The sequence below is a fragment of the Salvia miltiorrhiza genome, chromosome 5 (assembly GCF_028751815.1).
Source record: "Salvia miltiorrhiza cultivar Shanhuang (shh) chromosome 5, IMPLAD_Smil_shh, whole genome shotgun sequence".
NCBI classification, from domain to species: Eukaryota; Viridiplantae; Streptophyta; class Magnoliopsida; order Lamiales; family Lamiaceae; genus Salvia; species Salvia miltiorrhiza.
In genome coordinates, this window is record NC_080391.1 from 8,264,839 (window position 1) to 8,385,820 (window position 120,982).

Below are 120,982 nucleotides of genomic sequence, written 5' to 3' on the forward strand. Positions count from 1 at the left end.
TATTTGTTATAAATATAATATTATAAAAAAATACATTAATAAAAAATTTCAATAAATTTCCGAGCTCGAATAACTCTATAGACTATCTCGAAACTCAAACATATAGGATTAAAGTTGAAAATTTCTAGCTTGAATTTTTTTTAATCCGATTAATTCGACAATCCGATAGAATTGATTTTTGCCCGAATGACACCCCTACTTATAAGTTGAGAACTTGAGATGATGCAGGTTATAAGTTCTGTTTGGAAAAAGAAAAGTTGAGGGGAGTGACAGGGGACCCAACTATGTGTGGTTCTAGAGAAAATTACATTATTTGTGAGAACGTGAGAATCATTAAATCTAATGCATCCACTGTAAAAATTAATGCATTCGCTGTTAAAATTAATGCACTCAAAAAATAATAAAAATTGCTCCCTTCAGGATTCGAACCCAGGATCTGCATTCATCCAACAAGATGGTGCATCCACCGTAGATCTTGATTAGGGCTGGAAAGTTCGGGATCGGGTATCGGGTATCGGGTACCCGAATACCCGACCCGAAAAAATCAGGTATCGAGTACCCTATACCCAAAAAATTCAGGATCGGGGTCGGGTATTTAGGGTGTGAAAAAATCGGGTATCGGGTATACCCGAAATACCCGATTTTTTAATTAATAGATTTTAAATTATTTAATTAAATTTATATGAAACTAAAACTAAAGTGACAGCTTCACCTAAAGTCACCGGTCCCGTTTGAGATTGAACTCCCAAATCCCAATCACAGCCCTAAGTACTCTCGCCCGGCCGCCCCCACTCCAGAAATCCCTCCCGTCTCTGACGAGTCGGCGACCCAGCGGCGCCCCTCGCCCGCCCGCCGTCGCCCAGACCAGAGCCAGTCGCCAGTGAGGAGCTCGCTCCCAGTCCCAGCCCCCCCAGCCCCGCAGTAGCCATGCCGCTAGTGGAGCTTCTCGCCAGTGGAGCTCCGACAACGTCACAACATGTATGCTTCTTCTTCTTCTTCTTCTTCTAATCTTTTTTTTAATACAAATTTCCTATGTCAATGTAGAATTTGCTGCTTTGAATTTGGTCATTGTCTCATTGAATTGGAATTGATTTGTATGATTTTCTTCATCTATATGAATTTCGGCTGAATTTGCTGATTAGCCTCATTTGAATTTGCTGCCCTGCTGCTGCTTTGAATTTGCTCCTTGTTTTTTGTTGGTTTAGGGAAAGGGCTTAAAATAGAGGGAAAATGATATTTTTTTTAAAAAATCGGGTATTAGGGTACCCGAATACCCTATTAAGCCAAATCGGGTAATTCGGGTACCCTAATACTCGATTTACCCGAATTCCAGTTTGACTTTGGAAATTAACATTTTGATCGGGTAATTTAAGGTACCCGACCGATTTCTTAATCGGGTTTGGGGTCGGGTATCGATTTCCGGCCTTATTCGGGGTTGGGTACCCTATTTTTTCGGGTAGGGTACCCGATCCCGACCTGATTTCCAGCCCTAATCTTGATGATCGAATGGCTGAAAATGGTTCTTCGTTCTTCTTTTATTTAGTGGTTTTTTCTTGAACAACTACATTATTTGTAAGAACGTGAGAACTATCAAATCTAATGCATCCACTGTAAAAATTAATGCATTCGCTGTTAAAATTAATGCAGTCAAAAAAATAAAAATAAAAATTGCTCCCTCCAGGATTCGAACTCATGATCTGCATTCATCCAACAAGATGATGCATCCACCGTAGATCTTGATGATCGAATGGCTGAAAATGGTTCTCCGTTCTTCTTTTATTTAGTGGTTCTTTCTTGAACATCTCTCATATAAGGTTAGTATCTAGTGTAAATTTAGTCTAATTGTGAAACTTAAGAACCATTCTACTCCATTGATTATTCATGATCCAAGGGTGGATATTTGATGCTGCATTTAAGTATTTTTCGCATAAAAATTGAAGATAAATTCGAATTGTAATATTTAGGGGTATTTTGGTGAACTGATTTTTGGATTACTTTATTTGATACACCAAATCCCTTAATTACCATATGTGCATTTAATTAGTGAAATCTTTTCAACTACCAACCATATCTATCACTATCACCGGTCATCTTCTCCATTTGCACTCTAGACTCTTCCATTTCCAGCGTCTCATGTTCCTCTGCAAATCTGTGAATAGGTTTGTTTTTATTTATTACTCCCTCCGTCCCAGCTTTTTGTATCCACTTTTAGTTGTAACAACTAAAAGTGGATACAAAAAGCTGGGACGGAGGGAGTATTTTTTTGGTTGATTTGTTCATCGCTTTTATGTTTTATCATCTTCGTTGAAAATATTCTTGCATTTGAACCTGCTTGTTCGTGGCGATGTAATGGGTTTCTGAAGTTGTGTGTGTGTGTGTGTGTTTTTTTTTTTTCATTTTGATAGTCCCGTTCTTCTTGTTCTTGCTTGTTTTATGTTTTTTTTTACCAATGGGTCTTAGGATCTGCATCTTATTGTTCGAATATTGTGAGATGTACAGTTGATATTTTTTGGGGTTCAATATTGGATCTCTCGTTCTTGCGAATATCCAAAATATTTTGAGATGTTCATAGATTAACCATTATATGTTCATGTGAGTATATGTATTATGTTCAAATGAGTGTGGCGGTGTTCATTTTTGTTCATCTATATTTCTGTGTGTTTCAAAAACAGAACTCTTTGTACAACTTATGTTAAACGATTTTGAATCTGAAATTCAGGGATTAATGATGAGAAAGCTGAAATAGAAATTTATTAAAAAGAAAAAAGGACAAGAAAACCCCTAAAAGCACAGACGCTAACAAATGGTCAGGTCACAAAGAAACCGTCTAAGAGCAAAACAAAAATCACAAAAAAACCCGCAAAGGACCACAAGTGAACAAAAGAAAAACAAAACTAAGAGGAGAAATTTAAAAAAGTGTCCTCGTCCCCAACATCTTCGTCATTGATAAACATGCATTTTTACCTCTTGGTGTGTCATATTTGATGTTTAGTTATGAGGATTTTGTGTGTTTGTTGATTTATTTGAGCTTATATTCGTTTATGGTCAAGAACTTGTTACTTGCTTGTGTTCGAACGAATTTTCAGAAATAATGAAGCAGAATTTGGAAGAATTGGCTGAAATATAAGTTGTAGTTCGTCTCGAGATGAGTTCGTGAGCGCAAACGGATCATAAATCGGAGTTCGGACGAGAGAGAACGAGCCAAAACAAAATCGCTGCGCAAAGCTGTCAAGAGTTCTGTTTCGTCACGCGGGCCAGCCATGCAGCCGCGCGACGTGGCCGCGCGAGTCGCCGTATTTCCGCCCAAAATTCGTTTTTTTAGCGATTTTGGGTATTTTTGAGAGCTACAAGACCTAGGGCATATAAATACTCCCCAAGAACTTATTCTCTGCAGAACTTTTTTTCATCTTTTATCATATTTTACTTTTCCTGAGAGCTGAGAGAGACAGAGAACGGAGCCAGAGCAAGAACTGAAGACTCTCGAATTCTACTACGGTTTCATTGTTGAATGTTTATTTGTGTATTTGAGATATTGATTCTAGTTCATATGTCTATGTGTGGCTAGAATCCTTTTTTCCCAGGGTTTAGGGAGTAGACATGATTTGAATTTCTGACTATTTGGTTCAATTAATTGAGATTGTTTTTCCTTTTTATGTTCTTGTTATAATTGTTTGCTTTATTGATTGGCCACCAATTTAGCATAATCATAGGTTTTAATTTGATATCGGGAGATGATAATTATTACCTGAACTAAGAACATAAAACACATTTATTTTAATTCTAAAGGGAATTGATAATTGTGAGGGCATTAATCCTAGGAACTTTTAGGAGTTACATGTTAGAAGTGTGATCCGGGGACGGTAACCTTGCATGTAATCAACGGTTTGTATGCCACGGGAGTGGGTATAGACTAGTTTTGAGATTGCCTTAGGAATCATCTGATTAATTGAATTGAACATGTTAGTTAGGAGAATCTGTTGAAACCTTTGTCTTGGGAAATCTTGTCTTATCTGTTTCTCTGTTTCACAGCTTGATTTATTTTCTTTCCTGTTGTTTATTTATTTAGTTTTAAAACCAAAACTCTCAATTTCGTTTGTCCAGATAGAGTAAAATAATTTAGGATAGGAATTGATAAATTCAGTCTCTGTGGAATACGACCTTGCTTGCTACTGTACACAATTGCACTCGTACACTTGCGGCGTGTTAAAAGAAATTAGCGAACAGTCATCCAACATATCGGCCCATTTTTCTTTTTTCATTTTTGTAGAGACCACAGCTGACATAACTCGGGCTGCTTCAGAAGAAGAGTGAACCACAAAGTTTTGCAGGGTCGCCCCTCTAGCCTGAGCATGCTACACTTTATTAAAGAACTCCATATCGGCGACGGAGCATCAAGAACGGTGTTCTGCAAAACGACACCAGCAGCACGGCCTGCTGGTTTTTGAAAATTTGAAGACGTACCATTCTTGATTATACGCCGGAGTCGGTGCTTGATAGATGAATCAGAAACCTTTCCCTTCTTGGTAGCCCCCTTAGGTCGCCCTCGGCCGCGAGGTATGGGAGAATCCTCCATCGTCACCTTGTCTGGCGTCACAATCATAGCCAAATCTAAATTGCTACAGTGCATTGGGGTGACAACAGTGACAGTATCCGTCGGTCCATCAAAAGGATGAAAGTCCGAGGAATGAGGTGCCGAAGCCAAATCATTGAAGATGACAATCTTTTCGGCACCTCATTGAAGATGACAATCTTTTTGTTATCCTCCGACCGAGCCGAGGTCGGAGTGCTGTCCATATCATCATCCTCCACATCTTGAACGTACCCTTCAAATTCTCGTTCTCTTTAAATAGAGACCACTATTGCTATATTTCAACACATCTTCAAATTCTTCCATTTTCCTTCTCTACATATAACATCTAATATTTCTTTCTCTATTTTTCAATGGATCGAGGCAATAATTCTTTCTTCAACTCTCAAAATTTCAACCCCTCCCAAGACTATTATCCAAATTTTGCTGATATTCCAAGCTCCAATGAATTTCCAGAGTTTGATTATGCTATGAATTCAGAATTCTCGCAAAATCCTACTAATTCCCCTATTTCTGAATATCACCAAACCTCTTAAATTTTTTCTGCAAATCCTTCCAACAATGCGCAAAGTTGGACTGATATAGAAGATATATCACTAATGTCTGCTTGGTGCTTTGTCAGTAACATTCCAATTGTTGGCAGAAACCGAAATAGTAAGTCATTTTGGAAAAGTGTTGCAGATATGTATGAGCAAAGTCGCGCAGATAATCCAAGAATTGGAGGTCCAAGGTCCTTGGAATCATTGAGACAACGTTTCAAATGCCTCAACAAAAATGTAACTTTGTGGGTTGCTGCATACAAGAAAGCATATGAGCGATGAACGAGCGGTCAGTCCAAAGAGGATATCGAGAAAGCAGCTCAAACAATTTATGATAAAACTAAGTTTACTCACCATGAGGTGTTTGAAAAAGTTATGAGCAGCTATCTGAACTGGGAATTGAAATTGCAAAGTACTGGTTACGTACGACGTTCTCACCTAGACGATGAAGACAGTGTTGACGAAAGTCGCAGCAGCTCAAAAAAATTAAGGATAGATGAAGACGTGAATCCTCCAACCAACTCCACTCCAGAAACTCCAGGTAGTGATGCTTCAAAATTTCAGCGTCCTATTGGTAGGGATAAAGCTAAAGGTAAGGCAAAAAGAAAAGGAAAACAAACAGAATCACAATCTTCGATAGTTTCAGATGCTTTCACTGTTGAACTACGTGAAATGAGGATCACACGTGAAAAAGAAATGAAAACATCTACGTTGAATACGTTGATGAAAAAAACTCAGTTATCTACAGAAGAGGAAACTCTCAAACGTCGGCTAATGGCAGAACTTTATGGAATGTAATCGAACTTATGATGCTTGTTTTTAATTATTGTGTTATTTAAATTATTGTTGTATGGTTGATTTATGTAATTTCAGTGTAATTTTATTTTCTGTAATTTCAATGTAATTTCAGTTTGTGCAATTTCAATGTAATTTCATTTTGTGTAATTTCAATGACATTTCCAAAAGCCTTTACTTTCGGTGGCACCACCCATGTGATTTCTGAATTATTGTCACGATAGTTCCAAAAGCATTAACTTTCGGTGGCACCACCCATGTGATTTCTGAATTATTGTCACGATAGTTCCAAAAGCATTAACTTTCGGTGGCGCCACCCATGTGATTTCTGAATCATGCTCTTGCTTATATATTTATCCATGTATTCTTTCAAATCTCAGAACAATTATCTCTTCTATACTCTAGATAGAAAAAACTCCTCTTCAAAAAATAGCCTCCGATCCAGTTCTAATATTGGTGCTTCAAATTCTAGCGATGATGAAGCATGGGAACAAAGCGTTGCCGAACATAATCACCAACTTGATCACATCATTGAGGATGTGGTCATCCATGCCGCAAGTCTATCAGTACAACCTACCAATCATGCCGTTAGAGCAAGAAAGCGGTATATTGAAAGAAGACGTGAGATAGGTCATGAAGGTGTGTTCGAGCAGTACTTTTCAGAAGATCCAATCTATCCCCCAGAATATTTTCGAATAAGGTTTCGCATGCGAAAGCCTTTGTTCGAACGTATAATGAAAAGCTCGTCGCCACCTATAGATATTTTCAACAACTCCCTAATACAACTGGCCATCTTGGTATGTCTCCAATTCAAAAATGTACTGCAGCTATGAGGGTGTTGGCATATGGCACTTCAGCCGATTTGCATGACGAATACTTACGAATGAGCGCCCAAGTCATTCGTAAATCAGTCATCAAATTTGTTGAAGGTGTCATTTCCAATTTCAGAGCTGAGTACCTCCGAAAGCCCACTGAAGAAGATATGGCAGCTCTTTTTTATATCGGAGAACGGCGATGGTTCCCAGGCATGATGGGTAGTATTGATTGTATGCATTGGGAATGGAAAAATTGCCCTACTACATGGGCAGGGCAATATGCAGGACGACGCGGTACGCCAACAATTATTCTGGAAGCAGTTGCATCACAAGACCTATGGATCTGGCATGCATTTTTTGGAACCCCAGGTTCAAGAAATTATATCAATGTACTTGATTGATCGCCTATTTTTTATTATATCTTGAAAGGTCGAGCACCTAAGGTCAATTATATCGTTAATGGCCGCAAAAGAAATATGGGATATTATCTCACTGATGGTATATATCTTCAATGGGCGGCATTTATCAAATCTATTCCTGCTCCATAACTTCGAAAGCACCAGTTGTTTGCCCAACATCAAGAGGCTGCCCGAAAAGATGTTGAGCGAGCATTTGGAGTTTCACAAACGCGTTTAGCTTTTATCAAGCGGCCATATCTTATTTGGGATCGTGATATTACGGAAAAAATAATGATTGCTTGCATCATCATGCATAATATGATAGTGGAAGATGAAAGAAACACTTACCTTAACTATCATGATCCTACAAAATTCATCGAAGATCGACTAAGACAGAATACTCGTCAAAGTGAAGATGGAGAGGAAATTAATGATTTCGTATACTCTACAAATAAGATTGCAAGCCTAGCGAGCTATATGAAAACTAGGTCCCAACTTCGTAATAGAGAAGCTCAAAACTCTCTATTACATGACTTGATCGAGCACATATGACAAAAGTTTGGCAATGATAATTAAATGCTAGTATGCATTGTTTTTTTTTTCTATTTCGAGTTTGGGTTGTTGTAATTTCTATTTTTAGTTTGTCGTAATTTAAATTTTTATTAGTTTGTTATTTTTTTTTTCATTTTAATTTTTTTGTAATATTTTAATTTATATTTAATATTACCAAAATTATTATGATTAAAAATAATAACAAAATAATTATATATAATGTTGTGGTTGGATGGTTGGGTGGTCATTGATAAACCAATAAAAATAGAAGTGGTTGGGTTGGGATGAATATTGAAGATGGTTGAATGGTTGGGTGGTTGGATGGTTGCTGATAAACTTAGTCTTAGGGATGTCGAGCATAGTACTATAAAGCTTTACTTCAGAATAGACTGAGCCGAAACAGCAACAGGTAAATAGAGCCCAATCTATACGTCAAAAGCTCAACCTCTGTCGATGTTGTTGTATGTTGGGATTTCACATTTCAGAATTTGAGTACCGATCAGACGATCATTCACTAAACTACAACTATAAGGTTTGTGGTTCATCATCGGAGTTTACATGTTTTGATGGAAAGAAAAGCATGACGTCTCTCTCAAACTCTAACCCTACTTTCGCCGTTTGATCTCGTCGACTGCCGCCATGTCCGACCAGTTGCTTACGATGTCGGCAGACCGGAGTGGTCTCAACCTTCCTCTAGTCTTGAGTAACTTTCATCGACCTTCCGTCCGTTGTGATAACAGTGCTTCTTCCGCTTCTTCTAAGGGTTTAAACCCTATGACGGCTGATATTTCTAGCGGTGCCGTGTGTGCTCTGATGAATAACCGTACGCCGGCCCTTGGTCCTTCCGGAGAGAAAACTATTGCGGGTCCTTCCGGCGAGAAAGCTGCTGCCGGCCATGGTCCTGCTACTAGTTAGGGCTGGAATTTCTTACGCGAATGTTACTGCTCCCGTTCGCGCCAAAAGACCGGATCTCTCTCCCCCCCCCGCCTAGGCTAATTGAGGTTCATTGGTGGCCGCCGACTGTCAGCTGGATGAAGGTAAACACGGATGGTTCGGCTCATGGTTCGCCAGGTAATATTGCGGCTGGAGGGCTTTTTAGGGACAGCTGGGGTTGGGTGCGCGCACTACAAGAAAAATGAGTATACATGACACTGCATACATGACGGTTTTTCATAAAAAGCGTCATGTATGAGCGCATTTTCAGTATATATGACGTTTAAAAAAAGAAGCGTCATCTATGCAGTGTCATGTATATAATACATGACGCTGTGCTGACACTTTTAGAAAAAATGTCATGTATGAGCGTCGTTTATTCATAGCATACATGACATTAACTACAAAGCGTCATCTATGTGCGTTATTTTAAATGCTATACATGACATTTATTCAAATTGTCATGTATGTGGTTAAACAAACTATCATTAATCGTAATATTCTTGACATTTGACGTAAAACGTCAACTATATTTAAAGCAAGTGTCATATATATGTATATATATTTAATATTTTATTTCTTTTTAATTTAAACTAACATTCTAAACCAGAATATCAAATCCCTAAGTTCCTAACTCTTTATCTCTCTCTCTCGATCGACTACCTCCTCCGCCCCCAGTCCGCTGCGCCGCCTCCCTCGGTCCGACTCACCTCCGGCAGCCTCCCTCTGGTCCGACCGTCCCCCGATCTGACTCCGTCTGCCCCACCCCGTAATCCGCCTCTACCTCCCATCAAATCCTCCGCCCCATCAAATGGAGACTTAAATCGAGCCCTAATCTCCCAACCCTCTGCAATCGACCGTGGTCCGAGCATCCACCAATGCTGCCAGAAGCTGACGCCGTCGACCGTTGCACGTTCCGTCCGATGACTAAGCCTCTGCTCCCATTCCCGGCGGCGAAGCCGGACAAAGCCTCTACTTCCGCTCCACACGCTGTCGCACCGACGTTTCTCCCTCTCTTGTCTCAGGGTTTAGGTCTCTCTCACACATTCTCTATCTCTCTCTCTCTCTCTCTCATACACAATTTCTATATATCTTCTTCTCTATCTAATTGCTCTTCCTCTTTCTCTCTAACAATGTGTCTTTCCCTCCCCAGGCCGATTGCAGCTGTGAGTTTTCTTCCTTGCATTATTTGTCTCCAAATGTGAGATTGGGCTCTTTTTTTTGGATTTCTAACAATTTGCAACTTTGCTTTGTTTGTGAGGCTATTGTTGTTGATGAATTTTGGGGCTATTGCAGTTTTGATGAATTTGAAATTGGTGGTGATGGTTGCAGCTGTGAGTTTTCTTCCTTGCATTATTTGTCTCCAAATGTGAGATTGGGCTCTTTTTTTTGGATTTCTAAAAATTTGCAACTTTGCTTTGTTTGTGAGGCTATTGTTGTTGATGAATTTTGGGGCTATTGCAGTTTTGATAAATCAACGGGGTATACAGATCTCACACCCTCTCTATATTTTTGGTGCAATTATGTACTTAGATTTCATGTATAAAAGAATAAAACACATAGAGAGAGTTGGCATGCTCTGAAAACGATTTGTTTATCTGCTGCAGCTGAGAGGAGCAAAAATTCTGAAAATGAATTCAAAACCCTCCCAAATGGTCTCAAGTTAGTATATGATAACAACTCTCAAATTCTTTGCTTTTACATTTTAAGTATAAACTGCTAAGTCTTATAATCATTTATGTTTATGTATTAGTATTAGCATTATTAAGCTATTTTGTAAGGCATGTAGTTGCTGAATTTGATGATAGCTAGGCTTGATTTTGGTATGTACTATGATTTGAAGACTAGAGACGGACTTGAAGCTGTAAAGGGATCTCGGGTTATAGTATGATTGTGGCACAGGTGAAAAATTTCAGTCTAGTTCCTCAATAGTCTCTATTTGCTTACTCTGCTTTCATTTTAAAGAAGTAGTTCAGTAGTAGAGGCATTCTGTATTTTATTTAGTCGTTGATGGATATTTCTTCGATTCATGTTAATGGTAGCTATTTCTCAGAATCTGTGCAACTTACTTAGTACTAGAAAACTTACTTAGTTTCAATTATGGTATATGTTTGATTAGGTCTCTCTTTATGTTTATGCAGTCAACACTTGGCTATGCTCCTAATTGGTAAGTCTAGGAAGAAGTTGCTGAGTATATGTATTTGATTGTGTAAATCTGTCAATTGATATCTCGCCTGTCATCATGGACCAATTTTGTTTGGGCTTTCTGGAGCTTCATATTCAATCCATATGCACTTTAGGAATACTGATTCTAGTCTCATTAGTTCCTTTTTTGATGACATTGATGAAGCTATTGATTTTTATTCTGAAGATAGTTTTTTTTTTTCATGATTAACCTGCGGCTTTGCACTTAATGCAAGATGATAATCTACGGGGGCTTATGCCTTCGATGGAAGCTACTTCAGATGGCCTAACCACATCTGCTTCTTGAGGACTATGAGGGGCTGCAGAAGAATTGCAGCACGAACATGAGTGCGATTTTATTACAGGTATCCTCCTGCTATATCTTATAGTTTTTCATTAGTTTATTCGATCAGTTGTTTTCATTTTGTTGCAAGTTTTGGTCTGATGCTAAAATCTCCGGTTGTTATGTTTTCTGGTTATATGTATCTTTTAAATGTCTTTTGAGTGCGGAGGAGAAGTGCCGACTGCTTCCGGAATTTCATTCGTGTTTAGAAATTGATTTCAATTGTGTATCTAGCTTTCTCTTAGAAATAATTGGTGAATATTTTTCTAAGATGATATCTTTATTTTTGTTGTGGATTTCATATGATGAGTCCAGAAACTTATCTTGTTTGTGATTGCAGAAGTTAAACTCACCTTTTCTTTTGTTACCAATATGCATCAATTCTACTATTAAAAATATTGGCTCATTCATGTACCTAGTAACAGTTAGGCAACATGTCGAGTGATATAAGTAACTTGTTTTGATTCATAGGATAAGTCGATAAGCATATGATCTACAGCTTAGTTGTGTCTTGTTCATAGGTAGAATAATGTAGGCAGATCATAATATATAGTTGTTTATCTTCATCTTCATCCTCAATGAGAGGTAAACTAATTCCTTGATAATTTTGTTTTTCTTATGCACTACTTGCTTCAATTTTAGATTGTTTAGATCATTTAAGCTGATTTGGCTCCGTTTCTGAAAAGGAATTGCCAAGAGAGATACAACAACCCTAGAGGAAGAGAGCTGGCAATAGTCCGAGTGCTAGCACTGTGTTGAAATGCAATCACCCATGCCAAGTCTGCAATTCATTTCTTGTTTTTTATGTTGATTCCAATTCAATCTTATTAATCTGTTATGTGCCATTGTGAATGTGATTGATGGTAATACTACAGTGGCAGTAAGAGCAGTCGATGTGAGCTTCTGCTATCGGACACTCGCAAAGGTGATACCCCGAGGCTGCTCTACATTTACAAAAGATGGGGCATCTTGCATTTACACTATCAAAGGTAAATTCCATTTACACTATCAACCATTATGTATATGTAGTTGGTGTTATAGTGAGTCTCTTTGTTTTCTGTTGAAGAAGGGGCTGGGTCGGGGCCGGGGTCGTTTGTTGTGAGGAAAACCTATTCAGGTGTGGCGAATGCAAAGCCAACATCATCTTCTAAGTACTCCATAGAACAAAATAAAATCTCTAATGATGTAGTGAACATTCGTATACTAACACAACACAAACATATTAATGAGAGATGCTATGATTCTGTTTAAATAATGCTGCTCCTTGATTTTGCATTTATAATGCAATTTGTGATACTGCTGCTATACCCAGAGAGAGAGGAGAGAGTTGTGGCAGTTAACTAGGATAATGTCATATAGCCTATTGCATAGCTGCTACCCTTATCCTTGGCAAATATACTGAAAATTCAAGGAGAATAGTTGTTTTGTGGTAGTAGTATTTGTGAGCTCTTTTTGTTCTTTTACTCCATACACCGTTGAGATTTTGTTTTGTTGTTAGTTTTTGTATTCTGTGTCTAAAGTGGTTGCTGAGAAAGCTGCATGACAATTTGTGGAGGAAAATGGCGTGGACATAGTCGTGCTGAATCCAGGAGTGGTGGCTGGTCCTATTATGGTGCAGCTTTTTAGATGTTGTAGGATTGTCATATGAAAAATACTATTATGCTGTAGCTTTTTGGATATTCATTATAGTGTTGGGACATGTTGTAAAACAATGGATCTTGTTTTGTGGATGTTGGATTATTAGTTGTTATCAATGTTTAAATGAGCATTTTCAGTATGTGTTAGTTTGTTATTTAATAGTACAATGTATCCATATTTATAAATATAAAAATAGGAAAAAGTAAATATAATAGGAAATATTATATTTAAATTTTGAAAAAGCATAGATGACGGTTTTCAACTGTCATATATATACCTAAATATGTAAAAAAAGGGCTAAAAAATGACGGTTTTCAAGCAATTAATGACGGTTAAAAATTGTCGTATATGTCAATATACATGACGCTTATAAAGTGTCAAGTATGACAAACATACTGTCATGTTTTTGATTTTACATGACGGTCAGAAAGCGTCAAGAAAAAAATATGAGTGTCATGTATTGTACAATACTTGACGGTTTCAAACCGTCAAGTATAGATACAGAACCATCAAGAAAAGTGATCATACATGACGGTTATTAACCGTCATCTATACTAGAGACTATTCTTGACACCACTATACTTGACAGTTCTGGAAGGGCATAGATGACGGTTTTTAGCCGTCATGTATGAGCGTTTTTCTTGTAGTGGCGGCTGTTTTCATTTTAAGGGTGGTCGTGGGTTTGCTTTTGAAGCTGAGTTGTTGGCGATTATTCATGCAATCTTAATTGCTCATAATCGTGGTTGGATTTTGCTTTGGATCGAAGCTGATTCTGAGTATGTGGTCCGGCTTCTTAATTCGAGAGGTGTGGATGTTCCTTGGCGGTTTGTTGCTCTCTGGAAGCACGTGCTTGCTAAGCTGTCGGATTTTCGTTTGTAGGTGTCGCACATTTTCTGTGAGGGAAATAGAGCAGCGGATATTATGGCTAATCAGGATCGTGTTGAGGGCTGGTGGCCATATGCGATTGAGGAGGTTAAGTCGGCGGTGATTATGGATATGGCGACGCACAGCGCGGTTCGCATTAAACATTGACGCCTGCTTCGCCATGGTCAGAGATGGGAGTGTTTGTCTGTGTGTTTCAGAGTAGAGCCTTCGGAAGTCAGAGGACAGAGCAGAGCTTGGCTTCAGCTCTGGACTTTCCAGAGCTGATTGGTCAGAGCAGAGCAGTTTGCCAGAGCAGAGCCGTTTCGCCAAAGCAGAGCATTCGGCATTCAGAGGTCAGAGCAGAGCGTGGCTTCAGCTCTGGTCTTCCAGAGCTGGATGGTTAGAACAGAGCAGTTTGTCTATGCTAGAGCAGAGCCATTTTGCCAGAGCAGAGCTTCTGGTTCTGTGCAGAGTCAGCGTAGAGCGCAGAGCTCTTGCTGCGTTTTTAGCTTCTGGTCGGCAATGGGGGTGTTGACGGCGACGGCGTCTCACCGGCCGTGTATTTACCCTTGCTGCTGGGTTTTTATCTTCTTTGTGGAGTTTGGTTGGGTGGGTTGGTTTCGGCGACGGAGTTTTGCCGGCCGGCTTTACTATTCTTCCTGATGTTTTTGCGGGGTTGGGTTGGTTGTTTCTTTTGGGGGTGCTAACAGCGACAGCGTCTCACCGGTCTTCTGCCTTCTGTGTTTTTGTTTGGTTTGTTTGGGTCTGAGCCGGGATTGTTTGGGGGTGATGGTTCGGCCGAAGCTCCGGAAACTTTCTCTTCCGCTCTTTCCTTTTTTTTGTTTTCGTCTGGTAGACGAGTACTCTTTTTCCTTTTTACGGTTTTTCCCTTTAGATTTTCTGTAAAAAGGTTTTAATGAGGCTCGGCCCTTAGTCTGCTTTTCTTGTGCTTTTAAGGGTTTTTTAGGTTTTTTCTTTTTCTTTTTTAATAAAATCACAGTTTATATCATCATCACCATTATTTCTATATAGAAGAACTATGAAATTTCAAAGTAAAAGATGAGACGGTCAAAGTGTTTATTGACAAATAAGAAAAGTGGGTAGTATAAAGGAGAGAAATGGTATGCTCAATGTCTTATGTGAGCACCACTTACGTTTAACACATGTTAATGTTAATTTTTTTGTTTTATATATGTACTTAGATTTTAATATCTAATAAATTATTATTCAGATCATTAATTTTTAAATTACATAAAAATAAAGTTATTTTGTTACTTTTTATTAATTATTCGAAGTTAAAAGGAAAATTGAACAAATCAAACTTTGACTTTTATGTCATTTATAAAACAAATAATTTCAACTACCATGCTCGTCGTCAACATGCAACAAAACCACCAATAAAAGGAGAAGAGGGAGAGAAAGGCGAGAAGATCGAGAGAAAGGGAGAGAAAAGGGGGAGTGAACAGCTGAAGATTAGAGTTTAGAGTGGGGAAGGAGCGTGGGTTGAGGCTCTGGATTGGTGTGTGGGCCGAATCCAAATGTATGATACACCCAGTGACCCAAATGTCCAGGAGACCATCTCTAATTCCAATATCAATTCATGAAGTACTAGAATCAAAATAAATACTAAAGATAATACTAATATGAATTAAACATGAATGATGCTCGTATAATATGGTCACATAAAATACGTAGCATAGCATTTACTAATTTTTAGGCATAGCATTGGGTGCATCACTTTTCCTTGTTATATATTAGGATTTCCCAGCCATATTCGCTACATCTAAGATATATAAAATCCGAATCCAATCATCCAACACAAAAAAGCGAAATGATTAAAGTATAAATCCCCAACGAAGAGATATATATACACCAGTAGACAGTAGCAATTATGATGAAATAAGCCCTAGTACGCAGGGCGAAAGAATGGAGCAATATGCCAAAAGAAAAACTCAAGTGGACATATGTTCAACATTTATATATGACCACAAAGCAAGGAAGCAGAGCTCTGGCGCTGAGCAAATACAGCTCTTCAATGGTGGAGTGCGCACCCACTTTCCCGGCAACCGAATCAAAACCTGATTGACCAACCATCTCCTCCATATTCTCAAGCGGCCTATGCACCCTTCCGGCTATCACTCTGCAAACTATGAGGGCCTTTCTCAGTGACGAATCCCCGTCCACCATTTCGATGGCTCTGCTGCTCGTTGAAGCGGTGAACACTCCCTCTTGTTTTGTGACGAACCCGTCTCTTAGAATCCGGCACACCCTGCATTTCTCCGATGCGCAGAGGCCGGACGACCCCTTCATGCCCAGTGAGCATTCCACCGTGGCTCCGTGGAATCTCAGCAGCTCGTTCCCATCGGCCAGGCAACGCGGATGCTTCTTCGCCAGTTTGCTTGCCCTGATTTTCACCACCTCTCGGTACTCCTCAAATTGGGCCAAAGTCTTGTGCATGTTGTGCACTTTCAGAATCCTCTCGATTCCGCTGCGCGCGCTGTCGCCCCTCGCTCGACAGATCATCTCCACGATTCTTCTAGAAGAATCCCCCTGGCCTAGTTCAGTAACTAAAAACAGAGACATACACAACAACTCAAACCTCTCAACCACATGAAATAGGTAATGCGAGAAAATTGGGAACCTGCGTGTTTGGAGAGATGATGCGCCTCAACAGCTTCCCATCTGACAAAGTGGTCGCCACATTTAGGGCAGAAGAGGGCTCCATTTGAAACCCCTCCCAAGGAAGATCTGGGCCTCGTCGAAGAAACAGAAACTCTCCTAGACAAGCTACTCGACGACCTCATCACCGGGCTGCCCAAGGCCACGGGCCTCTGCCCCGCCAAATCGGAGGCACCACTGATTTTCAGTTCGCACGTCTCACTATCAAGAATAACTTCATGAGTCATAGGGTTGAGGAGTTCGCTGCTTCCAATGGATCTCGGGCTGCAGATTGGCGGCTTCTCCGTGTGCCTCTTGCTTCCGTTGATCACGTCTTTCAGATTCGCGATAGACCTCGAGCAACCAGACCGTCCACCGCCGCTTGTCTTCTTCGTCGAGATGTTGCTCAGACTCTTGCTTCCCCCATCGGGATCATGGACTTCTGCTTGCTGTGATCTGCATTTCATCGACCTCCTCAAAGCGAACCAAACAGCCGGCATTGATTCTTCCCTGATCGCCTTCTTAGACTCCTACACCATTTCCCCCTTTCACTAATATGCAGAAAAGTGTTGATTTGGAAAAGAAACCACCAACATTGATAGCCTCATCTTGTCTGTTTTCTTGATTTAGTGCGGAGAATCACCATACGGGCCTAAATTGGACCATCCCTTCCCTTGGCTTTATCTCTAGGTTTCTTTATTGTCATATGGCCACGCAGATTTCCAGACCCTCCCACGCGCTGAAATCAATGCGCAGTGAAAACACTACTAGGAAAGAAGGAAAATATTGATGCGATGACGAAGGAAATTGGGAAATATAGAGCTATTATGGCAAATATGTTGATCCTGTAGATATGAAAGATTAGGCTATATATGGTGAAGATTCACTGCGATTTACTATAACGTTGCACTACCTTTTTGTACATATCTAGATCCAGCTCAAAGCTTGCAACCACAATGGATATAAGTGCATTCAATCCTCGAAAACGAGGGACCGAACTCGCCATCGCTCACACCTAATTCATTAAATTGTGGAATGGGATGTTTTACTCTAACGCCAAGACATGCAAGTTAACAGAAAAAGGACAATTCAATCAGCAGGTCAAAAGCCAGCGCTGTCGGACAACCCTATTTCATGTTTGTATGTTTTAATATTAAACAAGTTTATTTGCATTTAAAAATTAAAATCATGAACTTTCGACCAAATTCTAATTACGACATCACTTTCAGATTTTGACAAAATAAGGAGCATCTAATTTTTTGATATTTTAAAATTAAGTTCACCCCAGAATTCGCCCGTTTGGTCACGTTTTTTATTTTATACTACAAAATAAATCAATAAATTTGTCGTTTAAACATTTACTATTTCGATAAATCAAAGATTGAGCTTTAAGGTCTCGACGAGAAGAATAAGCCAGTTGAGAGCTAGACCTATAACGCCAAATCGTGTCTACTACAAAATAATGCGCAAATTATTCCAAACACATAGAATTCCGTATTATATATAGTTCCATGTTACCACCAACAACCTCACTAATCATCAATTCTACTGAACAATGCAGCACACAATGATCAAGAGCTGCCCAAGACAAAAGCAAATGTCTGACACCAATTAAAGCAATTTATTCAGTTCAATATAAATGCTTTGATTCCTCACTTCATTGACAAATGTTAGCCAAATACTTCAAATAAATTCAATAAAGCATCAAGAAAATACTCTCATTTATGATACATTTAAATGCTCCTACCAACCCATGGTCATGCTTTACATTAACTAGGCACATGCATCCTGCCCAGATTTTCGTGCGTCCAGATGGACCAAAATATCACAAATGCAGACCAACAATTTGCCAAACGTTAAGATACTGCTCAAATTGTAATTGCATATCATAAGGCATAATCAACTAAAATCATCGTTCAAACAAATTAATACGGATTATTGCATATCCTAACTCTTTAGAATGTAGAAGATAACAAACACATGTATAGGATCAGGGCATGTCAAGAATTGAATTCAGAGGGCTGAACTTAAATAAACAGCACAAATACACATGTATATATGTATAATTATACTATGGTACACAGTATACATACACTGGCCCAGCCCCAGGACTCCCAACAAGCAAAACTGGACAAGACGTACATTTAAAAAGAAAAAGAGAGAAATATGATACCTATAAGTATAACAAAGAAGATTGAAAAGTAAAGATCAGTTACATGATTGAAAAGTAAGATCAGTTACTTGAAAAGGAGAGAAATATGAGACCTAGGCGAAAGGTACGAGAAGACATATTGATAAAGAAACCAAGCAATTACAGCAATGTTCATATGTGCACTTACATCAATCCACCTACACATCACATCCCTTATACTTTCCCAAATAATAGAAAACTGCAAGCATGATAATCAGATCTCCAAATTCATCCTTAATATGACAAAGCTGCAATTATACAAGCAAACTTTCATTGTTTTATCACATGTGTTACTCAATTTTTAGTTGACAAGTGGGGCTCAAAGATTTAATTTTTTGCATATGCATAGAGCAAGCTTAGCTAAGTCACCGCACAATAGAGCCGAAAGGCGTAATTCCCTGACCTCTGCTCAAATCTATAAAGACTCCGTTCCAGAAACCACATGACTTGATATAAGGATACAATTACAACAACCAGATAGAATGTCTAACATTTAAGCTATTATGACGACAAATTGCGACTCTCAAATACATGGACATTACACGATTCTGGAGCAAGTTCTACCAATGATTTAATACGATTCTAGATAAAACATGCCAGTACTTACAAAGCAATGAAAGCATTACTTCACGACTTAGGTGGAGAACTTTTATGACACAGAATCAGTTTAAAGCCGGTAATATGATGAACCGAGAACAGATACATGATCCTTTCCCAGGTTACAACCTCGAAGACATTCCAGATCCATGACTTGAGAATGATCCACGAAAAGATTTACCTTGAAGACATATTTAAAACAGAACTTAAGATCTCTTCTGCAAATTAGAAATGAAAAAGAAAGAGCAGGTAATGAAAAGGAGAGTACAGGAACTTACTCGTGGACCATATTGTTTGATAAACCATTCAGATGTCTTAGGATTTGATGTTTCAAACATTGTTTTTTCAAGCCCCAACCGGCTCACAACTTTTGCTATAATATCAGCCCTCATAGAATCTGCTTGTCTAGAGACACCGTCAGCATCAATCATTATCATGTCCGCTCCAGCTTCAAGGCATCTCTCTGCCCTCCTAATCAATAGATCTACATCCTCAACAAGCTCTGCAGAATAAGGAAACACAATTAGAATCTCTAACTAGCTTGACTGATATTCCACCATAACCTGTCACTGTTTATGTTATGATCTCAGCTTAGATTAAGGCATTATTATGTAAGGGATTTCTCATAACTATTGAGCATTTTTTAAGGTCACATGCGATCCAACTTGATCCAATTGTTGATAACCCTACTGTGTCTGGTCTCATAAAAAATTGATGAACACACTATTGCAGATTAGCTGAGTAACTGACTGGACGACTTCTAAAAGTAAAGAAGTGGCGGTGTATGCACATATAGTGAAACAGACCCAATCAGCTATTGTCATCCGGAATGTTCTATGGAAGGATGCTAAAATTCTAAAGGCTATAAAATTTGGAAATTCAATTTAGCTCTTGTAGTCTTATTTTTTCAACCCTTGCTTTAGCTAATTGTTATAGTGAGGCAAACATGATTTCTACCTTATTCCAGCCAAGGATTCATAACAATAGAATACTTTCAAACTGAATAATATGATGCCATCACTTTCCACAAAAAGAACTTAGCAGAGGAACGCCCTCTAACCTACCCCTTTGAGCTCTGACAGCCTTAATCCTAGGAAATACTCAACTATGTCAAGTGAAATGGAGTATAATATAGGTATTGCAAGTGAAGCTTAAATATTACAAGTACAACACTAGCTAATCCATGGCGCTTTTATAGCTCTAACAAGTTAGACTGCTCACCTGAAGTTCGAGGTGCAGGGACCATGTAAGATCCATATGCTCTGTCACCACTCATTGGTATATCCGACTTGTTAAACTTCACAGCAAACAGAGGCTTAGCTCTGAGACCCCCAGTTTTAACAAGCCTTACATATCTCAGAAGAACCTCTTCAGGAATTCCAAGTGAGCCAGCATCTATCTCAATGCTATCAAATCCCAATTCTTTGCATTCCTAAGATACATTGCATATTTATCACTAGGAAAAGTAGTCAAATTTATAGTAGGTAAATTCTGCAACAGGAATTTTTTTTACATTATTACCTCAATGTAGTCTTTGAAAGCAGAAGGACCTCCACGCTGTAGGTATTCAGCCCAGTCACCGGTGCTGACGTACACATTGTGCTCATGCGCCAGGTTAGTCACTTGTTTGATGTAACTTTTAGGCATCAAGCTATGAGAGCCTCCAGCAAACTTCAGACCATCAACAAACTGCCCCATAGAGTCAAAAACATCCTGTGCCAAATAGGATTCATGCCGGTTTACTCAACTATGAACTATGATGCAATTGATACTGGAAACAATTAAAGTCGCTTCTATGAAAATATAAGTTTAGCAACAATTTGCACAATCTGACAGTATAAGCCCTTTATAATAATATTAATACGTTTGAAAATAAAAATAAAAATAAAAATAAATAAATCTGCCTTCGCATCAGAGCTTCATTTCAATAACAGATACAGTTATTCGTCCAGCCGACTCTGTTTGAGAGGCAACACCGAATAATTTTAGTCCAATAAGCATAATTTCTCTACACTGCAACGTTCGTGAGCTGCACATGATTTCTCTTAAAACATACGATGGTAAGCCATAGATCTTCACTGGAATCGGAACACCTCATCATCATTCCATGCAGACAAAATAAAGAAAAAATGAAAGCAAATAAACCATCATGCGAAACCATCACCTTTGATCAGACAAAAATACACCGTTGTTCCCGAGCATTAAAAAATTAAAAGGAGAGAGGAACTTGAAATTGAAGCACAAGTCATACCACTACTAGTACTACCAGTTAGAATACTTAGCGAAAAAATCAGGAGAAAGAAATTAAAAGGGAATAAAGAAGTGATTGTTGAGCGAGAAGCACGATCAATATTCAAGAGAAATTACCTGGAGGAGATTTTGGGAGAAAAGAGAATAATTAGGTCCCCTCATTTCGGTGACACCGTACCTCCTTGGCTTCTCTGGACGATCTTCTTCTTCAAAGAATGTCTTCCATCCATAACTTGCCATTTTCTCCTCCTCCTTTTTCCCTTATTTCACGCCGATTTCAATATATAGGATTGATATGCATTTGAAAGTGGAATATTGCAGAAATACAAAGAGGTAGGAAAGAACGCCCATACGTGGGGCTGTTTTGGTTGAAGAAGTCTGGAGTACCTTCTGGAAATATTTCATCCCTGCTTTTTTTAATTGCTGTCCCCTTTAATGGATAATTTGAAATAACAACCTTTTCTAGTTATGGTATTTCAATCATCTATTCCTTAGGAAAGTCTTATAATATAATAGGGGGGAAATTTATATTTAGCCTATAAAATAAATAATATATTCAATAGAGCCACAAGTATAAAACTATAGTAAAAGTAGTCATTTTGTAGTGAAAAGACAAGCATATCCTCAATGGGGCCCATAAATAATATAACTATAATATATTAAATAAAATCAACAAAAATCCCCCTCTCTCTCTCTTCTCTCTCTCCTGTCACTCTCGATTTTTTTGTTTAAAAGCTATTGTCTCTCAATTTAGTATCTCTAAATTCACCAAATTAGCTTTTCTATCCAAAAAAAAGAAGAAGTTTGTGTTTGAGAGATAAGTGGCCGATCTGTATGACACTTATCCCAAAGATTTGAAGATAACAACAATTATAGTTCCGTCCAAAGAAAAATCCTAAAGGAACTATGAAAAGAAAAGAGCAAAAAATAATTATTAAGCCAAGAATAATCTATTTTCTGTTATGTTATCATACTTCAATTTATTTATAAAATCACCTGAATAATAATAATAATAATAATAATAATAATAATAATAATAATAATAATATGCATGTTGCAAGATGGTTTAATAACAAAATCACAAACTCACACCACCATTAACTATGATTTAGTAATTGTTACTCCTTTCAAAAGAAAATGTCAATTACTTAAATTGCAAGATTTTGACTATATCAAGAAATGCAGATAGATATATGTAAACTAACTCCATTTTTTTTTGCTTTACAATTTAATTATAAGAGAATAGATTCTGACTTGAGGCAAATTAGTTGATTACTTGAGGCTTTAAATGTTCTTGAAAGCATTGATACTCCCATGTATATTGGTCAAATAAATGTCCCATTTGCAATATTTTAATTGTGAGCCAAATTAAAATTTACACTAAATTAAAATTTGATTTATTAATTAGTAAAAAAAAAAGACCCCCCTAGTAATTTCTATAAATTTAATTTATTTTCACAAATGTGCAGATTATAAATCTATACATCTTGGTGATACACCGGTTGGTGGGCGAGAATTCGAATATCCATCCAACAAACACGATATTTGTGGATACAGGCTTTTATGTAAGTATACGACATATGTTATTCTATATCTTCTTCATGTATGAACTAATTAATTCATTTTTTTGTGTTTTGTAGGAAGACCTGAAGAGGGAGTTTGCTATACTACATCCCAATGACCCTCAAGGTTACCAAGTTTCTGAAAAGTGTCAGTATTTAAGGTGGAAAGTACCTAAGGTGCTTCTTTCTCGGGTCAATGGGACAAACAATCCATATTCTCGTCCATGGTTGGATGCGGATTACGTAAGTATAATTATTTATGTATACTTCAATTTTTTATTTACTTTTCTAAATTTTATTTTATTATATTTACACAAAAATATTGGTATCTATTGTAGATTGTGACAATTTGCAATGTTGATAATCAATTTAAATGTATCCATATGTTTGGTATATATATATATATATCCATATGTTTGATTAAGAAATGGATTTTATTATGAAAGGAGTTTTCAAAAACAATTATAAAACTTTGATTAAATCAATTTAAATGAATTATTATTAATATTAATAATTAAATATTAAAAATAAAATCAATGAATTAAATGTTTACTCAATTAAACCGTTTTAACCAAATTTTGTTTAAGAAATCGATATTGAAAACTTAGAAATCAATAATTCTTAAATGACTTAACAATTATAATTTGAAAATCGTCTCACCACCATTTTACGAATTTCAATAATAATTATATGCATATAAATAGCATATAAATATATAATAATCATTTCTTTACTGCCATGCAAAGTTTACCATTCAAACAACTTTGCAAAATAAAATAAAATAAAAGATATATTTCATTTCCATGCTTACCTAGCCTCGTAAGCAAACGACGAATTCCGATCGTCTCCAACTCGTATGATTCCACGAGTTTCGCTTAATCGCCAAATATCTATAATTATAAATCATCGAATATCCCGTCACGTTTCTCTTCATAACACTTCGATTCTTATAGCCTGTACTTATATATATATATATATCTCAACTCTTCCTTATATATATATATATATGTGTGTGTGTGTGTGTTTAAGAGAAGAGTTGGGAAAAGAAAATTTTAGAAAGAATAGAAGGCTACCCGGCGTTTAACTTGGCGAACGACGAGAGTTCGCAAGAGCCTTTAAACGAAGGAAAAGAGGGTTGTTTCCTTGAATTCTCGACTGTGAGGGCCGAAGAGAAAGAGTGAACGATGTCCAGCGGCAAAAGGCCTGCTCTCTAGCCGTCGCAGGAAACTAGGCGATCGTGAGAGAGAGCAAGAACGAGATGAAACGTTCTTGAGATCGTTCACTAACGTCATTTCGCCGGAGAATATTGCGGCTATTGGTTTGGGAGATGTAGAGAGTGTTTGAGCATTTCGATTGTTGGTGGTGGTAGCCTGTAGATAGGTGAAGGGTTACGCGTTCTCGGTTTGCAGCCTCGTGGCCGGTCGGCGACGAAATAAACCGGCAAAGAGGGCCCACTCGTGCTTCTGTTCTAATTTCAGCGAGAAAACAGAGGGCTTTTCTCAGCGTTTCCCTTTCTGTTCCACGGATTTATCGGCTGATTGTGCGAGGATGGCGGCGACGACGGTGGCCGGCGGAGCTCTATTGGCGAGTTTGGAGTGGCGACGTGATTAAGCAGAACAGCTGCTATCCTGCTTTAACGGTTGCTGTTAAGATATGATCGGAGAGGGAGCTTGGAGCTGGAAAAGGAGGGAGGGGTGGTGGTGTTCCACGGTGATGGCGCGAATAGGCGAGGCGGCGGCGCGACGGGGGCGGCGCGGCCAAGCTGCGCGCGGCTACTGCTCTCGTGTTCTGCTGACAGCAGCTGCTACGACTCCCAGCTCCTGCTGCTGCTCGGCTGCTGCTGTCTTGAAGGAGCTGTTGTTGTGCCGGCAAGAGGCGGCTGATGGTGATCGGCGAGTTCGACAGCAGCGGTGGAAGTTGGCGGCGGCGGCTGGAGCTTGGCGATGGAGAGAGTTTGAGCGAGAGAGAGAGAGAGTAAGCGAGAGAGAGCGAGAGTGAGAGATAGAGGAACAAAATAAATTTGAAAGCAAGAAAAAATCGAGAGAGAGAGAGAGAGAGAGGAGAGGAGAGAGAGGGATTTGTGGGCTCCATTGAGGATATACTTGTCTTTTCACTACAAAATGGCTACTTTTACTATAGTTTTATAGTTGTGGCTTTTTTTAAAATTGTTTTTATATTTTAGGCTACTAATATATATTAACACATATAATATACTCCCCCGTCCCGTCGAGCTTGAGACATTTCTTTTGGGCACGAAAAATAAGAAATTGTAGATTAGTGTTTTAAATGTGTAGTATAAAAATTATAAAATAGGAGAGAGAAGATAATAAAGTGATAAAGTAAAAGAGAGAAGGTAATAAGAGGTGCAATTAGTTTTGTAAATTAATGCTTTAAATTGCTTAATTTTTGCTAAAAAAATGAAATGACTCAAGCTCGATGGGACAGCCCGAAAAGAAATACGATTCAAGCTCGGTGGGACGGAGAGAGTATTATTTTTTAATATAAAAAACTACTATTTTTATTCATGAATTAATAAGTGCATTCCAAAAAAACAATGACAAAATTCAAATTAAAATCAAATAATTTCCCTTTAATTTTTGAGACGATAATTTCCCTTTAATTAGGACCAGCGTGTATTGTCTAAAGTAAATAAATTAAGATAAAGGCCCTTTACTCGAGCTGACAGGGACAATTAAATAAACATCCCTCAAATTAAAGTAAATAAAGCCTTTCCTCAAACTGAGGGACCCTGCTAAAAAGAGAATTAAAAAATAATAATAAAACTTTGAGAAGGACACGTGGATATTTATGTGTTTTCTACTTCCAACCGTTAGCAATACTATAGCTTTCTTCTATGAGTAATGCTAAACATCTACATTGTGGCCACCCATAATTTACCTAAATAGAAAATAATTTAATTTATTTAACTTATTTTTTTAAAATAAAAATAAGATTTAGTTATTTTATCATATTCTCTACATTATAGTTATTTTTTTGCAATTTTTTAATAACTTTTTTATTTTTATTAAAAAATAAATAAAAAATAAATAATGCAAAAAAAAATTAAAAAAATAAGTACAATGTAGAGAATATAATAAAATAACTAAATCCTATTTTTATTTAAAAAATAAATTAAATAAATCAAGATTATGCTTATTAGTTATTATATTAGTGTGTGGGTGGCCACAATGTGGCTGCATAGATTTATTGTTCTTTTATGGCTGCAATGTGGCTCCATAGATTTATTGTTCTTGCTAAATAGCCACATTGTGGCCACCCACAATTTACCTAAATAAAAAATAATTTAATTTATTTAACTTATTTTTTTAAAATAAAAATAAGATTTAGTTATTTTATCATATTCTCTACATTGTAGTTATTTTTTTGCAATTTTTTGGTAACTTTTTATTTTTATTAAAAAATAAATTAAAAATAAAAAATACAAAAAAAAATTTAAAAAATAAGTACAATGTAGAGAATATAATAAAATAACTAAATTCTATTTTTATTTTAAAAAATAAATTAAATAAATCAAAATTTTTCTTATTATATTAGTGTGTGGGTGGCCACAATGTGGCTGCATAGATTAATTGTTATTTTATTTTCTCTAATTGATAACTTGTTCAGACAGCATATAATACTCCTATAATACGTTATTCCATTTGAAACAAATACATATAATATACAATGCATGAGTAGTGATTTCATTCGCTTACTTACATCACAAGAATCTATTGTGCTGTTTATTGTGATTTCATAATTGAGTAGTGATAATTTGATTCCACTACTACAGTACTACTCTACTAATATGGGTTAGATTTAATTAGATGCCAATATATAACGTGTACATTAATAAAATAGTTCGACAAATAATATTAAATTTAATATAAAATGACAAAATATATTAAAGATTGATATATCTTGTATTGTATTATGTTCAATAATAGGAAATCATCTTGGAATTAAATAATATATATATATATGTATATTTGAATAGAGTAAACTATAGTATATTTATTTGAAGAAGAGAGGAGTAATATTTTAGATGTTTTGTACTCAAATAATTTTGATTTTTGAGGTAAGCGGATTGGACCTATGGAGTTATGATCCTGCGAAAGTTGAGGTGTGGGTTTGTAGCAAATGTAATTGGGCCGGCCTCATTGGTAACGTGAAGATGAATTGAGAATTGCAGCAGCATCTTGGATAAATAAAGATGGAGTAGCATGCAAGTGAATATAATTAAAGAAGCGAGGTGTTTGCATCTCTAGTCTGGAGATGCACTGCTTTTCTTGCTCGCTATGAAACGAATCCATCCCACCATAAAAAGCAGACAAAAGAAACCTTTTCTACTCCAAGAATTAAACCAGCTAATCCTCCTCCGCTTTATTCTGATTCCTCTACCTATGGCTATATATGATCATACTCGCTTTCATGTTTCTCAAACAGTTGCCACATCCATTCTCAAGAAACCATGGCTAGGAACATGGATTTTCTGGTATGTCTCTTCATCATGGCTTTGGACATCATAGCCGGAGTTCTCGGCATACAGGCCGAGGTTGCTCAGAACAAGGTTCGTCCTTTCATCTCACTCCCACTTTAATTACGGCCGGCAATCTTCAGTTGGGTAATTAATTTCATTTGAGTTGATATATATATATATAGGTCCAAAACTTGAGGGTGTGGATATTCGAGTGCAGAGATCCAAGCTACGAGGCTTTCAAGCTTGGATTAGCTGCGGTGGTGATGCTGTGCCTGGCACACATTGTAGCCAATTTGCTTGCAGGATGCATCTTCATCAGCTCCAAAGAAGAACTCGACCGGGCTTCGTCTAACAAGCAACTCGCTGCGGCCTCCCTCATCATGTCATGGTATTTGATTCTCTCTGTGTAAGTTAGCTCAATCTGATACTAATGTGTTGCCGAAACAGGATTATGTTGGGAATCGCATTCATCCTGCTCATATCGGGAACATTGAACAACTCAAAATCCAGAAACAACTGTGGTATAAGCCATCAACGGCAGCTGTCTATTGGAGGGATCCTGTGTTTCATTCATGGACTCTTTGCGGTTGCCTATTATATATCTGCAGCTGCTGTTTTTAGAGAAGAACGGAACCCGCATCAACCACCCAAACCAGATCAGCAACCAATTCCTGCCTGATCTTCCACACTCGCCCCTCCCAATAGTTTACTTGAATTTTCGACTTCTCATCGTCTTCTTGTTTCTCTCGTACAATATATGATTCTTTCTTTTTCTTCTGGAAAAATGCCATTTTGTATTAGATATATGCAGCAGCACCACCACCAATAGTTCCTTCACATAACACAACATAACTATCAAACTATTGAAATTGCGAATCAACAGGAAAATCAATGTACAAGTAGCAACCATATATAATGACTTTCTACCGGTGGTTTCTTCCATCACAAAAATCAAATTAACTATACACAGGCAATCAATTCGTCCAAACATAATATGATTTCTATACTGGAAGGATAAAGACCAGATGAAGTTTCCAAATGACTCACAAGAATACAAATGCAATAAAATATTAAATGATGTTCAAGTTCAACAAAATAGGCAAGGAGTAAGATGCTGAACATTTTGTCATATTTGCGTAAGAGGCTGACTAAGTTCATGTTCAATAAAATATCAGTACCTTGATAAAAGTTGGACAGATCATGACACTCTATACACACAGTCAATCATCAGATTTTAAATTCAGATAACATCCACAATCGCAGACTAATACTTGAATTCTGATGCGATCAAGCTACAGAACATTATGCGGATAACAAGCACAAAATAATGAAAAATATTCTCCAAAGAAGAAACATGTTGAAGATTATACCGATTCTTATATTTATAGATCCTTAGCATACTAATTACTGTAATTATCAATAATCCTTCATGTGATGAAATTAACAATGCAAGAAGAAAGGTCTTACCTTATGAAATCACAAGTTAAGAGGGGGAAAAAGCAATACAACTGAAATGATTACATACATATGGAAGAAAACATGATAAATAAGGAAAAATATATTTTAATGAAACTATCAATTCCAAGAACCTGCCTAGGCCCAAGCGACTCTCAGCTGCCCAAATCTTCTTCCAAAATTGGTCCCAATCAATAATCATGTTATGGTAAACTAAGTAGGCCACATGCAGTGCTTGTTAAAGATTATTACATCCCACTTTCAAAATCCATAACCAGAAGTCAGTACTTGAGGAACACACAAGTACAGAAAGGAAGAGGAATAGAAAGTTCCCCGAAACAAGCAAATTAACATAAAAAGTAACAACTAAAATGGTACATCAGTACGCAGTCACACATTAAACAAAAAATAATAATACTCCCTCCATTCCACGAATCTTGACACGTTTGATTTCGACACAATAATTAAGGAGTTGTAGATTAGTGTTTTAAGTGTGTAGTTAATAAAGTATAAAAGTGATAAAGTAGGAAAGAGAAAGTAATCAAAGTGATAAAGTAGGAGAGATGAGGTAATAATTATTACCTTATTTGTAAATATGTCAAGATTCGTGGGACGGAGGAAGTAACAAAAGAAATAGATAGATACTGAAGGAATCGAAGTCGAAACCATGCAGTTCCATATAGCAAAACATAAACTAGCAACAATTAAGAAAGCTAACTCCGGCCCAATACTTAGGCCCTGTTTGACTGCTTGGTTAACAGTAGTTTACATAGCAAACTGGCAATATTTTGGTTTTTGATAATTAATGTAACGAGAGTTGGAGGCCCGCACTTAGCGCGTGGCCCGAGCCTAATTCACTGTTCAACTAAGGAAATGGGTGAGGGGGTGGGCTCCGGTTAATGTAGCTGGAGTTGCAAGTTTATTTTTCTTTCAAAAAATTGCCCCCAATTCATCTCTCTCTCCCTCTCTTCCTCGTTTCTTCTTTCTCTCTCTGCACTCACGCTGAAAACATACACAAATGACTTAATCTCTCTTTCTCTCGATCTTTACCGCCGTCGCCTAAGACCGACGAAGGTCCGGTGCGACCGTTGGCATTGCTCTACCTAAGCGCGATGCCCCATCCTCTTCTTTCCCCCTTTCCCTCTCTATCTCTCTGTCTGAGCGCGAGCTGCCGGCGTTGCTCTGCCTAAGTCGTTGCCTCCTACATTCGCCGCCTCCATCCCCCACCTTCGCCCTCACCGCTCCCTTCGCTCGCTGACCTCGCCCAAGCCTCCTGCAAGTTTTTCAATTTCTGCAAATTGAGTGTAAATTGCACCGCCCTTGCACTCGACGCCACGTCAAAGTCCTATTTTATAATCTAAAAGGTATTATTATTTTAGCTCACCTCTATATAAATATAATATTTATATTATAAAAATATATTATTAATTTTAGGGGTTATGGCAAAAAAATACACGAATTTTGAAAAAAGTTGCAATTTTCACCTCAAGTTTCAATTAAGCCCCAAAATACATGAATTTATATTTTTATTCTAATTTTCACATAAGTTTGACTTTCAACGAAATTAGAGCTTAATTGACAATCGAAATTAAGTCAAATATATTAAATTTTGCCTTCTTAGACCTCCGATCATCTAAATACTCGTCATCATTAGAAGTTAGATCAACATCTGGTGAATTTTCGACTGTCAATTAAGCTCTAATTTCGTTGAAAGTCAAACTTGGGTGAAAAATGCAACAAAAATATAAATTCATGTATTTTGAGGCTTAATTGAAAGTTCAGGTGAAAATTGTAATTTTTTTCAAAGTTCATGTATTTTTTGACCATAACCCCTTGCCCCTTAATTTTATTATAATTCAATTATATATATATATATATATATATATATATATATATATTGTACTTATATTATATTAATATAAAAAGGATAAAATCGGTTTGTTCGGTTAAACCGATCAAAATTGACGATTTTTGCAGTCCAAATTTTTTTCAATTTAGGGTGTTGAGTTGGTGTTGTACGGTTTCTGAATAAAAACTTCGATGCGATTTTTGGTCTATCAAAATTAGTGCTATTTTACATAATCTATATATATATATATATATATATATATATATATATATATATATATATATATATATATAGAGAGAGAGAGAGAGAGAACAACGCTCAATGGAGTACACTAAATATTCAAATAACAGAGAACAAATCTCAGCCGTTGATCTTATCCAATCTAATGGTCAGCATTTATTCACGCCATGTTCAACGAATTTTTTTGCTGAACATATAGGGGGTCGAACCCCAGAATCCCAAACAATTAAGTATAATTCGATGAACGTTCAACGAAATGACTGATATGTTCAATATAATTTGATGAACGTGGGCGTGTTCATGTTCTTCATTGAACGCGAGCACAACAACTTTTAAAAATAGTAAGTTATATTTTCCCGCCAAAAATCACCTTACTATTTATGAAAATAATTTTTTGTTTCTAATTTTTTTTATTCATTTCGTCTACTCTAGATTATACAGATATTTTTTTATTATAATTTTTTCTATTGATTCAATTTATCACATTTTCATAGTTTTTATCGTAGAGTTCTTATTTAAAATGAAATTGTAGCTTAACACTATCTTATATGACCAGTATTGCATATTTATTTAATGAAATATGTAGCAACATATTTTTGTCAGAAATGTTCATTTAATGTATATACAATATTTAGTTACATGTATATTTAATGAAACATGTAATCACCTATTTTTATCTAAAATGATCATAAAATGTTTTCAGAGCGTATATACAATATTCAATTACATGTTTATTTAATAAAATATGCAATCACATATTTTTGTCTAAAATGATCATAAAAATCTGCAGTTAATGTATATACGATATTTAGTACCGAAATAAAATTATTAAAATATCAATATTGATCAAAATTTATGATTTTATATGGACTTTTAACAAAATTATTTATTTAATTATTAATTTATTCTTTCTTTCTTTCATGAACATTCAGTTAGCAAGTATAAAATAAATAAACATTTAAGATTAATCAAGTCACTATAGTTGTGTATAAATTATAATCTTACCAAATTAATTACAATATAATCATGGCACTATAATTTAAAGTATTAATTACTTTTTTTATCTTTTAAATATGACTTATAATAGCACAATCTTTTTTTGACAAAATCACTTATAATTTCGGTTGGAAGATTTAATTGTTTGTTTGGCCGAACTTGATTGAATTAATTTATTCATTTAATGCATAAAAAATATTTAAATGTCATGATCCTTGATCATTTGTTTTAGAATATTTGTTGCTAGGCTGTATTTGTTACTCCCTCCGTCCACGAATTAAAGCCCTACTTCACTTAAATTTTTGTCCACCAATTAAAGCCCTATTGTGCTTTATGTACCTTTTTACTCTTCTTCTTTTCCTATATTTACTACCCTTTGCCACTAATGGTCCCACCTTACAACAACTTTATAATTTTTATATTCTATATTTATTACACTTTATCACTAGTGGACCCACCACACAACACTTTTAACACTTTAGTCAACTACTTTATCACTTTAGTCAACTACCCTTATATTTCATCCACAACACCTTTTCAGCTTTCTTAGTCTCCGTGCCCACCCTCAAATGGGGCTTTAATTCGTGGACGGAGGGAGTATTATTTTATCAAAATATAAATTTTAAAATTAAACTATATATTCATTAAATATAAAAGGTATATATATATATATATATATATATAATATATTAACACTCTGTCTTACACACACACACACACATATATAGATATATATATGTATACAATATGTATATTTTAGTACGGTATATATTTCAGTAGAAATTTGTATAAATTATTTTAATATAATGTGTATATATTATATCATCTTTAATATAGATTTGGACGAAATCAGGACATATTTCAAAATGGGCTAAAGTTTATGTATTTATATAATATATTACAACTTTATATAGAGCTATATAAGATGAAACAGTTTAATCTTCATTTTAACGATACTATCTTTATTAGAGCTATTTTATAGTCCCTCCGTCCATCAAACATCGTTTTCTCTTTTCATTTTGATCCATCCCAAAACATTGCACTCACTATTACTCTTACAATATTCACTTTTTGTGGGACTCATTCTCCACTCATCAAATATACAACTAAGATGTTTGAAAGTATAATAATATAAGAAATTTATTGAATATTATTTTTTAAATATAATATTTTAAAATATACTCCCTCCGTCCACCAATCAACTATCCATTTGCCTCTAAAATTTTGTCCACCAATTAACTACCTACTCTGCTTTTTGGACATATATACCCTCCCTTACTTTTTAAATTACTACACTTTACCAATTGGACCCACCACACTCTACCATTACTTGTCTACTTAATCCAATTTTGATTTTAATTAAATGGAGTAGGATATTTTAAATTTCCAGTTTATTTATGTCCTGAAAATTTTATTTCAAATTTATTTATTTTCGTAATTTTCAGTATATTTATTTTCGAATTTTCAGTTTATTTATTTTCTAAAAAATTTATTTTCCAGTTTTCAGTTGATTTATTTATTTATTTTCTGAAAATTTTAATTCCAGTTTATTTATTTTTCAATTTTCAGTTTATTTATTCATTTATTTATTTTCAGTTTATTTATTTTCTAAATTTTCAGTTTATTTATTTTCGAATTTTCAGTTTATTTATTTATTTCCAGTTTATTTATTTTTCAGTTTTCAGTTAATTTATTTATTTATTTTCTAAAAATTTTAATTCCAGTTTATTTATTCATTTATTTATTTCCAGTTTATTTATTTTCTGAATTTTTAGTTTATTTATTTTAAAATATTCAGTTTATTTATTTATTTTTCAGTTTTAAGTTTATTTATTTATTTATCTTCTAAAAAATTTAATTCCAGTTTATTTATTCATTTATTTATTTTCAGTTTATTTATTTTTTATTTATTTTCAAATTTTCAGTTTATTTATTTATTAAATTACAGTTTATTTATTTTTGAATTTTTAGTTTATTTATTTATTTATTTAATTCCATTTTATTTATTTTCTGAATTTTCAGTTTATTTATTTATTTATTTTCAAATTTTCAGTTTATTTATTTATTTCCAATTTATTTATTTTCTGAATTTTCAGTTTATTTATTTATTTTCAAACTTTAAGTTTATTTATTTTCTAAAAAAAATAATTTTTCAGATTTTAATTAATTTATTTATTTATTTTCGAATTTTCAGTTTATTTATTTATTTAATTCTAGTTTATTTAATATTTATTTATTTTCAAATTTTCAGTTTATTTATTTCCAATTTATTTATTTTGGAATTTTAAGTTTATTTATTTATTTTCTGAATTTTCAGTTTATTTATTTATTTTCAAATTTTCAGTTTGTTTATTTATTTAATTCTATTTTATTTATTTTCTGAATTTTCAGTTTATTTATTAATTTCCGGTTTATTTATTTTCAGAATTTTCAGTTTATTTATCTATTTTCGAACTTTAAGTTTATTTATTTTCTAAAAATAATTATTTTTCAGATTTTAATTTATTTATTTATTTTCGATTTTTCAGTTTATTTATTTATTTTTGAAGTTTAAGCTTATTTATTTTCTAATTTTTTTTTTCAGATTTTAATTAATGAATTTATTTATTTTCGAATTTTCAGTTTATTTATTTTCTAAAAAAAATAATTTTTCAGATTTTAATTTATTTATTTATTTTCGAATTTTCAATTTATTTATTTATTTCCAATTTATTTATTTTCTAATGAAAGATTAGTGAAAATAATCAAAATATATTAACACTACCCTTTTAGTTATTTACACCACTTTTACACCACATTTTTCAGCTTTTTTAGTTTCCGTGTCGACCATCAAATGGGTAGTTGATTGGTGGACGGAGGGAGTATATTTTTTTTACTGTTTTAATTAAATAGGTATCGCTGTGCATCGCACGAAGTAATACGTACGAGCATTCGTTAACAACCAATCACCTTCGGTCTTTCGTCAAATCAAACTTCGTATTGATAAATGTCACGTCAAAGAAGATAGTATTTCATAATATTATAAATTTAGTATTTTAAAAAAATAAAACAAGATTTGAGCCTTGTTTAATTGAATTTTGACTTATTGGACTCGGCCCAATAGAGCATATAACTATCCACATCCAACTACAATTATCCATAAATTAAATGAAAAAATTGATAGTCGCATCTCCCTTCACTATTCGTTCGCAAAGAAAAATCTTGCCTCCACCACCACCAGTGCTTATATGTATTTGTTTTGTCTTATATATTTTTTTGGTACTAAATTTGATATTTATATATCATATAAGATAATGATACGTGATTTACTGATTTACATTATCTTTTTAAGTGTCGCGAGTTATAGTAACTAATCACCAAATAAATCTTTTTACGTATCAAATAGAATCCTTAAAAGCAATCAATAAATATGAAAACCCAATAGCCCTAGCAAAAGTAAATGATGATTCTCCTCCTCCCACAGTCCCTCCCTCCCGGCGACTCAACTCTCTGATTCTCCTCCTCCCACAGTTCCACTCTCCGGCGACTCAACTCTCTGCTGACACGCCAACGGGTACGGAAAAGTCTCCATTATCTCATGTCTCAATTTATTATATACGCCTATTATATTATTAAGTCTTGATAAATTTATTTAGTTAACTATCAGAGTTGATGGATTCGCGTTCTTTTTTATTGTTTCCCCTGTAACCAATGTTGGTTTTATGTGATCTAATGATTTTGTACACAAAAAAGTCCCACCGCGAGAAAGCAAAGATGTTGTTTAGTTTATGTTACTAAATGATTAATGCACTTATTGATGATGTTTGTTTGTTTGTCAAACGATATTGAATAAAGTCTGTTCGTATACAATCGCGTTGATGAGTTGATTATGATCATATATATATATATATGATCATATATATATATATATATGGAGTACATCTTTTCGTGAGAACTAAGAACCATGCATAAATACATGAACAAGACATATTCAGATCCTGAACAATTATAATGCATAAAATACATGAATAAGATATGGTCGGATCTTGTACATGGGTATATTTAATTGTTCACGATATAACAATCTCTTGTTCATGGTTTACAGTTTTAACGAAAAGATGCGGTCCTCATCTATCTTTTACCTATATATATTTATATGTTGTTTGATCTGCGATTCTACTGAAAATGACAGGAGAAACGTTGTCGGGAAGATAAAGAATCTCGAGTCTGATAAGGGGCATTGTGGTTGTGGAAAAAGATGAGTCTGATAGAGACAGGTGGAAAGAACAAAAATGGAGAAGTTATTCTAGCAGAAATAATCATGGAGGTGCTGAGCTGGTTGCCCATCAAGCCCCTGGCACGGGCTCAACTGGTGTGCAAACAATGGCGGGCACTGATAAAAGACCACAAATTCATGGAAGAGCACATGAACCGTAGCCAAGTAGTTCACAACTGGTTCAATATTACCTCCACTCATTCGGAACTAGCACCAAACTACATCTCCATGTCTTACCTCCATGGCTGCAACGGCTTGGTACTCATGAAGAATAACACCTCGCACAATTACATGTTATGGAATCCAGCCACCGCCCTCGTTCTTGATCTGCCCGCTCCGCATGAAGGCAACTATGGATTCGCCTTGTCTTTCATGCCACTCTCTAGAAACTACAAAATAGTGTCACTTTTCAAGGATTCCGGTAAACGCGGATGCGAGCTTCTCACCCCCGGTGGCTCTATGGCGTGGAGACCACTTCCATTTCCCGATTTGGTGAATACGGGTGAAGAGCTGGTGGTTCCAGCAGGGGCTGCTGTCCACTGCGTCGTGCTCGCCAAAGCCGGGGAGGCGGAGATAGTAAGTCTTGATGTGGAAACCGAGGTTCTCACACTGAATCGTCTGCCCAGAGGTGTATTTTCTCCTAGGGAAAGTGCTCGGGCGATTGATTGGGATGGGAAACTGGCATTTGCTGCTGTAGTTGGACAGGATCTGCAGCTGATGGTGTTACAGGATTACAAGAAGAAGAGATGGTGCAGAGACAAGGAAGTGATTCCGTTGCCTTTCCTCAAAGATAAAGCTTTCAAAGGAAATACTGTTGTTGCTTTGTTTAAGAAAGAAGGCAGTATATGGTTTTGGTTGAAAAATGAGAAGGTATTTGAGTACACGATCGAAACAGGGAAGACAAGTGATGTGCAGCAGTCCAAAGGGTTTTCGCCTTTGCATAAACTGTACAGCTTCAAGCCAAGCTTGGTTACTTTTGAAGGTATGCGAGCAGATGATGAATTCAAAATTTATCGGCCTCATAATCTCTGGCTGGATTAATCTTTACTCATAGAAATTAATTTTACTAGTTTGATGATGCTTTTTAATTTTAATCAAAAGAAAACTCGGTTTTTCCATTAGTCTAGCTAGTACTAGTTTTATCGTTCCTTGTTTTCGTTGAGACATCATTTTCTTTGGTGTAAGCTATTTTCAGCAACATTTCATGTTTGATTTTCCTTCTTTTTTTGAGATAAACATTTTCATGTTTCATTATTGAAACATGATCGATGCACTACTTATTGATGCATGATCGATGCACTACTAATAGTTTAGATATATAGGCAGAACTTATCCATTCCATTAGTCACTAATAATTTAGGTTAAGAGAATTAATATACGTCTATCCAAATTTGTTACAAATATCGGTCATGGGCATTGACGAAGAAATATTTAATCAATATTGGAAACACAGTTACACGATTAAGGATGCTCTCTCTTTAATGGAAAATGGTGGAATATATATATTTTTCATATTTTTTCATCACATTCTCTTTGTTGGAAAATTTTCGAAATTTTTTCCCAGATAGCCCATTTTTCCACATTTTTATTCCAATTCATGATAATATTATCACAAGTTATAAGTGGGATAATATTTTTCCATACTGTATATTTTTATGATCTTTTAATTTAATTTTTTTCCATATTTTCCTTTCCCTTTTTTTTTCCTATGATAAATTTATAATCAAATAGAACACACCCTAGGTGAAATTCCAGCACGAGTAAAGATCGCTGGTTATTGGTATAGTATAGGTAATTATGATTAAGCGTCACAATAGAAATGGAAACATATAAATCACTTGAGTTAATTAATTAAGCGTACAAACTAGTCGTTTGTAAAAGCAAGAAAACCTTTTTCTTTGATTTGTGTTTGACTTTGGTTTTTCCTGAGATTTATGTGTGGTGCTTTGAAAGCAGATATAGGACAAGTGGTTGAATTGAGAATTCATTATAGTAGCATCCCATTCCCATTGACTAAAAACAAATGCTTACAACATTGTACAGAGACACAGTAGGTTCTAACCGAGCTTGGCGAGAACGTCATTGAGTGTAGATACAGCTATGGCATAGTACTTCTCGGCTTCGGGGGTGCTCTTGATCTTTGCAGCATGGTCCAGCTGGTAAACAAAACAAAACACATAAAATAAGCTTCAATTTAATTAGTAGAGGTGTGAATGGTAGGAAGGAACTCACGTTGCTGATATCCTGGAAGAGCTTCCCAGTGAGCTCTTTGAGAGATTTCTTCTCTTCCTTGGGCTTGGAGGAAATTATGGTGTTGAGGTCATAACGGAGATACTCTGCTTTTGAACGAAGGTCGTTCTGCACGTATGGCCACGCCTTCTTGTCGATGAACGACTTCACACCAACGATTTCTTTCGCAGACTCCTTAGCTCTTACTGCTGCCTCTGCTGGTGCCAATGGCTGAATGTAAAACCTGTTCTTCAAGGGCAAATCAAAATCTCTTGCTTGGTCCGAGTTCAAAGTTCCAGCTGCCACAACACTTTATTCTTTCACTTTCTATACAAAACTACATGCTTATATTAACTACCCTTCACTCGCAATATTTTCAATTCATATTGTACGAATAGCATACAACAAAAAGAAGTAAAAATTGTTAAATCATCATTTCATTTTCTCTGTAGATATAAAGTAATAACTGATGGAGGTACTTACGCAGACCACCGGAAGGCGGTGGGGGTGGTCCGACCTTGATGGGCTTGGCTTCGGCGAGCACGGCTTGGACGAAGGAGCCGGAGACAATCCCAGCGGCAACAAGCCCCAACATGGCTCGGCGGCTAGTCTCGGTCTCGGCTGAGCTCTGTTGATGCGCGCGGATGTTGAATCCGATTCTCGCCGCGGGGGTCCTGCTGGTGTTGCCACTGATCAAGCGGTTGGATTGAAGGCTGCCTTCGAGGACCGCCTGGGAAGAGCCGCGTAAGCCAGCCATTGAAGCCATCGCTTGAGCCATTCCTCAAAACTGTTTTTCTAGTGTGTTGAAATCGAAATCCTCAGGCGAAAGTAAGGAAAAGTAGGATCAGAGTATAAGTTTTTGAGTGAGTGAGCATGTGATGTAGGAAGCGCCTTATCTCACTCTGGATATGCTATCAGCCAATCAATGTGCCATATCTTGACATGTATGATCGCGTTCTATTCTAGCCACTACACTTGTGACACGTACACCTCAATGATTTTTTGTCTACAAATTCCTTTGTCATTTCTTCAAATCCAAAATCCCATGTAGGATTATGTCTATACTTTTGCTTAAGGACCCCCAAGTTTACAGTATATTACAGTATCACATGCTCTCCGTCTTAAATATATATAAGCTTTTCTCTATAAAAGGCTATGCATTTTTAGTTCATTTACTAATATATCTTTATTTAATTATGTGATTAACACTAACATTAATAAATTATCAAAAAATAAATATGAATATATTAGGAAATTAATTATATAATTTTCTTTTACAATAATTTTTCTTAATGCGTTTGCACAACTCAATCAGCCTATATAATTGGGACGAATGATGTATAAAATCATAGTACAATTATTTTATTAATCTATACCTATTATAGAAGAGTCTTGTTTTACAAAAATTGATTTGCCTATTAAATATGTATATAAAATATATCAAATTAAAGTTCTTATCGTGATCTTAAATTTGATATGCATATTACATATTTTATAATTAGTCGAATTTTAAAATTTTATAAAGAAATAAAACAAAAAAATAAGAAGATAAAGAAAAAGGAAATAAAAAGAAAAAATAGTTTACAAATAAACCTTCAATTTTATTATAACTACAAAATTGCCCCTCAATTTTGCAATTGATTTCAAATTGAGAATTGCCTTTTCAATATGGTACTATAGATATAAATCTAAAAATATAGTAGCGTATAATATATATATATTTTTTAATATTTATTTAAGTAGTATTATCCATTAGGACTCTTCATCCACATAAATTACTATTCTTTATTATGTAAATTTAATAATTTATAATTAAAAAACAAAGGATTGCTAAATAGTTTTATTAATCTTTATGCTAAATTTAGATATAAAAAAAATCAATTTTATGAGTTTTATAACATTACACCTTTAAAAAATTATCCAATAATTAGTTCAAAAAAATATTAAACTGATAAAATGTTTCTCATCAAATGAAATATAATTTTACATTTATAAAAAATTATTTATTAAAATAATTCTTTTTTACATGCAAATGCACATCCTTTGTACTGAGAAATTTATAAAGTGTGCCTATAATGAGTTATACTAATTTACCATATTTGATGAATTTATTCAATCAATATGAAAGGATCTGATAGTGTATAATGCGTCAACAACTAAAAGTTAAATATCATCTATCAACTTAATTAGATTAATCATCTAACTAAAATGCCGTTACACCACTAACTTGTTTAATGCATTTGATAGATTAACTCAGAAAACATAATGATTTGAGATCATCAACAAATTTGTGAATTTTTAACCCCCTAAATCACCGGTAATAACAAATTTGTGAATTTCGTTGTTGACCACAAAATTGAACTTGACCTTAGGAACAAGTAGCATTAGTATTTGGAGATCAATACAATGTTGCGCGGTTCTTAATTTGGGCAAACACTCCAGTTTTAGACATTTAAGCATAGTAACTCATTGTTGAAAAGGCTATATCTTACATGCATCTCTAAACTTGTAACTGAACAAAGTAGAGTAGCAAGAAGCAAGCTAGCTGTTGAAGGAGGTAAGTTAGCATGGTTTATTGAACCCCATGTTCTGCCCACTTGTGTAACTCCTCCAGATATCTATAGTTCCAAAACTAGTCATCAGAACAATACTTAGAGCCATGACGGTGGCCACGGAGAAGACGATGAGGGAGGGGCGGCCGTGTTTGAGTATTGCCTGCTGTATCACTGTGAGTCCAACCAGTGAGGCAACGAAGCAAATGGCTGCATAGCTTAGGGCTGCATAGATGTGCTTCATGCCCAACAGCAAGTACTGGAGCGCCGACATGCTAGATGAGACTAGTACCATGAAAGAACACGTCGCTGCTGTCACCTACCCAACCACATTGGATGGATGGCGTCAGTGTCACATAATAACGACTTCACTTACCAACCAACCACTACTTACTTGAGGCTCATTTCCTAGTTGAAGAAGAATTGGACTTATAAGCATCCCACCTCCAATTCCGAAAACTCCCCCAAGAAGGCCTGCTAGTAGTGCCATTATCGGGTAAACAAGCTCGCTGGAGGACTGCCTTCTGATTAGCCCTCCATTTTCCTTTTGTCAAGAACATCTAGAGAGAGTTAAACAATAGATATGAGAATAGAGAAGGCAAATGTTGGCTGAGACACCTGCCGAGTTGAAGCACTAGTTCCGCGGAACAGGATCCATGAAGTGAAGAAAACGGCAAGAGGAATTTGCATTGATGAGATTATCCAGTACTCTGTTCCACAAGCCTCCATCTCAATAACACCCTGCAAAAAGTTGTGTATCTATATTATTCGAAGCAAACAAGTTTCAATAATGAGGAGATTATTAAGCCACAATCACAAGAGATGCTCTACATTCCATTTTCACTAATGTGCAAGTGTATTAGCCTTTCTGACATAGAAACCATGCATCACCGATTCTAGATTCTGCGGGCCAGACCAGCAAAAGCTAAACATTTAAAGCAGAATATATTAATTTGAGTGGATATTGGATTAAAAGAATAGCACATGCATCTCCAGTCCTTTGTACTCCCTCCGTCCCAAACGAAATGTCCTTTTTCTTTTCGGTACGGACATTAAGAAATGTGTATAAAGTAAATAAAGTGGGTTGGTGGAAATTATTTAAATAGTACTCCCTCCGTCCGCCAAAAGTATGGCACTTTGGTTGGGCACGAGATTTAATAAAATTGGTGATGATGTTGATGTAGTGGAGAAAGGGTCCCACAACTTTTTGAGATGTGTGGTTGAGATTGAATTTGAGGTGGGTTTTTTTGTAAATAAAGAGTGTTTGTAATGATAAAATATAAAGGTGGATGGTGGGACCATGGCTTTAAAAGGAAAGTGGAATACTTTTTGCGGACGCCAAATATAGTAATTGTGTCATACTTTTGGCGGACGGAGGGAGTATTAAGTATAGAGAGAGTGTGTATTGCCAAAAAATGAAACAGAACATTTCGTTTGGGACAGCCAAAAAGGAAAACATGACATTTCGTTTGGGACGGAGGGAGTATAAGTTTAATAAATAAAAGAAGTTTTTGGTTAATTATACGTACTTGTCCGTAGCGGTTTCCTCGAAGGAGATACAAGACGAAGAAGGAAAACCAGATGAGGGCCAACATCCCAATCGACATCCATGGAGTCTCGTATTTGCCCTCGTCCACATCATCAGTAGTAGTACTGCTCAAGAGGGGCACTTTCGTACTTCCACCGGCCTCCACTTCCCCTCCGCCGCCATTTCGCGATTCCAAGCTCCAGTAGACAACCGCCGATCTGCATGTCTTGAAGGTGCAGAAGGCGACGAAAACTACAAACAGAAGCGTGATCAGCCACTCCGGGAACACCACATTCAGCACCACCCCGCAACTCACGCCCAACAGCAGCGACGGCTGGCACACCAGCGCCATGTCGTAATCAATCAGCCGTTTCGACCGCATCACATTCGCTATCGATCCGCCTGTCACCATGAAAGCCGAATAGGTGGAAGCTGTTTTCACGTCTTGGCCGGCGATGATGGTGAGGATGGGTATGAACAAACCCCCGCCTCCGATACCTCCCGCGCTGGAGATCGCCGCCGCCACAAAGGATACACTTGCGGCTACTACACACCGAATGCCAATGCCTCCAACTGTGTTCTTGTGCGGTAATGGTGTCCAATGTCGACTGCTTATGTTGAGGGTTTGAGGAGTAGTTTCAGTAATTTCTACACCAGAAATACACAAAGCACAACACAAGATGAGAAGGATCAGGAACTTATGATTCATTTTCTGGGAATTTTTCTTTTCTCAAGACCTTCAGTTATAGGAATTTGTGAGTTGCAGCGTCCATCTACACCTATTTAAAAAGGAAAAGCGAATCCCATTTTGTATTGGGATTGCAGTTTTGGGTGGACAGGTTAAAAGTGGTGCCGGAATTTGGAATTATGTGCGCTAACATAATTAACCGACTCTATGTATTCATAAATTAATTGTGTATATGACGCCACTGCGAGACACATTACCTAAAGAATATGACTGAAAATGAAACGCATTCAATCGTGAAATTCAGTCATCTAGAAGATATAGGTAGTAGTAACAGTCCACAGTCAATTCAATTCTTGGTAGTGCGAAATATTGATATGCACACACCGCAACAAATGATTCAAGTGCAGGACAGTTAGACTTATCCAGAAAAACCCGATCATTTGTATATTCTATGATGATTTAAATGCATTATTGATTTTACTATTACTAAATTACCATATTGATCGTCTAGCCCCACCAGCACTAGCAGCTTCATGATTTAAATAGCTCCGCCGGCGAGGGTGAATGTGAATCCACTCAGGTCCATATGTGCCATGTCCTGGTTGGATGATTGCAATTGTTTATTTCTTTTTGTTTAGGATTCTTGCATCTTTCAAATACACGGGCTTTCTTTTTTTCTTGAATATTTTTATCTTTACGACTACACGAGATCCAATAGTAACAAATATCAGATGTAAATCACCACCTTTTTTGCTGTATAATGATTTTAATTAATAATGTGCGATGTGCCCCACGTTATAAATTTCCCATGAAATGAAATGAAGCGGAGTATCCGGAATCCAGGAAGCGATTATATGGCGTTGATTCAAACTGTTTTGACGCTGCAATACATGTCACACCCAGGGGCGGAGCCAGGATTTTTTTGGGGGGGGGCTGAACTGTTACGGGGGTTCGGGGGCGGTACCCCCGAAATTTTTTTTGGGGGGCATTCAATACATTTTAGACATTTTTTACTAAAATACAAATATAATCATAATAATAACAACATTTTTATAGATAATATAGTTCAAAACATTTACTAAAATTTTTTTTGGAGCATTCAATACATTTTAGACATTTTTTACTAAAATACAAATATAATAATAATAATAATAATAATAACAACATTTTCATTTATAATATAGTTCAAAACATTTACTAAATTTTTTTTTGGGGCATTCAATACATTTTAGACATTTTTTACTAAAATACAAATATAATAATAATAATAATAACAACATTTTCATAGATAATATAGTTCAAAACATTTACTAAAAATTTTTTTGGGGGCATTCAATACATTTAGACATTTTTTACTAAAATACAAATATAATAATAATAATAATAATAATAATAACAACAACATTTTCATAGATAATATAGTTCAAAACATTTACTAAAAATTTTTTTGGGGGCATTCAATACATTTAGACATTTTTTACCTAAATACAAATATAATAATAATAATAATAACAACATTTTCATAGATAATATAGTTCAAAACATTAGCTAATTTTTTTTTGGGGGCATTCAATACATTTAGACAGTTTTTACTAAAATACAAATATAATAATAATAATAATAATAATAATAATAATAACAACATTTTCATAGATAATATAGTTCAACATTTACTAAAAAAAATTTGGGGGCATTCAATACATTTTAGACATTTTTTTACTAAAATACAAATATAATAATAATAATAATAACAACATTTTTAGACATATTATAAAAAAAAATAAAAAAAATTTCAAAATTTGGGGGGGTGCTCTAGCCCCCCCTGGCTCCGCCCCTGGTCACACCCCCAAATAACTTTCTAATTTTTCTTTAAAAAAAAAATCATTCTATTTTTGAACACTACCACATCACAATTAATTTTTCATTGAAACCACACTGATGAGGAGTAATATATGCAGAGCACAGGAATGACCTTTATTGGGGAAACGAACCTCGCCAGAGGAACGGATGTTGTCAGAGAAACGGTCTTCACAAGAGAAATGGCCTTCGCCAGAGAAGCCACTCTCGCCAGAGGAATGGCCCTTGTCAGAGAAATGGCCTTCGCCAGAGAAATCACCAAAAAAGTAGCGGAATCCCCCGCTTGGGGGCAGATTTACTATTATACCCTCAACCACGCGGAAGGTATGCTTTGAAGGCGAAATTACTCTTTTACCCCTAGCATGTAATCTATAAATACTCATGCATACGCACTCTGTAATTTACGCTATCTTTACTTTCCAATACTACTGCAATTTTACTTTCGTGCTCTCAACAACTTAGCAATTCTCCCTCACTTTTCCGATCAATCACTAGGTATAATTCATAATTCAACAATAATTCACCGATAAAATGACTATCCGTTCATTCATGCTTTACCACACACTTAAATTAATTACAATACTTTTTCACCACTCTCAATACATTCAACAACTGCGTCTTAAGTTCAAGTCATTTTTTAAATTGCAGCTGAAAAAAAAAATCATTAATTAAATTTATTATGACGTATGAATTAAAAATAAATTTCAAGTATATAAAAAAAATATTAGAAAATGTACATATAATCACTCATCCACTTTATTACCAACATATTTAAAATGCTAAATACTAATAGTTTCTTAAATCGCGTGAATTTTTATCTCAAGATAGTTGGGACGAAGGGAGTAGTTTTTGGTACGTTTAATTGTTTGACAAACTATACTATAGCCACTTTCTATTATAACAAAAAGCTTGAGTTTAATTTATAGTGTAAAGTTAGCATGTATCTCCCCAATAATTTTATTTTTTATTGTATTGGCTCGTAAAATATTAATGTTTCTAGAGAAAAGAAGATGATTACATATTAATTCATAATATTGTTAATCCTTTATTAAAACATAAAGTGGCTGTAGTTTAGTGGTAAGAATTCCACGTTGTGGCCGTGGAGACCTGGGCTCGAATCCCAGCAGCCACATTTATACGTTTTTTCCTCCTTTTTCTTTTTGAGATGTTTTTCTTCTTTTTCTTTTTAAGATCGTGTGCACCTGTGGATTTAGAGTCCAATTCAGCATCCTTTTCCATATGGTACATTAGAGTTTTGTTTGGGCCTTCATCAAATAGGTGGTCCAAGACAATTGTTTTTGGAAATAAATCTGAAATACTTGTTTACATCTGGGGTGCAGTAACGGCGAGATTGGGCTGGACGATTAGCGTTGGGAGCAAAACTGTATTTATGACGACAACAATATATGGCATTTATCTAAGATCTTCATCAGTAACAGTAACCCCTACAACGGATTTGCCTTTATCCATAAAGCTAATGATTCCCCTGCTTTGCCTCAGCAATGGGGATCCCTCTCTTGAAAGATGAGTTTAAGTGATTGAAGCAGCTGATGTTTTTCGATGGATGGCGGGGAACTCGCGACATAATTGCACAATACTACTCATCTGTATGTTCAAAAGATTTGGGGCTAATGATGGATATCAAGTTCATGGAGCATTAGTATGAGGTACACCTCCACTTCATTGTCTGCAAGAAATTCAGTAACTGTATATGTATTATGTTTTTCACTCTATAATTCTTGGATGCATAACCAAGCTGCAGAAAACTAATCTTAGATCCAGATTTTTACAGAGCTCTGGACTCTATCCTGGCTATACAGAGGAAGCATCCGCCCTCGCAGCAGGTAGGGTGAATGTGGAGAATGTCACCTTCTTCCTTAACGACTGGTGGGGTTCTGGAATCGTCCACGCTAAGGTTTGGGTCAGATAGTCGAGATGTGTACATCGAATCAGCAAACAGTGAGTGGAAATCTCTAACTCAGGTGATCATAATCAACACTAACCCCTAACGTCCTTTGTTTTCTAAGAGAAGCCTGCAGCTATACATGTTCCTCTCTTGTTTCCGTTTTCATTTGTAACAGCATTATCATATCCAAAGTGTGTTTTTTCAATCGAACAAGATTCTTGACTGCAATGGCAGACCGTTAGGAACTGTTTCTTTGCTATTTTAAGGTTCCTTGCTGGTCGCATTTCCTTCAACCGAGAGATAGATGCAGGAAACTGTTTCTCTGCTATTTTAAGCTCCCAAAAGCTTCTCAACTGTTGTTGGTTGTTATGCAAACTTGTACCAAATCTACAGACACCTAAGTCAAGTTTTAATCCGATATGTCCTGACAGATCGCCTCTCTAAAATATGTGAAGATAGAACACATCGTAGGATATTCGTTGCTTTCAGACCCTGACATGTTTCACATTTCTAATTCAATCTCCTGCAACAAACAGTTCAGCATCGCTGTATCAACCCTCCTACCTGTCTTTTGCTCCACCAGAGGTTTAGCATCTGTTTAGCATTCTTCATAGACAAAAGATGAGGGGAATCGTATGTTCACTTAAGAGTATATTGACTCTTTCCTTCCCCAACTCCCCCAAATCAAAAAAAAAAATATAAAAAAATATATATACATTGACTCTTTATTATACTCCCTCCGTCCCATTATTTATGGGACGTTACTGTTCGGCACGAAGATTAAGAAGAGTGAAATTAAGGGAATTAGATGTTTAGTGTTATTTTGATTCACACACACGCAGTCACACACTCACATACACTCCTTCTCTCTCTGCCTCTCTCTCTCGCCGGACTGGTACACGGCGGCGGCGCCGCCGCCGCCGTCGTCGGCCAGCTCGATTCACCAGCAAAACCCACAAACAAAAATCGAAACAAAAACTAGTGATCTACCAATCAAAATAAAATTCAACCAGAATTTTGGATTCTGCCAACTAGAACAAAATAAAAAATCAAGATTCTGCCAACCACAAACAAAATTGTAAGACCCACAATTGCAAATCGGAACAAACAAAAATCCAGATCCAAGTATTGTGCAAAAATTCAGAATTGTGCAAAACCCCCAAATCAAAAATCCAGATCCAGATTCTCCGTTAGTAGGGTTCTTCAGGGTGCACCTCGTCTTCTTGTCGGCGGCGCCGCCCTCCTTCGCAAGCTTCTTCTACGGAGGCGGCGACCTAGAGCAAGAGGAAGGTGATGCAGGCGGAAGGTGAGAGAGAAAGAAGGTGAGAGACGGATGAAGAGAGAGAGAGAAAGAGGGGAGGGGGCAGATCGACGGGCGGTGGTGGTGGAGGTGGAGGCGGCAGATCGACGGGCGGCAGATCGACATCTTCGGAGCGGCAGCATGGAGCAAGAGGAAGGTGAGGCAGGCGGAAGGTGAGGGAGAAAGAAGGTGAGAGATGGATGAAGAGAGAGAGAAAGGGGGGAGGAGGCAGATCGACGGGCGGTGGTGGCGGCAGATTGAAGGGCGGTGGAGGCAGATCGACTGATTTTGATTATTGATGGAGAGAAGAGGAGAGGAATCAGATGGAGAGGAGAGGAATAAGATTTTGATTTCTTTGAAGTCGGTAGAAATCATTTAAGATTAATTAGTGATTAGTGATTATTTTAATGCTTAAATGACCCCCTGATTTTTTCTAAAAAAGGAAATGTGTCATGTAGGTTGGGACAGCCCAAAAAGGAATACGTGTCATGAATAATGGGACGGAGGGAGTACATATTTAATACTACTATGTAAACCAAAAAATATTGTTAAGGCATCAATAGTTGAGAATACCAGGTATTAGATTTAAGACAAAGTACATCACTTCATTATCTTCAAGTTCTAGTGGCCTCACTACCAAAATAAAAATACAAAACTTCATGAACTATAGATGGATGAATAGATTATTCAATTACATCATCAAGCTATCAAAGGAAAAAGTTCAAATAAAGATCACCAGATGTATTTTACCAAGAAACTTCAAGATTTATGAGTTGACGAATAAATACATAAGGCTCTTATTTCGGGAAAATAACTCTTCGCCAAATAATAATATAATGCCTTATAAACAAGAGACATGGAATATAGCAAGATCACACAACATAATTTGAACAAACTCAAACTAATAAAGCTCTTTCAAAAGATTATGTCCTCGTCTTTCTTCGACTGGGATAGCAGGTCATGGGCTGAAGTAAGAGAGATACCTTTCTGCAATGACATTTCTTCAGCAACCTTCTCTTCAGCATACGCCTTGGCAGATTCACGCTGCTTGTCGACCTCTCTCCTCTTGTAACCTTGAATCTTCTTCAGCCTAAAGAAGTCCTCCCTCTCCAGTTCGTCCAACTCTCCTTTGATGTAACTTATTGTGTTCTCTATGCGTGGCTTCACGACATTCTCCAGCGCATTGACCCTACGATTTGTGGTCTTGATTGCCTCATCAAGGGTCAGGAACGATGTCTGGAGGCTAGCAAGTTCAACGAGCAGCTCAATAGATTTCAAATATGCTGCGCGGCATGCTTGGATCTGCTGGCCTCCTCTTGCTAGACCAGTCAAGTCATTCTTAGTTTCTCCATCCACGAAGTATTCAAACTTGGGAAGTTTCACACCAGCAATATTTTCCTGATGTGATCTAACCTTGAGTGATGCACTTTTGACATTTTCGCGAATAGAGTGTTTGATATTATCACCAGCAACGTATTTAGCTTCTGTAAGGGCAAAGGAGGAAGTTTTCATGATATCTCCCATGGATTCCTTCGTGGAAACAATTTTCTTTAGGATTGTCCGAAATTGCACAGTCAGGGCATCACTCTTCTTCTTGAGCAATGCATGGCCTCTCGTAGCCCCAATCAGTCGAGCTTTCATTACGCCAAGCATTGTCACAGTCGGAACAACATTCAAGCGCTGAGTCTGTCCGGACATCTTCCCAAATTTTATAGCTGAAATAGAAATACAAATGGTTTACGCATTAACCACCAAATAAGAAGCATGTCGGTTTTTTTTTTTTGTTGTTAATTAGAGAATTTCTGTTTCTGTTTGGCAGGAATATTGTTGAAATCACATGATTCGAAAAGTGGATCTGCTGATTTTCTATCAGTTTTTCTATCGGGTGTTAGAAGAGTGGAAATTGTGTAATGTGAAAATTGAGTGATTCTAGACTAAACGTAGATCACGTTACCATTAATTCAAAAGCAACCCTAACGTATTATCAAATCAGCAATCAACGAAATCTCTCGGGAATTCGCCAATAATCTAAACCACACAAGCCACCAATGTCAATCGAGTATTACGAAAACAAAATTGAATGCATTCAGACACTAGAGTGATCTATCTAAAACCTAATAATCACGAGCAGCGTACAAGAGAAACAACAACGATTCAATCAACAAAAACAAATTAGAGATTTAAAATAGTACCTTAATTATAGAGGCTGAGAAGCGAAGAAAATCTGCAGAGATGAGAGAGAATTGGTGATTGGAGAGAGAGTTGTGGAGAGATGGAAAGGGGTGGAATAAATAATTACTAAGGACTGTGCAAACGGGTCGGATACCCGATTCCGACCCGATATAATTTTCTATCGGATATCCTAAAACCCAATTTACAGAAGAATTTTCTATTTGGCAGGAATATTGTTGAAATCACATGATTCAAAAAGTGGATACGAAGGCGAGGCAGGGCGTGGCGGCGGCGACGACCGGACGGAGGTGGGGATGGTGGCGGCGGAGGCGCGCACTGTTTCTGCCTGTTGCCTGCTGCTACTGCTTGGAGCGCCGACGGCAGAGCGAGGAGAGGCAGCGACCAGACGGCAGAGAGCCAGAGAGAAAGTGAGCGAGAGTGTGAGAGATGAAGAGTGAAGTGATTTATAAAGCCTAATTTAATTATTTAATTATAGGGAGTATGAATTCTTAAAAACAATAAATAAAAACAAACAAAAAAATAAAAAATAAATTGGGTATTCGGATATAACCGAGAACCTAATCCACCCACCCGATTTCGACCCGCATCCCGAAAATATCGGGTTTGGATACCCCATGCAAACTCGAATGCCATTGTATCAAGACGACGATTACCTTTGCTACCTAGTAAGACGACGAATCGACGATTCTACCTTAAATATTCTTCTTTCTCTATAAATAACCTCACTATATTCATGCATAAGGTACGCATATCCAATACACTCACTCAAAAAAAAAAATCATTCTTTGGTTTTCTCTCTAAAAAACCTTCATCTTAAAATTCTCCATCATATTTTGTCAAAAAAAAAAAAAAAAAATTCTCGATCATATCATTGTCTTAAGCATTGGAGTCTCTCCTCGGAGAACTTCTTTTCTTTGAGCTCCAAGAAGCTTCAAGATCCTTGAAGACAATCTATCGACATGCTATTATTTATTCTATTTACATCTCCTTTCAATCTACTTCTTTGAAGGTAATTTATCTTAAATTATTTTGAGATTATGATCTGAATCTTACAGCATGTAACATTTTGCTGCCACAAGAAAATGGCAAATATATCTGCGGACTTAATCCTTTATAATAAAATCCCATTACATCTCGTAGTTCGGAATTTAAATCAGTTCATTTTCTTCTTCATTTACTGTTTACAGCATTACCTACGCAGCTTTACTATTTCAGAAGCTGTAACTCACATACACACGGATATGCATAATATGTGTGCTAAGCAAAGCACAAACCTCCGGCCAGGATGACAAAATCAACGAGGATATAACTCGGTTACTGAAACATCGTTTACAGATGATGAGCCTTCAGATACACCTGTTCGAAACTTAAAGCCTTCGCTGGAGTTGGACTCTTTCGAATTTTGAAAAATTGAATCCATTGGACCATAGCGACTAGCCATATAAAATGCAGGTTCAGCAGGTACAGGCAGAGTCATTGTTGAGCTACTGAGCATTAGAGCAACCGAAGCCATTGATGGTCTGTTTGCAGCATTTTCTTGAACACACAACAGTCCCACGTGCATGCATCTCAACATGTCGCGTACAGAACCCGCACCATTCATCAGCATGGGATCTATCATATTTGCAGCTGTCCCTTCTCGCCAGTTCTTCCATGTCTGCGAATGTGTGGCCATTAGTTGCAATACAATCATTCTACTGCATAATTTGGCTTTAATATTAACATTGGCAGATATGATGGTACTTACAAGAGTCAAGAGGTCCTCTGTACTGTCCCCATTTTGGATACAAACATTTCTCTGACCACTCACGATTTCCAGAACCAACACCCCGAAACTAAACACATCTGACTTAATGGAGTACTGCCCGTGCATAGCGTATTCAGGTGACATATATCCACTGTATATGAAGATTAACATATTCAGTAAGGGAGGAAGAAACTATTAATATACTTGGTTAGTTTTGGACTTACTAAGTTCCAACGATCTTGCTTGTATTTCCTTGAGTTTCATCTTGTTTAAATAATCTTGCCATGCCAAAATCTGCAATTTTGGGATTCATATCTCCATCTAACAGTACATTACTGGCTTTCAGATCACGATGAATGATTTTGAGTCGAGAGTCTTCGTGCAAATACAAAATTCCCTTTGCAATACCCCCAATGATTTTGTAGCGTCTATCCCAATCCAACTGTGAACGTTTGACTGGATCTGCTTGTCCAGTATAATGCAAACCATTACTACATACTAAAATGAGCAACCAAAGATTGATATTCAAAGAAACTAAAGAAAAGGATTACCAAATATGAACTGGTCAAGGCTTGCATTCTGAACGAATTCATATATTAGTGCCCTTTCAGTTCCTTCCATGGAGAAACCTAAGAGCCTGACCAGATTCCTATGTTGAAGTTTAGCAACCAACAAAACCTCATTCTTGAATTCCATATTTCCTTGCCCTGAATCCTTGGACAACCTTTTAACTGCTACTTCTTCGCCGGTTTGAAGTTTCCCCTGAGTTCACAACAAAATAGACCCATATTAGTTGATCTGAGAATCATGCTTGTTCATATTTATTCAAGTGCAATATTAAATTACCTTATAAACAGCGCCGAATCCACCTTGCCCCAGCTTGTTAGCATCATCAAAATCATTAGTTGCAGCTCTAATGCTGCTAAAATCATATTGCAGGGATTCAACATTACTAATATCGTCAGCTGCTGATTCACCAAGCAGAAGAAATAATCGAGGGTCAGTTCTCACTAAATTTACTATATGGTAAACCATACTACTTGAGGATCTCTTACGATGAATACAGATAAAAGAAGCAGTAAAAATCACTTACTCTCGGCAACTTCATATGCCTTACTCCGCTTCATTCTTCTTCTAATGAAGATGATGGCACAAGCAATAAATATTAGAGTCACTCCAATTGGGACAGTAATGCCGATGATAAGTTTTGTAGAGCTATCATCTTTTTTTCCTGGTGTTGTATTATTGCCATTGGTTCCTGCGGAAATAAGAAAAAGCTCATTAATCTACATGTGAATTCTATGCTCGGTGATTATTTTCAGCATCATATATTTATATATTTAATTTAAGAATGAAATGTCTGATTAATGGCAATTATGGCATGGAAGCAGTCTGATCTATATGGAGTAACATATAGTAGTTCTTCTGCTACTTGGAAGTAGAACTTATTCTGGCCTAGTTATTGGTTGAAAAGTTCTTCATTAGATGATCCATACAAGCAAATGACAAAAGAAACAGAATGGAAATTGTAGATAGTTGTTAAGTTTTCCGGCCGCATATTCTGATTTACGTAATACTTAAGCAAAGAGGGGAGGGAGAGAGAAGCATAAAGAACTCAATTTTACATTATGCAAACAACATCAAATCTTGAAGAATAAATAAATGCAAACATCTCTCATAAGCACACGCAACATCACAAAGCTTGCAATTTTATCAAGTTGTAACAGCAATTCACATCAAAACAACAGGATCATCAACAATAAAGTTAGGGAGTTTATAGCACAAGGAAGACAGAGGTAGCAGAATTACCTGGCGGCGAGGTGGGCGGAGGTGATGAACCAACAATTGGTAGCCTTAATTCCCTGAGGCGAGTTTCATTGTAGAATGTTGAAAGTTCATAGCGAATATTGCAGCTCGGGTTTAGCACTCTGAACCCCTGCGCAGTATATGTTTGGTAACCTCGGGAAGCCTCGCTCAAGCACCTCCGGCAATCTTCTGACGAGAAATCAGGAGTACACTGCACCAGCGCATAAATTGCCGAATACTCGGGATCTGAGACACTTCTTCTCCCTACACCAACCTTGAGCTGGGAGCTGCCGTTAGCTGCCTGGTTAATGAGATCGGTCACCAGCGTCGCCCTCTCCTCCCTTAACCGAGTTCCATTTGTAACATTTTGTGTATTTCTCAGGATAAACGTGGGATCAGCAGTCTGCGTTCTGTATATGGGGTCGTCAGAGTAGCGCAAGGTGCAGAATTCGTACCATATAGCAGCTTGTCTCTCGTTGGGGCACGACCGAAGCACCTCGCGCGTGGCGGACTCTACACAATCGCGACACAGCTGGAGGGTTTGGTCGGCTCTGCACAGGGCGAGACCATTGACTGTGTTTGTGCTCTGCCCCACCGACGCGCTGCGGAAGCCGTAGTCGCTCATGTTGACGGAAAGAGAGCGGAGTAAGGCGTTGAGATTGGCGCTGTATGTGCTGTTGATTGTGTAATTCCCATTGCTGGTACATTGGTAGGGATTCTGGGCGGTGGCCCAGGATGAAAAGTATATGAGGAGGATCAATAGAATCATCCAGACTTTGCTGTTACCCCATAAAGACATTACGGGAAAGCAGCAGACAACCCAAAATCTGTTTGCTTCAATCCTCCCCCTTCTTTTCAAGTATATATTCACCCTCCCTGCTGAGCTGAGCCTGCTATAATTCTTTCCGGATGGCTTTCTAGTTTCTATCCAAACCAGACAAAGTCTAATTCATTTAATAAGTTTCACACTAGAAACTTTCTGATTGGTCTGATTTCTTTTTTTCAAAAAAAAACGAAAATGAAAAGTCATGTGACGTGAGGCCAATTCCACTTAGGTTAATTAGTCTTTTATTATGATTAATAAATTTTAAATTTTAATTATTGATTGATGATTGATGATTGATGAATAATTCTAATTGGATTTAATTAGGGTTGATGTATGTTTTTGTCGAATATTTTGGTTTTTTTTAAGGCATAATAAATTGTGTCAGAATTGGGGTCAGTATAGTTTAAATTGACGAAGGCGCGACTTATGCATATTATGGCATAGTGAGATTTAAGATGTTTAATTTGATGGATTGAGATATATAAAATAATTAATTGTAAAAGTGATAAAAATTTATTTTAATTGAATAATTAGAATACAGACTTAATTAGTCATCATAATTGTGTAAATTAAATTGAAATTGTCACATGTCTAAACATAAATATATTCTCACAACGGGGAATGTAAGTACATATGATGATACTGTATCATAAAATATAATTAAAACAGCGTGATAAAACACATATATCTGAGGGGGCCTTGTCCAAGAAAACGATTCACTATCTCTATCTAAAGTTAAGATACAGATGGACTTGCAATAAGACTCCATCTTTCTTAACCACTATATCTTTTCAAAATCTCACCAACGATGAACAATTGAAAGTTAGACAACAGCTAACTTTATAGGCGTGAACATTGGACGTCCACCACTTAATCCCTCGCAAAGAATTCACCAATTGTCTAGTCTACAAATTTTATTAAAAAAATACTCTTTAACAATATACTACAAATTTATCAAATTGCTTAGTCTAAAAATTTCATTAAAAAAATACTCTTTAACAATATACTACAAATTTATCAAATTGTTTAGCCTAAAAATTTCATTAAAAAAAATACTCTTTTACAATATACTACAAATTTATCAAATTAATGACTGGAATATAAAGTATACATATTCAAAGCAGAAGATGTATATGGTGCACTCATTAGAGAGAAAGCCGCCACCTTTGTTAGGTGTATCCCATCACCCAATAAGGAAAACCATATTTTTATGTCAGTGATATTATGGACCTACTAAATTCACTTGCTAGAACAATAGATAAGAAACTCGTTGATTTTATTGCTTAATTTTTTTGTTATTAAGTAGTAGTTTAGATTTTTCAAAAGTTGAATTTCCATCGAAACCCACCTCTCATTAGTCATTTTTAATTAAAGAAAGTGTGGTGAAATAAAACTAAAAAGTAAAGAAAGTGTGGTGAAATAGTGTATAAAAATAAAAATACTTATATTTTTGTGTAACGGTCTAAAATAAAAAAAATCATATTTTTACGAGCTGAAGGCGTTATATAAAATTCATATAAAATCCAAATTTTAAAAATTGGATTTATTAGATGTCAGCTGTGCCTCTCTACACGGCTCTAACCATTTTACTATTGGAATTTAATGTCTTGATGACCTTAATTATACTGACGAAGACGTATGTGACTCGTCAATGGTCAATGCCCAACACATTCCACAGTTCGAGGGTCCCAGAGAAAGAGACAGAGATTTATTGCAACAATTACTATTTCTTTTAATTAAATAAATAAAATTTAAAAATTATGTTATGGCAAACTCAAACTTAAAACCTTTAACCTAAATAGTCAGTGGCGGATCCAGGATTCGTGATTTGGGGGTACTAAATTTATACGATGTCTGAAAATATTTGTATGAGGATTCGGGGGCGAGAGCTCCCGAGCTAATTATTTTAAACAATCCGTACAATTCATTTTTATATTCAAGTAGAATTTTAATGAACTTATAATTAGAATCAATCACTTAATATAATAAATAGTTGTTCGCACTTCTATTCATCCAACGACGTACAAGTACATTGAAAGCATATAAAGACCTACTGTTACGCATTTAAAAAAATATATATATTTCATATTCTAAAAAAATAAACTAATTCATTATTAATAGTTCATAATTTTACTTTGATTCGATCATTGACTCAAATTCAATACTAAAAATTATCTAAGAAATGAAAATAAGTAAAAAATAATACAAATTTAACAAACTAATATAACAAAGCACTATAAAATATTAAATAATTAACATGAATATTATAATTATTAAAATGATATATTATATTTTTTCTTGTATTATATATATATAAGAAATTTGGGGGTACACCTTGTACCAATGTGGCTCCGCCACTGTAAATAGTACTCCCCCCTTCGCATGAAGCAATACCTAGTTCTTTTCGGCACGAAAATTAAGAAATTACTCCCTCCGTCCCAATAATGAAGACACACTTTATTTTGGCACGGAGTTTAAGGTAAGGTAATTTAGCATCATTAGTGTATTTGATTAAGGATTTGATAAGGGCTTTATTAACTTTCAACTCTCTCTCATCTTCTCCGATCACCACCGCCGACCACCGTCGCCGCCGACCACCACCGCCGATTCCCTCTGCTATGCCACCGAAAAATCAAACCCAGAAAATTAAATGCACGCCTATTTCAAATGTCACAGATTCTCTCGGCAGAATCGTCGCCGCCCATCACCGCCGACCACAACTCTTCTTCTTCCCTCTGCTACGCCACCCAAAATCGAACCCCTCTCCCACTAATCTATCTCTTTCGCTCAAAACACACACTCACAGTCACAGATCCTTCGGCCAAAAATCAAACCCCTTTCCTTTCGCCGCTGCTCTTTCTCTTCATAGATCTGCCGCACCTGCAAACCCTAGCCCCCAGATCCGCCGCCGTGCAAACCCTAGTCCACCGGCGAGGAGGGAGGGAACGAAGGAGAGGAGGCAAACAATTCCGTCGGAGGAAGCGAAGCCACCGCTGCTGTGCAGTCGAAAGGAGAAGAGAGGGGGGTGGGTAACGGCCGAACAGGGGGTGGGTGACGGCTGTTTGGTCGGAGAAGAAGAAGCAGGCGGCGGCTGCACCACTGAGGCGACATCTTCGTCGGGCGAGAGAGAGAAAGAGATGGGGATGGATTCCGCCGGCCTTCGTCGGGAGGTGTTGCGGTCAGGGCGGCGCCGGCGGCGAGAGAGCCGAGAGAGAGAGGGGGTCGATTCTAGGAGAGAGAGGTCGAGTGTAGAAAATTGGTTTAGGGTTTTTTTTTGTCTTATTTATGCCTTAATTAAGGTGCAATGAATTGATGTATCTTAAGCTCTAATTATTTCCATATTTAGAAATGTGTCTTTATTATTGGGACAACCCAATAAGGAAAGTGTGTCTTCATTAGTGGGACGGAGGGAGTAGTATTTTGTGTGTTAAGTGTGGTAGGTGAAAAAAAAATGTGAATAAAGGGTAAATTTTTTGATATTTTTAGAAATTGGCCTTGTTTAATGGGACAGACCAAAAAGAAAACTTGGTCTTGCTCCATGGGACGGAGGGAGTACTATTAATTATTTTATCGCTAATCCAATAATTTGTCGTCAAAGAAAAAATATTTGTTTAAAATTCTTTGACAACAATAACACTGAAGTGTATCTCGATTGATAATACACTTGTCCTCTAATCAATAGGTCGGAGGTTCAAGTCACGAGAAATGTGGACCACTATTATTCCTCTTTAAAAATATATATATATATATATATATATATATATATACTCGAATAACCAAATTTAAAACAGTTTTTCTTCTTCATTTACTCCCTCCGTCCCAGCTTTTAGTATCCAACTTTTCTTTTTTGGCCGTCCCATATTTTGGTATCCATTTCTATTTTTAGTAAAAGCAGGTGGAGCCCTTACTCCACTTTAATTATTTTAACTCTCACATAAAATGTGGGACCTTTATTCCACTCACAACACATCAATCACTTTATTAAAACCCGTGTCGTTCTCAACTGGATACCAAAAGTCGGGACGGAGGGAATACTATTTACAACATAAGTCACATACACACGGATAAAACAGAAAACAGAAGAAAATTATATGCATACTAATAATATGTGTGCTAAGCAAAGCACAAACCTCCGGCCAGGAATCAGGATGACAAAATCAACGAGGATATAACTCGGTTGCTGAAACATCGTTTACAGATGAGCCTTCAGATACGCCTGTTCTAAACAACCTTTCGCTGGAGTTGGACTCTTTCGAATTTCGAACCATTGGATATGTGGGACCATAGCGACTAGCCATATAAAATGAAGGTTCAGCAGGTACAGGCAGAGTTATTGTTGAGCTACTGAGCATTAGAGCGACCGAAGCCATTGATGGTCTGTTTGCAGCATTTTCTTGAACACACAACAGTCCCATGTGCATACATCTCAACATGTCACGTACAAAACCCGCACCATTCGTCAGCACGGGATCTATCATATTTGCAGCTGTCCCTTCTCTCCAGTTCTTCCATGTCTGCGAATGTGTGGCCATTAGTTGCAATGCAATCATTCTACTGAATTAACATTGATAGATATGATTGTACTTACAAGAGTCAAGAGGTCCTCTGCATTCTCCCCATTTTGGATACAAACATTTCTCTGACCACTCACGATTTCCAGAACCAACACCCCGAAACTAAACACATCTGACTTAACGGAGTACTGCCCGTGCATTGCGTATTCAGGTGACATATATCCACTGCATATGCAGATTAAAATTTTCAGTAAGAGAGGAAGAAACTACTAATATACTTGGTTAGTTTTGGACTTACTAAGTTCCAACGATCTTGCTTGTATTTCCTTGCGTTTCATCTTGTTTAAATAATCTTGCCATGCCAAAATCTGCAATTTTGGGATTCATATCTCCATCTAACAGTACATTACTGGCTTTCAGATCACGATGAATGATCATGAGTCGAGAGTCTGTTGGAATTGTGTTAAAAATGAAAGTGGGGATTTTTGTCCCACATTGGTTGAGCTATCAAAGTAGGTGGAGACCCTTAGGTTATTTAAGGAATTCCAAGGTCTTTGATACAATTGCACCAATCACTACCTTTAGTCTTGTGATTACTTCTAGTTTGAAATTCATTGCTCTTTGTTTTAGAGGGGTGAGAGGTTTTCAAATGCTTGTAAGAGTGTAGTGGTTGTGAGTCGAGAGGGTGAGAAATACTGTGTGATTGTAGAAATTTATCATATAGTAATTTTTCAGTGGGTCGTGGTTTTTCTCCGGATTTGGAGTTTCCACGTTAAATTCTTGTGTTGTTAAATTGTGTCTAGTTTTTTCTTATTTCTTGCTTCTACCAAGTTTGGATGGGGAACTGATTTCCCAACAATTGGTATCAGAGCCTGGCTGAGGTCTCTTGATATTCCAAGTATGCTCTGTGGTTGCAGCATTGTCTGATCTTCCATATCAGAAAGGATTTCTTGAGAAAGATCTGGGCGGGGTGTCTTTTGCGAGACGGCTGTTCATTTTGGTGGAGAAGCGGTACGTCAAGTCAACTTCAAGTCCAAATGAAGTTCGACGTGGAGAAATTCGATGGAATAATAAATTTTGGCTTGTGGCAAGTGCAAGTCAAGGATGTGTTGATACAATCTGGGTTACACAAGGCCCTGGAAGGAAGTCCGGGTGCAGTCAAAAAGCCCGGTGCAGATGATGACGCAAACAACAAGTCCGGTATGAGTGATGAAGATTGGGAGGATCTGGATCTGAAGGCGGCAAGCACAATTCGTCTCTGCTTGGCCAAGAATGTACTTGCAAATGTACATGGGATTTCGAGTGCGAAGGAGCTTTGGGAAAAGCTGGAAGCTCTGTACCAAGCAAAAGGCATCTCGAATCGGTTGTATTTGAAGGAACAATTTCATACCTTACGGATGGATGAAGGTGTGAAGATTTCAGATCACTTGAGTATTCTCAATGGCATTATCTCTGAACTGGAGAGTATTGGAGCGAAAATTGAAGATGAGGATAAGGCGTTGAGACTCATCTTGTCTCTTCCACGTTCCTATGAACACATGAAACCAATATTAGTTTATGGGAAGGAAACTCTGGTCTTTGCTGAAGTCACGGGCAAACTTCTTTTGGAAGAAATAAGGCTGATGAGTGAAGGACGTCCTTCATCGGAAAATTCAGCAATGGTGGCCTTTAGCAGAGGGAGGAAGAAAGACTCCAAGGGCGTTGTTTGTTGGAGGTGCGGAAAACCCGGCCATACGAAGCGAAACTGTCCAGGTGGAGCGGATTCGGCAGAAAGCTCCGAACAAGCAGCTAACATCATTGTTGATGATGTCTTTTGAGGACATGAATATCCTTATGGCATGTCCAATGGCCATGATAGAGGATGTGACGATGTTAGTTGGACCACATGTGCATGGTTTTTTGGCATGGATGCAGGTGTGTGGTGAAAAGTATGTCGATGGCTGATGACTTCTAGGAGGGCCAAAAGCTAGAAGGTTGCACCAAAAATTTCAGCAAGGTTTTTTCGACATGTGCCGAAGTAAAATTCTTAGAATGGTTTATTCTAAGTGTTCTACTCATTTGGTGGAGTAGGTTTATTCTCTTTTGAAGATGATGGTTCTTTGTGATAAGAATCATAATTGTCGGTGAAGACAATGGCGTTTTTTCTTTCATTTTTAACAAGGTGGAGATTGTTGGAATTGTGTTAAAAATGAAAGTGGGGATTTTTGTCCCACATTGGTTGAGCTATCAAAGTAGGTGGAGACCCTTAGGTTATTTAAGGAATTCCAAGGTCTTTGATACAATTGCACCAATCACTACCTTTAGTCTTGTGATTACTTCTAGTTTGAAATTCCTTGCTCTTTGTTTTAGAGGGGTGAGAGGTTTTCAAAGGCTTGTAAGAGTGTAGTGGTTGTGAGTCGAGAGGGTGAGAAATACTGTGTGATTGTAGAAATTTATCATATAGTAATTTTTCAGTGGGTCGTGGTTTTTCTCCGGATTTGGAGTTTCCACGTTAAATTCTTGTGTTGTTAAATTGTGTCTAGTTTTTTCTTATTTCTTGCTTCTACCAAGTTTGGATGGGGAACTGATTTCCCAACAGAGTCTTCGTGCAAATACAGAATTCCCTTTGCAATACCCCCTATGATCTTGTAGCGTCTATCCCAATCCAACTGCGAACGTTTGACTGGATCTGCTTGTCCAGTATAATGCAAACCATTACTACTTACCAAAATGAGCAACCAAAGATTGATATTCAAAGAAACTAAAGAAAAGGATTACCAAATATGAACTGGTCAAGGCTTGCATTCTGAACGAATTCATATACTAGTACCCTCTCAGTTCCTTCCATGGAGAAACCTAAGAGCCTGACCAGATTCCTATGTTGAAGTTTGGCAACCAACAAAACCTCATTCTTGAATTCCATGTTTCCTTGCCCGGAATCCTTGGACAACCTCTTAACTGCAACTTCTTCGCCGGTTTGAAGTTTCCCCTGAGTTCACAACAAAATAGTCCCATATTTCTTGATCTGATAATCATGCTTGTTCTTATTTATTCAAGTGCAATATTAAATTACCTTATAAACAGCCCCAAATCCACCTTGCCCCAGCTTGTTAGCATCATCAAAATCATTAGTTGCAGCTCTAATGCTGCTAAAATCATATTGCAGGGATTCAATATTACTAATATCGGCAGCTGCAGATTCACCAAGCAGATGAAATAATCGAGGGTCAGTTCTCACTAAATTTACTATATGATATTCCATATTACTTGAAGATCTCTTATGATGAATACAGATAAAATAAGAAGTAAAAAAATACTCACTCTCGGCGACTTCATATGCATTACTCCGCTTCATTCTTCTTCTAATGAAGATGATGGCACAAGCAATAAGTATTAGAGCCACTCCAATTGGGACAGCAATGCCGATGATAAGTATTGTAGTGTTATCATCTTTCTTTCCTGGTCTTGTATTATTGCCATTGGCTCCTGCGGAAATAAGAAAAAGCTCATTAATCTACCTGTGAATTAGATTGCTCGCTGATTATTTTCAACATCATATATTTGCATATTTAGAATGAAATGTCTGATTAATGCCATGAAAGCAGTCTGATTTATATTTACAAATAGTAGTTCTTCTGCTACTTGGAAGTAGAACTTATTTATTCTGGGCTAGTTTATGGTTGAAGAAGTTCTTCATAGATGATCCATTCAAGCAAATGACAAAAGAAACAGACCGCATATTCGGATTTAATATTTAAGCAAAGAGGGGAAGGAGAAGCATCTAAAACCCAATTTACATTTTGCAAACAACAACAAATCTTGAAGAATAAATAAATGCAAACATCTTTCATAAGTACACGCACACATCAGAAAGCTTGCAATTTAATCAAACTCTGACAGCAATTCACATAAAAACAACAGGTTCATCTTAGATTCTTAGGGGGCCGAACAAAGAAATTTCCAAATTTAAATTTAGGGAGTTTATAGCACAAGGAAGACAGAGGTAGCAGAATTACCTGGCGGCGAGGTGGGCGGAGGTGGTGAACCAACAATTGGTAGCCTTAATTCCCTGAGGCGAGTTTCATTGTAGAATGAAGAAAGTTCATAGCGAATATTGCAGTCAGGGAGTAGCACTCTGAAGCCCTGAAAAGTATAAGTTTGGTAACCTCGGGAAGCCTCGCTCAAGCAACTCCAGCAATCTTGTGATGAGAAATCAGGAGTACACTGCACCAGCGCATAAATTGCCGAATACTCGGGATCTGAGACACTCCTACTCCCTACACCAACCTTGAGCTGGGAGCCGCCGTTAGCTGCCTGGTTCATGAGCTCGGACACCAACGTCGCCCTCTCCTCCCGGAACCTAGCTCCATTTGTAACATTTCGTTCATTTGCTAGCAGAATCGTGGGAATATCTATCTGCGTTCTGTATATGGCGTCGTTAGAGTAGCGCAAGGTGCAGAATTCGTGCCATACAGCAGCTTCTCTCTGGTTGGGGCACGACTGAAGCACCTCGCGCGTGGCGGAGTCCACACAATCGCGACACAGCTGGAGGGTTCGGTCGGCTCTGCACAGGGCGAGACCGTTGACTGTGTTAGGACTCTGCCCCACCGACGCGTTGCGGAAGCCGTAGTCGCTCATGTTGACGGAAAGAGAGCGGAGTAAGGCGTTGAGATTGGCGCTGTATGTGCTGTTGCTTGTGTAATTCCCATTGCTGGTACATCGGTAGGGAAGCTGGGCGGTGGCCCAGGATGAAAAGTATATGAGGAGGATCAATAGAATCATCCAGACTTTGCTGTTACCCCATAAAGACATTTCTGTTTGCTCGCCCGCTTCAATCCTCCCCTTACATCAACCCCTGCTGAGGTTGGGATAATTCTTTCCCGCCCAAACAACACAAAGTCATGTCATGTCAGCCCAATTCCAATTATGTTTATTAGATTTAATTGTTGATTTAGGAATAATTCTAATTGCATTTAATTAGGGTGGATGTATGTAAGTTTTTGTCGAATATTTTGGGTTTTTTTAAGACATGATAAATAAGTTTTCGAATTGTTTAAAATGATGAATGCGATGTTTGGTTTGAGGTATTAAATAGATAAAATTAATATTTAATTAAATTATATTATTCTATCAGTCATGCCTTATAACTCGCATCTAGAATTGTAATTAAATCGAGTCGAATCAAATAGAATAGTGATGTGCTGAACCTTGATTTGTATAGTATCGAGTCAGACCTCGAACTTTGTTTACCAAATATTTAGAGGTTTACGAGCTTAATCGAGTCTATACGAATTTTTTTAATTTATATTTATATTCAAAATATTGATTATTTTCTTTTGAAAATAAATTATTTCATTCAAGTTAACAAATATACTATTAAATATTTTCTTATAACAAACAAAGTTAATTAGAGAGGGAATACAATTATTATTAACTAGTAAGTCTATTAAAATATAAATTTTTGAAATTATTAATGTATTTTTTATTTCATGAATTTTTTGCACTAAAATAAAGAATTTAATGAAATTATTTTAAAGTAAAAGATTATAATATTTATTTAAAATTGACCGACCTAATTTAAATATCTTATGAAATTTTTATGTAAGCAAAGTTTCGATTCAAAAAATATTAAAAGAGAAATTGAAACAATTATTTGAAACGTAACTATATTATATGTCTGTAGTTTGAATCAGTAATTAAAAAAAATAAGAAAAAATAAATTAGATAATATCACTAATGACTTAACTTTAAAAGTTTGAATAAATTATAAAATTTGCAATTACCTCATAATCTATCGAAAATTTCATCATACACCACGTTAGTTGTTGCGTCTTGCGTATGACCTCTTTTTTTAGTGACTTTTGAGATTCCCGCGTAGAGTTGTGATGAAATTATAATCATTATAGCTATAGAAAACTTCTTGCACGCATTTTTTTTTCCTGAAATGAGTTAGCCTTCACTTACGTGTTTCCCAAGTTGAGTTACTATCAGTCTGGTGCCACTGCAAAGCTCATTAGATTGATCATATTTTTGAGAAGCATGACTATGCATTTCTCTTTCAATTTAATCTCATAACTCGACAATCCTGAACACTTGATCGTGTCGAGATATTCAACTGAGAATACCTATTCATCGAGGTCAATTTGTCAACCTTCTTCGTAAATGCTGTCTGAACTTAGGTAAACCCTTTCTTTGGTAGACATTAGAGACATGACGTAATCATTTATCGTATCAACCATCTCATTAGGGGACTAAGATAGCTATATTCTTAAACATTTCTGTATCAAATGCATTAATAATTACGTTATGGATATAAATTTTTTTTTTCTTGATTTGTGAAATATTAATATAATGATTTTTAGATATTTCATAGTTTTTAGATATATGCTGATTCTTAGATATTTAATGGTTTTTGTACATGGAAACTGATTAAAATTTAGAGAGAAAAAAAAAAGAATGTAAATCAAGTACGTTTTTAAATTGAAATTGGAGAGTTGGATATCATGAAGTATTAATACTCCACAATAATCATTACAACCTTAAAATTACAAATATATGTATTTTCTATTTTTCGTGTATGAATATAAATAAAATTTTATTGATCAGTGGAATACTAATATAAATATTTTTAGATATTTAATAGTTTTTAGATATATAATGATTTTTAGATATTTAATAGCTTTTGGATATGGAAATGATTAAAAAATAAAAAATAAAAATGAATAAGAATTGAGGAAAATTATAATGGAGTGATTGTACGACGCCGCATATGATAGAATTTATTTAGTTGGAATATTTATATAATGATTTTTAGATATTTAGTTTTTAAATATATCGTGATTTTTAGATTTTTAGTGATTTTTAGATATAGAAATTGATTAAAATTTAGAAAAAAAAATAAGAATCAATGAGAATTGAGGAAAATTAGAATGGGGTGATTATAGGATGCCACGTAGGGTAGGATTTATTTTGCTTTAATATATATATATATATATATATATATATATATATATATATATATAGAGAGAGAGAGAGAGAGAGAGAGAGAGAGGAAAATTAGAATGGTGTGATTGTACGACGCCACGTAGGATAGAATTTTTTTTTTGGAATATTTATATAATGAATTTTTAGATATTTAGTATTTAAATATATCATGATTTTTAGATTTTTAATGGTTTTTAAATATAGAAATTGATTAAAATTTAGAAAAAATAAGAATGGAGTGATTATAGAATGCCTCGTAGGATATGATTTATTTTGCTTTAATATATATAGATGATTTTAGATGATAAATATAAGTTGTACCAATTAACAATTTATACTCTCTCCATCCACGAAATGAATATTTGCATTTCCTTTTTAGTCCATCCATGAAACGAGTACCCATTTTTCTTTTCAGCAAGGGTACCACACACAACCCTTTAATTAATATCCTCAAAAGTAGGACCCTTATTCTATTAACACCACACTCAATACATTTCTTAAAACTCGTACCGTCTCCAAATGGATATTCACTTCGTGGAGGGAGGGAGTATTTTTCAATTTCAATCACTTAACAAACTTATTTACGAGCTAACTAACCGAATACTAACAAGCTCAAGTTTGATTTGTTTACTTATCGAACTTCTCTAAACGAATTTAAACGAGAACTTTTTTCGAGTCAAGATTTAAATAATTTGCGAACGGCTTAGTTTATTTACAACCTACTCACGTCAAACGCTTCCTTAGTATTTCACATACAAGAAAGCTATTTGAAAAACAATCGGTCTCCTGTGCGACCCGCCGCATAGCGATAGGTCCAACCCTGACCCGCGAGAGACCAAATTCGGCACCATGACCCGGAGTATAAATAGCTATTAGGGTTACTGTTCACAAGCTTATTCTCTCTTTCTTCTCTTCTCTTTTCTTCCTATGTCTCATCTCTTCTCTTTTTTTTTCTTCTTCTTTAATTTTAACATCAATTTTAAGCATAACATCAGTTATTTAAAATTTTCTTGGGATCGATTATAATTTCGATTAACCGATTCGATATAACACCACAATCTGGTATTTCTCTACATTTTCAAGAACAAGAGAAGAGACCAAGCTCAATCCTCCATTTCCAAATATTTTTCTAAAAGAAAAAAAAAATGAACGTAAATTAAAGCGGTAAAGGTTGGCAACTAGCCATTAAATCGATCTTAAATAAAGTCCTGACAGATGCTAGTATTACTCCACATCAAAGATGGAAAATAATGATAGTTGTATAAGATGGAAACCCTACTTCCACATCAAAGACTTTTATCTTCTTCTTTTTTTCTACAATATTATCTTTATATCTTATTTAAAAAATCTCATATGTATTCCATCAAAAAAATATCTTTTTTTTTTATCAAATCAAAATAAAATAAAATAAAAATATCTTAATTACAGATAGGAACATTTCATAAGCAAGATTATTCAATTAGAATTCATAATTGCCCTTCTTTTCCATTTTTCTTTTTTTAGTAGAAGGAAGAAAAGAAACTTAGTGAAAGTGTGAAACACGGGCATGACTTAGGCGTGGACTTCCTTGAAAATAATGAATACGACTGGAGTCGATAAGACAAAGGAAGAAACATAAACGAAGGAAAAGTCTTGACAGCCTACAATTTGGTCTCATCAATCCATTTAGTAAGATGCGTTATTTTCTATTTATACAACCTACTAATGGGATAAGAAAATTCAAAACAAATTAAAGATGGACGTTCGAGAATCACTCGCTCAATCTACAATTTGAATGGTTATAACTTATAACTATTTCTACATATAAGTTTTTTTTTTAAATAATTTTATTATTGAATAATAGATTCGATTATATTTCCATCCATGTATGACTTATCTCACTTAAATATTTCCATTAAAACGGTAGAATTTTCAAAGTTATGCCTAGTACAGAAGGTCCTGCATCATATTCTTATGATCATATTATTAGTGACCGTATGTCTTAATTGCAGCTTCCCCGCCTTCTAGACTCACAACGACAATTCAACGCTCAACACTGTGAATAACAGTGAGGTGTGTTTGATTCCAAAATATTCACCCACTTGTACAATCTCTCTTCTTTATAATGGATAAATTACAATTCAAATTTCACAACTTTTCTTCTCTAATTAAAACAACAATGTGATACTAAAGTTCAAGCTCACGCTCAACAATTCTAGACTCACAAATCTTTCGATATATTTACTGTTTTACCCTTAATATTTTGATTGTTTACACATACCATAATAATATTTTTAAAATTAAATAAAAATAATTAATAAATTTATTTTTTTGTTAATGTTGACGGACAACCGAGTTGGACTCGATCTTGAAATGAGCTTCAAGTTTCACAACTACTGAGTTTGAATTTGCAATTACTTGACTCAATTAGTCGATTATACATCTAATCGAGAGTGCGTTGAAAAATAAAAGTTTCAAATTCTAAAATTTCTGGAGTAATAGATCGATTAAACTTCTATGTAATAACAAATGGGGCGTTGAAGAGTAACATAAGAAATAAGAACTATTCAACTACTCTTTCAACTACCTGATAACGTAGTGCTCGTTTGGTTCAAGTAAAGGAATGGAAAGACTTTAATGAAATGGTAACAATAATCATTATGTGTATTGAGTGTTTGATTTAACAATAGAAATGAAACATTAGTAAGGAATTTTTTTCCTTTTGTTTCCCCTCTATTTTAAGGGATAATAAATTGGGTGATTGAGTTACCCGGCCTCAAATAAGAGTAATGGTTAACTCATTATCTAAACCAAACATCAATTAATGGATTCACTTCTAGTTATTCATATTGCTTAAAAATAAACAACTTATTTGTGTACGTCATAAATGTATACTAAGAAAAGGCTCGTAGGACACCACATTTGCCAGTCTTGCTTGCTATTCTGAGGGACTCCACATGCATCATTGGGTCAATGAAAATTGAAGAGGAAGGATTCAAACACCACAAATCTCCACTGATACAAATCAAATCGAATCATTCAAAAAAAAAAACAACGAAATTCTATATAGATAGATTATAGTGAAAATGACTATATATTTGTGTTTCGTGAAAAATGATAATAACAAATAAGTTAATATAAATCTATGAATAAGTTAAAAGTATACTTTCCTCTTATTTTTTTCCCATCAATGGAACAATAAATGAGTAGCATAGCATATTAATTAACTAGTGTAGAAAATTATATATATATATATATATATATATATATATATATATATATATATATATATATATATAGGGGAAGGCTAAAATAAGAACACTTCTTAAAATATAAATTAGGAACCATTTTCAGCCCTTAGATCATCAAGATCTACGGTTGATTCATCACCTTGTTGGATAAATTCATGGTCCTGAGTTCGAATCCCAAAGGTAGCAAAAAATTATTTTTCGCAATTCGTACCTTTATACAGTTTATTCATAAATGTTATGCATAAAATTCATGCATTTTTGCTGGTTCGCAATTCTTAAAATAAGAGTGGTTTATTGAATAACCGCTCCCTATATATATATATATATATATATATATATATATATATATATATATATATATATATATATATATACTTTATGATTATGTTTTATGAGAAAAAAACTAATTTATCAAACTGAAAATTACAGTCCTCAATAGAACACCAAGCGATGTGAACTCCTGACTACGAACAGTGATGTCCAAGGATCAAACCCCACCGCTCCCCTAATCCCCTCTTCCAAAGTAAAAAAAAAAAAAAAAAAACTGAAAATTACAGACTATATCAATTCACTAACTTATTTAAATTGCTATACACTGTAAAAAAGTATTGGACCATAGTTCATTCCAACAATAAACCAATATCTAAGTCGGCCCAACATCCTCAAATTCATTATACACCATCTTCAACGATACAAAAATTTTACACCAGAAAATACAATAATAATTACATAAAATGTCAACACACACACTTATCATCAAACCAACTAAATCAACAAAATAAATCTATTTTTTTTTTTTGAGAACCATCAACAAAATAAATCTTGTTAGAGCACTCCCAGCAGAAATCCCAAAATTATGCTCCTATATTTCTTCCTAAAGCTTCCCTATTTAATTTTAGGATCTCAATTTTATAAATACATACACCAGATCTCCTATTTTCTACATAAAAATAATAATTATGTGTGGGCCCTATTAATTATAAGCTTAAAATAAATTTAGGGTGGGTGTAAATTTAAGATTGAATTTAGGTAGGTGTAAAAATTTTTGTGGGCCCCATCTAATTTAGGGGATCTGCTGGATGCATTTTTTCTCATTTTCAATTGTTTTAGCCTAAATTTAGAGTTAGTGATACATTTAGGTGATCTGCTTGGAGTGCTCTTAGAGCACTCCCAGCAGAAATCCCAAAATTATGCTCCTATATTTCTTCCTAAAGCTTCCCTATTTAATTTTAGGATCTCGATTTTATAAATGCATACACCAGATCTCCTATATTCTACATAAAAACAATAATTATGTGTGGGCCCTACTAATTATAAGCTTAAAATAAATTTAGGGTGGGTGTAAATTTAAGATTGAATTTAGGTAGGTGTAAAATTTTTTGTGGGCCCCATCCAATTTAGGGGATCTGCTGGATGCATTTTTTATCTCATTTTCAATTATTTTAGCCTAAATTTAGAGTTAATGATGCATTTATGTGATCTGCTGGGAATGCTCTTAACCTACTCAATCAGCAAAAAATAAACAAATCTTGTTGGGGCTACAGGCCTTAATAATCTGAGAACATCAAAATTAAGTCAGCCCGATAATATCAATTTGCTATTTAAATTTTAATACCACCGGCCCAACCCACAATATTAAATTGTCTAAGAGTTGCACGGCTCTAAAACAATTAGTATATGATTATATCTACAACTAAAAAAAACACCTGAACTACCTCACAATTCTCAGCAATAAATTAATTACAAAATAATCCCACTATAAACACTTCTATTCTCATTTGTTAGGGTTAGCCGAACCGTTCTTCAGGTGCAATTATGGTTACTGAATTTGACAAATTTCGGCTACGATTAATTGAAATTTTGATCAAATTAATCCGTAATAGAATTGTTTACTATCTTTATTTTTCCTTCTTCCTATAAATTATACTTTCTCCGTCTCAATTATAACGTCCCAAACTAGTGGGAATTATCACTTTTAGCCATTTTTCATAAAAACATAAGTTATATATCCCCTCCTTATGAAACATAAGTTAAACAACCATTTTTAACTTAAAAGACTAGAGTGCCCTTTGACTTTTCAATACTTTTATTTCATACTTATATTATGTTTTTATTTAAACTTTATATATAAATAAAACAATAGAAAATCAACAATTTTCTACCTTTCTCATTCACGTCTGCAACGTAGTAATAGGGCTGGGATTTTTCACACCAAAGTGACGCTTGGAATTCACGTCCGCCAGCCGCCAAGTCATCGTCGGCGTCCACTCCAGTCGCCGTCAGCCACAGCCGCCAGCCGCAGCAACAGCCTCGCCGTCCAGCAGCAGAAGTCGCGGCGAACAGGAGCCAGCGAACGGCCGTCCGCGTCGCCGCCAGCAGCACCAGTCGGCGCCACCGATCGCCGCCGTCCGCGTCGCCGCCAGCAGCAGTCGCGCCACCGATCGCCGTCGTCCACATCTCTCTCTATCTCGGGTCTCTCTTTTGCTCTCTCTCTCTCTCTCTCCACCAACCCATGAACCACCATTAATGTCCATCTACGAAAATAGCTATATGAAGCTATATCTTTTGTAGGGAACAAATTACTTTTGAAATACATACTTGATTGAGTGAATGTAATATAAATGAAGCCACCTTTTACTTAATTTCTTGGAAGAGAGTAGTTGAAGAGAGTTGTTGGAGACATACTTCAAATTCATGCAAAGAAGGAAGAAGAAAACTATGAAAAAAGCTCTTTCGTTTTTCCTCAAGAAGTCGTTCAAAGTTTTATAAAATAGAAGCAAATACTCCCTCTTAGTGCACTATTCTCGTAAGAATTTACAAAGGTACGTAAAAAATCTTTTTCTTGATGATATATTGAAAAACCTAGGGTTGTTCTTCAGTACTCGGTCGTGTACTCGGTCGTGTACTCGGTCTTGTACTCGATCGTGTACTCGATCGAGTTCTTTTATTCGATAGGAGTCACATGACGAATATATGATTTGTTAATGACAAAAAGGTTTTAGTATTTGATGACATGCAAATACCTTTCCAAAATTATGATTATAAAGTAGTTAAAAAGGTTTATCGTGATAATATTGAAAAAAAATAGGGTTTTTCTTCACTACTCGGTCGTGTACTTGATCGTGTACTCGATCGAGATTCTTCATTACTCGATAGAAGCCACGTGACGAATACATGATTCGCTAATAAAAAAAGGTTTTAGTATTTCATAAATGAAAGTACCTTTACAAAAGCATGATTATAAAACAATGTTTATTGTGATAATATTGGAAAATTTTCGTGTTGCTCTTCACTACTCGGTGGTGTACACGATCGAGTTTTTGATTACTTGATGACAATTTGTTTAATTTGATTTTGTGTTGTAATATCAATCATTGGTAGACTATAACTACTCGATGGTGTACTCGATTGAGTTCACCACTCGAGTACACGATCGAGTAGACGATCGAGTACTCCATCGAGTAGACGATCGAGTACTCCATCGTGTACACGATCGAGTACTCCATCGAGTAGTTACTAGAAACCGTTTCTCTTGTTTTTTTTATTCGTTGATGCTAAATAGTTGTATTTTCTATCTAATATAATTACAGATGTCGTCGTGGCAACGTATTATTATACGACACAGTGGTCGTTGGCATGGAACGGAGTATGTAAATGGAGATACTGTTGCCGTATTCATGGCAGTGGATCAGATCAGTCGTGATCGTCTTATGCATCAGATTAGGGATGCTATGTGTCGTTCGTCGAGTGCAGATTTATTGGTGTTTTACTTGACAGGAAACACTGACGGCGAAAGATTGAAGGTTTCTTTGCAAAGTGATACAGATTTATTTCGCTTACTTTATGAGCAAAAGGACAATCCAATGGTTTACGTCACCATTAGAGATGAATATTCTTTACCCAATGTAAATGTGAACGTGGCAGGCAGCAGCTCGGCGCCCCTACATGACACAACGCCACATTCTGAATCAGGTGAGACAATGTTATTTTGTGTTGTGTTATGTTTAATTGTTGCTGTCTCGATGGAGTCACCAATCATTGGTGGACTGCCCACTACTCGATGGTGTACTCTATCGAGTACTCCATCGAGTACTCGATCGAGTACACCATCGAGTACTCCATCGAGTAGTTACTAGAAACAGTTTCTCTTATTTTTTTTATTCGTTGATGCTAAATAGTTGTATTTTCTATCTAATTTAATCACAGATACTCCAGACGAAGAGTTCGATGCTTCAGACGAAGATGAGGAAGCTAATTGTCGTGCTGATTTGCTTCAGAGTATGCAAACTGAAGATAACGCTTGGATACGTCAGCCACCACAGAAAAACTTCTCGTCTGATGATCAGGCTAACCGAGAGGATCCTGACGGTGTAGAGCGTATACAGCGCAATTGGATTATTCCGGTTCCAGAACTTGATAGTGTGCCAACACTAGGATGGGAAGAAGTTCTTGCACCAGACATTGGAAGCCTTGTAAAGGATGCCTTATTTCGGTCCAAGAATGAGTTGATTGTTGTTGTAGGAATCTATCACATGGAAAATCGAGTGGAATATGCCACCCAACGTTCTAGCAAGACACGTTTGGCATTCGTATGCAAGCATAGCGAAGATTGTTCGTTTAAGATGCGTGCCAGGAAGGGTGAATCAATGTGGAGGATTACAAATCTGACGTTGGATCATAGTTGCTATACGGACTTGGATCGAAGGGTTGCAAGACAGGTGACTGCAAAAGTTGCAGCTAGTTATTTTGCTCGCAGATTGGTTGCAGAGGGGTGTGTTTTGAGGCCGAAGGAGATGGTCGATGAGATGCTTCGATTACACGGGATTAAAATGATGTATAGCCTTGCTTTGCGAACTCGAAGCTTAGCTATAGACATGACATATGGCGACTTCGAAAAGTCATATCAGAGGATCCCGTCGTATCTGTACTTGTTGAAGGAGCGTAACCCTGGGACTATATATGACTATCAAACGACTCATGAAGATGTGTTCCTCCACATGTTTGTTGCCCTTGGTCAGTGTATTCGTGCATTTGAAAGCTCTCTACGGCCGATTATTGTAGTAGATTGGACCCATCTGAAGGGAAGAAATAGAGGCGTATTATTTGTTGCTGTCACGAAGGACGGGAATGAAAAAATCTTTCCTCTTGCAATTGGTTTGGGTCCAATAGAGAACGATGAATCTTGGACATGGTTTCTCTCTAACCTGCGTAGGTGCTACAATCCTCCTGAAGGTCTCATGATTGTGTCCGACCAGCATAAGAGTATCCAAAATGCTATTGGGTCTGTATATCCAAATGCAGCGCATGGATTGTGTTATCACCACTTGCATAAAAATTTGACACGAATTGGCAAGGAAGCATTAATCCACTTCAAGAATGCGGCATATGCTTATCGAGTTGAAGGTTTTGAAAAATTCTTTTCGGAGTTGGAGTTGCAAAGCCATAGCGCTCATACGAGACTTTTCCTTATTGGGGTTGAGAGGTGGGCTAGGTCGAGAAGTCCAGTACCTAGGTATAGTTTCATGACATCTAATGCTGCCGAGGTCTTGAATTATCGTCTACTGTGGGCAAGACGGCTTCCAGTATCCTCATTGCTTGAGACTTTTCGCACTATTGTGGAAAAATGGTTTGATGAGAGACGGGCCAGTGCTATGTCCAGACAACATGAGTTGACAGAGGCGGCTTACAACAAGCTGGCGGTGCAAGTCGAACTCAGTCATCACCTAAGAGTGTATGAAACCACTACACATATTTATAAGGTCGAAGAGGAAAAAAGAATTCACCAAGTTGACCTTGTGAGTCGTACATGCGAATGTCGTGAGTTTGATGAGGATAAGATTCCATGTCGTCATGCTGTTGCCGCTATTAGGTAAGTTATCACTATTTCTTCATGTTTTTTTTTATTTAATATTATTATCCTTTGTGTGACATTAATATTTTTATTACAGACGTGCCGGATTAAATGTGTATGATTTTGTTAGTGGCTATTTCAAAACAAGCAACTTAATCGAGACTTATGAAGCTCCTATTAGAGGTATCCCACATCCCGATGAGTGGAATGTTCCCTCAGAGATCTCATCAATCGTCGTCCACGCCCCGGCTCACATCCGTCAATCCGGACGTCCGAGTATGAGTCGTTCTAGGACTGCATTTGAGGAGGAGTCGATAAGAAGACGAAAACAGGTGTGTGGAAGGTGTAAGGAAAGTGGTCACAACAGGCGCGTTTGCACAGCCCCTACCCCAATAAGTGGCGTCAATTTGAATGAACCTCCGGAAGAGAATGAACCTCCGGAAGAAAATGAACCTCCGGAAGAGAATGAACCTCCAGAAGAAAATGAACCTCCGGAAGAATCAACCACAAATCAAAAAGGGCAAGAAAGACGTCGACGAGCCAAGAAATGTAGTGTTTGTCGTAGTTCGGATCACAACAAATCAAAATGTCCGGAGCGCACAGACCAAAACAATTCATGAGGCCTACTTCATAAGACTATGTCACTCTTTTTATCCTCGTAGGGTATGATTAGCATATTGGATTGATGGTTATTGGTTTTATAAATTTGTTGGTGGGATTTTGCTATATGTCTGTCAACTACTCGATCGAGTACTCCATTAATGGTAAACAAATCACACCCCATGTTATATAATATCCAAATACACTCCCGTTGACGTTATAAACAAGGAATGTGGGTTGAAATCACAATAATTGATAAAAAAATCACCATCGTTCTTCACTACTCGGTCGAGTACTCGATGGTGAACGCCATCGAGTACTCCATCGAGTAGTGAAGAACGATCTTCAATTTTGCTATTTCTCTCATGAATTTTAATGATACGAAGCGTTCCCTCGCTCTTAACTAATGCGTTTATGCTGAATATGGTGAAAAATATAAGTATTAAGTGTATTTTACTATGGCACTAGAGTAAATGATTGAAGTGTAGAATATCCACTTCATAAGACATAGTGTGGACTTTTATGTTCAAACTTAGGATATATGCCACGTGTTCATCGATTATCACACCCCATGTTATATAATATCCAAATACACTCCCGTTGACGTTATAAACAAGGAATGTGGGTTGAAATCACAATAATTGATAAAAAAATCACCATCGTTCTTCACTACTCGGTCGAGTACTCGATGGTGAACGCCATCGAGTACTCCATCGAGTAGTGAAGAACGATCTTCAATTTTGCTATTTCTCTCGTGAATTTTAATGATACGAAGCGTTCCCTCGCTCTTAACTAATGTGTTTATGCTGAATATGGTGAAAAATATAAGTATTAAGTGTATTTTACTATGGCACTAGAGTAAATGATTGAAGTGTAGAATATCCACTTCATAAGACATAGTGTGGACTTTTATGTTCAAACTTAGGATATATGCCACGTGTTCATCGATTATCACACCCCATGTTATATAATATCCAAATACACTCCCGTTGACGTTATAAACAAGGAATGTGGGTTGAAATCACAATAATTGATAAAAAAATCACCATCGTTCTTCACTACTCGGTCGAGTACTCGATGGTGAACGCCATCGAGTACTCCATCGAGTAGTGAAGAACGATCTTCAATTTTGCTATTTCTCTCGTGAATTTTAATGATACGAAGCGTTCCCTCGCTCTTAACTAATGCGTTTATGCTGAATATGGTGAAAAATATAAGTATTAAGTGTATTTTACTATGGCACTAGAGTAAATGATTGAAGTGTAGAATATCCACTTCATAAGACATAGTGTGGACTTTTATGTTCAAACTTAGGATATATGCCACGTGTTCATCGATTATCACACCCCATGTTATATAATATCCAAATACACTCCCGTTGACGTTATAAACAAGGAATGTGGGTTGAAATCACAATAATTGATAAAAAATCACCATCGTTCTTCACTACTCGGTCGAGTACTCGATGGTGAACGCCATCGAGTACTCCATCGAGTAGTGAAGAACGATCTTCAATTTTGCTATTTCTCTCGTGAATTTTAATGATACGAAGCGTTCCCTCGCTCTTAACTAATGCGTTTATGCTGAATATGGTGAAAAATATAAGTATTAAGTGTATTTTACTATGGCACTAGAGTAAATGATTGAAGTGTAGAATATCCACTTCATAAGACATAGTGTGGACTTTTATGTTCAAACTTAGGATATATGCCACGTGTTCATCGATTATCACACCCCATGTTATATAATATCCAAATACACTCCCGTTGACGTTATAAACAAGGAATGTGGGTTGAAATCACAATAATTGATAAAAAAATCACCATCGTTCTTCACTACTCGGTCGAGTACTCGATGGTGAACGCCATCGAGTACTCCATCGAGTAGTGAAGAACGATATTCAATTTTGCCATTTCTCTCGTGAATTTTAATGATACGAAGCGTTCCCTCGCTCTTAACTAATGCGTTTATGCTAAATATGGTGAAAAATATAAGTATTAAGTGTATTTTACTATGGCACTAGAGTAAATGATTGAAGTGTAGAATATTTACTTCATAAGACATAGTGTGGACTTTTATGTTCAAACTTAGGATATATGCCACGTGTTCATCGATTATCACACCCCATGTTATATAATATCCAAATACACTCCCGTTGACGTTATAAACAAGGAATGTGGGTTGAAATCACAATAATTGATAAAAAAATCACCATCGTTCTTCACTACTCGGTCGAGTACTCGATGGTGAACGCTATCGAGTACTCCATCGAGTAGTGAAGAACGATCTTCAATTTTGCTATTTCTTTCGTGAATTTTAATGATACGAAGCGTTCCCTCGCTCTTAACTAATGCGTTTATGCTGAATATGGTGAAAAATATAAGTATTAAGTGTATTTTACTATGGCACTAGAGTAAATGATTGAAGTGTAGAATATCCACTTCATAAGACATAGTGTGGACTTTTATGTTCAAACTTAGGATATATGCCACGTGTTCATCGATTATCACACCCCATGTTATATAATATCCAAATACACTCCCGTTGACGTTATAAACAAGGAATGTGGGTTGAAATCACAATAATTGATAAAAAATCACCATCGTTCTTCACTACTCGGTCGAGTACTCGATGGTGAACGCCATCGAGTACTCCATCGAGTAGTGAAGAACGATCTTCAATTATGCTAAATATGTTGAACCAACCACAAATCATAAAATGTAATAATCAACTAAATTATGAAATCGTCAAATATTATAGTCAACCACAAATCAACTAAAACTAAAATCAAAATAGTTCAATTTTCAAACAAAACATCTAAAAGAGTAATCTAATCACATGTCAAATGAAATATTCTGGATCCTACAATCCACCTGTACTTAATAATATAGGCTGCATCTATTGGTTGTCCCTTATGATCATTGAGGCTGCAAATGAGACGATCCACATACATGCATGAGTATGGACCACAACTAGTCGAGTCCAATTGCTTGAACTGGTGCCTACTTTCCACTTTCACTAGTGTCAGTGGATCGGTTCTCTTCATCAGATCCGGCCTCTGTGTCCAATAGCCTGCAGCGTCCAATAGACGAGGAAGAAGATGAGTGACACACTTCAGCTGTGTGTTCCGCACTGAACCCTTTCGATACTTATCCATCAATGAGTCATATAAATGAACCTTCCACGCACTCAAGTCAATGCATATAGTTACCCAGTGATGCTCAACATTGCAAATTGCAATGACCTATACATTACATTACAAAACACATATTTAGTGAAGAAAAAAGAGAAAAGAATATTGTATGACCACTACTCGATGGAGTACTCGATCGAGTACTCGATGGAGTACACGATCAAGTACTCGATCGTGAAGTGATCGTGTAGTGATCATAAATTATTCTCGAGTAAACTTAATCAAATCTAACAGAAACACACGAAATTAGACTTACATGAGTGGCATTCGTCCATGGAGTCGATGATTTGGGATCTGTGCCAAGTACAATATCTTTAAGGCTTTCCGGCACTTCCCAATCAAGATAATCATCATCAGAGTTCAATTTCTTGGACTCAATGTCTAAAGTATGCTAAAAGACAAAAAAAATGAAATAGCAAATTGAAATTAAAATAATTAACAATAAAATTAGTAATATTTGTGTATATATCACAAACTTACAAAGAAATAGGTAGTCAATAAGATCGTCTTAGTCGAACTCACACCACTTTTCAAACCTCGACGAGATTGGATCTTGTGTCTCATAAATAATATGAAGAGATCAATCACCTGAGAAACGAAATTATAATATAAGCTTATAGACCTTAATTTACTAAACGAATATGAAAAATTTAACTATTACCTCAGAATCAAACTCCTTACTGAAGCTCTCTATATCGTCGAAATATGCTTGTGGAAGGACGTGACCAAGGTCTTTGATTGTCACAGAAGAATCAGGACCCGAAGCTCTGAATATTCTATAGGCAGCTTTGATTCTCTTCATATCATTTGGAGTAATGGGGGCGAATGGGCTCCTCAATGCAGCAGAGGGTCTACTCACACGTTGACCTAAACCAACATCATCTACATGCTCATCTGAAGTATCTCCAACTTCCTCCTCCTCCTCCTCTTTGTCAGAATGCTTATCACCCTGAAATAGATTCTCAAACACCGGCTGCACTGGAGTAGTCAGTACATGAGATAGGGACTGATGAAGCTGCTCTACTGGAGATGGAGAGCCATGTGGGTGCTCCACAGGAAAATGCTCTACAGGAGATCGAGAGCCATGTGGGTGCTCTACAGGAGAAGTGGATCGATGTGGCAGTGGCTGCTCTACACGAGAAGTGGAGTGATGCGAATGATGTACATGAGAAGTGGAGCGAACAGGAGATACGTGCCCCACTGATCTCCTAGGACTAAGACGAATAGATTTGTCACCTGTACAATCGAGCATCTCCTTCATTCCACTGAGCACTCTACGAGCTACTCGAGCAATAAATCCATCATCAGATTCATCGTGCAACATCCTTGTCAATCTCTGGTCGATGTAGTCATGACAATCCTTGCCCGAGTCTCGGCACAGAACTCCATGGTGACAACAAGTAAGTGTACTGTCAATAACCGGTGAGTCCCTCGTCTCAACTCTCGGAGAACTATGACGTTCTCTCATCTCAACAACGGGAGAACTATGACGTTCCTCCCTCAAAGGTGAACTACGGGGTATTCCACTGAGCACTCTACGAGCTACTCGAGCAATAAATCCATCATCAGATTCATCGTGCAACATCCTTGTCAATCTCTGGTCGATGTAGTCATGACAATCCTTGCCCGAGTCTCGGCACGGAACTCCATGGTGACAACAAGTAAGTGTACTGTCAATAACCGGTGAGTCCCTCGTCTCAACTCTCGGAGAACTATGACGTTCTCTCATCTCAACAACGGGAGAACTATGATATGTGTATTTTAGCTACCTAGTTTAGTGTGCGTTTTGCCGTGGTTTCATGTGATATTACATGTTTTGCTATGTTTTGGCGCAGGAATGAGAAGAATTGGAGATGGAGCTGCTAATTGGAAGAAAGTGGAGAAAGACGAGGTTGCGATGGGATTTGTCGTGAAGATGGAAGAAAGTAGAGATTGGGCTTTTAATTTAATTGTTATATTTTTATAAAGCTCAAAACTCTTAGTTTTATTTTATTTTGGGTATTAATTGAGTTTAGGGCCGAAGCCCATTTATTTAGGTTAGGCGGTAGCTTAAGGGAATTAAAATTCCCTACTTTTGTTTCGATATAGCAGCCGCATGTTAGTATTTGATTAGAAGTAGGATTCTAGTTTTTATTTTTTTGATTACAAGACCTAGCCGCATTTTTAGACGAGGAGGATTAGTTTTTGACTTTGATTAATTTTACTTTGATACTTGGCTTTTCAAAACTGGAGTACAGGCGATTTCTCTTAGTTATTCATGCAAGTTTTATTTTCATGCAATTGTTCCACACGTCCTTTTAGTTTTGATTCCATAGTTGCTTAGATTAATTCTTGTTCTCTGTTTCAATTATTGCGGCTGGATTGGGAGCAAAGGCAGACGGGTTCAATTTGTGGTTCAAGTGGTTATTTAAATTCCTTGCAATTTATTTTCGTTAGTTTGCTTTGTTGTTTATTATGCTTTATTTTATTCATTTGATTGTTTTTATTTTAAGCATGAGTAGCTAATTCTTTTAATTCGGCGAGAATAATGAAACTCTAATTTAATGATCTGTGAGACCTAATTGGTTTAAAATTGATTCCTATTGATTCTGATTAATTCCTAGGTTCCAAGATAATTCTGATTTTATTTAAGCCTGATCAACTTAGGTTTAATTGGATTACAGTCAATTAGTTCCTGCCAATCCGTAATTGTTGGAATTGGACTAATTAGTGATACAACTACCGTGTTCGTAGGGGGAATTAATTGGTATATTAATTATTACTAGCGTCTCTAGGATAATTGATATAAACTGGGTTCCTTCATCTTAATGCTATTAGAATATTAAATCTAGGTCTGGCGTCTCCAGCTAGGTTATATTTTAATAAGGGAAATAAACAGGTCTGGCGTCTCCAGCTGTTTATCGACACAGTAAGTAGGAATTGGGGTATGTCCGTTGCGTTTCACGGTATCCTATAACTGGTTGGTTGATAGGGATTGATTAATTATTGCGTCGAGGATCAGAGTTGAATTAGAGTGGATTTATTTGAGCCGAATTACCTCTTTAATTGATTTACTTCAAGCTTATTTTATTTGATTTAATTCTGCGTTTTTAGTTAATTAATTCCTCTTAAATTTAAGGCGTGGTGGCATCACCGATTTTCTAGATTTAGGGAATTGAATGATTTTATCTGCTCTCTGTGGGATCGACCCTGCTTATCACGATACTAATATATTTTGATAATTCTGCAGGAATTATTTTGGTGGTTGGCGACGTCCACCAAATTGGCGCCGTTGCCGGGGAGCGGTGTTAATTAATTCTTTTCCCTTTGTCTATTTTCTTTTTTTTTTTTTTTTTTCCTTGTTTATGAGCAGATCGTCCAAGCCGAACCTTCTCTACGATAGTGAAATTGAGAAGACAGCGAAGAAGCTAAGGAAGGAGGCGAAGGCGAGGAAGCTACTGGATCTGCTGGATTCGCAGGCTGACCTTCACGTTCGACCAGAACAGTTCGTCGAGGAGAAGCCCGTTGCTGTCGCTGCTGCAGAGGATCCGTTTGCCCAAACAGACCCCGATTCAGAGGCAGACACAGACTTTGAAGAAGAAACCGACTCGATTTCGGTTGCAAGTACTGAGAGTGACATGGCTGACGATCCGAGACTGTGCGATCTCTCCAGCCACGAGGCCGATGACCCACCCACTCCCATTCAGATGCCGGCAGCTGCTACCGGTATTGAGATCAAGCTTGGACTGCTTAATGTTCTCCCGAAATACTATGGCAAGAAGGGAGAAGATCCGTACAATTTTTTGAGCGAATTCATCAAGATTTGCAAAGTCCAGAAACGCCCCACGGGGATTACGGAGGAGCACTTTAGATTGGCGGCATTCCCCTTCACCATGACAGCAGAGGCGAACTCTTGGTTCGCGAGTCTTCCTCCCAATTCTATCACTACGTGGGCAGAGATGAAAAAGCTATTCTTGGAACATTTTTTTCCGCCCACCAAGACGAATGCGCTGAAGAAAGAAATTAGTGGAGTGAAGCAGGAGTACGACGAGTCATTGAGCATATACTGGACTCGATTCAGGAGATTGGTGGACAGTTGCCCCAACCATAAGTTTTCGGATGGGGATTTGCTGCAGTACTTCTATCAGGGGATGACCGTGGATACTAAAAACCTTGTGAATTCATCAAGTGGAGGAGGGTTTTCCCAAAACACGGTGAGTGAAGCCAAAAAATTAATTCAACACTTGGTGGAAGCTACGAGGGAATATGATGAGCCACGCATTCAAATGCTCAAGAAAGCTGCGCAAGCAAGCTCCTCAAATTTGGATGACAAGTTAGAAGAGAGATTGGGAAGGATGGAGAGAATGCTAAGCACTGTGGTGGAGAAAGTGGCGAGCGCTGGACAACCGACGGAAAAACCATGTGGAGCGTGTGGAAACTTTGGCCATACGAGCTTGCAGTGCACAGGGGGTGAGGAAGAGTATCAAGCCCATGCCAATTCTTCCCATAATTTTTACAGCTGTGACGCGCCACTGCCCCATTTGCCCAAACGGGACCAGTACGCGAACAATCACAATGCTCCATGGAGAAACCATCCCAATTTCCGATGGAGAGATCCCGAGCCGAAGCAACCACCAACGATGCAGCAGCCACAGCAGCAAAACTACCGTCCTCCACATCAAAGGACGGGGTATCAAGCTCCACAAGCTCAGCAACATCCTCCCGAGAAGCAAGGCAAGTCACTTGAGGAGATGATGGCGGATTTGATTGGCAACCAGCAATTTCTGCAAAATAATGTGCAACAACTTCAACAATCTCAAGCCGAGCAGAAGGTGCAAATTGAGGGACTATCTCGTCAGATGTCTCAGCTCGCCACATCCATGAATCAGCTTAAGGGAAATAATGGAGCTTTGCCATCTCAAGTTCATGTGAATCCCAAGGAGAATGTCAACAAGATCACCTTGAGGAGCGGTACAGAGTTGGACGGACCGACAACCCAGAACTCTCAAGATGGACCGCAGGAAGATTCTGGAGTCGAATTTCGTGTGGAGGAATTCGAGCGTTCTGTTGGCGCAAAGGATTCGATCATTCAGCAGGCAGAACAGCCCCGTTTGGCCAAACAGAGCAAGGGGCCGACAGCTGAGCAGAAAGGGAAAGGAGCAGCACTTGAATCCAACGAAGAGGAGCAGACCGAGGTCTCTAAACCGTTGAGCTTACATGATCCCAAGGCTGCAATATCAGTCCCCTTTCCAGGAAGGTTGGCGAGGAAGAAGCCGGAAGAGGAGCTCATCGATTTTGTGAAGATCTTCGGCAAACTTGAAGTGAATCTTCCATTCTTGCAAGCACTGAAAATTCCTCCTTTTGGGAAATTTGTGAAGGACTTCATAGCTGGAAAGTCCAAGGCAACTGGAAAGATTGTGATGGGCGAGAACGTTTCAGCTGCACTCAAGAAGGAGTTGCCCGCCAAATGCAAAGATCCTGGTATGTTTTCTCTTCCCATTTACATTGGTGATACTAGGATCGAGCATGCTATGTGTGACTTAGGAGCGTCTATCAATGTTATGCCTCTCACTGTTTATAATAGATTGTCGGGTGTAGAATTGGTAGATACTAGAGTGGTCATCCAGTTAGCCGATAGGTCTTGTGTTTATCCCGAGGGTTTGCTTGAGAATGTTCTTGTGAGTGTGAATAATTTTGTATATCCTGCCGATTTCTATGTGGTGAGGATGAGTGGAGTGCAATCTAAGGGTTCAACGGGGGTCCTTTTAGGTCGTCCGTTCCTAAGAACTGCAAAGTCAATCATAGATGTTAGTAATGGCACGATTTGTCTGGATTATCATGGGGAGAAATACACTTTTAGTATGGATGATGCCATGAAAACTCCTAATGATGCTGAAAATGCTTATTCTATTGATGTGATTGACCCTCTCGTCCAAGAATTTCTTGAGACCGAATTCATGCAGGATAAGTTGGAGCTCACTATGATCAAGAGTTGGACAGATTTTGATGCTCAAGGGATGAACGATGCAGAGGTCAAGGAGGCCATCATGTCTCTTTATGCACAACCGGAGATGGTCAGTTCGGGAAGCCAGTTCTGTTTGCCCAAACAGACGCCGTCAGACAGACCGCTGAGATCCGATGAGAAGCCACCGGAGTTAGAGCTCAAGCCTCTTCCTCTGAATCTGAAGTATGTCTACTTGGGGGATGCTGATACTCTTCCAGTCATCATTAGTAGCGACCTGACCGCGAGCCAAGAGCAGCAGTTGATCACCGTGCTTAAGAAGCACAAGAAGGCTATTGGGTGGACATTGGCGGACATCACTGGTATCAGTCCTGACGTGTGTCAACATTACATCTTGATGGAGCCGGATGCTAAGCCTGTTAGAGATCCGCAGAGGAAGTTGAATCCGAATATGAGGAAGATCGTGCTTAAGGAGATTCTAAAGCTTCTCGCTTTGGGAATCATTTATCCTATCTCGGATAGCAAGTGGGTGAGCCCGATTCACATGGTTCCAAAGAAGTCGGGGTTGCAAGTGGTTGAGAACGAGAAGAATGAGTTGGTGCCGATGCGTCTTGTTACTGGATGGAGGATGTGCATCGATTACCGGAAGTTGAATGCAGCCACTCGCAAGGACCACTTTCCTCTACCATTCATTGATCAGATGTTGGAGCGCCTGGCTGGACAATCATTCTTTTGCTTCTTGGATGGATATAGTGGCTATTTTCAAATTCATGTCAACCAAGAAGATCAAGAGAAGACTACATTCACCTGCCCGTTTGGAACATATGCTTGCAAGAGGATGCCGTTTAGATTGTGCAATGCACCTGGCACTTTCCAAAGATGTATGATGAGCATTTTTTCTGATTTGATCGAGAAGAGCATCGAGATCTTTATGGACGATTTTACAGTTTATGGAGCATCGTTTGAGGGCTGCCTTGACAACTTGGAGAAGGTTTTGACACGTTGTGTGGAGAAGAATCTGATCTTGAATTTCGAAAAGTGTCATTTTATGGTCAAGGAGGGCATCGTTTTAGGCCATGTTGTTTCAGAAAGGGGGATTCAAGTGGACAAGGCAAAGGTGGATTTGATAGCGAAGCTGCCATACCCTACAAATGTGAAGGAGATTCGAGGTTTTCTTGGTCACGCTGGATTCTACAGACGATTCATCAAGGATTTCGCAAAGATCGCGCAACCATTGACACATCTGCTGCAGAATGATGTTCCGTTTGCCCTAACAGACGACTGCAAGCAGGCGTTTGACTTGTTGAAAACCAAGTTGACCACGGCTCCGATTATGCAACCACCTGACTGGAACCTTCCTTTTGAGCTCATGTGCGACGCTAGTGACCATGCTGTGGGTGCGGTGCTGGGACAAAAGATGGGAAAGGAGAGCCATGTAATTTATTACGCTTCAAAGACGTTGAATCCCGCCCAATGCAACTATGCAACAACAGAAAAGGAGATGTTGGCGATTATTTTTGCCTTTGAAAAGTTTCGTTCATATCTTTTGGGGGCGAAAATAATTGTCTACACGGACCATGCCGCATTGAAGTTTCTACTATCAAAGAAGGAGTCTAAACCACGTTTGATTAGATGGATTCTTCTGTTGCAGGAGTTTGATTGGGAGATTCGGGATAAGAAGGGAGCGGAGAATCATGTGGCTGACCATTTAAGTCGTTTAGTCCAGCAAGAGGAAGATAATAGCCCTATCAACGAAGCCTTCCCAGAAGAGCATCTTTATGCTATCCAGACCTGTTCGGCTGTCTGTTTGCCCAAACAGAGCCTTCTATCCGAGCCAGCAGCACGTTCAGTCGTCGTCAAGGGTAATCCCGAGCCTTGGTTTGCCGATATCGTCAATTACTTGACATCTGGAAAATTTCCACCTCTGTTCACAAAGGCGCAGCGGATGAAACTAAGGAGTGAGTGTAAGTATTATTTCTGGGATGAGCCTTACTTGTGGAAAGTTGGAGCCGATCAAGTTATACGCCGATGCATTCCCGAGACGGAACAACAGGAAATTCTCTTGCACTGCCATTCTCTCGCTTGTGGAGGACACTTTGGCCCCAAGAGGACAGCTCGGAAGGTGCTCGATTCAGGATTCTTCTGGCCCACGTTGAATAGAAGTGCTTACTTGTTTTGCAAAAGCTGTGGGAGATGTCAACTGACCGGGAGTATTTCCAAACGAGATGAGATGCCTCAAGTTCCGCTGATTTTTTGTGAGGTATTCGATGTATGGGGGATGGATTTTATGGGGCCGTTTCCGAGTTCTTTCGGGAATCTCTACATATTGCTCGCCGTCGACTATGTCTCGAAATGGGTAGAAGCGAAAGCCACCAGAACGAATGACTCCAAGGTGGTCGCTGCATTCTTGAAGTCTCATATTTTCACAAGGTATGGAGTGCCGCGAGCAGTGATAAGCGATCAAGGGACTCATTTTTGCAACCGCACGATTGAAGCTTTGATGCGGAAGTATGGAGTTCAACATAGATTGGCTACTCCCTACCATCCTCAAACAAACGGGCAAGCCGAAGTTTCTAATCGGGAGATAAAACAAATCTTGGAGAAGACGGTGAATCCATCAAGGAAGGATTGGAGTTCAAGGCTAGACGATGCATTGTGGGCTTATCGAACAGCCTACAAAACTCCCATTGGCATGTCACCGTATCGCTTGATTTTTGGGAAGATGTGTCACCTACCTGTTGGATTGGAGCATAGAGCATATTGGGCAATCAAGAAAGTGAACATGCAATCGCCCAAGTGTGAGGAGGAGAGGCGATTTCAACTTCAAGAGTTGGAAGAGCTTCGTCTTGAAGCTTATGACGCAGCGGCGTGGTACAAGGATCGCACCAAGATGTGGCATGACAAGAATCTGCGAGGAAAGACATTTGAAGTCGGCCAAAGAGTGTTGTTGTTCCAATCAAAGCTGCGATTGATGCCCGGGAAATTGAAGACGAAGTGGATTGGCCCCTTCGTTATACAGTCTGTTTGCCCAAACGGAGCATTTGAGATTCGCAGTTTGGATACGGCGAAGACGTTTACCGTCAATGGTCATCGATTGAAGCCGTATTATGATACATCACCCGTGGCAGACGTGGAAGAAATTTCACTCCTACCTCTGAAGGTTTCGTGAGCAAAGTTGGAAGTCGAGCCGACGACGTTAAAAAAAATGGCGCTTATCGGGAGGCAACCCGACTTTCTTTCCCTTTTAATTTTCCGTTTTGTTCTTTAGTTTCTTTAATTCTCGTTTTAGTTTAGTTTTCTTTTCAGTTCTTAGTCTTCCTTAATTAGTTTTTAAGTTTCGTTTTATTTCAATTTTCTTAAAAAAAAAAAAGAAAAAAAGAATGAGAGAGGCTCGAATTTTTGAGGTTGAGTGGTAAAAAAATTTGGCTAAGTGCTGAAAGCTTTCTTCTATTTCAGCAGTTGGCGAGGATGGACGGGCACGTAGCAGCATTGCAAGAGAGCATAGCCAACCTGAGCACCACGATCAGACAGGAGCTGCGGCGGCAGCGCACGCGGTGATTCCTTTCCTTTTTCCTTTTCTTGTTTTGTTTTTGCTTGTTCTTGTGTTGTTTTTTTTTATGTTTTGTGTTTCGTTGTGTGTTTTCGTTGTCCCTTACTTATACTTTATTTTGTTTGCTTGAGGGCAAGCAAAATCTAAGTGTGAGGGGGCGTCTTTGAGTTCTTGTTTCGTTGAGTTTGTGGACTGTTAGCCTTTGGATTGTTGAAATGTTAGTGATGAACATGCTGCCGAATTAGATTGTGTGATGAACTTGAAATTTGATGCTTGAGACTTAAGAATTGGTGATTGAAAATTCTGTGTTTTGTTGGATGATATTCGGAATGACAAATAAGAGCAACAATGAATAAAAAGCCACATACAAGTGAGATTTGAGCCTATTAGAGTAGAGCACCCTCTACTATTTTATTCTTGAGTGGTTTGTTATTCATGAGGTTATGATATGTTGTGTGTCATTGGTAATGCATGATAGAAGGCACTAGGGTAGCCCTTTTGGCTTGCTTTTCATTTCCTACCTATGCATTCACCCCTAGTGAGCCCATTGCAGCCTTGACCATGTTCTTTGTTGTTAGTCACTAAAATAATTAGCCAAGGCCTGTTTTGGACTCTCTCTTTGACCCTATTGTGCATGTTTGAATTGAATTACATCCTATTTGAATTCTGGAGGAAGTTATATCTGTCTGCCCAAACAGAATCCATGCTGAAAATTGTTCTGAACCGTGGAGGGACGATCTGTTTGGCCAAACAGGGACTGTTGTTGATGGCTGGGCTAAGTTTTTCTGTACCGAGCTGAATTGTGAAATGATTCTCTGTATGTTGTTTGAAAGATGTGAATGAAAGGTGCTGAAAGAAAAAAAAAAGAAAAAAAAAAAGAAAAAAAAAAAGAAATAGAAAGAAAAAAAAGAAGAAAAAAAAAGAAGAAAAAAAATGCACCAAGTTGAATTAGTTGAGCATGCAGTTGATTGTGATGATCTTGTTGCCCAAGGATGAGTTAGTGTTTGCTCCTTGTATGCTTAGTGTTTTTGGATGTGATTCGGTTTTAATATGCACAATACTTGATCTTCAATATTTGAGCTTAGGACCTCTAGGATCTTGCCTACATCATTGATAGTCCTTAGCCCCATTACAACCAATGAGAAAAGTCCTTTTTGAGTTACTGTGTGACCACGACATATCACGACCGATTGGATCTTCCTTCTTGAGTGTGAATTTCCAAATACATCTTTGAGAGAAGAGTGAATCTTGAGAGGAATTTGTTGTTGCTTGATTTGGACTGTATAGACAATAAAAACACTTGTTTGATATTTCCTCTTCTTGATTTGAGAGTTGAAGATCGAATGTGAGTTGCTTGGTTTGATTTGGCAGTAGGTTTTGTTGCTAGTGTTTGATGATTCTTTGGCTGTAGTTTCCTGTTTAGTTTGTCGTTTTAGTGTTCTCGTCTTTTCTGTTCTTTTTTTCCGTTTGGTTTTGTGTCTGTTTTCCATTCTTTCGTTTCTAGAGTCTTCGTGTCAAGGAAAGGAGTTGCTTCTAGGGGCTGAATTTCACCATTAATTCTTCTCTTATTTCATACTTGAGGACAAGTATGATCTAAGTGTGAGGGGATTTGATGTGTGTATTTTAGCTACCTAGTTTAGTGTGCGTTTTGCCGTGGTTTCATGTGATATTACATGTTTTGCTATGTTTTGGCGCAGGAATGAGAAGAATTGGAGATGGAGCTGCTAATTGGAAGAAAGTGGAGAAAGACGAGGTTGCGATGGGATTTGTCGTGAAGATGGAAGAAAGTAGAGATTGGGCTTTTAATTTAATTGTTATATTTTTATAAAGCTCAAAACTCTTAGTTTTATTTTATTTTGGGTATTAATTGAGTTTAGGGCCGAAGCCCATTTATTTAGGTTAGGCGGTAGCTTAAGGGAATTAAAATTCCCTACTTTTGTTTCGATATAGCAGCCGCATGTTAGTATTTGATTAGAAGTAGGATTCTAGTTTTTATTTTTTTGATTACAAGACCTAGCCGCATTTTTAGACGAGGAGGATTAGTTTTTGACTTTGATTAATTTTACTTTGATACTTGGCTTTTCAAAACTGGAGTACAGGCGATTTCTCTTAGTTATTCATGCAAGTTTTATTTTCATGCAATTGTTCCACACGTCCTTTTAGTTTTGATTCCATAGTTGCTTAGATTAATTCTTGTTCTCTGTTTCAATTATTGCGGCTGGATTGGGAGCAAAGGCAGACGGGTTCAATTTGTGGTTCAAGTGGTTATTTAAATTCCTTGCAATTTATTTTCGTTAGTTTGCTTTGTTGTTTATTATGCTTTATTTTATTCATTTGATTGTTTTTATTTTAAGCATGAGTAGCTAATTCTTTTAATTCGGCGAGAATAATGAAACTCTAATTTAATGATCTGTGAGACCTAATTGGTTTAAAATTGATTCCTATTGATTCTGATTAATTCCTAGGTTCCAAGATAATTCTGATTTTATTTAAGCCTGATCAACTTAGGTTTAATTGGATTACAGTCAATTAGTTCCTGCCAATCCGTAATTGTTGGAATTGGACTAATTAGTGATACAACTACCGTGTTCGTATGGGGAATTAATTGGTATATTAATTATTACTAGCGTCTCTAGGATAATTGATATAAACTGGGTTCCTTCATCTTAATGCTATTAGAATATTAAATCTAGGTCTGGCGTCTCCAGCTAGGTTATATTTTAATAAGGGAAATAAACAGGTCTGGCGTCTCCAGCTGTTTATCGACACAGTAAGTAGGAATTGGGGTACGTCCGTTGCGTTTCACGGTATCCTATAACTGGTTGGTTGATAGGGATTGATTAATTATTGCGTCGAGGATCAGAGTTGAATTAGAGTGGATTTATTTGAGCCGAATTACCTCTTTAATTGATTTACTTCAAGCTTATTTTATTTGATTTAATTCTGCGTTTTTAGTTAATTAATTCCTCTTAAATTTAAGGCGTGGTGGCATCACCGATTTTCTAGATTTAGGGAATTGAATGATTTTATCTGCTCTCTGTGGGATCGACCCTGCTTATCACGATACTAATATATTTTGATAATTCTGCAGGAATTATTTTGGTGGTTGGCGACGTCCACCAGCACTCTACGAGCTACTCGAGCAATAAATCCATCATCAGATTCATCGTGCAACATCCTTGTCAATCTCTGGTCGATGTAGTCATGACAATCCTTGCCCGAGTCTCGGCACGGAACTCCATGGTGACAACAAGTAAGTGTACTGTCAATAACCGGTGAGTCCCTCGTCTCAACTCTCGGAGAACTATGACGTTCTCTCATCTCAACAACGGGAGAACTATGACGTTCCTCCCTCAAAGGTGAACTACGGGGTCCTCCCCTCTGAACAGCCGGCGAAACCTGCCTACTATCCCTTTCAAGTGTTGGAGATCTCATTCTCCGCCGCTTTGGAACATGAGTTGTCTTCTTCTTCGATGCAAGACGTAGAGGAGGCACGAATCTAACATGGAGCATATCTCCATTGTCTAGGCTCATGTAGTACACCTCCTCTAGCTCTTCAGGGGATGGCTGAAGCGTCTCGTGCACAATAAGCTACACAATATAGAAAAAAGATATAACACTATTTAGTATATAAAACATATTTATTGAAAAATAAATCAAAATGACATATACCTCTTTGTCGAAAAAATATGTGTAATCGCCAGGAGCTTTTCAGGTTGTCCACATCAAAGCACGAGGAAATTTAGGGACTGGGTTTCGTGTGCCACAAATAGAACCCAATGTGGGAATAACCTCGTATGACCAAATCTGCAAAGCCCAGACTGGGCCGAAGAAGTGGTACGCTGGTTTCTTCAACACGTCATCCCGGGTTCCGGCCAAGCTCAAATAATGAAGTAACACCTGATAGGTATAAGACCCCCATGGAAACCAATTCCACTCGTCCAAGTCCTCCACCAAAGTCCATGCCCATGCCTCAATATACACATCGTCTCGACAAAGGAGAAACAAGTAATACATCAACAAGTTCCCCGCTTTAATATAATCTTCTGGATCCTTCCCAAGTTGTTTTGCTTTGAATTTCGTCTTAAGAGTTCCAACTTTTGTGGGACGACCACCAAAATATCTGTAGAAGATACTATTGGCCGGAATCTGGTGCTCAGCGTCGGGATCAAACTCACAAAACCCAAAGTGAAGTCCGGTAATTAGTGCGTAATCCGGTGCTGTAAAACGAATGATACGACTACCGACAACAAACCATGCTTCATGAGGAGGTATATCCCCTCCCTCAATCTGTCGAGATAATAGGTGATGCAGAACATTGTTGGCGCTAGCGTATCTCTCGTGATCACTAAGACGCCCAATTGTTCCACTTTTGAATGTTTGAATAGTAGATTTGCCACCAACAGCCTTCAATGTGGTTCGTATCTCTTCAAATATAGTGTTCCGTACATAGAGATTAATAGCACGAGTTTCATAAATCAAAGACGGTCTCTTCCACCTATAAGGTGCCTGCAATATCAAAATAAAAAGATTTAGCATCAATAAACCAAAAATACAGAAGAATAAACATAAAAAAAAGAATCATAATATGGTGAGTACTCGGTCGAGTACTCGATCGAGTACTCGACCGAGTACTCGATCGAGTAACCTAAACAAAAGCCTCAAATCAAAATAAAAAGATTTAGCATCAATAAACCAAAAATACAGAAGAATAAACATAAAAAAAATCATAATATGGTGAGTACTCGGTCGAGTAACCTAAACAAAAGCCTCAAATCAAATTAAAAAGATTTAGCATCAATAAACCAAAAATACAGAAGAATAAACATAAAAAAAAACTCATAATATGGTGAGTACTCGGTCGAGTACTCGGTCGAGTACTCGACCGAGTACTCGATCGAGTAACCTAAACAAAAGCCTCAAATCAAATTAAAAAGATTTATCATCAATAAACCAAAAATACAGAAGAATAAACATAAAAAAAAAACTCATAATATGGTGAGTACTCGGTCGAGTACTCGATCGAGTACTCGATCCGATATCGTGCACTATTTCAACGTACCATCGTGTTGTCATGAATATTCCAACATTATCAAACATACTTCATTTCAAACCAACAATCAAGCATACAACAATGGTCGTTCAAAAAACAAACATCAAATTCTAAACCATACAAACTCTAATTATATACATATTTCTAAATAAAAATATGAATTCAATAGCAAATTTCTAGTTTTCGTACCGGTGGAAGTAATGGAGGTTGTGTTTCCTCATCATGGGGATGGTCGGAATCCGTTTCGCTCATTTCAACGAAGTTAACGGCGGCGGCGCAGCTTCGAGCCCTAGTTCGTGAAAAATGGCAGCGTCGACGGCTGAGCTTCGAGCCCTAGTTCTCGATTAAATCGGCGGCTGGGCTTCGGCAGCTTTGACGGCTGGGCTTCGGCGGCTTCGTCGGCGGGCTGACGGTTCCGGCGCGCGACGACGACGGGCTGACGACGCTGAAATCGCGCGACGACGGGCTGACAACGGGCTGACGCGCTGAAATCGCGCGACGACGAGCTTCGAGCCCTAGTTCTCGATTGAAATCGGCGGCGACGACGGCGGGCTTGGCTGGGCTTCGACGGCGACCACGGCGGGCTTGGCTGGGCTTCGACGGCGAAGGCGGAGTTGCGGCTGCGGCGGCTGGCCTTCTTCTTTTTCTTTGAACTCAGTACAGCGCCGCCCCTTCTTTTTCTTTGAAGATGAAAAAACGTAAATTAAATTGAGAGAGAGAAGAGAGGATTGTAATGGTTTGTGTATTTTGTGAGAAAAAAATAAAAAATAAATAAGGGTATAATAGTACTTTCAGCGAAAAAGGGTTGTTTAACTTATGTTTCATAAGGAGGGGCTATATAACTTATGTTTCATAAAAAAGGGGCTATAAAAAGATTTGTCTCCCCAAACTATTGTATAGTTCTATAATTTTGAGACATTATAACCGGGACAAAGGAAGTACCGCATTTCTCCTTCTATCAATTCGATGCTTCATTCCTAGCAGTTGGAGATTATGCATATCACACGTACTACATAAGGTAAACTTAGATCCAAGCTTAGTAAATCAAAATATAACAATTATACATATTTTCTCCCTATATCTAATTTTGCTTATTTGCTGTCTCTAGATATCGAAGCCCATGACAAAAGATTACAACAAATCTACAATAAAACATTAAAACTCAAAAGGTTTTTCGTCGGGCTATGACCATACTATACTATGCATCCACCACATTAACAATGAGTCAATGAATATGAATTAATGTCTTATTTTCATTTTTAAAAAATATTATGAAAATAGTTTTAACATATATTTCCAAAGTTAAAATATTTAAAATAGATATTGATATAATACAAATAATATTTAAATAGTTTAATTAATATAAATTAATTTTTTATTTATTAATCTAACTCATAAATAATGCTGACATTTTTACAAAATTTAAAAATTGAAAACTTATACAATATGTCCTGCCTGCGCGTCCTACGTCACACAGGAGGACAACTAGTTGTAAAAGCATTTTGGAATTGCTCTAACAACACATACAATATTCACTAAAAACAATCCTCATATCTTGTCCATCAATAAGCGCATAACTATTACTAATAATACCCCTACAAATTATACCTTTAATTTATCTCACTTACACTTACTTTAATAACTTTCTTAAAATCCGAACCGAACCCCAAATGAAACTATTTTTCATGGACGGGAGGGAGTACTTCATTTGGCAAAGCAGAGGATTAACAAAGAATAAATAAAAATCAATTGATGGCGAAAAATATCAGCGGGGATGTAAGTCGGTAATGGAGGCTTCATTTTGCGAGGAGCGGCAGGAGTGATGAGACGGCTGAGGAGAATTCATTTTTGTGGAGTCTGAGTTGTGAATAAGTGAAGCATCCGAAGCATAAGCAGTGGCAGAGTAAAATGCAGGCTCTGAAGGTAAATCCAAGGTTATGGAGAAGCTACTGAGCATAAGCACCACAGCCGCCATGGTCGGCCGATAAGCCGCATCTTCCTGAACACACAGCAAACCAATATGGGTACATCTCAGCATCTCATTCGTCGACCCCGAACCACTCCTCAAAAACGGATCCACTACATCTGCACCTCTTTCTTCTTTCCAACTTTTCCATGCCTGCAACATATAACTTATTCAACCCTGGCCTCACTCAATAAGCTTATTTACTTATTAATTACTACTTACGAAGCTCACGAGGTCTCCTACGCTTTCATCCCCGCTTCGAAAACCATTGTTTCTCCGGCCGCTGATGATTTCGAGGACCAATACTCCAAAGCTGAAGACGTCGGACTTGTTAGAGAACTGCCCGTGTATTAGGTATTCCGGTGGCATATATCCGCTGCAATAACAGATTTTAGTATATTCTTAATTGCAACTCAAACTACGTGTTTAATTTAAAAATCCTTCAATATGTGTAACTAATGTATATACTTACTATGTTCCCACAACTCGACTTGTATTTCCTTGCGTTTCATCTTGTACAAACAATCTTGCCATACCAAAGTCAGCAATTTTGGGGCTCATCTCTCGATCTAGAAGTATATTACTGGCTTTTAAATCGCGGTGAATGATCCTCAGACGAGAATCTTCATGCAAGTAGAGGATTCCCCTTGCAATGCCCACTATGATCTTGTAACGTCTATCCCAATCCAAATCTGAATGCTTCACTGAGTCTACAAGTCCAATTCACAAACGTATAACAAACTTATATTGGCATATGTTCACATCATTTAATAAGTAAATAAATTAAACGATGAGTGTTACCGAATATGAAGTTATCCAAGCTTCCATTCTGAACATATTCATATACTAGCAGCTTCTCCATTCCTTCTAGGGAGAAACCCAATAATCTAACCAAATTCCTATGTTGAAGCTTAGCCAATAAGAGAACCTCATTCTTAAATTCCAGATCGCCCTGCCCAGAATCCTCCGAGAATCTTTTGACGGCAATTTCTTGACCATTTGGAAGTTTCCCCTAAAATTATATACACAATATTTATCTTTAGTTTTTCGTTTCCACTTTGAATTTGTTACATACTCACTCTTATATTCTGATCAGTTGTAAATCTACCTTGTAAACAGTTCCAAATCCACCTTGGCCCAACTTATTATGATCAGAGAAATTATTTGTTGCGGCTTTGATTGTGCTGAAAGCATACTGCAGAGATTCGGCTGTGCTAATCTCGTCCACAGCTTCAACAAAATTATAAAGAAACATTTGAGTCGAATATGCGCCGGAATGAATGTGCACGAAAAACATCATTAACTTACATTGAGGAATTTCCGTTGGTTTCTGTTTCTTTCTCTTTCTTAGAAAGATGATAGCTGATATAGCCAGTATGAAGCACGCAACAATTGCAACCACAATTATGATAATAGTTCGAGTCGTGCTACCATTTTTCTTTCCTGCAAAGATGGCAGGACCTTGTTAATCATACCCGAAACCTGATGTCTTGATTCAATTGGTACGAGATGCTAATTCAGTGTCCCTGATCTAAAAAATTAACCACATATGCCAAGAATAACATAACATAATCAAACTTTAACAGAAGGCAGACAGTACCTGGCTGCGATGACAGTGGAGGCGGAGGCGGCCAAGGCACAGACTCTAGTTCTTGAAGCCTAGTTTCATTGAAAAAGGGAATGGTCTCAAAACGAAGATTGCAGCTGGCCATGAGGACTCTACCTCCTTTTTTCCCGTCACAACATTGGGGTATCGCTGAAATGGTAACAATCAAACAAGCAGTACAATCCCCCGATGACAAATCAGGGGTGCACTGGACTAATCCAAAAATGGTTTGAAAATCAGGTCCACTTGCATTCCCAGCTGCCACCTTCCTCAGAGACGAGCCGGCAGCGGCCAATCTCCGAAGATTATCGAGCAACGCCCTCAGGTCCGCCTTAAACTGCTCTGGGCTCGTCACGTTCTGTCCATTCCTCAACATCATTGCGACACCATCAGTCGCCGGAATCCCGTAGATGGTAGCGTTCGAGTATCGTAAGGTGCAGAATTCATCCAAGAGGTAGGCCTGCTTCTGAGTCGGGCACGAATCCAGGATCTTGGCGGCGGCTGTTTGCACGCAGTCGCGGCATTTGTTGAGTTGAACATCGCCTCTGCACAGCGCGATGGCGTTGACTCTGTCGGCTCCCTGCCCGATTGAGGCGTTGTAGAAACCATTGCCGTCGATGCCTGTAGACAGAGAGGAGAGAGTGGCGTTCAGATTAGCGCTGTATAGGCTGTTGCTCGTGTAATTACCGTTGCTGCCGCAAACGGTTTGGCCCAAGGCTAAGAGATCTGCCTGGATCAACAAAACGAAGGCCGCTGCCAACAATCTTTGATAAGTCATAGTATGAATCTTTACACCAGAAATGGATTCAGTGCAGGGCACGAGTACGTGTCGCCAGCTTCAACTTATTATTATTACATGGTCACCCTTATTAAATAATAATGATAATTAGTACTACTCCTATTATTTTTGAGAAATAGGACCTCAACTTTGAGTAGTAAGTGGACCGCTGCGCTGAACATGCAAAGCAATTGAATTTGTTTTCAGCTAGAAAATGTAATGCTGATGAAATGTGTGTTCTAATATTGGTGCCAACCCAGTGAATTAATAAAATGATTTTGAGAACAAGCAGTAAGCAAATAACGAGTTACGCCTGTAATGTCATCGTGCGCAACTTTACATTTATAAATGCTGAAGTAGATAAAAGTTTCAAGATAATAAAGGGCTTCTGGTGATTTAATCAAACAAATTAATCATTAAAAACTGTAGTACATTGCATGTAGACTTAGTAGATCATTATATAATAAAATTAATTATTTAAAGTTTCACGTCGATTCACTTTTTTTTTTGGGCGTGAATTTTGTGGAATTTTATTTTTTATTCTGAAATCTCTATCTAATTTTTTATATAATATATTTTCTATTCAACTTTATATTTTTAATAATAAATTTTTCTCTCTCTCAATATAGAAATCTCAAATTCAAACATGAAGATATTATATATAAATTTTTAAATACATCTATATTATATATAAAGAAGGAGTTTAACGGTAAGTAATTACCGCCTTTTTTTAAATTTTAGTTTTTTAAACTACCTTCCCCTATTCATTTGGCGAAATCATTTAATCTCTCTACCCACTTCGTATATGTGGATATGACTCACAATGAGCCAATCTGGTCCCTTTTAATTTCTTTGTTATATTTCTTTTTTCTAACAATCATGTAGTTTGATCAATAATAAAATATTCAATATATATCAAATCAAATATGAGAAATAGATTATATAATTATTCATAAATATTTCATCCTCTCTTATTCATTTGCCAATCGTACTAAATAAAGGCAAGACAATAAACTAACAAAAAACAAGAAGAAAAATAAGTTACATTATATCTTAATCAGGTTTCAATTTTGTAATGAAATCAAAACAATATTCAAAGTAACTATAACATATGCATGCATCAAAAAATAATTAGTATAATTTATATCAGGTCTCAATTAAATTTATATTGATATGCATATATATTAAAAAAAAATTTATATTTATTTTTATTTTTCAATTTTTTCAGTGACGTGTTAAATTTTGATATAGAGTAATTATTTTATTGTTAATTACATATAAAATAGACTATATATTGTTCTATAATATATATATATATATATATATAACAATTGATTTATATAAAATAAAATCAAATTGTGTTATTGCTATCATAATTCTATTATTTCATTGAGTTGATAATATTATTATCATACACTATTTCAAATAAAATAAGACATAATTGATAGGATTTTTTTTTTGTTATCAATTGATCTAAATCATAAATGATGATTTTTTGGTCGGTATATATATATTACAAAATATATCATGACCTCATACATTGCACGAGGGGACTTAAAAAAGATATCGCTCAATTTTAATATTTTCTGTGCATCGCACAGATGGGCGTACTAGTATAAATATATACTACAATTTTTATGTTTCAAAAGTATTATAATGTTGACCTATAACACATTTTAAAACAACGGTAACATTTAAGTTAGTGAGTATTATACAAATTCAAAATGAAAAAGATTAATTAACAAGTATCTATATCTATATACTCCCTCCGTCCACGAATCATCTTCCTGTTTGCCTCTAAAATTTTGTCCACCAATTAACTTCCTACTCTGTTTTTTGGACATATATATCCTCCCTTACTTTTTAAATTACTACACTTTATCAATTGGACCCACCACACTTTACCATTACTTGTCTAATTAATCCAATTTTGAAGTTAATTAAATGGAGTAGTATATTTCGAATTTTTCAGATTATTTATTTATTTTCTGAATTTTCAGTTTATTTATTTATTTATTTTCTGAATTTCAAGTTTATTTATTTATTTATTTTTGTATTTTCAGTTTATTTATTTCTAGTTTGTTTATTTATTTATTTATTTCCAGTTTATTTATTTATTTTCCTGATTTCCAGTATATGAGAGGGTGCTCAAAAGTTAGAGATGACATGTCAAGCTCCAAACGAGATTATTCTCATAACTTAATTATAGTTTCACAAACTCTAGACAAAATGATACTCACAAGTAAGTTATAATCTTCAAGTTCCATACAAGATGATGCTCAAAATTCAGATGTGGTATTTCAAACTCCAAAGAATATGATTTTCAAAATTTTGACGCTCAAGTGTCATATGTGGTCTTTAGAGCTTCAGGTGATTATCTAGTCTTATTAGGTCCATATGAGATGATACTCAAATGACATAGGTGTTTAATTAAATTATTTCTTATCCGTCAAATTTAAAGAATTTGTACAAACTTAATACTCCCTCCGTCCCCCAAACATCTTCATAAGAGCTAGAGGTTGACACGGGTTTTAATAAAAGTTAGTTATGTATTTGATAAGTGGAGAATGGGTCCCACAAAAAGTGAAATTATAAGAGTGATAGTTAGTGAAAGTGAAGAACGAGTTCCACAAAAAGTGAAATTATAAAAATAATAATTAGTGAAATTGTTTCCAAAAATAGGTTAGGAAGATGTTTTGGGGACAAACCAAAATAGATAAAAAAAAATGTTTGAGGGACTAAGGGAATAAATATTATCGATATACAATTAACAGCAGATGCGACACATTAATCGTACATCATATCATACTTCAAATTTACATATTTTTTTCTTCTAAAATCTTCAATCCCACATCAACTTTTTATAAACTTCATCAAATGAATATTTATATAAAAATGTATTTTTATTATCACAACCTACATTTAATTGGCGAAAGTGATTAAGATTAATATTATTTCAAATATTGTACTACTAATTTAATTTGATCATATCAAATTAATTAAAGAAATAATTCATATATAAACTATTTGTCTATTTCATATGCTATAATAATAAAAATAACATAAAATAATTATAAATGATGACATAAAATAATTCCCGTCGAAATACGACGGGTTAGACGATAGTCTATTATTAATGTACTTTATAATGTTCAGGTTTTATTGACACATAGAACAAATAAATATTGAAAATCAATAGTCGTCCACAAGCATATGTTTAATAAATTGTAGCTAAAATTAAATATTTTTCGACAATAGTACCCTTGTCTTCTCTATGTTATACGTACAAAAAACACCCGCTCTCTCTTTTAATTACTTTCGCATTCTCTCTCTCTCTCTGAAACCCTAGTTCTTCGTTGCACCACCACCGAATACTATCGCTTTTTTTCTCTCGCTACTCTCTACGAATCGCCTCTCTGTCATCAATGAGATCCAACAGTTCAAGGATTTGAAAAGCTACAAGAATCAAAAATATTAGGTATGTGCATATAAATTCTAAAAGGAGTCTTAATATTGATTGATACGATTAAACGTAATTTATTATATTTTTTAATCTTTTGTTATTTAATTTATTTAATATTTCTATTAGTTAATATTTACTTTGTAATGTTGGGTTGTTATTGTAATAGATAATTAACAAGTGTAACAACTTATACTTATAAATAAAAAGAGGTTCAAATAATTGGCTAGTACTATATTATACATATTTGAGATCGAGTTGAGTAGTAAAATCCCTTTCCTCTTTTTAGTCATCGCCGAAGGGTTAAATGCCCTGATGGAGAGAGCTACTGATCTCCAGCTCGTGGCTCCGGCTGTTCTAGGGATGGATAAAATTTCTGTGTCGCATCTTCAATATGCAGATGACACAATCTTCCTGTTGGCAGCTAACGAGGGGAATGTGACTTTTATTAAAAGGATCCTTCTTCTCTTCCAATTCCTTTCAGGGCTCAAAATCAACTTCGACAAGAGCAACTTGATGGCAGTTGGTGTCGAGAATGCGTGTTTAAGGAGGTGGGCAGGTTATCTCAACTGTAAGGAGGGATCTCTTCTTTTCAATTATCTCGGTATCAAGGTAGGGGGACGAATGAATAGCAATGTGGAATGGAGTTGCGTCGTGGAAAAAGTGTTGAGGAAAATCAGAGGTTGGAAGAAGAAATCTCTTTCTTTGGCAGGGCGTATCGTTCTTGTGAAGTCGGTCCTTCAAGCCATCCCAGTGTTTCAATTGTCTTTTTCCTTCATTCCTAAATCGGTAATTCACGACCTCAACTCCGTTTTTGGAAAATTTTTGTGGGGGGGAAGTGGCGTGTCTAGGTCTATTGCTTGGTTCAAATGGAAAGACATGTGTGTCGACAAGCTTCAAGGGGGATTGGGCTTTCGAAACATTGAATGGTTTAACAAGGTCTTGGTGTTAAAATGGGTGTGGAGGTACTTGGTCGAGAGGGAGGCGCTGTGGGTCAGGGTGATTAAATCCTTGTACGGGGATTTGTCAAGAGGGGTGGGAGGGGAGTGGAGGGTGGAGAAAAGGGGCGGGATGAAGGGATGGTGGTCGAAAATTGTTGGGAGAGCAGGGAGGGAGGAAGAAAAGTGGTTTAGTGGCAATATTCAAAGGATTATGGGGAATGGTAGAGAGGTCAGTTTTTGGGGTGAGACGTGGGTGGGGAACAGCCAACTCAAGATCCTCTTCCCTAGACTTTTTAATCTTAGTCTCTTTAAAGATGGTTATGTGCAGGAGGCTGGGGAATGGACGGAGGAAGGATGGGTGTGGGATCTCAAGTGGCGAAGGGAGCTGAGGGAGAGGGAGAAGGAGATGGAGGAAAATTTGATGTCAGTCATTGGGACGCTTTCTCCTTGCCTAGAACTTATGGACGGCTGGAGCTGGAAGAACGCAGCGGGGGGGAAATTCTCGACTAAAGCGGCCTATGAGGAGTGCGCAAAGGCGGAAGGTGATCATTTTGGGAGACACATTGTAGCTAGTGCCCAAATGTGGACGGCACCGGCTCCTCACAAAGCCAGAGTGACAGCTTGGAGAAGCATTTGTAACAGGCTGCCAACCTGTGAAAACCTTCTCAAAAGGAATGTCCTCATCCCAGCCGAAGAACAGTGGTGCAATGCATGTGTGTGGAGGGAGGAAACATCTGAACATTCTTTTCTCCATTGTCCGAAAGTCGATCGCGTGTGGGACAAAATCCATCAATGGATTGGAATGGAAACGGCTAAACCACAAAAAGTCGAAGATCATTTCATATCTTTCATTGGAGGAGGAAGAGGTAAAAGAAACAAGAACTTCCTTAAAGCTCTTTGGATTGGGACTGTTTGGCTGATCTGGAAGTATAGGAATGAGAGTAGGTTTGAGAACAAGAATTGGGAGGTGTCCAATCTTGTTAATGAGGTCAAAGGGAGGCTTTGGAGCTGGAACAAAATATTCCATGTTGTCGAGTTCAATGTTTCTTTTACTTTGTGGTGCTCCAACGAGTTTGCACCACTTGTTTGATGTTATTGGTACTCCTAGTACCACCCCAGTTTTTTAATGAATTTTTTTTATTGATCAAAAAAAAGTAAAATCCCTTCGTCCACTTGATAGTGTCTCATCATATCCCTAACTTTGTGCACTATCTTACAGTAAATTTGTTAAAATTTGGTGTTTTATAATTATTTATTTTGAAAATATATGCTATGAATACGATGTATAATTCAATTGATTGGTACAAATATTGTTCGTATTATGCATTTGGTCGGCGATTTTTCTAAATCAGCATATAAAATATTAGAGATAAGTGGATTTGCAACTGATGAAAATATAAAAAAGAAGAATAGGGGCCCCTAACATATTAGCCAGTACGTTGGAGAAAGAATGTCTCTTTATAATCAAGGTGGTTTGGTAACCGGGTCTATATCGTTAAGAATGCTCATATCATATCTCAAGCTTCTTCCATTTCGAGTGTTCGTGTAAATTTGTTTTGATTTAATAAATATATACGTATTATATAGTTGTCGTAATAAACATCACCACATTTAATTGTTTCAAACAAAAAATTTATAAAAAAAGTTTTTTTTTTATACTTCGTCCTATAAAAATATGTACAATACAGTTTTCAGAAATCCTGTAAAGTCTAGTGTGAGTGGAGAAAGAGTTTCACATTATTTGTGATGTTTAGTGCGTGAATGGTATTACTATAAATGGACTATTCATGTTTTTATGGGACATACAAAAAAGAAAAATTATGCATACTTTTATGGGATGGATAAAGTAATTACTAAAAAATTATCGACAACTAACAAATTGAGTAAGTAGTGATGAGTTCATGCGATTTTATAATATAATGATAGGATAATTACAGAATTGTATAAGCGGTGTTTACTCCGCTCTACAACGTCATTGTGCAGAAATTCCAGATATATATTAATCTCCTCACCTGCTTTTTCGGCTTAATTCTTACAAATCTGATTTAAATAGAAATATCTTAATTGACTTTTTTTTAATTAAATATCTTAATTGACTTGGAACATTGTACTTGGTTCAGATAAGGATTTCGAATTTTTTTTTCAACAAAGGGATTTTTTATATACTCCCCCCGTCCCATATATATAAGCTTGTTTTCTTTTTTCGAATGTCTCATTTATATAGGTCTATTTTTATAAAAAGTACTATTTTTTTATTCATTTACTATTGTATTCTTATTTAATTTCTTTAATTTACTCTAACTTTAATATATCATTGAATAATAAATATGGGTATATTAGGAAGTTTACTTATATATTTCCATTTTTAATGATTTTTCTTAATCTTTGTGAAAATCTCAATCAGCCTATGTACATGGGAGGAGAGAGTTATTTTTTGGTATGTATTTAAGGGGTATTTGGTTTGATAAATGTGATAAATAAAATTGATAGAGCTGAATGGTGATTAAATAATTTATTCAATTTTAGGGTGATAAATAATTACTTAATTAAATGATTATAGTACAAATTACTAATATTTAATTAAATCACTGAAATCAACCGACTTCGTATTGAATTGTCAATTGCGCACAGGATTGCAGCTGTCCATTGACCAAATCAGCAAGACTTTGTCGATTAATTTATCCCATGTTCCACGTTATCCTTTTGACTTGGCCCTTGCATGCTTTGCGGACAGTTTGTCCTATCAACTTATTTCACAATCATTCATACTTTAAAACTGAATATAATCCAATATAATAAAATCAAGGGTGATGATAAATTGATAATTGGACAACAATTGTCTATACAACATCCGATTTTGGAGATTAAAATCGGTCGAATCATTTTATTGAGTTGGATCGATTTTTTTATTTTTTTTTTCATTTTTTTAAATTTCATAGAGTTACAATTATGACCCTAATTTAATTCCCTCTATAACCTTCTTTAAATTTTAAATTTTAAAATTAAAATTTCGAGTTTCTTTAATTATTTTTTGAATTTATTTCTTTTTAAAATAAAAATAATTGATTCATTTCCTTTCTTATACTTAATTTCCACCAATTTAGGGATTCTTATTTAAATTTTGAATTTCAAAATTCAAATTTCGAGTTTCCTTAATTATTTTTCGGATTAATTTCTTTCCAATATCAAAATAATTGTTTCGTTTCCTTTCTTATACTTGATTTCCACCAATTTAGAGATTCTTATTTAAATTTTGAATTTAATAATTCAAATTTCGAGTTTGCTTAATTATTTTTTGGATTTATTTCTTTTCAAAATTGGTGGAAATTAGGTATAAGAATGGAAACAAATCAAATATTTTTATTTTGGAAAGAAATAAATCCGAAAAATAATTAAGAAAACTCGAAATTTTAATTTTGAAATTTAAAATTTAAAAAAGATTATGGAGGGAATTAGATTAGGAACATATATAATTGTAACTCTACAAATTAAAAAAAAATCGGTTCAACTCAATAAAATGGTTCAATCGATTTTAATCTCCAAAACCGAATAGTATTATCTAGACAACTGTTGTCAAGTTAGCTTTATTTAGGGCGGTTAATTGGGAAACGTTGTCCAATTTGGTTTGGTTGGGCTTATCAAAACAGAAATCAAACCAGGAACAGTTCAGTTTTTCTTATATAATCTTTTTTTTTTTTCGTTGATCATATCATTCATATGCAGTTATTTACCTACCTAATATTTCGACTGGTTCCATCTCTTCTTCTGTGTGTGTGAGAGAAACACGTCTTTCTCATCTTTAAATACAATAACTACAGATCATAATCAATATTCATTAATTAAATAAAGAAAATAAAAGACAACGAATCATCAGTGATACATTTAAAGAAGCGAGTTTTACAAACAAAAATGGTGACTTCTGAATAAAGTAAGGTAAAAGATAGGGGATGTAGAAATCATCGTGGATGTAAATCGGTGATTGAAACATCATTGTTGGATGAATGATCTGAGTGATCAGCTAGAGGCGGCGGCGCCTGCAAAGTATTGGTGGAGTGATGCTCCCTAGAATCGTCGTAGTCAAGTCGGGAAGTATAACCGCTGGCAAGATAAAATGCAGGCTCAGCAGGCAGAGGCAGGCTTATGGAGGCGCTGCTGAGCATAATAACAACCGAAGCCATGGTGGGGCGCTCCGCCGCATTATCTTGAACGCACAGCAAACCGATATGGATGCACCTCAGCATCTCACTCATGGAACCCGAACCGGATCTCAACCCCGGATCCACCACATTTGTTGCTGTTCCTTCCCGCCAGTTTTTCCATGCCTGTAATGTTTAATTTGGATCACAAAACTGTTTTTCTCCACACTTAGGAATGAAGAATTGAGAGGCTTACAAAACCGAGGAGGTCCTCCACGTTCTCCCCACTACGGAAATCGCTGTTCTTGCGCCCACTGATGATTTCCAGGACCAGAACTCCAAAGCTGAAGACGTCGGATTTGATGGAGAACTGGCCGTGTATTATGTATTCAGGCGGCATATATCCACTGCAATCATATACCGAGTTTGTAAGAATCCATGCAAGATCAGAGTAGAGTTATTAGAAACAAACTTACTATGTTCCGACAACTCGGCTGGTATTTCCTTGAGTTTCATCTTGCCCAAACAATCTGGCCATACCAAAGTCTGCAATTTTGGGGTTCATCTCTTTGTCTAGAAGTATATTGCTGGCTTTCAAATCACGGTGGATGATTCTGAGTCGAGAATCTTCATGTAAGTAGAGAATACCCCTAGCGATACCCCCTATGATCTTGTAACGTCTATCCCAGTCCAAATATGAGCGGCTCCGTTGCTCTACAACTCCAATCACACTCTATTAATATACATGCATGATAATTGTGAAGGCAACTTGCAACTAAATAAAAGAAAAATATGTTACCGAATATAAATTGATCTAGGCTTGCATTTTGCACCAATTCATATATGAGAAGCTTCTCCATCCCTTGTATAGCAAAACCCAAGAGTCTAACCAAATTCCTGTGTTGAAGCTTGGCTAGTAGTAGGACTTCATTCTTGAATTCCACAACACCTTGTCCTGAATCTCTAGACAATCTCTTTACTGCAATCTCTTGACCGTTTGGAAGCGTTCCCTAATTTTCATCAAACGTACAAAAACATTTAAATTCATGTGTATTCACCGAAAGTTGTTCTTTTCTGGTGTGTATATGCATTAAATAATTACCTTGTAAACAGCACCGAATCCACCTTGGCCCAACTTGTTACCGTCAGAGAAATCATTTGTCGCAGTTTTGATGGTGCTGAAATCATATTGCAGGGATTCGGCCGTGCTAATCTCATCAACATCTTCCACTATTATACAAAATTAAAACTCAATATTTTCCTGAGCTAGCTAAATAAACGAGAATACTAATATAAAGAAGATCAATTACTTACGCTGATGATGCATTCCTGTTAGTTTGTGTGTTTTTCTCCGTCTTAACCAGATGATAGCAGAAACAGCTAGTATGAGGCTCAAAACAATTGCAACCACAATAATAACAATTTTTGTTGTATTACCATCACCCTTTCCTGGAAAAAACAAGAGGATTTTGATGCGTTATGAACCCATACAACATATATAAAAAGTAGAGAAAGAATATGATTACCAGACGAGGAAGAAGGCACAGGCACAGGTGCAGGCGGTGAGAGAGACGACGTAGGGTCTAGCTCTCGAAGCCTAGTTTCATTATAGAAGGGATATATCTCAAAACGAAGAGTGCAGCTGGGCGAGATCACTCTACACCCTCTTTTCCCATCACAATATACTGGTATATTACCGATAGCATTAATCAAGCAACTACTGCAATCCTCTTTAATCAAATCCGGGGTGCACTGCAGCAAAGCAAAAATGTCCTGAAAATCAGGCCCACTTTCATTCCCAGCTGCAACCTTTCTGAGAGAACCCCCATTAGCAGCCTGGTCACGGAGTCCATCTAGCAGGCGTCTCACAGAGTCCTCGAACTCCGCAGGGCTCGTTGCGTTGTTAGGATTCCACCAATACCACATGGGGCTAGACTCCATGTTGCCGTAAATTGTGGCGTTGGAGTATCGTAGCATGCAGCGTTCGTCCCAACGGATAGCCTGCTTTTGATTGGGGCATGATCGGAGAAGCTCTTCTGTAGCTTCTCCGATGCATTCACGGCATGCGTCCAGCTGAGCATCCCCTCTGCAGAGCACCATGGCGTTGGCTCTGTCCGTGCCCTCTCCGGCAGAGGCGTTGTAGAAACCGGTGTCGTTCACGTTTCTGGATAAATCGCTCAGAGTGCTGTTCAGATTAACAGCATACCTACTGTTTCTCGTGAAATTTCCGTTGTTTTGACAGCTAATTTGGGCCGAGGCCAACTGCCCTGCCTCGATCAACAAGACCAACGCAAGAAATAATAATCTTTGATGATTCATAACTATCATCATATTGTTATGATGTGAAGATTAGTAGTAATATGGAGTTTAGGAGTGGGAATGGGAAAATGATGAATGCAGTGTAGGCGTAGGGTACAACTTTACGCGTACTGCTTTATTGCTTCCGCTTTATAATGAATTGAAGACGATAGCTCTTGATTTTTGGAACTCTTATTTCTTAGTCCACCCCTACCAATTTTCTTGCAAAAGCTTGTCAAAGTTTCACAACCATTACATCATCTGATCACGACCTCAACCCACAGCTTAAAATTAAGCACATTAGATTTTTTTTTTAAATGGTAAAACAAATATAAATCAAATATTTCGTAAAACGAAACACTTTTTTTTTTTGAAGGCCAAGACCTTTGGCCTTATTACTGCTGGAATGAGATTCAGTGTACCACATTTTATTGTTTGACCAACACACTCACACTCATAAAACAAACACTTGAATCATATTTTATACACATTGCAGTATAAATTATAGTACAATTAATACACAATTGTACCCGTGTATTTATAATGCAAGAGTTGAGATTAATTACAAGAAAATTAACCGAACTAAAGCAATTGTTGCGAAAATCCGGATGAATCCTTCATCCCACAACATCTCACTATTAATTTCACCATAATTTTGTGTGTGCCGTCATGTCTCAATATTATAGTTATTATTTTAATGATATTTCTAATAAAAATAAAATTTATTAGAAATATTATGAATTATATTTAATTTTTATTTACAATAATTAAAATTATATATATATATATATATATATTTGTACTCTAACTTTGAATTTATCAATCTTAATAATGAATTAAAAGTGAAATTAAATGATAAAAATAATTATATACGTAACCAAATGAAATGAACCTAGTTAATAATCATAAAACTAAATTAAAGCATACAAAATTTTGAATTGAATAAAAAAATATGCTAAAAAATATAAAAAGTTGAAAATAGAACGCAAAACATAACACAAATATGGTACATTCAAACTCAAGTATTATAGTAATGTATAGATTGATAAAACTACTATGATATGTACCTAATGTAAAAGACGGACCTCCTCATAAAATATATTGATGCATGGTTGTATAATAATTCACTGAAATTTACTTGTCAACTACTCAGGCGTTATTTTAGCTAGTATACTTTTGTTTTCTTTAATAATAATAATAATAATAATAATTACGGAGTCCTCAATTTTAGCAACCAACCAATCCAATAAGAATGGGAGCGTAGACTTGGACTACCGTGCCGTTCGGTTACTTTTTAATCTTGGTGAATAGGACAGGAGTATACGAGACAAGGTTAGCCCCTCATTGGAAGTTTCCCATCATTTGACCAATTCACTTCAACTTTTCAATTCATTTCAAAAGGAAGGAAAAGTTGATCACAGAATACGTGGCCTCAAATTGAATCTAGTATTAAAAGGAGGGTTAAATGCATCATGCATGTATTATCACGAAATTTGTCCGAACTTTATTATTCTCACGAATTTTAAAAATTTTATTTTTATCACAAACTTTGATATTTATTCAATTTCCCCACGATTTTTATTTTCCTTCAAACCAGAATTGACGTAACGCTGATGTGGCTCACCGACACACGCATACTTGTTCCATTCCGATAATTAAACGCAACGTTTGATTATTTTAATTAAATATGTAGAATTAAGCTGTAAAACCCCAAAATCTTGTCCTCCCCCTTTCTTCCTCAGTTGAACGCATCGTTCCCATCTTTCATTATTCTCCTTCTCCCTCCTCACGTTCTACACCATTTCCCCTCTTCATCATTCTCCTTGCCCGGCCTGTCTTCCTAACACCATCGAAATCCTCATCAGTTGAGTCAGAACACACATCTTTTGCACTATCAACGTAATCTGACTCGAGCCCCTTACCTTCAAGTCTGCCTTCTTTATCTATGACCTCTATAAGATCGACTTGGTTCAACAACCTTATTCCACTCTACATCATCAATGACATCAGAACCCAATTTAATGTTCATTCTTGCTTCCTTATACTCATCATCATCTGTGTTGTGTTGTGTTGTGTTTAGGTCTAGATCGAGTCATTTTTAGCTTTGTTTTTGTTTGTTTTGTGTCTGGGAGGACACACTGATGGAACATGGCATGAAGTGGTGGATATGGGCAAGATGAAGCTGATTTCTGAGAAAGAGGAAGAAACTGAGATACGATGGCATCCTGGGCAAGATGACTCAAAACTCACGAGTCGAATGGTGTACAACTGATGGAGAAGATATGAGTGAGACATCTACCTACCATAGTACCGCTTAAACTTGAAAGCTTCGAAGTTGTCTTGGGCAGGAAGGAAGTCGGTTGTAGTTAAGACAGAAGACTAAAGAAGAAGGAGTTATCATGGGCAAGATGGTGACGTTGCCGATTCTTACCAAATCGCGGACGCGGATAAAAGAGATTTGTTTTCTTTCTTGGAGCCGAGAAGATCAACAAGAATCTGCTCCCGATAAGAAAATGATTTGGGCAGGATAACGGAGCCACATATGGAAAGAAATCCGGGAGATGCTGGGCGAGATAGCACTGACTACTCTACAAGGAAAGTTATCAAACCCTAGCAGCCAGCCCAAGACTTGCAGCCTACTTCAGCCTTCTCCTATAAATACCTAAGGCATGTGCACGACTAAGAAAGACAAAAGAGCATATTTTAGATTAGATTTGATGGGTAAACCACCTAAGAACCCTTAACATAGTTTTCTTTTTTGTTAAGCCCTTCAGGGCAAGTACTTTAGTTTTTATGTTATTTTCCGGCGATGTTGGAGTCTACCGTGCACTATTTTCCATTTAATCGTAAGTTTATTTTTAGTTTAATTATGTCTTCTATTATCATTTTCATTTTTGTTCTTTACTTTATGTCTAGCTAAGTTTTATAATATGGGTTGGGCATGATGACGTGAATATGAACTCCTAAAATTGTGAGGTTATTTTGGGCGTGAAGATCTGCACGTGTGTGTTCTCGAAGTGCTTGGCTTGATTCCAACTATGGTGTAATACATCTTGATCAGTTAACTGATCACTAATTAATTGAGTAGACTTAGATCATCAATAAATCAAGGTTAGAGGGTGTGCATAATCACTTTGCGTTTCAAGAGTATCGTGGGCACGAGAGGTTGAAATAGACTAAGGTCTGCCTGTGTCAACACCAAGTCTGTCTAGGGCTCAATGCTGCTTGGGTAATTGCACTTACTGAGGTGTTCTCGTGAGTGGTTGGTCAAGTAAGTTAGCTTGCATAGGGTGTCTCTTGCATGTCTTTAAACTGCATGTAAAGACAGATTGAACCAAGAATGGAAGTGCACGTGACAAGTGATCACAAGGGAGCACAAGCCATTAGGGGTTTATAACTGGTACACATATACTGTAGTGAGTATCTTGACCAAGGACCGATCGAGTTCATATTTGTTGATTCATAGTCTTGCCCAGATTGTCTTTTTATACTGATCACTTTCTTGTTTAGTATTTCAGTTTACTTTTCTCTGTTGTCTTCTTGACCAAGTTGCTGTCCCTAGAGACCAAGTCTCTCGTGACCAGGACGACACGTCCACCCTTCTTCCCCCCCTCCCCCTCCTCCTTTTTTTTATTACCGTGACAAAGAGACAAGCTACACCAACTCCTCGTGGGATCAACCTTATACCTACCGCTGGCTACGCCCATCGTGTGCAATAGGAACTTATAAATTTATTTGTGCGAAGAGTCCAAATACGCTCTCGCCACTCACTATCACCCAAGCTATCTTCTGTGTCAATCATCTCTTCCTCCTCTAAAACATAATCACTATCTTCAGAACAAGTAATGTAGCCGCCTTACCTGTAAGCCATGGCGGGGATAGGCGATCGACTTTGATTAAAATCAACCAAATTTGCCCTTCTGTCACACCGCCAGCAATCAGCGAAGCACCGGCCCCAACAATCAAGATTCGTGAGCGTTTTGCCCACCAACGCATTTTGATGAACAAATCAATGTACCGCATGAACAACAATTTGCCCCGGGTTCGAATCCTGCTGGTGGCTAGTTTTTTCTCTATTTTTACTAAATACGTATGTTCATTACTTATGTTGATCTGTTCGTAAAATATATAGATTTGTTCATGATGAATAAAAAGATAATTCTCTGTTGAACTCAGCCATATTTATATATATCAAACTTCTCATCTTTATTTGAGTAAGAAATATAATACTTCATTCCTTCACTAAACATTTTTCCAATTTTTCATTTCCGTACGCCCACAAGACATCTTTTTATTTATTTTTTGGATATAATCTTTTAGTAATTATCACCCTTAAAATTCTCACATAGTTATATATCTATCAACATAAATTCATTAATTATCACAATTTTTTCTAATGCATGGGATCGTTTACACAACTAACTTTAAAAAGAATAAAAAATCATATCTACTTCATTAAGAAAAATATTTCATGGACTCACAAAGTACCATTATGTTGCATGCGTGTATGTGGTTGCGTGTGGATTCTTTTAGGGTTAAATGCATGTAATATCACGAACTTTGTCCAAAATTCATTTTTCCCACAAACTTTAAAAAATCCATTTTTTATCATAAATTTTAACATTTGTTCAATTTCCCCACGATTTTTATTTCCAGTGACAATAAAACTGACATGATAGTGATGTGGATTTAACTTTACACATAACATACACATAACGTGGAATATATATATAAATTAAAAATTACACATATAATATTAAATAATCATTAAAAAAATCCTTAAATTTACCCTGACAAATCTAACTCATCTTCTTCGTAATTCATCTTTCTTTTTGTTTAAAAAAAAAAAACATGCATCTTCTTCTTTCTGACCATTCACAACCCTAATTTGTTGAATCTCCTTCCCCAATTCATCTTCTACCTCACTAAGATCTCGACGGTAGAGGTGCTTTGCGGCGATTGTTGGCACTAGTGGGCAGCGCGCACGATTGTTGGCACCGTTTTTGTTTCACGATTTCTCTATTTTCTAAATATTTAGCATTCTCTATTGAACCATTCTCTCTCTCTCGCTCTCTCTCTCTCTCTCTCTCTCTCTATATATATATATATATATATATATATATATATATATATATATATATATATATATATAGGGGTGGGCTACCGTGAGAGCACATCTTAAAATAAGAAATAAGAGCAATTTTTAATGTATGAATTTTATGTATAACACGTATGAATTCGCTGTATAAAGTATGAATTGTGAAAAATAAATTTTTGCTACCTTTGGGATTCGAACTCAAGACCATAAATCCATCCAACAAGATTATGAATCAACCGTAGATCTTGATAATCTAAGGGCTAAAAATGATTCTTATTTTATATCTTAAGAAATGCTCTTATTTTAGCTCTTCCCTATATATATATATGAAAATTAAACTTGATTTCAAGAATCAAGTTAAATGATTTATGAGTGCATATACTTGCCTATGAATTTATGATTCATGTACTCAGGATAACTGATGAATGTATATACTTATAATTAATAGATATAGGAAAACAATATTGAAAGTATTGTAAATGAAATGTGGTGAAAGTATTTATCTTTGCAATTATAATACTATCCTCTAAAAACTGTGTGTTCCCTTCTAAGAATAGATGATACTTCCACGAGGATATATATAACTCAGAGATTGAGGCATCATCGTTTGGTGATGAATGATACTTCCACCTTGGCCCAACTTGTTATTGTCAGAGAAATTATTTGTTGGGGCTTTGATTGTGCTGAAAGGATATTGCAGAGATTCGTTTGTGCTGATCTCATCTACAGCTTCACCAAATGAAAAAAGCATGCATTCAAAGATATGCCTTTCATAACAGATCAAATACTTACTCTCTCAGGCTTTTCCGTTGACTTGAGTTTCTCTCTCTTTCTTAACCAGATGATGGCGAAAACAGCTAGTACCACGCATGCATACAACTATTGGAATCATGATGATGATAATAATTCGACTTGGATTACTGTCATTATCCTTTACTGCAAAATTAGGAGAAATTTGTGTGGTTTTTACATCAAAACTAGCACTATATATATCTGGAATGATAGATCAAGATGTAGCCGTTGTTTATCTTAACTTGCAGTGCCGTCCCATCAAATCGCCTATTTTTTATTCGAGCACGTCTCCCGGAGTTGAGCTGCAGCAGTTTCCGCACACTCATGGCATGCCTCAAGCTGAGTCGCCGTTGCACAGAATGAAGGCGTTGGCTGTGTCTGTGCCCTCACCCACAGATGCATTATACAAAAACATTTCTAGACAAAGGGTGATGCTGCTGTTAAGGTTGTCGTTGTATAAGCACTATATATTTGTTGTGTAATTGCCTGCCTCATTTATGTGAAAGATATATGGATTAGATTAGGATATATTTGATATATTCTAATAAGTTTTAATTAATTAGTAAATATAATTGATCCTTGCTTAGAGATGATTTAAAGCCTCTAGCTTAATCGCTATCTGATGTCCATCACCAGGTAGCATGCCCTACAAACGCAAAATACACATCAAATGTACATACTAGTCGTTTGTGGTTTGCAAGAAACTACACAGACCTTAAAAATAGTGCCAAACCCTCCTTCTCCAAGCTTGTTAAGATCAGAAAAGTTATCTGTGGGCTCTTCTATAATCTTCATCTCTATAAATGAGAATTCTTGAGGATCCAGATTGTGTTGCAGCACAAAACCATCATGTGCCAACTCCAAGTTATAATCTCGGTGCATCTCTACTTTGCCTTCACCTGAAATGAAAACTATACACCTTTAACATGCATGAAATCCAATATCATCGCATTGCTACTTGTTAACTACTTACCTTTTGCTGGGTTAATCTTCAGATTAAACAAAAGACGTAGCAGTCTAGAGCTGACAGTGCCAGGACTCCTGCTACTGACGTAATAACAGCAAGAATCTCTTTCTCAAGTTTGTTGCCGTTTCCTGAAAGTAACAATTTCTATCAGCAGTTCCACTGAAGAAAGACAGGGAAATGACTGAGCATCTCAGTGGGGACATCGTTTTGCAGCATTTCTAGGTTATTTAGTGGTTGAATGTAAATTAATTTAGGCACGGATCTTGAATTTCATGAACATGTAAATTAATTTAGGCGCAGATCTTGAACTTCATGATTTTCACATTCATGTGAATAGAAATACTAACCTTGACAAGCCATAACAATTGATGAAGAAGAAACTGGTTTCTCTCCCCTTACCGTTTCCTTTAGTAAAGAACCGTCCGTGAGGCGATAGAGAATATAATTATGTTTTTTTTTTCAGTGGTGAGAGGACCAGTTTCTGATGTGAATATATTTATACACGTTCTATCAACGTGGTGGTTATCAGAAACCCTAATTGACCAAACTTATCCAACAAGTAATATTTATTTAAACCCTATAATTAAGATGTTAATATAATATCTTATTCTTATAATTTATATATGGCATGAGGCCACATATTAATTCTTACATTCTCCCACTTGGTCAAAGTGACAGAAATAAACATAATGATTCAAATAAAAACATAGTGTGCACCTTGATAGATATAAGCACTAATAAACTAATCTGATGTGTAGGAATTTAAAAGTTGTCTCCCCCAAAGTCAACTAATCTTCCTAATATATGCTAATGGCGGCTAGGTGGTAACAAAAAATTTAGGGAATTAAAAATCCCTTAAAGTGGCCGACTCTTAGCAACTTGGGCTTTTCGGCCCTCTTCAAAATATAAGCTTCAAAATATAATTAAAGCATGAGTTTTGGGCCTAATTAAATGTATAATAATTAATTTAAGCCCAATCTCTAATCTTCTCTTCAAAAGTACACGAACTTCATCCAAAACTCGTCTTCTTTCGATTTCTTCCATCCACAAGATCATCTCCAAATTTCGCTCAATTCCTACATCCAAAATACCACAAATCATGTAAAAGCATATAAAACCATAGCAAACACACACTAAACTAGGTAACTAAAATACACACATCAGGTACCTCCAGAATCAATCCACCAAGTATTATAAGGAACTTCAATTAAATTAGACTCGAGACATACAAAAAGTATACCTTTCTTTTCGAACCATGTTTTACGTTTTAGACAATCATTTTGAAAGTGTCCAGGCTTCCTACAAAACCGGCACTTCAGATTGTCAAGTTCCTTTTTCTAGATTTGGGCACTTGACTTATTTACTTTATGTCTTTGCTTGCCCGGCCCTTTCCATTCTTCTTGAAGGCTTTCTTACCAGCTCCTTGATTTATTGTAAAATGAACGGAATGAGATCCTTGATTCTTAAGCCTTGTTTCCTCCTGAACCAACATTCCATGAAGTTCATTCACACTCTATTTATCTTTCAGAGTGTTATAATTCATTTGAAATAAGCTATATTAAGGAGGAAGTGAGTTTATGACAAACTGCTCAAGAAAGTTCTCATCCACGTCCATCCTCAATGACTTAAGTCTTGCTGTAATGTTTGTCATTTCAATGAGATGTTCATGCATGCTACGAGAACCATCAAATTTTATGGTGGTCAGCGTCGCCATTAAGGTCCCAGCAACAGACTTGTCAGCAGTCTGTGAACGTTCTTTCACGGAATTCATGAATTCCTGAGCACTTTCAGTCTTAGGAATAGTAGACTTGATGTTGTCTGCTACACTCATTTGCATAAACATAAGGCGCAGTTTGTTCAACTTTACCCAAGCATTGTAGGCGGACTTTTCAGCAGCACTGCTAGTATCAGTGGTAGCAAGCTCTTCAACCTCAAGTGCTGAAAGATCCAATACACCAAGGTGAAATCGGATTTGTTCAGACCAATTAGAGAAGTTGAGTCTATTAAAAACTGGAACAGACGAAGCATGGGAATGAAGAGCAACCGGGGTAGGCACTGCAAGAATAATATAACTCATTTACATTAATGCTTTGAATATCTTAAACAGATTCAGGATCGATAAACAATTAGTGTATATTGATGTTCTCCTTTGGCGATACAACAAAATACAATCATAAATTTATCATGATGCTTATGAATCAATCATAATTTGATAAATGAATTCACTTTAAAAACCATCTAGTTAGCTTTGAATATACTAAATAGTTTAATATAACGTTCAATTATCACGTTTATATTCATAATTGATAAGAAGAGACAATCCACCTTTGGGTGATTATTAATGCCTTATAATTATGAAATTTAATTACGCACACTACAACAAAAAATGGCTTTCCGGACACCAAAAAGTGCCCCAATATGTGCTCTATTGGGGCACTTCTTATTTTCGGGGCACTTAGTACATGTGCCTCCAAGTATCGTGTCCCAATAGGGTTGGGGGCACTTTTTATGTGCCCGATATCAATAGATTACCCGACAATTTAATATGCCCCGAGATTGATTTGTAGAGGCACATAAAAGTGTCCTTTAAAATATTTCGATCCTATTGTTAAGTTTATAGGGATATTTATTTGTGCCTTCAAAAGAAATATTAGAGCACTTATTTGTATATTGGGGCACTTATTTGTGTCCTTTGCTTAAGTATCAGGACACAAAATGTGCACCGTCAAAATTAATTTTATGTCCCTAGATTAATACTATAGGGCACTTATATGTGTCTTTTGATCAAGTATCGGGACAAATAATGTGTATGCTCAAAATTTATTTTATGTCCCAAAAAAATGTTACGGGACACTTATTTGTGTCTTTTGCTTAAGTATTGAGACACAAGATATGTAGCCTCACAATTTATTTTATGCCTCGATATTAATATTATAGGACACTTATATGTGTCTTAAGATGAACACATGAGGCACTTATGTGTAGTATTAAAAATTTTATGCCCCAAAATTAGTATATAAAGACACTTACTGTACAAATACAATCATATCATATTCTTTTGATATAACAATAAATAGTATAATCAACATTCCAATAACTAAACAATCCAAATGACAATTTGATATAAATGAAAAGTCCTATCATTCATGTGCAACATCAACAAGGAAAACTAAATAGTGCCTAATAAGAGGAATCCTTTTGTCCCGAAAGTGTCTTTGCCAATGCATCAACTTCAAGTAACTTCTGTGCAGCAAATACCAACCACGACTTAAGCTATCCATCAAACATATTTTCATTCACCAAACCAACTGTTGTATGAAGTAGAGAACATGGTGTGGATTCCACGAGCTTGTCTGGACAATGGAAAGAGAAGATTTTATTAGAGGTAATCACGTGTAGGTTTCTGGAATCTATAATCACATTATAAAAGATCAATAAGTAGTAGACAATACATAATCATTGATCACAAGATTTATATGGTTGTTAGATCAGATCAGATAATCTATAACAATTTATGCTAGAATCCTAGAAATATCATATTTCATCTTTCATTGACAATAATCTAGACCCACAATTAATATATATTGTAAAGAAGAATGAGGTACACTATTAAGATTTGTTGCTTGATGTCTTAAGCAGTTTAAAATACCAAGAAACCCACAGATGACTGTGCAGCATGTTATCTATAGTGTAAATGGGTTTAGGAAATCACCTGTCACAATCACACCCTCCGAGCCTGAAGATACTTAGAGAAGCTTCAAGGTCATTAACCCAAATGTTTCTTCCATGATCAACTTCGGCCACAACTTTCCTTTATAGTAAAGTAAGAGAACAATTCGTTTCAACATGAAATGTGAATTAAATGGAATAAAAAAATGAGGAATAAATAAATATAGCAAATATAAATACAATGAAAAAAATCATATCATACCTCAAACTATAATTCCTTCTACATCGTCCCTTACCAAACTGATATCATACCCCGGATATAGTTCATGTTGAGCATCATCTATCAACTTAAAGAAAGCCTTAGCTTGTTCATTCGGTTCATCTACTATATTTTCATCTATATTATTGACCCCAAATGCATCATGAATCAAATCATGCATGTCGTCTGATATAACAAAAGACTCGTCTTCTTGAAAAGTAGTGGAATTAAACGAAGTTCCCTCACCATGTGCAGTCCAATTTGTATAACCCTTCATAAACCCGTCAACTGTCAAATGTTCTTCTGCTACTTCTCTGTTTACCCACTTTGAATTCTTACAGTATTTGCACGGGCATATGATTTTTCCACGGAGACTTACATTATGAAAAGCCATATCAAGAAAGTGATTCATGCCATTTTTATATTCAGCGGATAGTCTATGTTTTTGCATCCAACCTTTATCCATTATGAACCTAATAAAATAAGTTATTTAATCAATTATTAAATACACACAATAAAAATACAAATTTGGAACTTAAAACTTACAACAAACACACATAGCACATAATCGGCTCCAAGCCATCACCACAGCAACAAATGAAATGGAACGAGCCATTCCCCAACCTATTCTCCATATCCACTACCTAGATACATGCTTATCTATAATATGTATATAACCATGGCTGCCACTTGAACCATGGTACAGAAATAACCTAGATATATGTTTATCTATGATATTTACATAACCATGACTTCCACTTGAACCATAGTGCAAAAATAAAGCCAAGGTATAGCAAACTCACCATTAAAGCTTATCTCTTTCTTATCGATTCTCTTCCAAGTGGATGGACAAACACTTCTGAAATTCTTCTCAAAATTTAACAAAATATCATCACCTATTCATTATAGTAACAGATGACATTACTGGACTATGTTTGCATCGATACAAATTGTCATATGGCATATTGCATTTATAACTATTCATCGGTCTAAAAGAGAACACTTTGAAATTCTATACTTGTTAACATTTAGTGAGAAAAAACAAAAAAATCAAAACCAATATACTTATATGCGCATATAAAATTTCTTAAAACAAGCATCACATAAGTATAGATAATTAAAGTATAATCATACAGATTTACTAAACTTATTGATCAGACCACTTTGGTGATTAACAAATCATATTAAAATAAATCATAATACTACAAATTTTCATGATATATAGTATCAACCATCACAATGATAAACTCAAAACATAAAATCAATTCAACCAATTTTCATTCACAGTAGCCGATTCACATGA

At 36.7% G+C, this 120,982-nt stretch overlaps 13 protein-coding genes, 1 long non-coding RNA gene, 1 other non-coding gene and 1 pseudogene across 32 annotated transcripts; 6 read left to right on the top strand and 10 right to left on the bottom strand.

Annotated features, from left to right (window-relative positions):
- Positions 1–9,232: 9,232 nt before the first annotated feature.
- On the top strand, positions 9,233–12,924 carry LOC130985720 (uncharacterized). Of its 9 annotated transcripts, none has more exons than XR_009089069.1 (5): positions 9,233–10,522; positions 10,762–11,169; positions 11,834–11,926; positions 12,023–12,136; positions 12,214–12,924. It is a non-coding gene; the product is annotated as an uncharacterized LOC130985720 (long non-coding RNA). The 9 variants fall into 9 exon arrangements; XR_009089068.1 differs by having other exon boundaries at positions 12,217–12,924; XR_009089063.1 differs by having other exon boundaries at positions 12,029–12,136; positions 12,217–12,924.
- Positions 12,925–15,463: 2,539 nt separating this feature from the next.
- Positions 15,464–18,858, bottom strand: LOC130985722 (uncharacterized). Of its 4 annotated transcripts, none has more exons than XM_057908816.1 (3): positions 17,221–18,858; positions 16,291–17,046; positions 15,464–16,216 (listed from the first exon to the last, which is right to left on the bottom strand). In XM_057908816.1, the coding sequence occupies exons 2-3, from the start codon at positions 16,805–16,807 to the stop codon at positions 15,618–15,620; spliced, it is 1,116 nt and encodes a 371-aa protein (XP_057764799.1). In that variant the 5' UTR covers positions 16,808–17,046; positions 17,221–18,858; the 3' UTR covers positions 15,464–15,617. The 4 variants fall into 4 exon arrangements, with proteins under 4 accessions (XP_057764799.1, XP_057764798.1, XP_057764797.1 ...); XM_057908815.1 differs by having other exon boundaries at positions 16,291–17,071; XM_057908814.1 differs by having other exon boundaries at positions 16,291–17,152.
- Positions 18,859–18,927: 69 nt separating this feature from the next.
- On the bottom strand, positions 18,928–21,795 carry LOC130985723 (protein HEAT-STRESS-ASSOCIATED 32). Its single transcript, XM_057908818.1, has 5 exons — positions 21,463–21,795; positions 20,617–20,808; positions 20,317–20,527; positions 19,374–19,597; positions 18,928–19,276 (listed from the first exon to the last, which is right to left on the bottom strand). The coding sequence occupies exons 1-5, from the start codon at positions 21,583–21,585 to the stop codon at positions 19,166–19,168; spliced, it is 861 nt and encodes a 286-aa protein (XP_057764801.1). The 5' UTR covers positions 21,586–21,795; the 3' UTR covers positions 18,928–19,165.
- A 5,470-nt stretch (positions 21,796–27,265) lies between these two features.
- On the top strand, positions 27,266–28,187 carry LOC130985724 (protein DESIGUAL 2). The gene is made up of 3 exons (XM_057908819.1): positions 27,266–27,477; positions 27,570–27,775; positions 27,835–28,187. Exons 1-3 carry the CDS (start codon positions 27,379–27,381, stop codon positions 28,064–28,066), a joined length of 537 nt encoding a protein of 178 aa, XP_057764802.1. The 5' UTR covers positions 27,266–27,378; the 3' UTR covers positions 28,067–28,187.
- Positions 28,188–35,229: 7,042 nt separating this feature from the next.
- LOC130985725 (putative F-box protein At5g52610) lies at positions 35,230–37,725 on the top strand. Its single transcript, XM_057908820.1, has 2 exons — positions 35,230–35,480; positions 36,099–37,725. Exon 2 carries the CDS (start codon positions 36,165–36,167, stop codon positions 37,221–37,223), a length of 1,059 nt encoding a protein of 352 aa, XP_057764803.1. The 5' UTR covers positions 35,230–35,480; positions 36,099–36,164; the 3' UTR covers positions 37,224–37,725.
- A 425-nt stretch (positions 37,726–38,150) lies between these two features.
- LOC130985726 (oxygen-evolving enhancer protein 3, chloroplastic-like) lies at positions 38,151–39,515 on the bottom strand. 2 transcript variants are annotated; one of them, XM_057908822.1, is made up of 3 exons: positions 38,895–39,515; positions 38,415–38,710; positions 38,151–38,338 (listed from the first exon to the last, which is right to left on the bottom strand). In XM_057908822.1, the coding sequence occupies exons 1-3, from the start codon at positions 39,187–39,189 to the stop codon at positions 38,240–38,242; spliced, it is 690 nt and encodes a 229-aa protein (XP_057764805.1). In that variant the 5' UTR covers positions 39,190–39,515; the 3' UTR covers positions 38,151–38,239. The 2 variants fall into 2 exon arrangements, with proteins under 2 accessions (XP_057764805.1, XP_057764804.1); XM_057908821.1 differs by having other exon boundaries at positions 38,151–38,710; positions 38,895–39,358.
- Positions 39,516–40,757: 1,242 nt separating this feature from the next.
- LOC130985727 (sulfite exporter TauE/SafE family protein 5-like) lies at positions 40,758–43,408 on the bottom strand. Its single transcript, XM_057908823.1, has 4 exons — positions 42,493–43,408; positions 41,582–41,704; positions 41,358–41,507; positions 40,758–41,282 (listed from the first exon to the last, which is right to left on the bottom strand). Exons 1-4 carry the CDS (start codon positions 43,198–43,200, stop codon positions 40,974–40,976), a joined length of 1,290 nt encoding a protein of 429 aa, XP_057764806.1. The 5' UTR covers positions 43,201–43,408; the 3' UTR covers positions 40,758–40,973.
- Positions 43,409–46,096: 2,688 nt separating this feature from the next.
- TRNAH-GUG (transfer RNA histidin (anticodon GUG)) lies at positions 46,097–46,168 on the top strand. Its single transcript has one exon. It is a non-coding gene; the product is annotated as a tRNA-His (tRNA).
- Positions 46,169–46,284: 116 nt separating this feature from the next.
- On the top strand, positions 46,285–47,600 carry LOC130985728 (uncharacterized; annotated as a pseudogene).
- Positions 47,601–48,826: 1,226 nt separating this feature from the next.
- On the bottom strand, positions 48,827–51,039 carry LOC130985733 (V-type proton ATPase subunit D-like). The gene is made up of 2 exons (XM_057908833.1): positions 50,435–51,039; positions 48,827–49,957 (listed from the first exon to the last, which is right to left on the bottom strand). The coding sequence occupies exon 2, from the start codon at positions 49,938–49,940 to the stop codon at positions 49,158–49,160; it is 783 nt and encodes a 260-aa protein (XP_057764816.1). The 5' UTR covers positions 49,941–49,957; positions 50,435–51,039; the 3' UTR covers positions 48,827–49,157.
- Positions 51,040–51,518: 479 nt separating this feature from the next.
- LOC130985729 (cysteine-rich receptor-like protein kinase 44) lies at positions 51,519–55,005 on the bottom strand. Of its 3 annotated transcripts, none has more exons than XM_057908826.1 (7): positions 53,992–55,005; positions 53,276–53,440; positions 53,029–53,147; positions 52,734–52,944; positions 52,407–52,644; positions 52,183–52,333; positions 51,519–52,092 (listed from the first exon to the last, which is right to left on the bottom strand). In XM_057908826.1, the coding sequence occupies exons 1-7, from the start codon at positions 54,785–54,787 to the stop codon at positions 51,730–51,732; spliced, it is 2,043 nt and encodes a 680-aa protein (XP_057764809.1). In that variant the 5' UTR covers positions 54,788–55,005; the 3' UTR covers positions 51,519–51,729. The 3 variants fall into 3 exon arrangements, with proteins under 3 accessions (XP_057764809.1, XP_057764808.1, XP_057764807.1); XM_057908825.1 differs by having other exon boundaries at positions 53,029–53,150; positions 53,992–54,934; XM_057908824.1 differs by having other exon boundaries at positions 51,519–52,333; positions 53,992–54,916.
- Positions 55,006–58,822: 3,817 nt separating this feature from the next.
- Positions 58,823–64,148, bottom strand: LOC130985731 (cysteine-rich receptor-like protein kinase 44). The gene is made up of 8 exons (XM_057908831.1): positions 63,324–64,148; positions 62,629–62,793; positions 62,381–62,499; positions 62,086–62,296; positions 61,905–61,996; positions 59,627–59,772; positions 59,403–59,553; positions 58,823–59,328 (listed from the first exon to the last, which is right to left on the bottom strand). The coding sequence occupies exons 1-8, from the start codon at positions 64,117–64,119 to the stop codon at positions 58,972–58,974; spliced, it is 2,037 nt and encodes a 678-aa protein (XP_057764814.1). The 5' UTR covers positions 64,120–64,148; the 3' UTR covers positions 58,823–58,971.
- A 9,050-nt stretch (positions 64,149–73,198) lies between these two features.
- On the top strand, positions 73,199–75,992 carry LOC131025476 (uncharacterized). The gene is made up of 3 exons (XM_057955271.1): positions 73,199–73,493; positions 73,728–75,390; positions 75,470–75,992. The coding sequence occupies exons 1-3, from the start codon at positions 73,199–73,201 to the stop codon at positions 75,990–75,992; spliced, it is 2,481 nt and encodes an 826-aa protein (XP_057811254.1).
- Positions 75,993–91,978: 15,986 nt separating this feature from the next.
- Positions 91,979–93,961, bottom strand: LOC131025477 (uncharacterized). Its single transcript, XM_057955272.1, has 3 exons — positions 93,899–93,961; positions 92,329–93,165; positions 91,979–92,247 (listed from the first exon to the last, which is right to left on the bottom strand). The coding sequence occupies exons 1-2, from the start codon at positions 93,959–93,961 to the stop codon at positions 92,368–92,370; spliced, it is 861 nt and encodes a 286-aa protein (XP_057811255.1). The 3' UTR covers positions 91,979–92,247; positions 92,329–92,367.
- Positions 93,962–95,061: 1,100 nt separating this feature from the next.
- Positions 95,062–98,469, bottom strand: LOC130985730 (cysteine-rich receptor-like protein kinase 44). 4 transcript variants are annotated; one of them, XM_057908830.1, is made up of 8 exons: positions 98,012–98,388; positions 97,276–97,902; positions 96,984–97,118; positions 96,784–96,905; positions 96,477–96,687; positions 96,148–96,385; positions 95,898–96,051; positions 95,062–95,828 (listed from the first exon to the last, which is right to left on the bottom strand). In XM_057908830.1, exons 2-8 carry the CDS (start codon positions 97,658–97,660, stop codon positions 95,475–95,477), a joined length of 1,599 nt encoding a protein of 532 aa, XP_057764813.1. In that variant the 5' UTR covers positions 97,661–97,902; positions 98,012–98,388; the 3' UTR covers positions 95,062–95,474. The 4 variants fall into 4 exon arrangements, with proteins under 4 accessions (XP_057764813.1, XP_057764811.1, XP_057764812.1 ...); XM_057908828.1 differs by having other exon boundaries at positions 97,276–98,469; XM_057908829.1 differs by having other exon boundaries at positions 96,784–97,118; positions 98,012–98,390.
- Positions 98,470–106,273: 7,804 nt separating this feature from the next.
- LOC130985732 (cysteine-rich receptor-like protein kinase 44) lies at positions 106,274–109,157 on the bottom strand. Its single transcript, XM_057908832.1, has 7 exons — positions 108,123–109,157; positions 107,911–108,045; positions 107,699–107,826; positions 107,396–107,606; positions 107,073–107,310; positions 106,853–107,003; positions 106,274–106,782 (listed from the first exon to the last, which is right to left on the bottom strand). Exons 1-7 carry the CDS (start codon positions 108,925–108,927, stop codon positions 106,417–106,419), a joined length of 2,034 nt encoding a protein of 677 aa, XP_057764815.1. The 5' UTR covers positions 108,928–109,157; the 3' UTR covers positions 106,274–106,416.
- Between the last annotated feature and the right edge of the window lie 11,825 nt (positions 109,158–120,982).

What these genes read in the sequence shown, in the direction of transcription:
- LOC130985722 (XM_057908816.1), bottom strand. Translation starts at nt 16,807, where the DNA reads ATGCCGGCTGTTTGGTTCGCTTTGAGGAGGTCGATGAAATGCAGATCA. An exon ending in TCATCTCTCCAAACACGCAG is followed by an intron (nt 16,217 to 16,290) that starts GTTCCCAATTTT and finishes CTCTGTTTTTAG; the next exon opens with TTACTGAACTAGGCCAGGGG.
- LOC130985726 (XM_057908821.1), bottom strand. Translation starts at nt 39,189, where the DNA reads ATGGCTCAAGCGATGGCTTCAATGGCTGGCTTACGCGGCTCTTCCCAG. An exon ending in ACCGCCTTCCGGTGGTCTGC is followed by an intron (nt 38,711 to 38,894) that starts GTAAGTACCTCC and finishes GTGTTGTGGCAG; the next exon opens with CTGGAACTTTGAACTCGGAC.
- LOC130985733 (XM_057908833.1), bottom strand. Translation starts at nt 49,940, where the DNA reads ATGTCCGGACAGACTCAGCGCTTGAATGTTGTTCCGACTGTGACAATG.
- LOC130985723 (XM_057908818.1), bottom strand. Translation starts at nt 21,585, where the DNA reads ATGGCAAGTTATGGATGGAAGACATTCTTTGAAGAAGAAGATCGTCCA. An exon ending in CCCTGCACCTCGAACTTCAG is followed by an intron (nt 19,598 to 20,316) that starts GTGAGCAGTCTA and finishes CTTATTCTGCAG; the next exon opens with AGCTTGTTGAGGATGTAGAT. An exon ending in TCAAACAATATGGTCCACGA is followed by an intron (nt 19,277 to 19,373) that starts GTAAGTTCCTGT and finishes TATGTCTTCAAG; the next exon opens with GTAAATCTTTTCGTGGATCA.
- LOC130985729 (XM_057908824.1), bottom strand. Translation starts at nt 54,787, where the DNA reads ATGTCTTTATGGGGTAACAGCAAAGTCTGGATGATTCTATTGATCCTC. An exon ending in GATTCGGCGCTGTTTATAAG is followed by an intron (nt 52,945 to 53,028) that starts GTAATTTAATAT and finishes TTGTGAACTCAG; the next exon opens with GGGAAACTTCAAACCGGCGA. An exon ending in AGCAAGATCGTTGGAACTTA is followed by an intron (nt 52,334 to 52,406) that starts GTAAGTCCAAAA and finishes CTTCATATACAG; the next exon opens with TGGATATATGTCACCTGAAT.
- LOC130985730 (XM_057908827.1), bottom strand. Translation starts at nt 98,059, where the DNA reads ATGACTTATCAAAGATTGTTGGCAGCGGCCTTCGTTTTGTTGATCCAG. An exon ending in CTTGGATAACTTCATATTCG is followed by an intron (nt 96,386 to 96,476) that starts GTAACACTCATC and finishes TTGGACTTGTAG; the next exon opens with ACTCAGTGAAGCATTCAGAT. An exon ending in TAGGAGACCTCGTGAGCTTC is followed by an intron (nt 95,829 to 95,897) that starts GTAAGTAGTAAT and finishes TATATGTTGCAG; the next exon opens with GCATGGAAAAGTTGGAAAGA.
- LOC130985727 (XM_057908823.1), bottom strand. Translation starts at nt 43,200, where the DNA reads ATGAATCATAAGTTCCTGATCCTTCTCATCTTGTGTTGTGCTTTGTGT. An exon ending in GAGGAAACCGCTACGGACAA is followed by an intron (nt 41,705 to 42,492) that starts GTACGTATAATT and finishes AACTTTTTGCAG; the next exon opens with GGTGTTATTGAGATGGAGGC. An exon ending in AACTAGGAAATGAGCCTCAA is followed by an intron (nt 41,283 to 41,357) that starts GTAAGTAGTGGT and finishes GTGGTTGGGTAG; the next exon opens with GTGACAGCAGCGACGTGTTC.
- LOC130985724 (XM_057908819.1), top strand. Translation starts at nt 27,379, where the DNA reads ATGGCTAGGAACATGGATTTTCTGGTATGTCTCTTCATCATGGCTTTG. An exon ending in CCGAGGTTGCTCAGAACAAG is followed by an intron (nt 27,478 to 27,569) that starts GTTCGTCCTTTC and finishes ATATATATATAG; the next exon opens with GTCCAAAACTTGAGGGTGTG. An exon ending in GCCTCCCTCATCATGTCATG is followed by an intron (nt 27,776 to 27,834) that starts GTATTTGATTCT and finishes TTGCCGAAACAG; the next exon opens with GATTATGTTGGGAATCGCAT.
- LOC130985731 (XM_057908831.1), bottom strand. Translation starts at nt 64,119, where the DNA reads ATGTCTTTATGGGGTAACAGCAAAGTCTGGATGATTCTATTGATCCTC. An exon ending in TGTATTTGCACGAAGACTCT is followed by an intron (nt 59,773 to 61,904) that starts GTTGGGAAATCA and finishes CCAACAGACTCT; the next exon opens with CGACTCATGATCATTCATCG. An exon ending in CAGAGGACCTCTTGACTCTT is followed by an intron (nt 59,329 to 59,402) that starts GTAAGTACAATC and finishes ACACATTCGCAG; the next exon opens with ACATGGAAGAACTGGAGAGA.
- LOC130985732 (XM_057908832.1), bottom strand. Translation starts at nt 108,927, where the DNA reads ATGATGATAGTTATGAATCATCAAAGATTATTATTTCTTGCGTTGGTC. An exon ending in AACAGGAATGCATCATCAGC is followed by an intron (nt 107,827 to 107,910) that starts GTAAGTAATTGA and finishes TTTGTATAATAG; the next exon opens with TGGAAGATGTTGATGAGATT. An exon ending in TGGAGGACCTCCTCGGTTTT is followed by an intron (nt 106,783 to 106,852) that starts GTAAGCCTCTCA and finishes TAAACATTACAG; the next exon opens with GCATGGAAAAACTGGCGGGA.
- LOC131025477 (XM_057955272.1), bottom strand. Translation starts at nt 93,961, where the DNA reads ATGAGCGAAACGGATTCCGACCATCCCCATGATGAGGAAACACAACCT. An exon ending in AACCTCCATTACTTCCACCG is followed by an intron (nt 93,166 to 93,898) that starts GTACGAAAACTA and finishes TTGATATTGCAG; the next exon opens with GCACCTTATAGGTGGAAGAG.
- LOC131025476 (XM_057955271.1), top strand. Translation starts at nt 73,199, where the DNA reads ATGGCAGTGGATCAGATCAGTCGTGATCGTCTTATGCATCAGATTAGG. An exon ending in AACGCCACATTCTGAATCAG is followed by an intron (nt 73,494 to 73,727) that starts GTGAGACAATGT and finishes ATTTAATCACAG; the next exon opens with ATACTCCAGACGAAGAGTTC. An exon ending in CATGCTGTTGCCGCTATTAG is followed by an intron (nt 75,391 to 75,469) that starts GTAAGTTATCAC and finishes TTTTTATTACAG; the next exon opens with ACGTGCCGGATTAAATGTGT.
- LOC130985725 (XM_057908820.1), top strand. Translation starts at nt 36,165, where the DNA reads ATGAGTCTGATAGAGACAGGTGGAAAGAACAAAAATGGAGAAGTTATT.